The 114,883-nt window shown below is 43.4% G+C and overlaps 2 protein-coding genes and 1 pseudogene across 12 annotated transcripts; all 3 read left to right on the top strand.

The window, feature by feature from the left end:
- The first annotated feature begins 35,073 nt into the window (after window positions 1-35,073).
- Window positions 35,074-71,633, top strand: MTARC2 (mitochondrial amidoxime reducing component 2). Of its 3 annotated transcripts, none has more exons than XM_009441516.4 (8): window positions 35,074-35,650; window positions 41,791-41,964; window positions 48,489-48,651; window positions 49,741-49,881; window positions 66,835-66,896; window positions 66,985-67,056; window positions 68,594-68,748; window positions 70,737-71,633. In XM_009441516.4, the coding sequence occupies exons 1-7, from the start codon at window positions 35,379-35,381 to the stop codon at window positions 68,715-68,717; spliced, it is 1,008 nt and encodes a 335-aa protein (XP_009439791.2). In that variant the 5' UTR covers window positions 35,074-35,378; the 3' UTR covers window positions 68,718-68,748; window positions 70,737-71,633. The 3 variants fall into 3 exon arrangements, with proteins under 3 accessions (XP_009439791.2, XP_009439792.2, XP_009439793.2); XM_009441517.4 differs by having other exon boundaries at window positions 68,594-68,755; XM_009441518.5 differs by having other exon boundaries at window positions 35,095-35,256.
- Window positions 71,634-73,036: 1,403 nt separating this feature from the next.
- On the top strand, window positions 73,037-101,225 carry MTARC1 (mitochondrial amidoxime reducing component 1). Of its 9 annotated transcripts, none has more exons than XR_008537345.1 (9): window positions 73,038-74,039; window positions 78,326-78,499; window positions 83,470-83,632; window positions 84,700-84,891; window positions 84,978-85,101; window positions 86,676-86,784; window positions 86,869-90,017; window positions 91,882-91,943; window positions 92,033-92,058. XR_008537345.1 is itself a non-coding variant. In XM_009441519.5 (7 exons), the coding sequence occupies exons 1-7, from the start codon at window positions 73,765-73,767 to the stop codon at window positions 100,253-100,255; spliced, it is 1,065 nt and encodes a 354-aa protein (XP_009439794.2). In that variant the 5' UTR covers window positions 73,052-73,764; the 3' UTR covers window positions 100,256-101,225. The 9 variants fall into 9 exon arrangements, 3 of the variants coding, with proteins under 3 accessions (XP_009439796.2, XP_009439794.2, XP_001172926.2); XR_001712691.3 differs by lacking the exons at window positions 84,978-85,101; window positions 86,676-86,784; window positions 86,869-90,017 and adding exons at window positions 98,779-98,834; window positions 98,944-99,062; window positions 100,129-100,213 and having other exon boundaries at window positions 73,039-74,039; window positions 92,033-92,104; XR_008537344.1 differs by lacking the exon at window positions 84,978-85,101 and having other exon boundaries at window positions 73,037-74,039; window positions 86,450-86,784.
- Window positions 101,226-112,615: 11,390 nt separating this feature from the next.
- Window positions 112,616-112,733, top strand: LOC112207407 (U6atac minor spliceosomal RNA; annotated as a pseudogene).
- The last annotated feature ends 2,150 nt before the right edge of the window (window positions 112,734-114,883 follow it).

Raw genomic sequence — 114,883 nt, 5'->3', positions numbered from 1 at the left:
AACCCTTGGCTACAGCCAAACTTTCTGAACATGTCCTTCACAGTTTTTTTTTTTTTTATTTTGAGACAGGGTCTTTCTCTGTCGCCCAGGCTGGAGTGCGGTGGAGCCATCTCGGCTCACTGCAACCTCCGCCTCCCAGGTTCAAGAGATTCTCCTGCCTCAGCCTCCTGAGTAGCTGGGATTACAGGCGCCTGCCACCACACCTGGCTACTTTTTTTGTACTTTCAGCAGGGACGGGATTTTGCCATGTTGGCCAGGCTGGTCTCAAACTCCTGGCCTCAAGTGATCTGCCCACGTTGGCCTCCCAAAGTGCTGGGATAACAGGCATGACCTACCACACCCGGCCATGTCCTTCACATTTCCATCTTTTCTGCCTTTGTCCATGATGTGACCAGCCTGCAGGACCACACGTCTAGGTCTTCTGTACTTTCCTACTTAGGAATTTTCACATTTTCAGGCCCAGCTGAAAGCTTTTTCTGAACCTCTCCCTATCTCCCTCTTCCTCTGGCTAGAGGACCCCTCCCACCTCTGAAATCCCTTAGCTCTGAAAGTGTTACTGATTTTACATTAGCTTATTGAACTGCAGTTTGCTTTATCTTTGCATGCAAGGAATCCATTTTCCTGACTATAATGTAAGCCCTGTTTCTAAGTTGCTGCTGTATCCTCTAACAAACCTTTTTACATAAGGACAGTCTTTTTTTTAAAAAAAAAACAGATTTAGTGGGATATCATTCACATATCCTACAGTTTACCCATTTAAAGAGTATAATTCGATGGTTTTTACTATGTTTTCAAGGGTGTGCAAACATCACCAAAATCAAATTTAGAATGTTTTCATCACTTCAAAAAGAGACTATGTACCCATTAGTGGTCAATCCAAATTTTCTCCCAACCCCAGATACCTACCAACCAACTTTATTTTTCTATGGATTTGCCTATTCTGGACATTTCATATAAATGCAATAATACAAAATGTGGCCTTTGGTGACTAGCTTCTTTCACTCAGCGTGACGTTTTCAAGGTTCATCCATGTTGTAGCATGTATTAGTGCCTCATTTGTTTTCAGGGCTGAATAATATTCCATTGGTTGGATATATTACATTTTGTTCAGCCATTCATCCATTGATATTTGGGTTGTGTCTGTGTTTTTGTTTATTATGAATAATTTTGCTATGAACATTTGTGTACATATTTTGTGTGGACATGTATTCTCATTTCTCTTGGGTATACAACTATGTTTAACATGTTTTTCAAACCATTTTTTTTTCCTCTGTTCTCACATCAACACAGTAATAATGAACACAGAAGACTTCTATGACCTCAAAATATGTGGGGATTTCTCTCCACCAGCAAGTAAGCAATGAATTCTGTAGATGACACCCAAATGGTCATCCTCTAATTCAGTGCTGGTACTATCTACTTGGAGATAGTGTCAGATCTCACAGTTTGAGGGATCAGTCCCCTGAGACTGTGTCCCCCGCTTTAGACCCAGTCACAAGTCTGGGATTCCAAAACTTCTGATCAACCATCTTTAAGTTGGGGTTCCCATGCCCCCCTGGATTAATTTGCTGGATTAATTTGTGTTTGATTAGTTTGCTGGAGCAGCTCTCAGAACTGAGAAAAACAATTGTGTTTACAGGTTTATTATAAGGGCTATTACAAAAGATACAGATGAAGAGAGGCATAGGGTGAGGCATGGGGGAGGGAAAGCAGAACTTCCATGCCCTCTCCTGGCATGCCACCCTCCAGGATCTCCACGTTCCAACTATCTGGAAGCTCTCTGAACCATGTCCCTTTGGGTTGTTATTGAGGCTTTATTACATAGATACGGTTGACAACCATGTAGAAATGTGATTGGACAAAAAGTGCCTGATCTAAACCCAGTAAGCCTGTCTATTCAGACTTTTTGTGGCCTCTCTGCATAGCATTCCTTTCCCCAGGGTTTGAGGCAGGACTGCTTCTGGAATGAGAGTCTTTTGACCCACAGTTAGATTAAAGGCTTGCCTTGGGAAGGTGTAAAGAGGACAGGAGAAGGTCAGAGAGAGAGATTCTATTTCCTGAGGCCTGCTTCTGAGGCTAAAACACCTCAACATTATAGTAAAAGACTGTAACAAGGGCTAGTGGAGTTATTAGCCAGAAACCATGGAGGAAAACCTAAACATATAATCATAATATCACAAGTTATGAATGGAATTGCTGGGTTATTGGCAACTCCATGTAGAACATTTTGGAAAAACTGCCAAATTTTTTTCCATAGTGGCTACATCATTTTACATTACCATCAGGAATGTATGAGGATTCCAGTTTATCTACATCTTCACCAGCATTTATTGTTATCTTTTTTATTATAGCCATCTTAGTGGGTGTGAGGTGATATTTCACCATGGTTCAATTTTTGTTTCCCTAATGATTAATGATGTGGATTGTCTTTTCTTATGCATGTTGGTCATTTATGTATCTTCTTGGAGTAGTACCTATTCAAATGCTTTGTTTTAAAATTGAGTTACTTTTTCTGATTGTTGAGTTGTAGCAGTTCTTTATATATTCTGCATACAAGTCCCTTATATAATAAGATCTATAATGTGCCAATATTGTCTTCCACTCTGTGGGGTGTCCTTTCAATTTCTTGGTGGTGTCCTTTGAAGTACAAAAGTTTTTAATTCTGATTTGTGAACTCCAAATATCTGAGAGGGTCTCAGTTAATTTAGAAAGTTTATTTACAAAGTTTGTTTTGCCAGTGTTGAGGATGCATGCCCATGATATAACCACACAAAGTCCTGATGACATGTGTGCAAGGTGGGCTCATGGAGAGCTAGAATGTCCATGAATATCAAGCAAAACAGGAATTAACTGCATGGACTGTACTCATCTTTTTGACTTATTGCTTAAAACATTGCTGATCCTTTGTTTTGTTTTTCGGAGTCTTGAAACTTTTCTTTTGAGCTATTGACAGCTTTTAACAATTGAGTACACTCCTATGAACAAAATTTGGAGCATATTTGTTTCTCTCTACCTGATTTCTGCAGAATTTGGAAACTATTTGTGAGTATTCTTAACTTACGACAATACAGTTATTTGCATAAGTGCAATAAGAATCTGTTCTCATTTGTAAGAGGACACAATTGGAGAAACTGGTTATTTTACCAAGGCTTTGACTGGAATGGCATGCTTTCCTTAAGGAATAAAACCTGACTTATGCAGCCAATAAAAGCCCTTGGGAAAACTGGCCTCATACTTTGTCTACAGAGTCCCTGTACAGGGTTTCTGACCTGTCATTAGTAAAGAATGTCACCTTCTGACAGGCCCAGGAGCCCTAGGTTTATCTTGGAACCTCAAGAGGAGAGGTAATTCACCCAACTCATAGGTATTTGGTGGTGGCACAAATCCATCGTGGGGTTTGGCTTTAAAAATGTCTTGATATTTCTTCTATGGAACAAAGTTTCATCAAAGCCAATTTTAAAAAGCCTATGTGAAAAATAATTATTCTTGCTGTACTTTATACAAATAATCTGGACAGGTAAAATAAAGCAGGTTGGTCCTACCATGATTTGTCTTTAGTGAAAATGGGAAACTGGAGAGAGAGAAAAAATATGTTTCAAAAACTATAGTACACATGTTGTTAGATTCTAGTCTTGCCCAATGTTTTTCAGTTTTTATTATTTTCTACAGTTTGGGCTGAACTCTAATTTTTCCTGGCTACAAGTCTACAAAATAACATTTTCAATATTTTTTTTCTTTCTTTTCTTTTTTTTCCCCAATTTTTCCTAATTTGAAATCACTGAAAACTAAGCTGTGTTTCTTAAAGCCCTGCAAACTGAAGCTAGACAACTTAAACTTCAGAAGAAAATAACAGCAACCCATTTACATACATAAGCCACTTTCCAGGATCATTCTTTTGTTTGCTCTTGTTTTTCTCCCTTCCTCCCCTTATTTTCTCTTTATAGGACATGAGACTTCATAACCTGCTAAAAATGAACTTTTGGGAACTACCTGTCTAGGAGTAAACCATCCTCGCCATGAGAGATCAGATGAAACCTGAAATCAGAGACTCATTTTCTTCTAAAATACTTTCTCCAAAAGATTTTAAAAAAGAAAAGGGGGGAAGTGTGAAAGGAAAATCTTGGGGCCCCCAAATTACTGAACTAAAGGTAAAAGTCAAGCTGGGAACTGGTCAGGGCAAACTTGCTTCCCATTCTATTCAAAGTCATCCCTCTGCTCACTGAGATAGATGCGTATCTGATTGCCTCCTTTGGAAACGCTTATCAGAAATTCAGAAGGATGTAACCCTTTGTCTCCCACCTCCCTGTGACCTGGAAGCCCCTTCCTTGCTTCAAGTTGTCCCCGTCTTTCCGGATGGAACCAATAAACTTTTTACATATATTGATTGATGCCTCGTATCTCCCTAAAATGTATAAAACCAAGCTGTGCCCCTTTTTCCACTGTTCTGATGTCACAATCTCCAAAGTTATTAGAAACCTGCATTCAAGGGCACCAGTTATAGCTGATTATAAAACAACTGTCTAAACAGTACCAAAACAAGAGAACAATTGTCTGTGGATGACAAGATGTTTTAGGGCCGCCATAGTCAAAGACACAATTGGCAAGAAAGTTTGTTACCTTTGTGGCACATAATAATTTTAACGTGACAATTATGATTATTACTGATAATGTACACTTAAGTCATATCAGAATTACAGGAGTTGCCCATAATTTTGGAACACATACAAATAACATATTTACACAAATACGGCCCAAAGAAAACCAAACACCATTTCATACTGAGGGAAGAGAGAGACCCTCTCCTATTGTTTGATATTGTTTTACACTCAGAAAAGGAAAGAGAAGCGAAACTAAAGGCAGGTAGCCCGGCGCCTAGGAACCAGACCCAAAACCAAGGAACCAGACCTGAAACCAGGCCTGGGCCTGCCTGACCTAAGCCGGGTAGTTAAAGATCAACACCTGACCTAGCAACTGTTGTTATCTATAGATTCCAGACACAGTATGGAAGGACGTTGTGAAACCTCCCGTTCTGTTCTGTTTCACTCTGACCACTGGTGCTTGCAGCCCCTGTCACGCAGCCCCTGGCTTGCTCAATCGATCACGACCGTCTCACGTGGACCTCCTTAGAGTTGTGAGCCCTTAAAAGGGACAGAAGTTGAGCACCTGACGAGCTCGGATTTTAAGACGCTAGTCTGCCGATACTCCCAGCTGATTAAAGCCACTCCCTTCAGTGTCTTGGTGTCTGAGGGGTTTTTTCCATGGCTGGTCCTGCTACATTTCTTGGTTCCCTGACCGGGAAGCGAGGTGATTAACGGACGGTCAAGGCAGCTCCTTAGACAGCTTTAGCCTGCCCTGTGGAACATCCCTGAGGGGGACTCCAACCAGCCGGAGCGACACGGATCCTGAGAGTGCTCCCGGGTAGGCATTTGCCCCGGTGGGACGCCTCACCAGAGCAGTGTGTGGCACGCCCCCGTGGAGGATCAACGCAGTGGCTGAACACCGGGAAGGAACTGGCGCTTGGAGTCTGGATATCTGAAACTTGGTAAGACTAGTCTTTGGAACTTGCCCACTCCATTTGAGTGGAAGCATGGCCTGATCACCCATGGTGTGCCTTTATCAGCACTTTGGTATTGGTTTTGACTTGGTTTGAATTGCTTGATAGGACTGGTCTTGGGAACTTGCCCACTCCATTTGAGTGGAAGTGTGGCCTGATCACCCACAGTGTGCCTGTACCGGCACTTTGGTTTTTGGTTTTGACTTGACTTAGGTTGCTTGATACTTTGGTTTTGGTTTTGACCTGGCCTGGATTTCTGGATACTCTGATTTTGGTTTTGATTTTGGTTTGGTGTAAACCGCAAAAGTGTGTGTGTGTGCCCTTTTTACCTGTTCTTTGTTTTGTGGTGTATGTGTGGTGTGAGTGTGGTGTTTTGTCTTGAAGAAGCATGGGTCAGGCACAAATAAGCCCATCCCACTAGGAACTATGTTGAGAAATTTCAAGAAAAGATTTAAGGGAGATTACGGTGTTACTATGACACCAGGAAAACTTAGAACTTTGTGTGAAATAGACTGGCCAGCATTAGAGGTGTGTTGGCCATCAGAAGGAAGCCTGGACAGGTCCCTTGTTTCAAAGGTATGGCACAAGGTAACCTGTAAGGCAGGGCAACCAGACCAGTTTCCGTACAGAGACACTTAGTTACAGCTGGTTTTAGACCCCCTTCCCCAAAACAGTAGTTAAGAGAACAGCAGCATAAGCGGCTGGCAGAGGCAAGGAAAGACCAGCAGAGAGAAAGAGAGGAGAGAGACAGAGAGAAAAAGAGGCAAAGAGAGAGAGGAAAGAGACAGAGAGAAAAAGAGGCAAAGAGAGAGGAAGAGACAGAGAGACAAAGAAGGAGTCAAGAAAAGAGAGAGGCAGAGAGAGAGGCAGAAAGATAGGAAGAGACAGAGGCAAAAGGAAAGTCAAAGAGAGAGAGACAGAAAGTCAAAGAAAGAAAGAAAAAGAGAAAGAGAAATATACAAGTAGTTAAGAAAAAAACAGTATACCCTATTCCTTTAAAAGCCAAGGTAAATTTAAAACCTATAATTGATAATTAAAGGTATTCTCCATAACCCTGTAACACTCTAATACCTCTTTGTTGTCAGTGTAAACAAGGGCATATCCCGAAAGCGCTGAGGTCTTCCTATCAAAAATCCTTAATCCGGTAACCCGCGGATGGCCCAGATGCCTTCAATCTGTAGCGGTAGCTGCTTTGCTAACGGAAAAAAAAAGGGCCATCTATACTAATTCTAAGTTAATTTAGACTAAACGAGGTCTTATTAATAGCAAAGGATAATTGAAATTCCAAACTTACAAGGTTTTCAACAAAAGTAAAGTTTGCTAAAGTTAACAGTGTAACATGTATTACAGTAACTTCTAATCTTGTGGCCGTAGACAATCTAGTCCACAGACATAAAGTTCTCTTTAAAAAAAAAAAAAAAAAAAGAATGGTTATCTTCAAAAAAAGAAAAAAGGAAAAAAAGGGGGAGGCAGAATTTACGTAAAAGAGTGTTATATGGTAAATTCTTGTCCTGAAATAAATTAACTGGTTGTTTAAAGAAAGAAATGTTTATAATAAGTCAGAAAGTTGAGACATGTCGAAGAATTGTCTGTGAAAGTCGTGAAAGAAAAAAGGTTATAAAAAAATTTTATGCAAAAAATGTTGTATAATTTAAAAAGCAATAAGGCCTCCTGAGTAGTATTGAAGAAACAGTTTTATGTGCAAGGTGTATAAGAAAAGTAAAATATAACTTTGGTAAAAGGAATATAAGGAGGCATAAGAATGTGGATTTTTACCTACAGTAAAAGGTTAAAAAAAATTATTGTTTTGAAAGTTTAAGCAAGTTTTAAAACATCAGTTGTAAAGAAAATTCTGTGTGTAAACATATTAGCTAAAGTTAAAAAGGTATCATCCAGTTTTTCTGTGAACTGGACATTAAAGTAAAAACACAACAGGTTTTTCTTAAAGCACCAACCTGCTCTCTAACAAAAATTATAAAAGGTTAAAAAGAGTCTATAAAATCTTACCTTATGGTCAAACATGAAAATTTGGATAAATATGTCTACAAGGTTTTATTAAAATTAAGTTTAACATTAATAACACACTAATATAAAGGTAGAGTTTAGCTTATCTGGTATAAAAATCATATAAGAAGCATTATTAAATATAAAATTGTGTTTAGCTTTCTTTGGTCTAAAAACTAATAAAAATAGGTGCTAAAGGAAACATGCATTTTACTAGAGGATCATAGAAGTTAAAGACTTAAAACAAACTTTGGCAATTAAGACAGCACAACAAGATGCAAATGCCTGGTTGGAATGGATCAAATATTCCATCCGCACGTTAAACAAAAGCATTTATTATGCTTGTGCACATGACAGGCCAGAGTCCCAGATGGTCCCCTTTCCACTAAGGTGGTCCTCCAGTTGACCAAGCATGGGCTCCATGGTAGCTCTTTTCCAGGATTCTACAGCCTAGAGTAATAAGTCGTGCCAAGCTCACTCTGCTATATCCCAATGTCCGGCACCCTGTAGGTCAGCCCCCGAAGGCCATCCAGCTTCTGTCTCCCAACGCTAAGTTCACTTCGTGTCTCTCATGACAGGGAGGAAACTTAGCATTCCTTGGAGACCTGAAGGGATGCAGTGAGCTTAAGAATTTTCAAGAACTTATCAATCAGTCAGCCCTTGTTCATCCCCGAGCGGATGTATGGTGGTGTTGTGGTGGACCTTTACTGGGCACTCTGCCAAATAACTAGAGTGGCACTTGTGCTTTAGTCCATTTGGCTGTCCTTTTCACCCTGGCATTTCATCAACCAGAGGAAGAAAAAAAATAAGACATCATAAAGCGAGAGAAGCCCCTTATGGGTCTTTCAACTCTCACATCTATTTAGATGCAATTGGAGCCCCGCAAGGAATACCAGATCAATTTAAATCTTGAAATCAAATAGCTACAGGACTCAAGTCAATATTTTGGTAGATGACAATCAATAAAAATATAAATTAGATAAACTACATCTATTACAACCAACAGCAACAAGCTTTTCATGAGTTAAAAGAAAAACTCAGGTCGGCCCCAGCCCTGGGGCTACCTGACCTGACAAAACCTTTTACACTCTGTGTGTCAAAAAGAAAAAAAAAGGCAGTTGGAGTTTTAACCCAGACCGTGGGGCCCTGGCCAAGGCCAGTGGCCTATCTCTCAAAACAACTAGACGGGGTTTCCAAAGGCTGGCCCCCATGTCTAAGGGCCCTGGCAGCAATGGCCCTGTTAGCACAAGAAGCAGATAAGCTAACTCTTAGGCAAAACCTACACATAAAGTCCTCCCATGCTGTGGTGACTTTAATCAATACCAAAGGACATCATTAGCTAATGAATGCTAGACTAACTAGATACCAAAGCTTGCTCTGTGAAAGTCCCCGCATAACCATTGAGTTTACAACACCCTAAACCCCGCCACCTTGCTCCTGGTATCAGAGAGCCCAGTTAAACATAACTGTGTGGAAGTATTAGACTCAGTTTATTCTAGTGGCCCCAACCTCTGAGACCACCCTTAAACATCAGTAGACTGGGAGCTGTACGTGGATGGGAGCAGCTTCGCCAACCCCTGCAAAGTGACTCTGAAGAAGACGACAAGCCCTGCTCCAGTCAGACCCGGAAGCTGACTGGTCCACGCATGGCCGAAACATGAGGAAACTCATCGCAGGACTCATTTTCCTTAAAATTTGGACTTCTACAGTAAGGACTTCAACTGACCTTCCTCAGACTTAGGACTGTTCCCAGTATATACATCAAGTCACCGAGGTAGGACAAAAGATTGCTAAGGTCCTACTATTTTATGGTTATTATAAGTGTACCGGGACTCTAAAAGAAACTTGTTTGTATAATGCTATTGTATCCAAGGTATGCAGCCCAGGAAATAACAAACCTGATGCGTGTTATGACCCATTTTAAGCCTCCCATGAACACAGTTTTAAAAATAAAATTAAGGACTGGTCCTTTTCTAGGTGACACAAGTAAAGTAATAGCTAGGACAAAATAAAGAGGGGTTCCCAAGCATATAACCCTAAAATTTAATGCTTGTGCCACTATCAATAGCAATCAGCGTAGAATAAGATGCGGTTCTTTAAATTGAAAAAAGTAGGAAGTGTTGCCTTACTTGTTGGAAGCAAGTAAAACTCCAAAAAAAAGGGAGTTGTACAGCAAAATAAACTTTAGATCTCGACCAAATTTTGTGAGATCAGGGATTGTCTGGAGGGGGTGTTCCCAGACCTCAGCAAATTGTCTTATTGGTTTGAGCCATAAACATAGCTCATGCTGGTACCAAGCACCGATAGGAGATTTGTCAAAGGTCAAGAGCACCTCCACTCAGAATCCCTCGCGGTTACCAAAATGCGAACCCCCAAAATCTGAGACAGGTCTCAGTTAATTTAGAAAGTTTACTTTGCCGGCAGGGGGCGGTGACTCACGCCTGTAATCCCGGCACTTCGGGAGGCGGAGGCAGGCAGATTAGGAGGTCAGGAGATAGAGACCATCCTGGCTAACACAGTGAAACCCCGTCTCTATTAAAAACACAAAACAATTAGCCAGATGTGCTGGCGGGCGCCTGTAGTCCCAGCTGCTGGGGAGGCTGAGGCAGGAGAATGGCGTGAACATAGGAGGCGGAGCTTGCAGTGAGCCGAGATTGCACCACTGCACTCCAGCCTGGGAGACAGAGCGAGTCTCAAAAAAAAAAAAAAAAAAAAAAAAGAAAGTTTACTTTGCCAAGGTTGAGGACACGTGCCCGTGACACAGTCTCAGTAAGTCCTGAAGACATGTGCCCAAGGTGGTCAGGGCACAGCTTGGTTTTTATGCATTTTAGGGAGACCTGAAACATCAATCAATATATGTAAGAAGTACATTGGTTCCATCCAGAAAGGTGGAGACAACTCAAAGCAGGGAAGGGGCTTCCAGGTTACTGGGAGGTGGGAGACAAAGCGTTGCATTCTTCTGAGTTTCTGATAAGCCTTTCCAAAGGAGGCAATCAGATACACATCTATCTCAGTGAGCAGAGGGATGACTTTGAATAGAGTGGGAGACAGGTTTGCCCTGAGCAGTTTCCAGCTTGACTTTTGCCTTTAGCTTAGTAATTTGGGGGTCCCAAAATGTTCCTTTCTCAGATGAATTCCACTGTGACTATTTTTTTTCTTTTGTCTCTTGTGCTTTTGGTGCTGGCTAGGAAGTCTTAGCTTAATCCAAGATCATGAAGATGTACACTTTTATTTTTTCCTAAGAGTTTTAGTTCCTATAAAACTATATAAAAATATAGTTTTAACTCATATTTAGGTCTATGTTCTGTTTGGAGTTAAATTTCTGTATGGTGCACTTTGAATGTGCATATTCAGTTGTTACAGCACCATTATTGAAAAGACAATTCTGGCCGGGCCTGGTGGCTCACTCCTGTAATCCCAGCGCTTTGAGAGGCTGAGGCAGGTGAATCATCTGAGGTCAAGAGTTTGAGACCAGCCTGGCCAACGTGGTGAAACCCCATCTCTATGAAAAATAAAAAAATTAGCTGGGTGTGGTAGTGCACACCTATAATTACAGCTACTCGGGAGGCTGAGGCCTGAGAATTGCTTGAACCTGGGAGGCAGAGGTCACAGTGAGCTGAGATCCTGCCACTGCACTCCAGCCTGAGTGACAGAGGGAGACTCTCTCAAAAAGAAAGAAACAGAAAAAGAAAAGACAATTCTTCCCCCACATTAAATTGTTTTGGGATTTATGTGAAAAATAAGCTGAAGGCTGGGCGCTCGGACTAATGCCTGTAATCCCAGCACGTTGGGAGGCCAAGACTGGAGGATCGCTTTAGCCCAGGAGTTCAAGTCCAACCTGGGCAACATAGCAAGACTCCGCTATGTATATTAAACATACATATAAGGGTTTGTTTCTGGGCTTTTAATTCTATTCCAATGAACTATATGCCGGACCATGTGACAGTATAAAAAATGTCCTAATATTTGTAGTTTTGTAGTAAGTTTTGAAAGTGTGAGTTCTCCATCTTTGTGTTTTTTTTTAAAATTGTTTTACTCTTCTTGGTTCCTTGCATTTCTATATAAATTTTATTATTAACTCATCAATTTTCACGAAAAGAAAAGCCAGATGAGATTTTTGACAGGATTGCATTGAACCTATAGATTTGGGGAATGCTGTCATCTTAATATTGTCATTCAATCCGTGAAGATTAGATGTTTTTCCATTTATTTAAATTTTCTTTAATTTCTTTTAACAATGTTGTGTAGTGTTCAGAATATGAGTTTTGCATTTCTTTTGTTAAATTTATTTTTAAGTATTTTATTATTTTTGATGCTACTGTAAGTAGAATTATTTTTTAAATTTCCTTTTCAGATTATTCATTTGCTGGTGTATAGAAGTACAATTGATTTTTGGATATTGATCTTGTATTCTGCTATCTCACTAAATTTATTTACTGGACTTAATAGTTTTTTTAGTGATTACTTAGGATTTTCTATATACAAGACTATGATATAGTAGAGATGGTTTTACTTCTTTTTCAATATAGATCCTGTTTTTTCTTTTTCTTGTCTAGTTGCTCTGGCAAGAGACTCCAATACAATATTGAACTGAAGTAGTGAAAGCAGACATCCTTGTCTTGCTCCTGATTTTAGGAGGAAAGCATTCCATTCTGTTTTTCACCATTAGGAATGACATGAGTTTTTCTTAGATGGTCTTTTTCAGATGATTAAGGAAGTTCCCTTCTGTTGCTAATTTGTTCAGTATATTTACCATGGAAAGATGCTGGGTGGCACAAACATGGCTCACTGCATCCTCAACCTCTTGGCTTCCAAGTAGCTAGGACCACAGCTGTATGCCACCACGCTCAGCTAATTTTTCAATTTTTAGTAGAGACAAGGTCTTGTCATGTTGCCCAGGTCTGAGTTAGTTTTGATAATTGGTATCTTTCTAGGAATCAGTCAATTTAAACTAGTTTATCTAACTTGTTGGGACACAGCTTTCATAATACTCTCTAATAACCTTTTAAGTTTTGTAAGATTGGTAGTGGTTTCCCATCTTTCATTCCTGATTTTATGAATTTGGGTCTTCTCTCTTTTTCTCTTGTTAGTCTAGCTAAAGGTTTGTCAATTGTGCTGATCTTTTCAAAGAACAAGCATTTTTGGGTTTCATCACTTTTCTCTATTGCCTTTCTATTCTCTGTATTATTTATTTCTGCTCTAATCTTTATCAACCCCTTTCTTCTCCTTCTTTTAGGTTTAGTTTGCTCTTCTTGGTTTTCTTTGAGGTAGAACATTAGGCTACTGAGTTGGGATTTTTGGGCATTTACATCTCTAAGCTTCCTGCTAAGCACTGTTTTAGCTTTATCTCCTAAAGTTTTGGTATGTTGTGGTTCCATTTTCATTCATCTGAAGGTATTTTCTAATTTCCCTTGTGATTTCTTGTTTGCCCATTGATGATTTAAGAGTGTGTTTGATTTTTACATATTTGCGAATGTTGTAAATTTCTTTCTGGTATTGTCTTTCCAGCTCCCAGAGGCTGCCACATTCTTGGGCTCATGCCCTCTCCCATCTACAAAACCAGCAATCACATCACTCCAAATTCTACTATCATTACATCTTCTTCTCTGACTCTCTTGCCCCTTTCTTTCCCTCATAAGGAGACATGATTACATTGGGCCAACCGGGATAATCCAGAACAATCTTCCCATCTCAAAATCTTTAACTTAATCACATCTGTGAAGTCTCTTTTGCCATGTAAGGTAACATATTCACAGGTTCTGAGAATTATGATGTGGACATCTTTGATCAGTTATACTTCTGCCTACCCTATCTTCTTTTCCTTCTTTACTGTGAAATATAACACACGAGAGCTGAGGCTGATCCCTATAGACAGCTCTCCCAGAGAAAGCACTGGTCTTCTGCAGACCTCCAAGAACACCGGCTGTAGGGTAGGCTGAATGAAGCCAATCAATCCTGGTAGAACTCACTACCAGATAGACGTACATTTGCAACTGCAAGGATTTGCCTGTAGTTCCTGGTTATGCAGGTAGGGGGCTGGTTCTCCCCCAGCCATAAACACTGAGGTGCTAGAATTGGGCTGGAAACCCAGGGTCTCTCTTTTCAGCTTATAATTGACTGCCAGCTACTGATCATGACAGAGAGGAGCTGGTTCTTCTCCCATTCATGCAGCCTAAGAGCCCCAGAGCCCAAGGACCAACGCCCCACTCTAGGTGTCTGTTTTCCACTCTGTTAGATCACTGTGCACTGCCCCAGAACATGATGGATGGTGGGACCCCTTTCTGCTGTCCTGATGTCGGTATTGGCTTGTCATTCTCCTTATTTTGTCATTCTCCCAACAGTACACATGTTGAGAGTGCAGGAAACGTAATAGTGGACAGATCATTATAAAGTGAACACCTCTGTAACCCCTGAACAAGCCACAAAAAGAATGCTCCAGGCTCCAGAAGTTTCCCCCTGCTTCTTCCCAGTCACATCACCTACTCTCCCTTCTACATGAAACCACAGCCTGGTTTTATGGTTATTACCTGATTGCATCTTTTTGTGGCTTCACCACCATCTTGTGTATCCCTTGACATGGTGCTTTAGTTTTTCCTGGTTTTGAACTTTATAGGAATGGAATCACACAGTATGTATTATTTTTTTGTCTGGATTCTTTGGCTCATTTTTTAAAAAAGTTTAACTCGTGTGTGTGTGTGTGTAGCTATAGTTTGTTCATTTTTATTTGCTGTACATTCATTTGCTGAATAAATATACCACAACTTATCTATCTATTTGTGCTGTTGAGGGACATTTGGGTTGGTTTTGTCTATCACCAATAACGCTGCCCAAAACATTCTTGTATGTGTCTTAGTTTTCTAGTCTACTATTTAATATTATTGGAAACCAGGCCTCTGTTTTTATAATGATTGCTGTTATCATTGCCAAAGACTCCTCCTTTTAGTTATTGCTTTCTCAGCACTTTAGGATATTGCAAAAGAAAGCAGTGAGCTTGGCCCAAAGAAACCTGGAAAACATTGTGGCCGCTTTGAAGGCAGGATTGTTTTTCTCTTGTTTACCGTTAGATCCTCAGTACCTACCAGACATAGTTTGTTGCATGAATGAATTATGGAAGTGGGCTTTGTACCATGTCAAGCCAAGCTAAAGCAGTAAACCTTTCCTGAAGTTTCTATAGGTGAGACCTATATTTCCTTACTATAATATTCTCTCCTAATTAACCCACTGTCTTTATTATACCACATGCTCAGCAGAGTCACGATAAAGTGAGCCAGAGTGGGGAGTTTTTGATGCTTCTAATCTGAGTCCGTATTGGCTTTTGGAATTTTTTCATTAATCATCCTAATAATGACTAGGAACATTCCAAGCTGTGGACTTGGGCTTTCTGTATGACACTTGAAATCCACATGGCCAGCTGGGCGCGGTGGCTCACGCCTGTAATCCCAGCACTTTGGGAGGCCGAGGCGGGCAGATCATGAAGTCAGGAGATCAAGACCATCCTGGCTAACATGGTGAAACCCCATCTCTACTAAAATACAAAAAAATTAGCCAGGCATGGTGGCGGGCACCTGTATTCCCAGCTACTCCAGAGGCTGAGGCAGGAGAATGGTGTGAACCCGGGAGGTGGAGCTTGCAGTGAGCTGAGATCGCACCACTACACTCCAGCCTAGGCGGCAGAGGGAGACTCCATCTCAAAAAAAAAAAAGAAAAGAAAAGAAATCCACATGGCCTTCCTCAAGGAGCATCAAAATCCTAAGGTACACACTTTCCTATACGTATGATTAGGGAAAGCTGGTCATTTTTCATTATTCTCAAATTGTAAAAACTTCGAACTGGAAGAGAACCTCTAGAAGCTGTGCATTTAGATTTGGAAAAATGAAGGATATGAGAGAAAACGTTTGTCATCATGATGGCTTTTAATTAGAGGAACTAATTGGGTGGAAGATGGACTTTTAGGTCTCAAAAACTAATTATTCATGCAGCGAAAGGAAGGGAACAAGGCCTAAATGAGGCACATGTACAAACTCTCTCTTTTTTTAACTGAGTATCTAGCATAGTCACCTCAAGTCTAATTGGGCATTTCCTTTTAAAATTTCTCTTAATAGCTGCCCTGGTACCAGAGTGAGCTCCCCATTCAAAATATGCTTTTCAGCCTTTCTCAACAAGAATAGAATCTTTCTCTTGACTCCACACCAAAAGTTATTTTTCCTCCCTTTGATTCTCTATATCACTAGGTTCCAACCTCCTACATGACCTTCATCACTTTCCACCTTGTATTATATTTATTTATTTATACATTTATGTATATGTATATTTTATACACTTGATTCTAAGATTGTAGGGAGAAGAATGCTCCCAAATTTGTTTTGCAAATGTAAGAGTCTTGCATATAATAGATGCTCAGTCATAATTCATATGTATCAATATTACAGCTTGTGGTGAGCAAACAACACTAAAAGAGATAATCGTGGGGAAGATGCTGATGAGGCCAGGTGGGGTGAGCATTACTAAATATATTGATTCCCCATTTTGATTACTGAGAGACAAAGAAAGACATTTTCTCTCCTCCTTCTTCTTCTTCTTTTTTTGAGACAGAGTCTTGCTCTGTCACCCAAGCTGGAGTGCAGTGATGCCATCTTGGCTTCCTGCAACCTCCACCTCCCGGGTTCAAACGATTCTCTGGTCTCAGCTTCCCTAGTAGCTGGGATTGCAGGTGCACGCCACTACGCCCAGCTAAGTTTTGTATTTTTAGTAGAGATGGGTTTCACCATGTTGGCCAGGCTGGTCTCAAATTCCTGGCCTTAAGTGATCCACCCGCCTTGGTCTCCCAAAGTGCTGAGATTACAGGCATGAGCCACCACGCCCGGCCAAGAAAAACATTCTCACACTGTCAAAGGCTCAAGTGACTTATCCAAAGCAAAATAATTTATTTGAAGTTTTATATTTGTCTTTTACATATACACATGCATATATGTAGGTACATATATATTTTTATTCTTTTATAAAGAAAAATTATTTATATGGTAACAATTGTGGAGTTTGGTTATAAAGACATGTTCTCCACCCAAGAGCATTTATTTTCCTTTGTTAGAAGTTTTAATGTAAAATCAGCCAAGATTCCTTTTGTTAAAGCCAACAAGTGTTTTTAGCACATCTTTCAGATGAATTAGTTTCCTGTTGTGTTTCACAGGCCAATCAAAGATGGGCAGGGATGGTCTCAAATTGACCCTTCTACCTACAGTGTTTCTGCTGTGTGCTTATAAAGATTGAACTTCTGTATTCTCATTCCACATCCATGAACACACACAACTCCAGCTGCTATTCAATAGATGAACTCTGATAAATGTAAGTTTTCTAGTACATTGATGGAATTTCTATAGCAGGATGTATTGAGCACATTTTTTATAAATTAGTTGACAATACAGTATTCTGTTTCACTGTACCCTTTGAAGGGAACATGAAAAGAGGGCAGTTCTACAGAAAAGCCCCCCACCCCAACCATTTCCTCAACCCTCTACACACTTATAAAGGGCATTGTCTTTGCCACTGCTGTTCATTCTCTGAGGCTTGGGTTCAAAGGCACCTCAGAAGTCTTACAGGAGAGAGGCAAAATGCAGGCCTACACTCTTTTGCTCCTTCAGCAGTGGACATGTATTAAATGTTCTCAGACCTCTTCTCCATCTGTTAAAGACCAACACAATCCCTAAATTGATGAGGGTAAGAGATTGGCAAATCTGCTCCATGTTACTGACTGCCTTATTCCTTCCCATTTTCCTCACCATGGCTTGGGATAAATTATCCAGCGTCCTAAGGGTTACTGTCAGGTGTCTCTGCACAGGCACTGTGCAAATATCAATTCATGCCCTCCCCCACCTTGATGACAGATTCATCTAAGACCATTTAAGCAATCCCTTAAATTGCTTGTGTTACGAAAGAAAGGGAACTTCAACATTGTTGGAAGGAATCTAAAATGGTACAGTCACTGTAGAAAATAATTTGGTAGTTCTTCAAAAAGTTAAACACAGAATTAGCAAAGGACCCAATGAATCCACTCCAATATAGACCCATGAGTATTGAAAATATGTTATCTTACAAGAATTAGCCAGGTGTGGTGGTGTGTGCCTGTAGACCCAGCTACTCAGGAGGCTGAGCTGGAAGGACTGCTTGAGCCCAGGAGGTCAAGGCTGCAGTGAATTGTGATTGTGTCACTGCACTCCAGCCTGGGCAACAGAACAAGGCCTGACTCAAAAAAAAAAAAAAAGAAAAGAAAAGAAAATATGTACATGAGTGTTCATAGTAGTATTATTAATAATAGCCAGAACAAAGTTCATCAACTGATGACTAGATAAACAAAATGTGGCCTATCCATATGATGAAATATTATTCAGCTATAAAAAGGAATGTTCTGTTGTTATATGCTGTATGCTCAGGGATGAAACATGGAAACATTATGCTAAATAAAAGAAGTTAAACACAAAAAGCCACATATTGTGTCATTCCATTTATATTAAATGTCCAGAATAGGCAAATCCTCAGAGACAGAAAGCAAATTAGTGGTTGCCAGGGGATAAGGGGAGCAGAGCTGGGACTGACTGCTAATAGGTATGAGGTTTCCTTCTGTGGTGATAGAAATATTCTGGAATGAGAAGTGATCGTTGCATAATAGGGTGAATATACTACAAACCAATGGAATGTTGATATGGTTTTGTTGTGTCCCCATGCAAATCTCATCTTGAATTATAGCTCCCATAATTCCCACGTGTTGTGGGAGGGACTCGGTGGGAGATGATCGAATCATGGGGGCAGTTTTCCCCATACTGTTCTTGTGGTAGTGAATAAGTCTCACAAGATCTGATGGTTTTATAGGGGGTTTCCCCTTTTGCTTGGCTCTCATTCTGTCTTGCCTGCCGTCATGTAAGATGTGCCTTTCACCTTCCGCCATGTTTGTGAGGCCTCTCCAGCCACGTGGAACTGTGAGTCTCTCAATCCTCTTCTTCTTTATAAATTACCCAGTCTAGGGTATGTCTTTATCAGCAGCATGAAAATGGACAAATACAATTGTAGACTTTAAAATGGTACATTTTATGTTTTGTGAGTTGTATCTTAATTTTAAAAAAGACCATAACGATGCTTACAACCTACATGCTGTAGAGTAGATCATACTTACGTCATTATTTTCTGGTCATACTTAGGAAAGAGTAAAGACTGTCACAGAATAAATGAATGAATGAATGAATCAATTGATGAACTGATGAATAAGTAGAATGAAAGGGAGCCTGGGAAACAGAGGTCTTTTGTGACTAAACATGGGTGAGGAGACACTTTGTATAATTTTTTTCTTGGGCAAGTAGTAGAACACAGAGAGGTTGGAGGGAAACACTAGCAGGACTTGACTTTACAGGGAATTTGTTTTGGAAAGGATGTCCCCAATCAAGGAGATTCTCTTCCCTTCCCAAAACACTGTATCCTGCCATAGCCTTCTTCCACTCTGAGTGGGGCACGTGCTGCCAAGATGAAAAGCAAATCTCCCTGTAGCAGCCAAAGAAAACAAACACAGAAAAAAAGCAAATGAAAACTGGGAGAGGAAGCAGGATTCTGCATCCTGGTTGATAACATCGTCAAAATCAAAGCCACAAAGACACACAGTCAGGGCCACTGATAGAGCTTAGGGGCCATCCAGGGCAGGGTTGACCAGAGGTGAGAAGGTCCCCAGACCCTCAGTGTCATCAGCCCAAGCCCCCATAATTTTGTAACTAATATTGATGGAATAACAGGGCCCTTCCCATATACAGGTTAAGGCCCAACAGATGCCTCGGGTAATTTATTTACTTAACAAATACAAACTGAGATTGACCGTGCCTGAGATACACAGGGAGAGGCACAAGTCCCAGCCAAGGAAAGGCATCTTCTAGGTAGGAAGTTTCCTGGGACTGATCTCTCAACTTATTTCTTCTGGCCTCTCCCTTACTCTCGCCACATATTCTTGGCACCCTGTCCTTCTCCAGGGCCTTTCCCCCTCCTCCTCCTCCCCTAAAAAGGAAAGTGTGAGGAAGCAGCCATGGGACCTCCCCTTTCTGGCTGGGTAGGCGCTCCTAGGTGAGACGAGGAACTCTGAGTGGCTCGGCTATTGCAGGAGCAAGTGCCTTCTCCTACTTCGGACATGGGATTGCTGTGAGGACCGAATAGCCTTCTGCTTCCAACAGAGTTTTATAGACTGCAAAGTATTATTCAAATGGCAGGGAAAATAGAAAAGTGTGGCATTGTTTCTCCCACACTTTTCTATGACTTCTGACATTTCAAATATAGTATTCCTCCTATTTCAAAATACTCTTAGTCCCGACTCTTCACTGAGTTGGGTAACAGGAGGTTGTTCCTTAGGACTTACTCACCAGAAAGGAAAGGAGGGTTTCCTTTCACTTCCCGTTAGAACCAGGTTCAAGCATTTCCTCCCCACCCTTCCGTCCAAAACCCTGATCACAGCGCCCCCTCGTGTAAATCCGGAGCAACTGCCCGGGAAATCCCCCGTCTAACCCGGGCCAAAGTCAAAACCTGAAGGAGGGGGTCCGGTTGAACTCTGGGTGGGCGGGAACTGGGGCTCCTACAGGGCGGTGATGCCTACAGGGGACAGGCTCCAGTCAGGTCCGTTTGCTTCTCGTTATGCTGAATATAGACCTCATATTGCCAGATATTTTGATTTTAAAAGACAAGCTAGACACTTCCCGATTAAAACAACTGTGTAAGCCAAATAAAACAAGCTATGGGCCAGGCTGTGGGGGGGCTGCAAACCGTCAGGAAGCTTTGATTTCTTGTGGAAAAGATGAAACATTGATGATAGTTAATCCCAACACATTGACAAGGAGCGATCCTGGTAACAGAAGATATCTTATATGATATATAAAAATCACAACTGTGAACATATTTGACAAGGAGAAAAAAAGAACAAACATACTTAACATACTTGCTTCTGAGTTTTCCCATCTATATTTTCTGGCTATATACTGATTTTCTTAACTTCCTATATTAACCAGAATAAAACCAGAAAGTTTCAGTAAAAATTATGGGGAAAAAACTCAAAATAGAAAAAGAAATTCCCATTAATTTTTTTCCCCACTATTTGGAGATAAAATCCATTTTCCTAAAGGTACATATTCACCAACTTCCAGAATGCCAATGCCCATGAAGGGTTTTTTGAGCTTTCTGGGGTAGAAATTCATAGTTCTTAAGACAACAGGCAAAGCCTGCACAATTTGGTCTCATCCCGACTGTTAGCCTCACCTCCTGTCATTCCCTTTGCTGGTCTGATCATCATACGAAACTATTTTCCTCCAAAAACATTTCTTTTTTTTTTTCGGAAAATTGTATTTCTCGTTAATTGCTTCTACTCTCTTTTCCATTTTTGAAGCTCCTATGCATGTGTTCTTTGTATCCCAGTTTACATGTTACCTCCCACTAACCTTCAAGCAGAATAAGCTGCCCAGCCCACAACATGCACTTTCAAAGCTCTAAGCCCATATCTTTAGGAAAACAATTACTATTTTTCTTATAATTATTTGTTTACACATGTTTTGACATTGGGAATCTACCTAAAGCTGTGTTGTGTCACCGATGAGCCATAAAACTTTAAAAATATCTAGTAGATTGTAGGCTGATAGGGAATATTTGCTGTTTCGCTCTCCCAGAGCCTAGTACACAACCAGACTCATTGCATTGGATTTTTAAATAATTTTATTTTTGAATTTTTTGAACAAGTAATACTTTTCACAGTTCAAAATTCAAAAAGCATAAGTATACAAATGAAACCTTTCCATTATATTCATGTTTCCAGCCACCCAGTTTCTCTTCTTATTGGTACATGATGTTACTCACTTATGTGGAATGAAGTCCACATTCCTCTGTGTGCAGTATAATTTTTTCTACCATCTGTGCTTGTTTACCTTCCTAGTACACTCCTCTCTCCTGGCCTTTGCTCTCTACTTTCCAGCCAGGATTGAAGTGGCTATTTCCTGATATGCTACCTTAGCGATTTACTGGCTTCTCAAGATCAGACTCTCTATCTTCCTCTATCATTATTAAAGACTACATACTAGCATCTAGCATATAGCAGGGCGTGAATGAAAGTTGCTCATGCTTGAACAACAACTGACCCTTGTGCTTGTTCTCCTGGAGCCCTTCTGAGCTCTTAGCCGCCTCAGATGTTGTTCTGGGACACATGTTTGGCTGTTGAGGCATTACTTCCCTGGGTATCCTGATGACAACCCCCAACCTTAACCTAATCTGAATGTGTGTCTTCTCCCTGCAATCTAAAGAGTTGCCCGACTAATACACAAGTAACTCTCCTTGAGCTGAGCTGGTTTGTTCTGCCAGTTCAAATCCTCACAGGGAGGAAGAGAAACTCGTGGGCATGCAGAGATGTTAGTCACTATGAATGGATAAAACGGCACAGGGATACATATTATACATGTGTATAATATGTATAAGATATATGTTTATATTTATATAATATGTAAGATATAATTTATAGTATGTATTACATGTAAATATGTGTATATGTAAATATATACTATAAATTATTTATATTCTAAATATAAATTATTTATATTCTAAATATATATTTATAATTAATAATTATACTATATAACTATGTACTTATATATTTATATTAAATAAATGTAAATATATAATATATAATATATTTCTATTAAATAAATATAAATATATTATATTTATATAAATATAATATATTTTATATAAATATAAATATATTTCTATTAAATAAATATAAATATATTATATATAAATATATATGTATATATGTATGTGTATATATATTTTGTGTTACAAGGCCCTAAAGGCCCTAAACAAGGCTACATTGATTTTTAAAAATTAACATTGTACTTACTAATGTTTCAAGTTAAAAAATATTCTTTAACTTTGAAGATCACTATACATAGCTTATCATTTCATTCTCCCCCTTCCTTCCTTTCTTGTTTTCAATCACTTTTTTAAGGGGACTTTTGTTTTTGACACAGTCTTGCTTTGTCACCCAGGCTGGAGTGCAGTGGCATGATTATAGCTCACTAAAGCCTCAAACTCCTGTTTTTATTTTAATTTTTAATTTTTGTGGGTACATAGTAGGTGTATGTTTTTATGGGATACAAGAGATATTTTGATACGGGCATGCAATGCATAATAATCACATCAGGGGCCGGGCATAGTGGCTCATGCCTGTAATCCCAGCACTTTGGGAGGCTGAGGCAGGTGGATCACAAGGTCAATAGATTGAGACCATCCTGGCCAACATGGTGAAACCCCATCTCTACTTAATATACAAAAATTAGCTGGGCATGGTGGCGCGTGCCTGTGGTACCGCTACTCAGGAGGCTGAGGCGGGAGAATCGCTTGAACCTGGGAGGCGGAGGTTGCAGTGAGCCGAGATCGCGCCACTACACTCCAGCCTGGTGACAGAGCGAGGCTCCGTCTCAAGAAAACAGAAAAAAAAAAAAAAAAAAAAAAGCCGGGCGCGGTGGCTCATGCCTCTAATCCCAGCACTTTGGGAGGCCGAGACGGGCGGATCACTTGGGGTCAGGAGTTCGGAGCAGTCTGGCCAACCTGGTGAAACCCCGCCTCTTCTAAAAATACAAAAATTAGCCAGGCGTGGTGGCGGGCGCCTGTAGTCCCAGCTACTTGGGAGGCTGAGGTGGGAGAATTGCTTCAATCCGGGAGGTGGAGGTTGCAGTGAGCCGAGATCGCTCCATTGCACTCCAGCCTGGGCAACAGAGGGAGACTCCCTCTCAAAATAAATAAATAAATAAATAAATAGATAGATAAATAAATAAATAATAAAAAATTTACATCAGGGTAAATGGGGTATCCATCACATCAAGCATTTATCCTTTGTGTTACAAAAAATCCAATTACACTCTTTTAAAGTGTGCAATTAAATTAGTATTGATTATAGTCACCCAGTTGTGCTATCAAATAGTTGACCTTATTCATTCTTTCTATTTTTTGTACCCATTAACCATCCCCACTACCCCAACTCCCAACTCTTCCCAGCCTCCGATAACCATATTTCTACTCTCTATCTCTATGAGTTCAATTGTTTTGATTTTTAGATCTCAGAAATAAGTGAGAACCTGTGAAGTTTGTATTATTGTGCCTGACTTATTTCACTTAATGCAATGACCTCCGGTACTGACTATGTTGTTGCAAATGACAGGATCTCATTCTTTTCTGTGGCTGAATACTCTATTGTGTATATGTGCCTCATTTTCTTTATCCATTAATCTGTTGATGGACATGTAGTAGGTTTCTTTCAAATCTTGGTTATTGTGAATAGTGCTGCAATAAACATGAGAGTGTAGATATCTCTTTCATATACTGATTTCCTTTCTTTTGAGTATATACCCAGCAGTGAGATTGCTGGATCTTATGGTTGCTCTATTTTTAGTTTTTTGAAGAACCTCCAAACTGTTCTCCATCGTGGCTGTACTAATTTATATTCCCACCAACAGTGTGCCAGGGTTCCCTTTTCTCTACATCCTTACCAGAATTTGTTACCGCCTATCTTTTGGATAAAAGCCATCCTAACTGAGCTGAGGTGATATCTTATTATAGTATTGATTTGCATGTCTCTGATGATCAGTGATGTCGAGTACCTTTTCATATGCCTGTTTGCCATTTGCATGTCTTCTTTTGAGAAATGTCTATTCAGATTTTTTACCCATTTTAAAATCAGATTAGATTTTTTCCTATGAGTTGTTTGAGCTCCTTATGCATTCTTGTTATTAATCCCTTGTCAGACAAGTAGTTTGCAAATGCGTTCTCCCATTTTGTGGGTTATCTCTTCACTTTGTTGATTGTTTCCTTTGCTGTCCAGAAGCTTTTTAACTGGATGTGATCCCATTTGTCCATTTTTGCTTCGGTTGCCTATGCTTGTGGGGTGTTACTCAAGAAATCTTTGCCCAGTCCAATGTCCTGGATAGTTTCCCCAAAGTTTTCTTTTAGTCGTTTCATAGTTTGAGGTCTTAGATTGAAGTCTTTAATCCATTTTGATTTGATTTTTGTATATGGTGAGAGGTAGGGGTCTAGTTTTTTTCTTCTGCATATGGATATCCAGTTTTCCCAGTGCCACTTATTGAAAAGACTGTTCTTTCCCCAGTGTATATTCTTGGTGCCTTTGTGAAAATAAGCTCACTGTAGATATATAAATTTATTGGTGGGTTCTCTATTCTGTTCTATTAGTCTATGTGTCCGTTTCTATGCCAGTACCGTGCTATATTGGTTACCATAGCTCTGTAGTATAATTTGAGATGAGGTAAAGTGATTCCTTCAGTTTTATTTTTTTGCTTAGGATAGCTTTGGGTATTCTGGGTCTTTTGTGGGTCCATATAAATTTTAGGATTGTTTCTTCTATTTCTGGGAAGAATGTCATTGATATTTTGATAGAGATTGCATTGAATCTGTAGATTGCATTGAATCTGTAGATTGCTTTGGGTAGTATGGACATTTTAACATTGATTCTTCCATCCATGAACATTGAATATCATTCCACTTTTTTGTGTCTTCTTCAGTTTCTTTCATCAATGTTCTATAGTTTTCATTGTAGAGATCTTTCACTTCTTTGGTTAATTCCTAGGTATTTAATTTTATTTGTAGCTATTGTAAATGGAATTACTTTTTTTGATTTCTTTTAAGATTGTTTGCTGTTGGCATATAGATATGCTACTGATTTTTGCTTTTTGCTTTTACATCCTGCAACTTTACTGAAGTTTTCCAATTTATTGGCATGTACCTACTCATAGTAGCTTTACTTATCCTTTGAATTTCTGTGGTATCAGTTGTAATGTCTCCTTTTCATCTCTGATTTTATTTATTTGGATCTTTTATAATTCTTATTTTTAATTTTCGTGGGTACATAGTAGGTGTATATATTTATGGGATCCATGAAATGTTGTGATACAGGCATGCAATATGTAATAATCACATCATGGCAAGTCTTCTGTCTTTTTTTTCTTAATTAGTGTGACTAAATGTTTGCCAATTGTGTTTATCTTTTCAAAAAACCAACTTTTCATTTCATTGATCTTTTGTATTGTTTTCTTCATTTCAAACTCATTTATTTCTGCTCTGATCTTTATTGTTTCTTTTCTTCTAATTTTAGGTTTGGTTTGCTCTCACGTTTCTAGTTCTTTAAGATGTAGTGTTATACAGTGTATTTGAAGTTTTATACTTTTTTACTTTTATACTTTTTTTTTTTTTTTTTTTTTTGTGAGATGGCTTCTCGCCCTGTCACCCAGGCTGGAGTGCAGTGGCGCGATCTTGGCTCACTGCAAGCTCTGCCTCCCGGGTTCACGCCATTCTCCTGCCTCAGCCTCCCGAGTAGCTGGGACTGCAGGCGCCTGCCACCACGCCCGGCTAATTTTTTGTATTTTTAGTAGACATGGGGTTTCACCATGTTAGCCAGGATGGTCTCGATCTCCTGACCTCATGATCCGCCCGCATCGGCCTCCCAAAGTGCTGGGATCACAGGCGTGAGCCACTGTGCCTGGCCTACTTTTATACTTTTTTATACATATAGCTATAAAATTCCCTCTTAGTACTACTTTTGTTGTATCTCATAGGTTTTGGTATACAGTGTTTCCCTTATCATTTGTTTTAAGAAATTATTCAAATTCCTTAATTTCCTTATTGATCCTTTGGCCATTCAGGAGCATATTGCTCAATTTCTATGTATTTGTATAGTTTCCAAAATTCCTCGTTATTGATTTCTAGTTTTATTCTACTGTGGTCAGAGAAGATATTTTACATTATTTCAATTATTTGAATGTTTTAAGACATGTTTTATGGTCCAGCATAAGGTCTATCCTTGAGAAAATTCCATGTGCTGCGGATAAGAATGTGTATTCTGCAGTGATTGGCTGAATGTTCTGTAAATATCTATTAGATCCATTTGGTCTGTAGTACATATGAAGTTTGATGTTTCTTTGTTGATTTTTCTGTCTGGGAGATCTGTCCAATGCTGAAAGTGGGGTGTTGAAGTCCAGCTATTACTGTATTGGGGTATATCCCTTCCTTTAGTTCAAATAATATTTGTTTTATATACCTTGACACTCCAGTGTTGGGTGGATACACATTTATATTTTTATATCCTCTTGCTGAATTGACCCCTTCTTTATCATTATGATCTTCTTTGTCTCTTTTTATAGTTTTTATCTTGAAATCTATTTTGTCTGATATAAGTATAGTTAATCCTGCTCTTTTTTGGTTTCCATTTGCATGGAATATCTTTTTCCATCCCTTTATTTTCAGTCCGTTTGTGTCTTTATAGGTAAAGTGTGTTTCTTGTAGGTGAGAGATTGTTGGGTCTTTTTTTTTTTTTTTAATCCATTCAGTCACTTTGTGTATTTTGATTGGAGAGTTTAGTCCATTTACTTTCAATGTTATTACTGATAAGCAAGAAATTACTCCTGTCATTTTGTTATTTGTTTTCCGACTGTTTTGTGGTCTTCTCTTCCTGTTTTCCTTTTAGTGAAGATTTTCTCTGGTTGGATGTTTTAATTTCTTGTTTTTTTTTTTATTTTTTGTGTATCCATTATGTTTTTTGATTTGAGGATACCATGAGGGTTGCAAATATTATATCATAACCCATTATTTTAAACCGATGACAACACTGATTAAACAAAGTAACAAGCAAAAGAAAACAAAAAGCTCTACACTTTAAGTTAGTGCCCCTGTTTTTTAACTTTTTGTTGTTTCTATTTACATCTAAAAGTTGTTGTAGTTATTATTTTTGATCAGTTCATGTTTCGGTCTTGTCATGTTTAAGTAGAAACTTAAAATATAAGCAGTTTATACACCACAATAATAGTGGTATAATGGTGGTAGGATAGTCTATGTTTTTCTGTGTACTTACTATTAACTCTGAGTTTGCACTTTGAGATAATTTCTTATTGCTCATTAATGTCTTTTTCTTTCATATTGAAGAACTCACTTCAGCATTTTCTGTAGGACAGGTCTGGTGTTGATGAAATCCCTCAGCTTTTCTTTGAAAGTCTTTATTTCTCTTTCTTGTTTAAAGGATATTTTTCACTGGATATACTCTTCTAGGGTCCTTCAGCACTTTAAATATGTTATGCCACTCTCTCCTGTGAGGTTTCCACTGAAAGGCTGCTGCTGGATGTACTGGAGTGCCACTGTGCATTATTTGTTTCTTTTTTCTTGCTGCTTTTAGGATCCTTTCTTCATGGGAGTTGGATTATTAAATGCCTCAAGGTAATCTTCTTTCAGTTAAATCTCTTTGGTGTTCTATATAACCTTCTTGTACATGAATATTGATATCTTTCTCTAGGATTGGGAAATTCTCTGTTATTATTCCTCTGAACAAACTTTCTACTCCTATCTTTCTCTCTACCTCCTCTTTGAGGCCAATAACTGTTACATTTGCCTTTTCGAGGCTGTTTTCTAAATCTTGTAGGTGTGCTTCATTCCTTTTTAATCTCTTTTCTTTTGTTTCCTCTGTGTATTTTCAAATAGCCTGTCTTCAAGTCACTAATTCTCCCTTCTGCTTGCTCAATTCTGCTATTAAGAGACTCTGATGCATTCTTCGGTATGTCAGTTGCATTTTTCAACTCTGGAATTTCTGCTTGAATTTTTAATTATTTCAATCTCTTTGTTAAATTTATCTGATTGGATATTGAATTCGTTCTCTTTGTAATCTTGAATTTCATTGAGTTTCCTCAAAACAGCTATTTTGAATCCTCTGTCTGAAAGGTCACATATCTCTGTCTCTCCAGGATTGATCCCTGGTGCCCTATTTAGTTCGTTTGGTGAGGTCACGTTTTCCTGGATAGTCTTGATTGCTCAGGGATGTTTGTCAGTATCTGGGAATTGAAGACTTAGGTTTTTATTGTAGTCTTCACAGTCTGAGCTTGTTTGTACCCATCCTTCTTGGGAAAGCTTTCCAGGTATTCAAAGGGACTTGCGTGTTGTAATCTAGGTTTTGGTCCCTGCAGCTGTATCTGCATTAGGGGGCACACTAATCCTGGTAATTCTGTGCCTCTTGCAGACTTGTGGAGGTACTTTCTTGGTGGTCTTGGATAAGATTTTAAAAAAACCCTCTGGTTACCAGGCAGAGATTCTTGTTCTCTTCTCTTATGTTCTCCCAAACAAATGGAGTTTCTCTCTCTGTGCTGAGCTGCTTGGAGTTGGGGGAGGGGTGACACCATCCCTCCTATGGCCACCACCATAGGACTTTGCTGGGCCACACCTGAAGCCAGCGCAGCACTGGGTCTTGCCCAAGGCCTGCTGTGACCACTACCTGGCTACTGCCTATGTTTGCTTAAGGCCCTAGGCCTTTACAATCAGCAGGTGGCAAAGCCAGCCAGTCTTACATCTTTCCCTTCAGGGTGGCAAGTTCCCCCGGCCCCATGTGGGTTCAGAGATGCTGTCAGGGAGCCAGGGCCTGGAGTCAGAAACATTAGAAATCTACCTGGTATTCTATTCTGCTGCAGCTGAGCTGGCACCCAAATCACAAGACAAAGTTCTTCTCACTCTTACCTCCCCTTTCCACAGGCAGAGGAGCTTCTTTCCAAGCCAGAGGAGCTTCTTTCCATGCCACCATCGCCATAGGCCCACCGGACTACTGCCAAGCTACTGCTGATGTTCGCTTAAGGCTCAAGGGCTGTTCAGTCAGCTTGTGGTGAATACTGCTATGCCTGGGACTCACCCTTCAGGGCATTGGGCTCCCTTCTGGCCCAGGACAGGTCCAGAAATGCCATCCAACAGCCCTGTCTTGGAACCAAGGACCCCAAGAGCCCACCTGGTGCTCTACTCCACGGTGGTCACACTGGTACCTAAGCTGCAAGGCAAAATCCTGTTTACTCTTCCCTTTGCTTGAAGGAGTCTCTCCTTGTAGCCACCACTGCTGGGAATGTGCTGGGTCACACCTGAAGCCAGCATGTTTCAGAGTCTCACCCAAGTTGAGACTTGGTCCCTAGTGCCTTCTTTTGGTGATGTCATATTTTCCTGGATGGTCTGGATGCTTGTGGATGTTTGTCAGCATCTGGGCATTGAAGAGTTAGGTATTTATTGTAGTCTTCACAGTCTGGGCTTGTTTGTACCCTTCCTTCTTGGGAAAGCTTCCGAGGTATTCACAGGGACTTGGGTGTTGTAATCTAGGTTTACAAACTAGTATATGCTGTGTAGTATATCCACAGCATATACTACCTGGGTACCGCTGCTGATTATTCATGGCTCTAGGGCTCTTTAGTCAGTAGGTGATGAATTCTGCCAGGACTGAATCCTTCCCTTCAAGGCAGCAGGTTCCCTTCTGCCCTAGAGTATGTTTGGAAATGTCATCTAGGACCTAGGGCCTGGAATGGGGGCTTCACACCTCTGCCTGGTGTCCTATTTTCCTGTGACTGAGCTGGTGTCCAACTTGCAAGACAAAGTACTCTCCTTTTCTACTCAAGTAAGAAGCCTCTTTCAGAGCTGTGAGCTGTGCTGTCTGGGGTTAGGAGAAGGGTGGGTCAAGAAATCCCTTAGATGCGCTGGCTACTGTCTCACTAGGTTGCATGGCCCCCGAGTCCACTGGCTCCGAGCCCAGCACAGCACCAGGACTTGCTTAGAAGTTGCAGTCCTTGTGGCTTATACTGCCTTTCAAGTTTATTTAGTACCCCAGAGCCCGTTAGCCTGTGGAAGCAAGGCTTGCTGAAACTTAAGTTGTGACTGCTGGGATGGGTGATTCCCCTCTGGCTGGGGCTGGTCTAAGTGCTCCTTCCATGGGTGTCAGCTGAGTTCTGCCCATATTGCTTACTGCTGTGATAGGAAAGCACTGAGTTCCAATGCAAAGTTCCACAATTGCTGTGCTCTCCCTCCCCCAAGAGCACAGATTCTCTCTTGGCCACTGCCAGGAGACTGGGGAGGGTGGTACTGGCAATTCAAGACTATCTTTCCTACCCTCTTCAGTGCCCCTTTCAGTGATATGAAGTTAAAACCAGGTACTTTGATTGCTCACCTGATTTTTGGTTCTTATAAAGGTACTTTGTAGTATAGATAGTTGTTAAATTGGTGTCTCTGCATAGAGGATGATCTATAGAGGCTGCTAATCAGACATCTTGCTCTGTCCCTGCCACTTGGTTTTATGCGTTCAAGGGAAAGTAGGTGAGAGATCCAATGCCATCTTCCTTTCAAAGCTGAAGGTGCTGACTATCAAGCTTGAGTTTGTAATCTGGTGCTTTCAGCCCTGGTCATGTGGCTGGATTTTCATAGTCACTAGGGCATTTTGACTTCCTAGCCATGGTTCTTCTTCCACTACATATATGCTTAATATCCATTCATACTCCTGAGTTTAAGTGGCTCTTCTGCCTCAGTGTCCAAAGTAGCTAGTATTACAAGCATGCACCACCATGCCTGCCTCATTCTCTCTTTTTCTGTTGTTTTAAATTTTTTGTAGAAACAGGGTCTCATTATGTTGCCCAGGCTGGTCTTGAACTCTTGGGCTCAAGTGATCCTCCTGCCTCAGTCGCCCAAAGCACTAGGATTACAGGTGTGCGCCACTGGGCCTGGCCTAAGGGGACCTTTGATTAATGTTTGGCCTGCATCAAACTGGGATGTAAGTGAGAAATAAACTTTTATTTTGTTAGAGCATTGAGATGTTGAGGTTATTACAATATTTTAGCCTAGCCTGCGTCATGAGATTTGTTATATGGGTTGAAGGTTGACTATCCTCACTGCCTGATAATCTGATGTGCTCATCTCCCCAGTAAAGACAAACTGCTACATGGCCCTGATGAATACTTCCATTGGCTGCTGGGTACTCACCTTCCTGAAGAGGACCTGGCTAAGCAAGGTAATATTTGGGTTTTAGGCTTCTTTTTTTCTCTGGTTTCTTGGTTGATATTTTAATTGACAGAGTTTTCTTTATCTATGTCAATGCCTCTAGGCAGACAATGATGTCTTATTCACTAGAAAGATTTTTCCTAAGCAGAAGTTGCCAAAATATGACAAACTAGGGGAAAAAGTTATGACTCGGGAAGGCATGATAAAAGGGTAATTTTCTTAATTTATAAAAGGATCTTATAAATTAACAAAAAATAGATAAGTTGATTCAAATCAGAAGGGAAAAAAGATATGCAAACAGCCAATTAGACTCATGAATCCTCAACCTTTGATATGGTTTGGATCTGTGTCCCCAACCAAATCTCATGTTCAATTGCAACCCTCAATGTTGGAGTTAAGGCCTGCTGGGAGGTGATTGGATCATGGGGCTGGTTTCTCATGGTTTAATACCATTCCCCTTGGTGCTGTCATCCTGAGAGTGAGTTCTCATGAGATCTGGCTGTTTAAAAGCATGTGGAACCTCCCCTGTCTCTCTGGGTCCTGCTCCTACCATGTAAGACATCCACTGCTGCTTTGTCTTCCACCATGAGTAAAAGCTCCCTGAGGTCTCCCAGAAGCAGAAGCCACCATTCTTCCTGTACAGACTGCAGAACTATGAGCCAATTAAACATTTTTTCTTTATAAATGACCCAGCTTCAGGTATTTCATTATAGCAGTGTGAGAATGGACTAATACAGCCTCTCATCACCCCTCACTAATTCTACAAATGAAGATGCTGGGCTGCAAATGTACACATTACTGATAAGGAATTTCCCTGCTCCCCTGAAGGCACCCCCAACCCCAGCATTGGTGAAGCTGTAAACAGGGCAGGCTATGATAGATAATGGCTGGTGAAGACAGCAAAGACTTGGCAGCACTCACCATGGCAAAGTTCCTCACTTGATGTCTATCCCCATCATTTTGCACATGAGAAGGTGGAAGCATGGAAGGGTCATTACCCATCTATCTAGGTAACTATTTCTTCTTTGATGTCTCACAGATACCTCCCACTCACTGTCCACAACAGGCTCATCATCTTTTTTCCCAGACTATCTTCTTCTCTTGAATTTTTTTTTTTTTTTTGAGACGGAGTCTCGCTCTGTCGCCCAGGCTGGAGTGCAGTGGCGCGATCTCGGCTCACTGAAAGCTCCGCCTCCTGGGTTCACACCATTCTCCTGCCTCAACCTCCCAACTAGCTGGGACTACAGATGCCCACCACCATGCCTGGCTAATTTTTTGTATTTTTAGTAGAGACGGGGTTTCACTATGTGAGCCAGGATGGTCTCGATATCCTGACCTCGTGTTCTGCCCACCTCGGCCTCCCAAAGTGCTGGGATTACAGGTGTGAGCCACTGCGCCCAGCTTCTCTTGAATTCTTAATCTCTGAAAATGGTACCCCCATCCCACCCCAGACTTTTATGCCACAGAGCTGGGAGGCCCCGTGGGCTCTTCCTCTCCCACTGGCTCTGTGTTCTGTCATCACTATCTCTTGTTAATTCTGTCCCCTGACCATCTCTCCTAACCACATGTCTATCTCCAGCCCCACTGTTATTTTTCCTTGATTTGGAATTACATCAGCCTGAACTAGGGCATTTGCAACTCATCTAACCATCTTTGGTGTTATTCTTTCTCCGAGCAGCCAGAATGGCCTTCCTAGCACCCAAGTCTAATCATGCCTGACTGCTGTTCAGAATTCTGAGGTGTCTCCACATTAAGCAGAGATAAGATGCCTGTTGATCTGACCTCTGCCCACCTGTCCTGCCTCAACTCCCGCCACCTGCTGCATGCACAGGTACATCCTAATACAGCTGGATTGCTGGTGGTTGCCCAAACATGCCACACTCTCTTGTTCCTTCCATTTTTTTCAGGCTATTGCACGTGCTGCTCCTTTTGCCCAGAATCCTCTCCTTTACCCATCTCCAAGCCCCTCCTCATGTTCAAGTCTCAGCTCCAAAGCTCCGCCCTCTGAAAACAGCACTGTCCTGAGATTCAGCTGCTCTTTTGCCTCTGCATCCTCTGCATCTTGACCTTGCTTCTCCTCTGACATTATCCTCTAGACATGCAGGGGAGGTGTCAGTCTTCTGGGGAGTCAGTGAACTGGATGGAAGGGCAGCTTCTTCTAAACTTTAAATCCCCAGTGCCAATCTAGGACAAAGCCTGGTGAATGACCAATATCTATGTGGTGAAAGAAAGAGATGATTAATCAATAAGACATTTGCCCTGTCTGGGAGCTCACGTATAGCGAGGCGATGGCTTTGTAAGCCCCTCACTCTGACAGCAGGCTTGTGGGCAGGGAGGGCTCTGACCCTCCTCAGGAGTTGGGAGAGGCAAAGGGGGTCAGCTACAAGTGTACACACATCGCATTCACCACACCATGCTTAAAAAACAAATCCATAAGTCGCAGCTGCCAAGCATGATGTAAATGTATGGGGATTGAGGGACTAATTCTGCTGGCCTGAGGTTTTTTCCTGGGTGGGGAGAGATTCAGGCCTTGTTTTGTCGTTCACTTTTCACAAGAAACAGCCAAAGGGAACCTGGCTCCTCTGGTTCTCCATCCTTCCCGGAGTTTCTTCCCATACTCCAGAACGGGCCCCTTTCTCTGGAGGTGGCCAGCCCAGATTTGGGGGGTGGCCCACTGGTTGGCCTCCTTAAACTTTCCTAGAACTGTGCCACAGTTTAAGGGACAAACTTTTGAAAAACAGAACAACAACAAAAAACTTGAAAGACTTCAAACCTTAATTTGTCTGAGAAAATCCACTGGTAACCCAATAGCTTGCTTGAATGGAGCTGTTAAAGATCAACAAACCCAGACATTAGTTAAAGCATGAAAACAGATTTTACTCAGTAACTACTTACAGCAGGAGAAAAAGCTGATCATTCTCATTTGTGCATAGCAGACTGGGCGTTTTAAAGGGTGAAGGAGAGAGTAGGGCCGGGAAGCTAGCAGGGGATCAAGTGAAAAATCATGAAGGGGTGGTCAGTATTAATGACGGGCAGCTGTGCCTGGAGCTGGCCGTTATGAAGCTGGGATTCTATCCTCCCACAGAGACTGGGGGACAGAGGCCTATCCTCCCCATGACTGCATTTCAGAGCAATGGCTTTCAGGTCCTTGAGAAAGAGACTTCTGAGGTGTAGGCGATACATATACATCTCAAAGCAACAGAGAAAGGATTCACAGTTGTAAGCCCTTTTAAGAAAATATCCTAAAAAAGGGAGGTCAGGGGCCTTACCATCGGGTGTTGGCTAGAATAAACGGGGAATTCTCCTGGCTGCCTTGAGCTTTCTCGGGAAGACATTTTACTGGGGTCGAGGTTAGGCGGCAGCGGAGGGTGGGGGACCTTGAGTCATGCTCCTATAAGCCACGCTAGAGTTCCTCGTCTTTGAGTGCAGAGGTTTAGACTGAGTCTTTGTGTGCAGAAAGTCCTGCAGTTCTCACAGCGACCTGCCAGAAAAAGTCGTTCCCAAATGTTTGTAAATCCTCCGTTGGGCAACCCGCCTTCACGTTCTGCGGTGATCTTGTCGAGCGACTAAGCGTGCAGTATTAGCAGAGAAGGGGGTGGCAGAGTGCTGGCGCTGAAGGTCATGTTGCATGGGTAACTGTCGTGTTGTAGGGGCGGGGAAGAGGGAGGAGACACTGACCACCCCAGAGGCCGCCCCATTAGCTCGCTTGCTTTGGGCGGCGTCGCTCCCACGGCGCCCAGGGTACCCCGGCCGCTGTCTGCCTGTCCTCCTCCATTACTGCGCAGGCTTGGTCACCGCATTAAGGCATTCCCGCTCTCCGCGGAACTGCTCTGCCGTCTCGGTGGTGAAAGTGTGAGAGGGTCAGTAGTTGGGTCAACTTTGACTCTTCTCGCCCGCCCGGATCCTTAACGGCCTCCTCGTCCTCCCGGTCTCCGGTCGCTGCCGGGTCTGTGCGCCGGTCCGCGCCCGCCCTCGCTCTGCCATGGGCGCCTCCAGCTCCTCCGCGCTGGCCCGCCTCGGCCTCCCAGCCCGGCCCTGGCCCAGGTGGCTCGGGGTCGCCGCGCTAGGACTGGCCGCCGTGGCCCTGGGGACTGTCGCCTGGCGCCGCGCATGGCCCAGGCGGCGCCGGCGGCTGCAGCAGGTGGGCACCGTGGCGAAGCTCTGGATCTACCCGGTGAAATCCTGCAAAGGGGTGCCGGTGAGCGAGGCTGAGTGCACGGCCATGGGGCTGCGCAGCGGCAACCTGCGGGACAGGTACAGCAGAGCGCGGGCGCGGGGCAGCGCGGAGCCTGCCTGGGATGAGGAGCGGGGGTGCAGGTGGGGCCCGATCTATCTGGGAAGGACTATAGAGGTTTGCCACCTGAGTTTCTGGGCTGACTGTTGGGCCGTTGGTCGTTTATCTGGGAAGGCCAAGTTCATGCCGGGTTTATTTTTGGTAAAGTAGGTAGGGGCAATCCCTTGCCCTTCCCTAGACGAGAGATTCCTCCTCTGTAACAGGAGGGGGTCTGACCTGTATCTCCAAGTCTCCTTAGCTCTAAAGTTTGTGATTCTATCCTAGTATTCCAAAGTAGAAAAATAAAGCTATTGGCACTAGAAAGCAGCAAGAAAGAAACCAAGTGTTGTTCAAGGACATTGGCTTAGGCCTTGCTGGGCCTTGTTCCTCACATTTCTCCAATCCTGGGGGTGCCCTGGAGGCCTGATACACTTTGATGAAGGATGAGCAAGTGGCATGGGGACTCTGGGGCAGAGGTGATACTTGCCATTAAGGGAATAGTGTCCCCCCTTCTCCCATAGGCAGAGTTGTTCACAGCCTGGAACTTTGGGACTTTTGGGCCTGACACATAGACATTTCATACTTAGGATTAAGATGCCTTCTTCTTTTTTTTTTTTTTTTTTTTTTTGAGACAGAATCTCACTTCGTAGCTCAGGCTGGAGTGCAGTGGCACTATCTCAGCTCACTGCAACCTCCATCTCCCAAGTTCAAGCAATTCTCCTCCCTCAGCCTCCCAAGTAGCTGAGATTACAGGTGTGCGCCACCACGCCTGGCTAATTTTTGTATTTTTAGTAGAAACGGGGTTTCATCGTGTTGACCAGGCTGGTCTCAAACTCCTGACCTCAGGGAATCCACCAACCTCGGCCTCCTAAAGTGCTGGGATTACAGGTGTGAGCCACTGTGCCCAGCCAAGATGTCTTCTTATCTGGCCGAGATGGTTTAGCTGTGGCCCTGTGTCCGAGGGGAGGGAGGTTTGCAAGTTGATCATTCAAGGATTCCTCTAGCAGAGAGCCACCTGCATCCCTGTGTTCACTCCAGGACACACAGATGCACTGTTTTCTGAAGACTGCTGCCCTCTTAAAGAAATGTGGACTTCCATGGTATTGGAAAACTTCAGAGAGTCTTAGAGAAGTGTTGTGTACACAGACCATATGAATCATGGGAGGATTTTCATTCTCCCACCCTTACCCCAGATTTCTTATCCTGGAGAGCTTTTTCAACTATAACTTCCTGAGATTCCCATCCCAGGACTACGGAAGCAGAATCACCAAGAGTGGGGCCAACTCGTGTAGAATGTTTAAATCTCCCCCTGGTGATTTTGATGCTATAATTAAAGGATTTTATCCGAGACCATGAAGAAGAAGAGGATGTTTAGAGCTTATTCAAATATGAAGGATAAGAAAAGCCTTCCTATTACTGGAAAGACTTCAGGCTGTGTGGGACTGGACACCTTCCAAAAAACTGGGAGAACCAAATTCTCACGATGCATGTCCAGAGAAAATTAGTGTTGCAGGCTAGGTTGCACTACTTCCTTCCTCGCTTGAAGGGTTGGTTTCACAGACAGTTTCCAGTTCTAATCTGCATTTCCTCTGATCACCTGAAGAACGGTTTCTTTCCCACTTCTCTTTGTCACTGCTTTGCCATGACTACTGCAACCATGGAAAGAAAATACGTGTCCTTTGCCTGTGCTTTTTGCTCCCATTGGCATCCTAAAATAAATACAACTGTATTACCTTTCCCTTGTTTTAAACAATAAACGCTTAGGATGGGGTGGGGTGATGTGAAGCCTGGGGTAGAGGGAAAGGCAATGAAATTAATGTTATTCAGTGTTAAAATGCAGCAGACACTGAGCTAAATCCTGTCGCATAGATTAGCATATTTAAACCTCATAACAATCTTGTGGGCTAGATAGTATTATCACCATTTTGCAAATAAGGAAACAGTATCAGAATGAATGAGTATCCCATCCAAGGCCAGAAAACCAGTGTGTGCTGTGGGGATGCGAACTCAGATCTGTGTGAGTACAGAACTTATGCTGTTTGTATGAAACCAGTGCATGATATAAAAGTATAAGGATTGCACTGAGGATCAGGAGACTTTGGGCGAACTTCTACAAAGTTGTCTCATTTGCAAAAGAATGAGGTTGAACTTCATGGTCTCTAAAGCCCCATTTTAACTACATTTTATTTATCAAAGCATAATTCACAATTTGAAAGCAGGCTTGCTGGAGAGAACTCTGTTTGATAGCCGCTGTCTTCTCCACCTGACAATTTAATAACACTACTACAAATGTTCCTAGAGTTCAGGGAAAGGCCTCATTTAATGAATTCCATTCTGAACCTGTGTCTTTGGAACTAACTGTTCCAAGGAGCTGGGATTTTCCTCTGGAAGTGCTCTGGGTCTCAAATTTCTAAAGGTATTTTGTTCAAAGCTCTTAGTATACTTGTGAACACTTGGCTTGAGCACCCTAAGCATTGAGTGTTTAAAGTCCACCTGGCAGAATGCTGGCATTCGGTGCCTGGTGCAGTTGCTGGGAGGGCGTGCTTGTCCTCCCTGACCTTGGAAATCTCTGCTCTCCTTAGCAGCCATATGTGAGTTGATCAGTTTTATCTCTCTAAACCCTTACTGAAGCCAGTCCTTTATTTCTTCTGCACAAATGATGAACTGTTGGAGAAAGGAATCCCTTAAGTTTATTATTATCCAGGGTGTTATTCCCTGCCCAATTCCTGCTGTTTTTCTCCTCCCACACTCAGTAGTAGAGTTCCTGCTTTCCCTCACTTTTCAGTCCTTCCTGCTCCCCAGGCCAGTTTGTAATTGAGAAATGATATTTTTTTCTGTTGTTGTGGGCTCCACTTACCCATTGCTGTTGGTTGTTCAGGGCTCTGTAGCTCTTTTGGGGAATCGGGGCTCCAGGCTTCTACACTGATCCCTCTACCACATACTCATGTTTTACCCGTAAATTCAAGGTGCTGGCTTTTAGTGTTGCAGACTAGGTTGGGGTAATTTGGTTATGATGAAATCTATGCTCCAGACTTATCTCTTCTTTCAGATCTGGCAGAATAGAACTAGTTATTCATTCACTGGGCATCATTTTGTGCACAAGAGGTGAAAAATAATATTGCCCAGGTTGACAGGGAAATGAGATGGTTGGGGTGTGTTACAAATGGTAACCTTTTAACCTGTGATTGCTGTCTTTGTCCTGTTCCAAAATTGGACTCCCTGTAAGTTGCCAGTTTTTCAGTGACAGTGATGAGTGGGAAACCTCTAGTGACAACTTCCCACTGTTAACCTCAGCAGTTAACGCCTGTATTATTATACAACAGTCTGGAGCCACAGGCCAGGCTGTGAGCCACGGTGAAGGGTGACATTAGTAAGGGATGAATAGGAGATGAGAAGATTCAGCCCATGGAGAAATAATGTCAGAAATAATTTGCAAACAGGTTTGCCACTCCTGTTTGGACATGGCTCTGGTTGTGTGCAGCTCTCAAAGGGAGTCTTGTCTGGGGAAGGGGCACGTTGGAAGTTAAGGGTGAAGGCTTTAGTGAGGTTAACCAAAGAACTGTGCACCAAGGGACAAGGCTGGAAATAGGGAATCGGGCCCAGCCCTGTGAGGCATCTAAGTCAGTGGATGCCTGCCTATTTCACTGTAGCCCCATTCTCTGGGCAGACATCCTCTGATTTACAGAACCCAGCCCCAGGATGAGTGAGCCAGAGAACTGTGGGATCTAAAGGCATCTTTGACCAGGCAGGATGGCTCACATCTGTAATCGCAGCACTTTGGGAGGCCAAGGAGGGAGGATTAATTGAGCCAGGAGTTCCAGACCAGCCAGGAGGTCCAGACCACAGTGGGACCCCATCTCTACAAAAAATAAAAAGATCAGTTGGGCGTGGTGGTGTGTGCCTGTAGTCCCAGCTACTCAGGGGACTAAGGCAGGAGGATCACTTGAGCCCAGCAGTTCAAGGCTGCCATGAGCTAAGATCATGCCACTGCACTCCAGAGCCTGGGTGATAGAGTGAGACCCTGTCTCCCTCTCTCTTGAAATTAATTAAGTATAAATATATGTAAATGAATAAATAATACACATATGCATATATACACTTAGGAAATGGTGGGCTGGGCACAGTGGCTCACGCCTGTAATCCCAGCACTTTGGGAGGCCGAGGTGGGCAGATCACGAGATCAGGAGATCGAGACCATCCTGGCTAACACGGTGAAACCCTGTCTCTACTAAAAAAAAAAAAAAAAAAATACAAAAAATTAGCCGGGCATGGTGGCGGGCGCCTGTAGTCCCAGCTACATGGGAGGCTGAGGCAGGAAAATGGTGTGAACCCGGGAGGCGGAGCTTGCAGTGAGCCGAGATCGCGCCACTGCACTCCAGCCTGGGTGACAGAGCGAGACTCTGTCTCAGAAAAAAAAAAAAAAAGAAAAGAAAAAGGTGGTCTCCTCAGAGGGCTGGGGACTTGCTGCTACCCAGTGTCACCAGCTTTTTGGAAGGGGGTAGCCAAGACAGTTACTGGAATGCCTTTACACTGCCACACCATCATAATGCCAGTTAGCAGAGCACAGGCTGCCAGCCATTGTCTTCTGGTGTGGTTGCGGGGAAGGGACAGTTTAGCCAGCACCTGGAAAGGACTTTACGGATAAGGAGGTTGCAGATGTAAGACTATCTGTCAGGGTCAGGACAGGGCAGAGATGGAGCTCCCTGTGCTGGGATATTGGATGTCCTCCTGAGGTCTCCTCAGGCTTTCCCTGATGGCTCTGGTCATATTTTGGAATGTCTCCCTGGGAGGAGCCGCCCCTGCTTCTGGAAGGGGCTGTGCTTTTTATCCTCCTCACATTTGGAGAGCCTCTGGCTTTCAGACAATTTTTACTTATCAGTGCCTGCATTTTCCTCACCCGCTTGTCTGCAGATTCTATCTTCTTTCTAAAATAGTGATATTGGGCTGGGCACAGTGGCTCATGCCTATAATCCCAGTACTTTGGGAGGCTGAGGCGGCAGGTCACTTAAGGCCATGCGTTCAAGGCCAGCCCAGCCAACATAGTGAAACCCCATCTCTACTAAAAGTACAAAAATTAGCTGGGCGTGGTGGTGCACACCTGTAATCCCAACTACCCGGGTGGCTAAGGCAAGAGAATCACTTGAACCAAGGAGGTGGAGGTTGCAGTGAGCTAGACTGTACCACTGCACTCCAGCCTGGCTGACAGAGTGAGACTCTGTCTCAAACGAAATGAAACAAAACAACTAAACGAAACAAAACAAAATGAAACTAAACTGTGATATTGAAATTTATTTTCCCTAGGAGTGGAAGATTTTTTTCTTTTTGGCAACACAGTCTTTTGTGTGGTACAGCCCCAACCTATATGCTAGGCTGTAGGTAAAAGCCTAACCAACTGGGCCTGGCCAGCTTCCCCTCACTCTTCAGCTCATCCCGTAGAAATACAAAGTAAGAAAACCAAGTCCAGTACAGTGGGCTCTCTAGGAAAATAAGTGGGATTCTTATCTAACATGTGACTTCTGTGTGTCTTTGTTCTCTATGTCAGAATGTGTGCATGAAGAGGAAAGGCTGTTTGGGAGGTTTCCTGATGTAGGACCTCCGCATGCCGCGGCAAGTTAAACAGAGCAGAGGCTGGCCTGGTTCCTCTTGGAGGCAGCAACATTGCAAGACCTTTGTCTCAGACTCAAATTCACTTGGCCAACCTCATCTTGTTCTACAACAAAAGGACCTGAAAGCTATTTTACTTCTCCCAGGGCCACAGAGACATATTTAACAGACCTACAGAAGCTTCTAACCAAAGCAGAACCCCCAGACAAGCAGCAGGGTTGCCTAAGCAGTGAGGGAGAGTCTCTGAGCCAGGCTCATGTTCTTGTTTTTGAAACTGGAGATTGCCATACATCAGCCAGACACTCTCCCAGAACTGTTTCCGCCAAATAAGCTCTTTCTGGGGTCACCAACTTTTAGACCCAAATCATTTGGCCAGACCTGGATAATTGTCTGGAAAATGATTGTTAGGTCCCAAGACGGGGTGGGTGGAGAGTTCTGAGGAAGTAGAAAGCTGGAGGGAAGCTGTTGGGAGGTGGAAGAGGATTTTCTGAGTGTGCCCTGGTTTGTTTCTCTGCAGGTTTTGGCTGGTGATTAAGGAAGATGGACACATGGTCACTGCCCGGCAGGAGCCTCGCCTCGTGCTTGTCTCCATCATTTATGAGAACAACTGCCTGATCTTCACGGCTCCAGACATGGACCAGCTGGTTTTGCCTAGCAAGCAGCCTTCCTCAAACAAACTCCACAACTGCAGGTGTTCCGCTTGGGGGCATCCACAGAACTGCAACAGGCTTGGTTTCTCTTCAGGCTCCTCCTTGCATTCTGTCTTGCTATAGTTTCTACAGTAGAGGATGACATTGGTAAAGGAAACATTTAAGAGAAGTGCAGTTTGAGTTGGGATTGGACATGAGTGGATGATGCAGGGTATTGTTTTAAGGGTACCTAGGATTTGTTTTAATCAGGTATGGTTAGGCACACAGACACAGAAATGACTGTCCTGAAAAAAGAAGATGTTATACCAACAGATTCTCTAGAAACTGGAGGCATGCCACACCACACAAGGCCAAGTGGGGGAGTACCAGGGTGGGTCAGGAGGCAGAGGGAGCAGGGGGAACATGGGGGCAAGGGCTTTTATTGTGGTTTCCATAGGAAAGGAGAAGCAAGGCAGGGGTGGCAGGCTTAGGGCTGGCTAGTTTGAACAATTTCAGCAGGCTCTGGGACACAGGTTGTCTGGTACTTGGCTCTGGGGTTGACTAGGGCATGGGACTAGTGGCCCGGCATGTAAGCACCAAATAAAGGAGGTGACTGGGAGTGCAGACTCTGGATTGGTTGGTGTTCCTATTACAGGCACACTTGCAGGTCATCAGTCTATTATTTCTAGGAATTGGTCAGCCCTGGGAGAAGTAGTTTCTTCAGTGTCAACAAGGCTCCAAGATGTCAAAGCGTAAAACATGCAGAAAATTAAAAGCAGGATTACTACGAGTATAAAGGTGGTACAATGTGCTCATCTTTAGGGCTTTTCTCCTTTCATTCAAATCTTCATTCAGAATTGTCAACTCTCCAACCAGGCAGACAAGGGAGTTAGTGGAGACTTTAGCAGCTGTATCTCAGGGCTGGGTGAGAAGGATGCTGGAGCTTCCAGAGCTTTTCAAGTTGACTCTGCAGCCTCTGAAGTGTGTGGTTGAGATGAAGGCATATTCCTTGGGTGTAAGGGATTTCCACTTCTGGCCAAAGACACACCTCAGGCCTTGGCTTCCTTTTGGCCTATGGGACTTCTGTTGGGTTGTCAAGTTCCGTGGTTTGCTGGGGTCTTGTCCTTCCACATTAAGAAGACTTAGATGCTTGTCATGGGATGAACTGGATCCCTTGTCACCAACTGAGCTTGTTAAGTGTGTGGAAGTTGGTGTTGTCCCAGGGCTCAGAGGGGAGCCTCAGATTACTCCGTGAACTCTCATCTTACGCTTTTTCAAGCAAAGCGTCTAAGCTGAAATCCACAACTCATGGTTCCCAATTTTCAAAAGTCTGAAGCAATAATTCACTGAATTCAGTATTTCAGGTAATTATCTTAGCAAGCCCATGAGGGGGGTCATTAATTCCACTTTACAAACGAGGAAACCACGTCTTAGATCACTGCCACGAAAACACAGAGCTGGGATTTGAACCCACTTCCCTCCTAAGGCTTTTGCCTTTAACGTGTTTGTGTAGGGAGAAGAAAAGCTTTTCCATAAATGACAGGTTTTGAGCCCATCAGTTCATTGAAGAGGAAGTGTGTAGCCATCTCGGCTTAATTGGAAGACATGTGAAGGTGATGGGTAAATACGTAGCTGACATGTGTCACATGAGTAATATAGGTGTTGCCCTGTAGACTCACTGTGTTGCCAACAGTGAGCAAGTTTTTCCCACAAGGCTCTTTACCAGCTAAATAGGCAGAAATCTAGGGGGACACACACCTTCCTGGATGGAAAGAGGGAAAGAGGAAGACCTTGCAGGTGAGTTGCCTGGGTCTGAAAAAGACAGCAATTGCAGCCTATTCTTTTTTATTTATTTATTTTTTGAGACGGAGTTTTGCTCTTGTTGCCCAGGCTGGAGTGCAATGGCACGATCTTGGCTCACTGCAACCTCCACCTCCCAGGTTCAAGCGATTCTCCTGCCCCAGCCTCCTGAGTAGCTGGGATTAGAGGCATGTGCCATCACGCCCAGCTAATTTTGTATTTTTAGTAGAGATGGGGTTTCACCATGTTGGCCAGGCTGGTTTCGAACTCCTGACCTCAGGTGATCCACCTGCCTTGGCCTCCCAAACTTCTGGGATTGCAGGCATGAGCCACCGTGCTCAGCCTGCAGCCTCTTCTTATGTAATTCTGTTCCATGCATGAATTGTAGATCTGGATGAGGTGGGAATAGAGAGCCTGGAACCCTGGCAATTTGGTGAAAATGATTGAGAGCTGTGCCTTTGGATTGATGCAGAGGTGTAGTCAGCGCACTGCCCTCTCTAGCTGGTTAGACATGCTGTAACTAGTTCAGCCTGTATTTATAAGCTATTTTTAATGGATTGGTTGCCAAGGGAACTGCTAAAAACTGAAGAAATAATATAGATAGTGTGTTTAGTTAGTGCCAGCTGCTGTGACAAAATACCATATTCTGGGTGGCTTAAACAACTGACATTTATTTCTCATAGTTTGGGAGGATGGGAAGTCTAAGATCGAGGTGCTGGTAGATTGGTGAGGTCCCTTTTCAGGGCTGTAGATGGCCACTTCTCGTTATGTCCTCACATGACCTTCCCTGGTGCCTGCATGAAGAGAGAAAGCATTCTTGTGTTTCTTTCTCTTTTAAGGGTGCCAATCCCAGCATGAGGGCTCCACCTCATCTAACCCTAATTACCTCCCATAGGCCCCACATTGGGGGTGAGGGTGTCAACAAAGGAATTCTGGGGAGACACAAACATTTAGCCCCTAACAGATGGTAAGCGACAGAGTGATTACCACAGCCAGCCCACCAGAGCCCAGAATCAAATAACATAAACCAACAACCTCAAGTTAGTAAAAAGAAAAGTCCCTTCACAGACATTTGGACAAGGCTGAAGTGTTATGAATTTTATATTATTCTACGCTTATTTTATTTTATTATTATTATTATTTTTGAGATGGAGTCTCGCTCTGTTACCCGGGCTGGATGGAGTGCAGTGGCGCGATTTCAACTCGCTGCAACCTCTGCCTCCTGGGTTCAAGTGATTCTCCTGCCTCAGCCTCCTGAGTAGCTGGGACTACAGGCGCACGCCACCACGCCCAGCTAATTTTTGTATTTTTAGCAGAGACAGGATTTCACCATGTTGGCTACCATGGTCTCGATCTCCTGACCTTGTGATCCACCCGCCTCGGCTTCCCAAAGTGCAGGGACTACAGGCATAAGCCACCACACCTGGCCACTTATTTTTTTTTAAACTTTCACTGTTAGTGTTTTGAATCAGCTTTCCCTGTTCACCTTGTGTGGTGGTAAGTTTTTTTATACTAATTATAGACCAGTATGGCTTCTTGATTATCACAAGTATTTATGAATAATTATTGCCTTTTTTTTTTTGAGATGGAGTTTCGCTCTTGTTGCCCAGGCTAGAGTGCGATGGCACGATCTCAGCTCACTGCACCCTCCATCTCCCAGGCTCAAGTGATTCTCCTGCCTCAGCCTCCTGAGTAGCTGGGACTACAGGCATGCACCACCACACCCGGCTAATTTTTGTATTTTAGTAGAGGTGGGGTTTCACCATGTTGGCCAGGTTGTTCTCGAACTCCTGACCTCAAGGGATCCACCTGCCTCGGCCTCCCAAAGTGCTGGGATTACAGGCATCAGCCACCGTGCACGGCCTGATTATTGTCTTAAAAGGTGAAGCTAATGTTTTAAAGTAGGGGGAAGTAAGACATGACTTCAACCCTATATTGAATTTGTGGTTCAATTTACAGAAAATTGATGTGAAAATATGTGTGTGTGTATGTGTGTGTCTGGGTGTGTGTGTGTGTGTATTAAATAAAGCACTTGCAAGAGGACCTGGTATACAGTAAGCACTTAACTGGATATTAGGTCTTAAATAGCTATTATCTTTATTGTATTAATCCACCTTATCTATGAATATTATTTTTCTTCACTTGTTTGTGTCTTATTTTATCTCTTTAATAAAGTTTTATAATTTTATCTGTAATGTGATTTTACATGTTTTGTTAGATTTAGTCCTAAACATTTACTCTTTTCTTCCACTTTTACATAGCAAGTCTTAAAAACACTTTTTTTGTTTGCCATGTAAGATTGGTATTATTTATTCTTTAATTATTGATAGAACTTGCCAGTAAAAGTATCTGGATTTTCTTTGTAAGAGTCTATTCAAGTTTTTATGTCCTCTTACATAATTTTTAGTGAGTTATTTTGATTAGTGAGTTAAGAGATTGATTACTAATGAAGTTTTATTGAACCCAGAGTGAGGGTCAGTTTTTTCTATGGAATGTTGCTGATGAGACATTTTGTGTCAAAATGTAGAAGAGAGTGGATTCTGCGGAAAATTCTGCAAGAATTGGAGAAGATGGCATGGCAGAGGGAGCGATACCATCCAGTGCAGGGATGGGAGATAGGGCTGGTGGAGGGATGCCTTCCATCGGGGGGAAGGGGCTCCGGTTAATCAGTATTCCATTGCCCTGTTGGGGGCTTTTCTGCTTTTCAAAGTGCCACCCATAAGCTTTCCCGGGTGGGTGGACGCTGTGAGTAATATGTGTGCACTTATGTACAAGTGCTGTTCTGAGGGGATGAGGGAAGAGCTCCATCCAGGAGCATATACTTAGGGAACTGCTGAACGGTGGGATGGAATCAGTTTTAGGGGAAAGGCAGAAGGCCAGGAGAGGATCATGAGATGTCTGTAGAGCCAAGAATTAATCAGAGGTGAAACAGTGGCTTCGAGAAGGGGGTTTAGAGGGAAGGAAAAGGCCCAAGAAATGTGAAAGGAACAGCATTGAGATTTGACAGTAGATAGGAGAGGAGGTGAGAGGTTGGGAGTCTCTACACTCAGACCAGGATTATGAGTTGCAGGGTACACAGGGGTTCATCTAACTGGGAGCACCTCAGGTGTCCACCTTGAAATCCTTCACATGCATCGCCTCAGGAGTCCTCACACTGGTATGAGCCTTCCCACGGTAGATGAGGGTAGGGGAATCAATTTCCAGATCCTGTGAATTATATCTACAATCAGCAAGTTCTCCTGTCTCACCATAAACCTTTCTTCTTTGTACAAAGGAAAGGCTTTTGTCTGTCCACCCCACATCTTACTAGGGGCATTGCCCTTGGAGGGAAAAACATACAGGGACCCAAACAATGAAAAATGCTGGTGTTGATAAAGAGGGTGACGTTAATGACAGGGTAAAATTGTTGTACAAGTCAGTGGTTCCAACTCTTTGTCTTACATTAAAGTGAAAGGGCCTCCAATGAAATTGTTGCTGATAAATCATTAAAAATACTTTTTGATGACAAATCACTATGTGAAATATATTGCCTGGAGATTCAAGGAATAAGTGAAATTACTATAACTCCCATTTCTATCTATTTGTTTGTGTGAAAAGTTCCTCAGGGCTTATTTAAAAGAAAGAAAATTGATACTGAACCTTGTCTTATTCTAGCAATATGTGAGATTCATTCAGAGTTTTATGGATATTTTATGGGGTTCATTAAGCATTTAATTTCAAATAAAATCTCACTTTTTAAGTTCATGAATTATAAAAATATATAGCATATCTATTTTGTTATGATCAATTGTATATAAATCATAATTGTAATGATAACGCAATCCTGAAAACATTTCTTCACACTTGAAAGCTTAAGAAACAAACCAAATTTAATTGATTCAAAAGAAATACAGTAAGTGAGCGATAGCCATAAAAATACATTAGGATAAAATTACATAAGTAAAATAATATACATATGTGTTCATGAATAAAAAGAGGAATAATACAAAAATGTTTAAATGGATAATGGTGGATATCAAACCAACATGGCATTTAGATCCCATTACACACTTTTAAAAGCATAATGTAATCATTTTATTTTAAATGTCAGTGTTTAGAATTCAATGGAAATGATGTCTTTCAGAACAAATTAAACTTATGATGAAAAAGTTTACCTGTCAACTTATAGTTCTGTGAAGGGTCCATAGCTTTTTAAAACTCCATTAGGGGAATTTAAGCAAGAAAACCTTAAGGGCCGCTGTGTTATCTAAAGTTATCTGTTCCCACCAAGTGACATAGGTAGGTACCATATAATTATCTTCAATTTACAACTGAAGACAGGTCAGAGGAGTTAAATGATTTGCTTATGGTCACAGAACTAGAGAATGGCTGAGTTCCAATTTGACCCAGGTCTGTTGGATTCTAAGCTCAGGGTGCATCTGCCACAGGGCAGCCCCTCTCCTCTTGTGAAAGTGTCCTAAATCCTTACGTTCATGGACCAGCAGCTTAGGCATACAGAAGCTTGTTGGGAATGCAGAATCTCAGACTCTAACCCAGACCTACTGAACCAGAATCTGCATTCAAACAAGATCCTGGAGGATTTGCACGTACATTAGGGTTTGGGCAGCTCTTCCCCAGAGCACACTCTACTCCTTTCTCTTGCGCTTCTGCCCAGCTTTGACCCAGGGACCACTTAACAGCCCTCTGGGATGGTCCGGTCCCAACAGTCCAGCTGTTCATTTTTGACACCATCCCTCAGTGTATTGATATAAGTAAGTAACCTGGTGTTCTTTTGTGACCTTTCCAGGATATTTGGCCTTGACATTAAAGGCAGAGACTGTGGCAATGAGGCAGCTAAATGGTTCACCAACTTCTTGAAAACTGAAGCGTATAGATTGGTTCAATTTGAGACAAACATGAAGGGAAGAACATCAAGAAAACTTCTCCCCACTCTTGATCAGAATTTCCAGGTGAGCTTACAGAGAGTTTACCTTCACTGCTACTAGTCACCCTTCTCTTTCTGGCTTCCTTCCCAGTTGATAAAGAGCCTCTCTTGGGACCTCAGTTAAGAAAATATGATAATGGCCCTGGTGAGTGATAATGAGGGCACAGCCTAGGCAGAGGTACCAGGGGATGGAAAAGAAGGTGGATATGAGAGGTGTCTCAAAAGTGGGATCTCTAGGGTGTATGGAGGATTGAATATGGGAGATATTGTGGAGGGGGGAGCCAGGGGTGACTCCCAGGTAGATGGAGATGCAAGAGAAAACTGGCTGGAGAAACAAAAGTGAGAAGTTTGTTTGGGACTAAATCCAAGTTTCCTGGAATTATAGAAGCGGACTTTGTTCTGACCCGCCCCTCACAATCTGTGACATGTGCTTATTTCAGGTGCTGGCGAGGCGCCTCCCCCTAAGGAAAACTGTCCCCTGAGCACCTACAGCACCTGGCAGCTATTTTTCAAATTATCAGATAATACAGAGTGCCGACATGTACGATGGTTTATACTAGGCTCAGTGCAAAAGACCAAAGCCTCTGATTCTGCCATGAGCTAAGGTTTAAAATACAAGGACCTCAGGGAATTTCTCTCCATAGCCCCTAAACTACAAGCTCCTTGAGGGCAGGGGTTTTTATCTGCTTTCTTTACTGCTGTTTCCCCACTAGAACAGTGCCTGGTAGGTGCTCAGTAAATGCCTAGTGAGTGAATGGTGTTGTTGAGGAAATTATTACTGGAGTATAGCTGATTGGCAGCAGGTCCTCGCTGTTTGAGGATGATGGGGGAAGGGGGTCGCTGCTGGAGTGGGAGTGGGAAACCAGGAAGAGGAAGCCTGGTGAGTGACATTGGCCCAGAGCCGGCCCTGGCTGCAGCCCTGTCCCTGTGTATGGGCAGGAACTGCTCCAGCTCCTGGCCACTGCAAGCCCAAAGTCACATCTCTGTCCTTCCTGAACACTGCTCCCCTCTTCTGCACTGAAGAGGTTTTGCTTCTGGACATTACTTAGCTTTGTAGTTGGTCTAGGCCATTTTGTGGAGTGGTGGGGCTTGACTATCCTGTGTTCTTGGCAAGGTGGCCTACCCAGACTACTGCCCGCTCCTGATCATGACAGATGCCTCCCTGGTAGATTTGAATACCAGGATGGAGAAGAAAATGAAAATGGAGAATTTCAGGCCAAATATTGTGGTGACCGGCTGTGATGCTTTTGAGGAGGTAAGCGACCCACTGCTTTTGTGCATCGTGCTCAGATGTGCTGCTCGCGGTGCTAAGGGAACTCTGCTCTAGCCAGAGCCAACTCAGATCCGCCAGGGTCCAGTCATTCACTCATTGCTGCTGCCATCACTCATTGCTTGCGGAGTTGTTCACTCATTGTTGCTGCCATCAACACACTGGCCTCAGGGGGGCGTTGCTCTCACCCGTTAATGCTTGGGCCCCAAAGCAAACAGTCAAAATTCGAAATTGTAGCAAATCTGAGGTTGGAATATGTAATCATAGCTCAGAGATAACTGAGGGAAGCGAAGATAAAGAGAAAGATAAAGCCATTTTCCACTCTCTATCACTCAGCAGAGCTCTCAAAGATTTGAGACTTTTAGAAGCCCCATGCCCCAAAGTGCAGACCAAGAGGACACAGGCAATCTGCCCCTGGAGACATACCATGCTGTGGCCTGAGTTCTCTCCCAGGGCACCCACATGCTCTTCTATGGGATTGACACCAGACATTTCCACCCTTTTCAAGGACACACCTTTGTGGTCTTAAGGGAAAACTACATCAGAACCCAGTAGAAACCCTGAACTCTGTATGTGATATATATATATAGCTGGGTATTGCTTGGTGATAAGAAGGATTAGCCATCATATTAAGCCTCAGGGGTGAGCTAAACTTTCCGAGCAGTGGAAGTAACAATGACAAATACCATTTATTGGGTGTTTACTGGGTGCTAGGCATTGAACTAAATAATCATTTCAGATAAATTACTTTATTTGATCTTTACAATAACCCTGTGAAATTTGTGTTACTGTCTCCTTTTTATAAGGAAAATGAAACTCAGAGGTGTTATACACTTTGCCTAGCAGAGAAATGGTGGCTGGCATTAGAACACAAGACTTGTAACTCCAGCATCTGTAGAGCTGGGGTGACAATTCCAATTTAGAGATCCCAAATAGTTAACTCTGAGAGAAGAGGCTCTTAAACACCCTCTCAATTCTTTGCTCCCCTGAATGAATGACCGTACTTCCTTTTGTGTGAGTAAAATGTGCCCTAATTTTTTTTTTTTTTTTGAGAGAGAGTCTCACTCTGTCACCCAGGCTGGAGTGCAGTGGCACGATCTCGGCTCACTGCAACCTCCACCTCCTGGGTTTGTGTGATTCTCCTGCCTTAGCCTCCAGAGGAGCTGGGACTACAGGCACATGTCACCACCTTGGCTAATTTTTGTAGTTTTAGTAGAGATGGGATTTCTCCATGTTGGCCAGGCCAGTCTTGAACTCCTGACCTCAGGTGATCCACCTGCTTCAGCCTCCCAAAGTGCTTGGATTACAGGCATGAGCCACTGTGCCCGGCCCCTAATTTGTTGATAAACATGGTTCTTTAGGATAAACCTTTGCACTGAGCCTAGTATAAACCATTGTACATGTAGGCACTCCGTATTATCTGATAATTTGAAAAATAGCTGCCAGGTGCTGTAGGTGCTCATGTCTATAGTCCCAGCACTTTGGGAGGCCGAAGCAGGAGGATTGCTTGAGCTTAGGAGTTTGAGACCAGCCTGGATAACATGGCAAAACCCCATCTCTACTAAAAGAATATAATAATTAGCCAGGTATGGTGGTGCGTGCCTATAGTCCCAGCTACTTGGGAGCCTGAGGTGGGAGGATGGCTTGAGCCCGGGGCCGGAGATTGTGCCACTGCACTCCAGTCTGGGTGACAGAGCAAGAACCTGTCTATTAAAAAAAAAAAAAGGAAAAGAAAAGAGCAATAGCAATGTATACAGAAGTTGTCTACTTGATGGTGTTATCTTGTCATTTGTTATCTAGATGAATTCCTCTGTGCCTTTGTTAATTTTTAAAATTCAATCATCCATTATAGGTCAGGCATGGTTTGTAGGAGCCCAGATACAGATGAAAAGATATGGATCCTGCTCTTCAGAATGTTCCAATATGAGGGGCATGGCCAGGAGACAATGACAGCCCAGTGTCAGACGTGCTTTAGTGTACACACTTAGAAGGTACCAGAGATGTGTAGAAGTAGAACTACCTAAATCTGCCTGGAGAAGGGAGGCCTGGGCATGGGGAGGGGTCAGGTCCAGGTCCCCGGAAGCAATGCTGTTTACCCTATACTTGTGTGGATTGTGTGCAGGCCAGGGTCAGAGGAGGGTCTTTATGGGTAAAGGTGACAGGCGCTTGGGAGGCCTAGAAGCACGAGAGGCCATGAATAAAGGGGTGCTTGGGAGCATTTTAGAATCACAGGAGCATGGGGGTAAAGGAGAAATGTTAGGGAGGCTGGACTGGAGCTGGCTGGAGGCCACCACACCAAGGAGTTTGGATTTTATACTGTGGATATTGAGGAGCTGGTAATAACTCTGAGCAAGGAAGTAATTATGATTTGCATTCTTCCAATAAATATCTGCTGAATGCCTGTACAGTGTGCCAGGCACATATTATTCTGGCAACTCTCTTGAACACTCATTGAAAGGCAGGGAAGCCTGAGACAGAAATACCAAGGCCAGGCCCAGTCACTAGAGAGTCTTTGTTTTTTTCTTTTTTGAGACAAGGTCTCACTGTGTCACCCAGACTTGAGTACAGTGGTGCAATCACGGCTCACTGCAGCCTCGAACTCCCCAGCTCAGGTGATCCTCCCACCTTAGCCTCCCAACTTCCCAGCTAGCTGGGACTACAGGCATATGCCATCATGCCTGGCTAATTTTTGTATTTTTTTGTAGAGACAGGGTCTCCCTATGTTGCCCAGGCTGGTCTTGAACTCCTGGACTCAAGCAATCTGCCTGTCTTGGCTTCCCAAACTGCTGGGATTCTAGTCATGAGCTACCTCACCTAGCTAAGAGTCTTTTTTCTAAAGTGCAGATCAGCAGGCCCTACCTGAAACCTACATGAGCATTGTGACAAGGCCTGCATCTCTGCACTGGCAGCAGCATTCCAGGTGAATCTCATGCCCACAGTGTCTGGAGAAGCACTGAGCTAGGAGAGTGCAGGGACCACGGGGGTCAGAGATGGTACAGGGTCAGGGCTGGGAGGGCAATGGAGAGTGCCAGAGAGGAAGAGGCCCCCGACGTACTCAGGAGACTAGTTTCTTGAGGGAAGGAAATAGATTTTTCTAAGAATGAATCTAGACTTGGTGGGACCTGAAATTTATACAATTTGGGGGCCCCTTTAAGAAAAAAATAAAATTATTGACAAAAATATATAAAATTAACAAAAATAAAATTAGGTTCAAGGCCTTGAAAGGTTCTGTGCAAATAAGGCGCCTGAGGCTCAAGCCTCAATGGCTTGCCAGTAAACCCACCTGCCCCTCCCAGTTCTAGTTTCCCACATTGTCTAGTAGGATGTACATAATATCGGATTCATTAAATGCCTGGCAAACAGCAAATGAAATTCTCTGTTTCAAGAAGTATGTTACTAAAGATTGGAATGGAAATTAGTTCATGGCATAGAAATTAATCCATGAAGCAACAGTTTTTCCACAGGAATCCTGTAATTCTTCCATTATTTTCTGAGAAACTTTCTTTTAGGGAATAAAATGTTTCCTGATTTGTTTCCACTAAAGAACAGATTATTTTGATATTAATTTTAGTTTAAAATCCTGAGCCAAGGAAATAAGAAAAAAGACACTCTTGTCCCTGGCTGAAGCATTTTTGCTTTCCTGTACCTTGCCAACCTATAATTTTTGCTCTCCTATAACTTGTCAAACTGAACCTAAGGCTAATGTAAACCTAATCCTGCTTTCTTGGGCAGTGAGAGTGGAGTTGTCTCTTCTTCTTCTTTTTTTTTTTTTTAAATAATAAACTGAAAATAAAAGTACGAAAAAAAAAAAGGCCAGGCATGTCCTAGAACTTTGGGAGGCCAAGGCGGGCAGGTTGTGTGAGTCCAGGAGTTCGAGACCAGCCTTGGGCAACATGGTGAAACCCCACCTCTACAAAAAAAAAAATTAATTAATTAAAAGTGAAAAAAAATAAACTGTTAAATGAATTTGTGCTCCCAAGTCCATTTGTCATTTTATTCCTGCACTATGATGGGCTTACAGAAGTAGCAAATCAGGTAGAACACTGATTTTTCTCGAACAGTCCTCTGGCCACACACATTAAAAAAAAATCCTTCTTATTAAATGACGCTAATGTTGCTGATTTATTCTTCCTTAAATTAGGAAGCCCAGTAGTTAAAGGCCTAATGCATTAATCTGTTTACCTGGTACCATCACAAAACTGTAACTCTTTCAATGAGTAGGACCCTCTTAAATATTAATGTAAAATGAATATTCAATAGGCCAATTAATCATTAAAAATTAGCAAACCTCACCATGAAATTCAGGCCATCATTTATTGCAAAAACACAGAGTAATAGGAGAATGTATTGTGTAACATTTACTGTTTGTGGCCTAAAGTACTTTGTACTTTGTCCGTGTAGCTCAGAATATTAAACGATTTTTAAAAGGCTGCTTCCTTGGGTCAGTGTGGTGTGCTTGAGTTCTGGGAATGCAGCAAAACGAAGTTTAGAAATAATGAAATTGACCAGTGCTTCCTATCTCTGTAGTTGGCCATTGTGGGGTCAGTGTTTACTGATCTTTGCTCACTGTCCTGATGAGCTAAACTTGATATTTTTAATGTAATAACTTGTTTGTATCAGTCCTCAGTCCACATTATGAAAGAATTGTGGAGAAGCTTGCAGAAAACTTTTGGTATGTTATCTTTCACTCAGGAAGTGTTTCTCCAGGAAACTTCCAGAGAGGGAGATTTTGAAGCTGAACAGCTGTGGTTGGACTCTGAGCCTCACTGCTTACTGGCTGTGTGGATTGGGTCCTCCCAGTCCTATCCTTTCCAGCTGTTGAGAAACACAGTTTTTGTAAATCATGATCACTAGACTTTTCAGTCCCCAGAACCTGAGTTTGGGTGGGTTAGGATTTGAGATAACAAGTCCGTTTTCTGGTGTAAGAACAGCAGTCTCTACCAGGCTTCAGGGATTTCTTGAAGTAGCGGTAATGATAACAATATACAAAAATAGCAGCAAGAATCACGATTCACTGCTATTGAACACTTACTACGTTATAGGCACCATGCCAAACCCTTTACATGCATTATCTAATTCTAGTTCCCTTTCCAGACTGTGGGTCACAACCCATTATTGGGTTCTAATATCAGTGTAGTGAGTCCTGACTAACACTTTTAAAAGAAGTACAGGAAAGTATAGGGTGGAATAAAAGATATCAGAGGTATATGTAGAAGGGTTAAGAATTGTCTTGCAAAACTCTCTCATGTGTACACATGGGAGAGTATTAGGAAACAGTGTAAAATGTGGTTTTCACTGTGGGTCATGGCGGAAAATGTCTGATAGCCATTGAGGCGGGTAGTGTTTTGATCCTTGTTTTTCAGATAAGGAAACTGAGACTCAGAGAAGTTGAGTAACTTGCTCTCGAGGTCGCATAGCCAGCGTGTGGCCAAGTGAGGACTTGCACTGTGGCTGGCTGTCAAAAGTCCCTGAATATCAGCCAACTACACAACTCTGCCACCTTGTTAAAGCCATTTTCAGGTCATTTGGCAAACCTGTATAGGGCCCCAGTCACTGTGGATGGGCTGGGGGGTCATGGGTGTCAGGGGCTGCCCTCTGAAAGAAGCAGGACAATTGTGCTCAGTAAAAAATGGAGAAGAAGAACAGGTATCAGCTTTGGCATAATGAAGATTAGCCTGAATTTCATGTTCATTATCTCTGTTAGAAGCAAGCTGAAAGCATCTGAAAGTCATTTTTCTTTCGTAATGAAAAGAACCAAGCAGGGGCCTGGGGAATGCAGGTGTCCCCTCCCTGCAGGCGTTTGTGGCATGCCTTTCAAGGTAAAAGTTCCATGTCCTCATCTGGGGAGCTTCTGACATGCGTATATTTTTAGGGGACTCCAGCAAGAGTCTTGGATGGATTTGCCTTGATTAGGAAAAGCTCCAGTGATTAAAACAGGAGGTTAGGCATCAGGAGTGGATGGAGTAGGAATACATTCACATTTCTGAAGAATTTGCCAACAGAACTCCTTTACTTAAGGAGATTTCCTTCTACATTTGCTTTTTTGATTACACCTGAGTCATTTGTAATATTTTTTCCAGAGGGGCTTTTAGGGGTTGGGCAAGAGGGAGTGAAAGATGGCGCAGCCAAGGACTACAGGACTTTTGCCTCTTTCTCATCAAGGAGAAGGAGGAGATGCTTCTGCGAGGTTCCTTCCGCACAGCCTCACACAGCTTTCTTATCACTACACCCAGTGAGTAAGCGAGACACCCCTGGAAAGCCCGCAGCTATGGCGGCCAGCGGAAGGCGGATGAACAGGAGACCTGCAGTGAGATCTGCCTGGGCCGGTGGGTCCCCCTCTGGCTGCACATCGGGCCAGCGGACAGCCTTAAACAACACTGGTGCCTCCATCTCAGGTGCAGCTTGGGCAGAGGGAGCTTTTGAAGCTCCCCTGGGGTTTCTAGTGTGCAGCCAGTGGTGGGAACACTGGGCTAGGGTTTTCCAGGGGAGCAAAGTCGTAACTGGCAGGAGTTGCGGACGTGCCTGGAGACCAGAGTGGCCTTTAAATCATCGTGAGCTTGGCCTTAACCTCCCTGAGCATGATTTTCTGATCTTAAAGTTAACAGGTTCTACCAAGGGACTTTAAAGGCTCTTTGCAGCCCTCAAGTTGTTTAACTCCCTGGGCACTTTCTTCTCTCTCTCTCTCTTTCTCTCTGTGTATGTGTGTTCGGTAAAGGCGCTTTTTCACAAATGTCTCTCAGAACGCCCTCTCTGATAGAACCGCTGCATTGGCTTTTTCTTTTTTTTTTTTGGCGGTCAGATCACAAGGTTAGGAGATCGAGACCATCCTGGCTAACACAGTGAAACTCCATTTCTACTAAAAATACAAAAAAAAAAAAAAAAAAAAAAAAATTAAGCGGGCGTGATGGCGGTCGACTGTAGTCCCAGCTACTCGGGAGGCTGAGGCAGGAGAATGGCATGAACCCGGGAGGCGGAGCTTGCAGTGAGCCGAGATCGCACCACTACACTCCAGCCTGGGCGACAGAGCAAGACTCTGTCTCAAAAAAACAAAAACAAAACCAAAAACAAAACAAACAAAAACTCATATTGCACATGCTGTGTTCTAGCTTTTTTGTAAGTGAACTCGTTTAATCTTAACAGTTACTTAAAGTCCATTTCTCGAGATGTCCTTCACCATGCTTTTTCTAGTTTATCCCTGCCCCTGAGTGAACAAGGCTTTGTGTGAGACCTTGTTGAACTGAATTCGAGGCAAGGACTTGGCCATTGAATTGTGTTTATCAGGTCTCATCCACTTCTAAATATGTTACATTTCAGACCAAGGAGGAAGTGTGTCGTCAGAGACGGTGGTGCGCGGTATTCCCCTCGAGTGAGTGTGATACGTGAACGCACGCTTATCGATCCCTTGTAAGGAGAGGTCATTCACTTTACAATGCTACCCAAGAGACAAGCCCTTCAAATACAGATGTTGGAGTAGAGACGGCAGAGTGGAGGTAGGCAGGAGTGATCTCGGAGACCATGACCCCCCATACCTTTCTCTCGCTGTTCTCTGGAGGGCTGTGAGTCACTGCATGGACGAAGTGTGCTGAAAAGCAGTCCAGCACAGCCCAGGCTACTGCCTTTGGGAATTCAACTGGTAGCAGCCCCTCCCAGCCTCTGCTGTTGGTCATGTGGAACCACCCAGCCAAGCCCAGAGTGGGAGACTAGGATGTCTTATGTCCATCAGGCACTAAAATTCTCGTGGCCGTAACCTCCCCTGAGAGGAAACTGGTATGTGGGTGGAACACACAGACCCGCGTCAGCCTGCAGGATGTCCCAGTCAGTGAATACACTTCAGAGCAACATGGCCACATCTCAAGAGCTCTGCTTCCCTTTTTGTAGCCTGTTGCTGGTGTTTCTAAGAGTAGGTGGTCTCCAGAGAACAGAAGCCAGCTTCTAAAAAAGCCTTAGGCAGTCCAGGCTCCGTGGCTCACGCCTGTAATCCCAGCACTTTGGGAGGCCGAGCCAGTCGGATCACCTGAGGTCAGGAGTTTCAGACCAGCCTGACCACTGTGGTGAAACCCCATCTCTATTAAAAATACGAAAATTAGCTAGGCATGGTGGTGGATGCCTGTAATCCCAGCTACTTGGGAGGCTGAGGCAGGAGAATTGCTTGAACCTTGGAGGCAGAGGTTGCAGTGAGCCAAGATCGTGCCACTGCACTTCAGCCTTGGTGACAGAGTGAGACTGTCTCAAAAAAAAAAAAAAAAAAAAAAAAGCCTTAGGCTTCTGTCTTTCTCTTCTGCTAGGATTTTCCAGGTCCAAGTGTCCCAAACAACAGATGCCTCCAGGCACATTTAATATGCATTAAGGTTTACAGAAATGTGTCTCATGCAATTCCGTAGGAGCATACACCAGATATTGTGTAATGTGAGGATACTTATCCTTGAAGGATAAAGCACACTGGGTCTCCACACAGTGCCGTTCAAACATGGGGTCATGAGAAAGCCCAGGGAGTCTGGAACCAGGGCTGTGGAAAACATTTTAGTGATTAATTTCAAGAAGCTTTTCAGATAGTTAATTTTTTTCTGATTATAAAAGATATTTTAAAAAGTAACTCATACTCTTTGCACAGCTTGAAAAACAGTATAGATTAAAGAAACACATAAAAATTCCTCATTGGGTAACAGCGCCCACCAGGGCCTCTCGGGGGGTGGGGGACAAGGGGTGGGAGAGTATTAGGACAAATACCTAATGCACGTGGGGCTTAAAACCTAGATGATGGGTTAACAGGTGCAGAAAACTACCATGGCACAGGTACATCTATGTAACAAACCTGCACATTCTGCACATGTATCCCAGAACTTAAAGTAAAATTTAAAAAAATTCTTCATCATCATACTATTAAAAGGTAGCCTGTGATAACATTTTGTTGTGTTTCCAGTATGGTTTATACAATATTGTAGAAATAGTATTAAATTCCACCATTTTCATTTAATGGCATATGGCAACCAGCTCTGTCTTTGCAAATCCTTCATTTGCGTGGTTCCAGTGGTTCCGTGTTAGTCCATCCTGTGACTCTGCAATAACTTGTTTAGCCATTCCCTTATGATTGAGCATTTAGGTTGTTTTCCATTTTCTCTCACATAAATAATGAGCAGCTTTGTAAAATGGTGGGTATCTACATTTCCAAAAGTATTCTTAGGAAATGCTAATGCAGCATTTTAAAGGCTCTCTGTATATATTGCCAAATTGCTTTCCAGAAACCTTATACCAATTTATATTCCCTCAAGGTGAGCATAAGCGTGCCCTTTTCATTGTGCTCTTGCTGGCATTGCTAATTTTTACTAATTTAGTAAGTGAAAAGTAATGTCCTATGTAAGTTGGTAATTCTTAGTGTATGGCATCCTGTCTTAGTCCCCAAATTCTAAAATATTCATATTTGCAGCAAATGTTTGAGGGTTTCCTAGTGCTAGTCTCTGAGATAGATGCTAAGATTACAGAGATGACCTCACTGTGTCTGCCTGCAAGGGTCTCAGGGCCAAGTGGGATCAAGGCTACAGTAGGTAGAGGGCTGCAGCTGAAGTCAGGACATCAGACTTGAAGGATCCCAGTGAGAAAGAGGCACTCTGGGCAGGGTGTGTGTGTGTGTGTGTGTGTGTGTGTGTGTGTTTGGGGGCAGTGGATGCTGAAGACTTGCTTGATATGAACTGGATCCAATTGCGGGAACCATGGCATGGTCTTTCTTTATAAGAAGAGTGATTAAATTTCGAAATATGACATTAAGGAATATTCATTAGCTTGTATGTCTTAAGAATAGAAAAAATAACTTTCGGTTTGAGATCATTTAACTCTGGTATAATGGGAAATATATATTTGGGCTTCGTCTCTGGTTCCTGGCACGAGCTCCTAAGCCCTTGGAATTTCCCGAGTGATGGGGTAAGAGGAGTTTCTTTTGTCATTCATAGCAAGCCCCTTTCAATCATACCTGACTTTATGCTAGTGAGATGACTCTTGGGGAAAGAGGGGTGTCCCTAGACAGCTTTGGTATGGGAGCTGGTTCTCAGAAAGCCTAAGCCATGATTAGAGGGTTGGGACTTTCAGCCCCACCCAGCCCTGATCTCAGGGGAAGGGAGAGGGGCTGGAGGTTGAGTTCAGTCACCAATGGCCAATGATTTTATCAATCATTTACATGAAATGAAACCCCCAAAAAACCCCTGAAAGATGGGGTTTGGAGAGCTTCTGAGTTGGAGAACACATTGAAGTTCTGGGAGGGTGGTGCACCCGGAGAGGGCATGATAACTCGGAGAGCCTCCATCCCCATCCCTTGTCCTAGACAGCATTTCCATTGGGCTGTTCCTGAGTTGCGTCCTTTATAATAAGTCAGGAACAACAGTAAAGCCTTTTTTGAGTTCTGGGAGTCATTCTAGAAACTTGTCAAACCTTAGGAGGGGATTGTGGGAACCCTCAATTTATAGCCAGTTGGTGAGAAGCATGGGTGGCCTGGACTTGGCTGGCATCTGGGATGGGGGGCAGTCTTGTAGGACTGAGCCCTTACCTAAGGGATCTCTACTTGCTTCTAGTAGTGAGTGTCAGAATTGAGTTGAATTGTTGGACACCCAATTGGTGTCAGAGAATTGCAGAAATGGTGTTGGAAAAGACATCATGTATTTGATGTCACAGAGAATCTAATGAACTATCTAGACAAAAATTATTTTTAAGATGTGCTGTTGGGATTATACCTCTTATAAAAAATAAAGCAAAAAAGGCAAAAGAAAAAAATTAAGATTATGAAAAACAAATAATGTTTAAATCTTGATGAGGAGCCTTCCAGATTTATTGCTATAAATGTATACACATAGCTATGTATAGATTTTTTATGTAAATGGAATCATCCTCTATTATATATAAACACACACACACACACACACACATATAAAATGTGCCTCGTGTTTTTTTCACTAAGCAACACCTTGAAAACTGTTCAGTGTTAATAGATATAGACTCACATCCTCTTTTTTTTTCTTCAGACAGGGTCTCACCCTGTCGCCCATGCTAGAGTGCAGTGACATGATCTTGGCTCACTGCAACCTCTGCCTCCCGGGCTGAAGCCATCCTCCTGCCTCAAGTCTCCTGCGTAGCTAGGACCACAGGCACACACTGCCACACCTGGCTAATTTTTGTAATTTTGGTAGATACGAGGTTATATCATGTTGTCTAGACTGGGCACACCCTTTTTTAATACCCGAATAATGATTATTGCACATATGTCCCATGTATATTTAGCCAGTCTCCAGTAGGTGACTTTGAGCTTTCTATAATCATGTAGAGTCATTGATACCAAGTCAGAAAAATTGCTATGGATTTAGAAACAGAATAGTCTTATTTACTTATTCCCTCGACTTATCACAAAATAGTTTAAAGTTGTTTCTAACAATTGTGCGTACAACACAATATTATAAACACATGCATAGAAAACCAGGAGCAGCGAAAGGGAGGCGCCAGTCCTGCGACGGAGATTAAGCAGATGAAGGGGCCAGGATGGCGGTGGCAGGAGGCTCAAGGAACAGAATCCCAAAGGCTTGGTGGCCTGGATCTAATTTGAACTGCTGCTCTGATCTGTGCTCTTACAAGTGATGTCTTTCATAGCCCATTGCCATGGCAGGCCATGCAGGCTCTTTCCACCTCACTCTCAGCGGTCTTATACTTCTGTGGTCAGCTGGTATTTAAGAACTCACCTTGGCCTCCATTCTCACCTGACTGTGCACTCTCTCTGGCTATACATAGAGAGATGGACTATATAGGTAGAGATATATATTCTCCACATCTGTATCTACTTCCTCTGTCTGTGTGGATATAGCCATGCACCTGTGTGTCTATATAGACCCGTGTGTGTGCGTGTGTGTGTGTGTGTGTGTACACACATTCGTATGCATCTACGGAGAGAGAGACAGGAAAAAAGGGAGGGAGACTCTCCATTAGTAGTCAACTTTTAAGTTTCATACATCCAATTTTTTTGCTTGGCAAATGCCTACATGGATCTATGAAGGTTTCAAACAGGCAAACACCCTCAGTTGTGTGTTCCACAACACCCACCCGCCCCACCCTTATTTCACTTCTCTCTCTGGGTGCTGCTTGTGATGGAAAACCCTCTAGTCCTAATTTAGTATTTACAAGATGTGCACACGTTCATTCATAGCAAATCCTCAAGATTATTTCCTCAGAGCTGAACCCTTATGTATAGTACTCCCCTTTCTCCTTGCCTTTTCCTCTTCCTTACCTTGCTTCTTTCATCTTGAAAACTCCATAGTTTTATCCCATCACTCTAAGTAAATGTCATTGGGGCCTGGATTTCGGCAGACTGCGGAAAGGTTGATTACCAGCAGGGGGCGCACTAAGCGTCTCGAGCTGATTTTGTGTTTAGGGAAGACCCCGGAATCTTTTTCTCTACCTATTTACTTATTTATTTTTATCTTTCCAACTTTTATTTTATGTGCAGGGGTACAGGTGCAGGTTTTTTATTAGGTAAATTGTGTGTTGCTGAGGGTTTGGTGTACAGATTATTTTGTCAGGCAGGTAATAAGCATAGTACCCTGTAGTGTTTCAATTCTCACCCTCTTCCTACTCTCCACCCTCAAGTAGGCCCCCGTGTCTGTTGTTCCTTTCTTTGTATCCATGTGTATTCAACATTTAGCCTCTACTTATACATTAGAACATGTTGTATTTGGTTTTCTGTTCCTGCAGTAATTCTTTCAGAATAATGGCCTCCAGCTCTATCTATGTTGCTGCAAAGGACATAATCTGTGTTTTTTTATGGCTGCATAGTATTCCATGGTGTATGTATACCACATTTTCTTTATCCAGTCCACTGTTGATAGGTATCTAGGTTGATTCCATGTCTTTGCTGTTGTGAACAGTGCTGTGATGAATATACACGTGCATGTGTCTTTGTGGTAGAATGATTTATATTCCTTTGGGTATATACCCAGGAGTGGGATTGCTAGGTTGAATGATGGTTCTATTTTAAGTTCTTTGAGAAATCTCCAGATCGCTTTCCATGGTGGTTGAACCAATTTACATTCCTAGCAACAGTATATAAATATTCCCTTTTCTCCACAGCCTCGCCACCTGTTATTTTTTGACTTTTTAGTGATAGCCATTCTGATTGGTGTGAGATGGTAGTTCATTGTGGTTTTGATTTGCATTTCCCTAGTGATCAGTGATATTGAGCATTTTTTCATGTGCTTGTTGGTCGCATGTATGTCTTCCTTTGAGAAGACACTGGAACTTGCTGAATAGCGTATTTCACTCTTTGTATGTCTAGTAGAATGTAATGGAAATTTTAATTTCATGCATTATTAAATTTATTTTAATAGTATATAATTTATTATTTTAAATAACTGAATTAATAATTGCATTTAAACTTAATTAGCATAGTATTTTTTTTTTTACTGCAAATAATGCTTTACACCAAAATGCTGACAATGATCAGATTAGGTTGAGAATATATATGATTATAGGTGGTGATTAATATTTTAGGAAGTAACTAGAGCTGGCATTTGGGGGTGTTGCGGACGATTCTTAGGAATCCAGACAATTTGCTCTTTTGAACGCGGCCTTGCGGTTGTCTAACAGTGAGAATAGATGACTAACTGAATTTGTCAGACTCCCTGCCTTCTGTCATAATAACGGCGCAGAATTGCCACCGTTATGTGTCTTGGAAATCTTAAATTCTTTAGCTCTCACACACAAAAAATTGAACGGAAGATACTTGGAGAGCCAGGGTCCGTTCAGCACAGGGCGGCTGGGTCGGCTTCCATTCCTGGGTCCGCAGCGCCCTCGTGTGGTATGTGCCCAGCCTTCCTGGCTGCCTCTCAGGCCAGGGTACCCATTGATCCTTACTTCCCAGTACAGTAGCTGCCTTCCTGGGTCACACCCCATCGGAGGTCACGATCTGCCAGGAGGTTAGCCACCCGCTGTGGTTGTCTTGTAGTTCTTCGCAATAAGTTACTGGCTAGGAGTGCTTGTAATAAGTCCTGAGTAGGACATGGTGATTCCATTCCTTACACATGTTGTGTACACGCAGTTATCCTCAACTGGTTGGTTGGACCGTGGCGTTTATTTCCACAAAGCAGCAGTTTCCTAAAGGATGGTTTAGAACCCAGTGCATCCATGGAGACCTCCTTACTTTAGTCTCTAGCTGTGGTCATGCCCTGTAGGAGATTTCTGAGTTTTGAAGACCCGGTTAGGTACTGGAGAACCATTTGCATTTGCTGAAGCACCACTATAGGCCCGGGAGGGGGTTGGAGGGGCTGGCTTGCCACTGAAGGAGGACCAGACATGGCCTGGTCATCAGCGGCAGAGGGAGAAAAGTTATGGGGCTAATCCCTACCCCCTGCCCTGCTCTGCCTCCTGCAGAGACTTCAGACCTCTTATGCCTCCTGCCCAAGCGAAGCAGCCAGGGGAGTAGGAATAGGTTTCTTTAGTTCCTAAGTCAAGACGATTGTTTCTCCGAATTCCTTAGACTCACAGTCTATGTTGTTGATTTATGGAGGCAGTAGTGAGGCCCCGTACCCCAATGCCTCCTACCTTGAGACCTGGACAGAGGATTGCCCTGTGAAATTCAAACCTTAAATCAGTAGGTAGCAGCAGAGACAGGCATGGTGCCTTAAAGATAAAGAATACAGATGGCCTCCCTATTCACGGAGGGGCCTGCAACCTTTATATAGCTCTACATACACCCCCTCCCGTGTGCAGATGCTTCTTGACTTACCATGGGGTTACCTCCCAATAAATGCATCATAAAGTCAAAAAGTTGTAATCTGTCTGGATATATGTATTGGTCTGTTCTCACATTGCAATAAAGAAATACCTGAGACTGGATAATTTATAAAGAAAAGAGGTTTAGGCTGGGTGCGGTGGCTTACACCCTGAAATCCCAGCAGTTTGGGAGGCTGAGTTGAGCGGATCACCTGAGGTTAGGAGTTCAAGACCAGCCTGGCCAACATGGCGAAACCCCATCTGTACTAAAAATACAAAAATTAACCGGGCATGGTGGCACTGCCTGTCATCTCAGCTACTCAGGAGGCTGAGGCATGAGAATTGCTTGAATCTGGGAGGCGGAGATTGCGGCTGCAGTGAGCCGAGATTGCGCCACTGCATTCTAGCCTGGGCAACAGAGTGAGACTCTGTCTCAAAAAAAAAAAAAAAAAAAAAAAGAAAGAAAGAAAAGCGGTTCATGGTTCTGCAGTCTGTACAGGATGCATAGCGGCTTCTGCTTCTGGGGAGGCCTCCGGAAGCTTCCAATCATGGTGGAAGGCAAAGGGGGTCCAGCTTCCTACATGGGAGAAGCGGAAGCAAGAGAGCGAAGGGGAAGTGCCAGACACTTTTAAGCAACCGGATCTCGCAAGAACTCACCCATTATCATGAGAACAGCACCAAGGTGGTGGTGCTAAACCATTCATGAAAGATCCACCCCCATGATTGAATTCTGTCCCGCCAGGTCCCACCTCCAACAGTAGGGATTACAATCCGATATGAGATTTGGTGGGGACACAGATCCAAACCATATCATGTTATACGTGTATATGTAATATTGAAGGAGTTAAGATCACATGAACCCAAAATATGCCGCTCCAGCATATTGACTTTTTTGAGTTAAGGACACTTGAAAAACAGAGGTGCAAGAAGATCACTCTGCCCTTCCGTTTCTTAAAAGCAGGAGATGAAATTCCTGTGTAAAAGATGTCTCCCAATACCAGAAGGAAAGTGTCATGCTTATCATCAAGGACAGAAAGTTGAGGCTGAGGGAAATCTGTACAAACCCTGTCAAGCCAATCCTCATCTTCCCTGTCCCTCTCTACCTAGTTAAGTACCCTAGTCCTGCCACATCTTTGCCCAATTCTGCATATAATGTAAGTGTTCAACTCTAATTGCATCTTCATTTTGTCATGAAGGTTCCAGTGCCACATAAAAGTTATATTAAATAAATATGTATGCATTTCTCCTGTTGATCTATCTTATGTCAATTTAATTACTAGGCCCAGCCAAAAAACCCTAAGAGGGTAGAGGTGATATTTTGCCTCCCTACAATATAATCCATATAACCACCTTATATGTGTATATGTATGTGTGTGTGTATAAAAACAAATCATATTATATATATAATACAATCTCTATATTCCTCATATATGTTTCTGTATATGTGTGTGTGCACATATAAACATATATGGTTAAAAGCTGGGTAGTTCAAAGTCCTACCTTCAGAATCAGTAAGATTTCAAACCCAGCTGCTTTACATCCTCCAGTGTGACCTTGAGACAATTTTGTATCTCTCTAGTCCTCCATTTCTTTGGGTAAAATGGGGCTCATGATAGCGCCTCCCTCAAAGTTGTGAGGATTGAGTTCATCCCTGAGGCAAGTGTTGGTGGTTCCCACGTTCAAGGGTGGGAAGGCAAGGCACAGTCAGTGGCAGTGGGATCAGGACCCCATTAGCAGGCTGCCTGTCTGTGAAGGTGGCAGCAATGAATGTGTGAATCATGACTGCCTTCTCTTGGGTGATGTCCCCACTCTTCAAAGAACCTTCAGATTGTAACTTGGGTTCCACTGCAGCTTAGCTACAAGGGAAGTGTGGGTTTGTCTTGCAAGTTACACATTTCTCATTGTATATCTACACATTGACTTTCCTGTTAATTTATGATTCTCATGGCAAACTGCACTCTATAGAAGATCTGTCATCCCTGCGATGATGGAATCAGGGTTTTGAGACTGGGAGTCAAGAGGTGGACCTGAACTTGCCAGCATGCTGCCTCCCTTTGAGTCCTCTGGGAGATATTTCTTGGTGTCACCTTGTGCTGCTTTCTTCTGCTATAATAGTTTCATACTTAATATGAGCCAAAGAATAAACAGACTCAAAGGCTAATGAAGCCACCATTTAAAAGATAACTTTCTCTTTTCTCTTAGGATACCTGGGATGAACTCCTAATTGGTAGTGTAGAAGTGAAAAAGGTAATGGCATGCCCCAGGTAAGGAGCCTAGCTAGACCCCAGGACTGTGGTGTGGCCCATTCATTGGTTCCTAAGCATCACCTAACCCTTGGTTACTGCATAACAGGTGTATTTTGACAACGGTGGACCCAGACACTGGAGTCATAGACAGGAAACAGCCACTGGACACCCTGAAGAGGTAGAATACCACCACAGCCAGTGTATTTTAAATATCATCTCCACCCCAGAACTACCTATGGGTTTAGGTGCTATGTCTGCTTTAGGGAAGATATGACCTTTCTCTCCGGAGAAACTTCCAGTCTACCTTCTGACTGATTCGTGTCTATTGGTTAATGAGAGCACTGTTGCTTCCTCTCTTTTTCTGGATGGATCCTCTAGTGCTTTGGATAAACTTTTTTCTTTTTTTGAGAGGAGCCTCACTCTGTCCCCCAGGCTGGAGTGCAGTGGCATGATCTTAGCTCACTGCAACCTCCACTTTCTGGGTTCAAGTGATTCTCCTGCCTCAGCCTCCTGAGTAGCTGGGACTACAGGTGTGTGCCACCATGCCTGGGTGATTATTGTATTTTTAGCAGAGACAGGGTTTCACCATGTTGGCCAGGCTGGTCTCAAACTCCTTGCCTCAGTGATTCGCCTGCCTCCCAACATGCTGGGATTACAGGCATGAGCCACCATGCCTAGCTTTGATAAACTTTTAATTCTATAATACTACATTTTGAAATTTTAATATCTCTCATATCAATTTTTAATAATATTTATATATGTCTTTCCAAATGTAGGCCTCAAACACTTTATTTAATCATGTTTATTGCAACTCAAATTCCTTTATTAGAATCAATATCAAGGAATATGAGAATAATTGAAACTGCATAATGAAATATTGGAAAAAAAATGAATGTAATGAGTTGTCAGAGCTTTTTTACCAAGGAGCTTCTTTTATGCTGAGGATTTCTCTTTTGTTTTGTTATTTAAAGAAGTTTGGCTGACTTTAGTTCCCAACGAAGATAGTGATTTAGGCTTAACATTCTTTGGAGCTGTATTCTATTTTGTTTCTCTTTCCTCTGTTTTGTGGATTGTTTCCAATGGGTTTAGCTTAGAAAAGACGTTATTTCATGATGCCTTCAGATTTACAATTCTATTTTGTTTTTGATTTTTAAGATGTAGTGATAATTATTTAAGATGCTGTGAAAGTTATTTTTTTCTTTAGACAGGACACTGGAAAAAGACTAACTTCTGCAGTAGTCCAGACCCATCTGCCAACTTCATGTCTGTCTGAATTTTTGTTCACCAGTGAACCCCAGCTTTGGGCTCATAAACCTGGAGGGGGTTGAAAGCATGGTGCTTAAATGCACTAAACAGAAGATTTGTAGAGTTCAGGGCCATTCCATTTTGAGTTTTAGGGGCATTTGTTTCAATGAGTTGTGAAGTTGAAGGTACCCATATAGACAAAGTATTTATTTTATACTTACACATAAGTTTTTTTCTTTTTGGACTTAAACTGAAGCCATGGAGAAATTGTGTAGACTTTCAGGATACTTCTAGAAAAACTAGAATTATTTGCAGTTTGACTAATTGTCCACAGACTTCTCTCGCAACATTTTATAAAATTCTTGCTGTGTATTTATAAATAACTTGGAAGGCAAACTTGAGTTCTATTGAGAATACTTCGATTATTATTTCCTTTTTGTGTCTGATGATTGAATTTTTGCTTGTTTCAGCTACCGCCTGTGTGATCCTTCTGAGAGGGAATTATACAAGCTGTCTCCGCTTTTTGGGATCTATTATTCAGTGGAAAAAATTGGAAGCCTGAGAGTTGGCGACCCTGTGTATCGGATGGTGTAGTGATGAGTGATGGATCCACTAGGGTGATATGGTAAAGGGTCAGCTTTGCTTCTGAATACGCTGTCTTGAAGCCATTGCTGCATTTTCTTGTGTTAATTTTTTTTTTATGTTATGCTGCTTTAATTCTTGAGAGAATGAACAGTTTTGTATTCTGATCTTTGGAGTTGGAAAATGCCCTTAATTTCTGTTCCCTGCAGTAATTTGTGTACTCCTACCTCAGCCTTCTCCACCCCTATTTCCCATTTAATGGTAAAATGCTGATGGAAGAGGCTCAGCAGAAAGACAGGTATATGTTCACAGCTCATTACAGAATATCATTAAGGAATAGGGAAATGAAGGTGATTGATTCTCAGAGTTATGTACATTCTCAGAGTTAAGTATTTATTTTTTCTGTCTCAGATAGAAGGGGAAATGTTTAAATTATTCAACATCAGCTTGGGAAATGTTTAAATTGAATGTCTTTTATCAAATGTATTTTTAAAGTATAATTGAAGTTTGAAAAAAAATCAGTGCATCATGGTGACTGGGTCCTGAATCATGAGTTAGAAAATAATGTTCTCACATTGATTTCATTGTGACCAATACAGCCCTCATTCCTGGAGGCAAAAGCCTAACTCCCAAATTAAAGGAATGAGAAAGTTGGACAGAGGACCTCAAATTGGAGATTTTAAGCAAGTTTTCTCATAAAATCCATGACCCAGTTCTTTAAGTTACCTCATCTCCAAAACTCTTGACCATCCTTCTCTCTGATTCTGGCCTGAGCTTCTCACGTGTGTTACTTGCCTTTGTAGTCTTGACACCCACAACCTGACCCTCCTTAAGGACAGTGTAACATAGTGGCTTAGAAGGTGTAGATCTAGCATTAGATAGACTTGGGTTTGTAATCCAAGCATCTTCCTAACTTGGTTGAGGTGTTTAACTTCTCCTTGAGTCTCAGTACCCTTATCTGCAAAGTGGGAATAATAGTACTTACCAAAACAAGCAACAAAAGTTATCTTGAGTATTAATTCATATAAAGTTGCATTGCAACACAAATAAAGTGCTCAGTAAATATTAGTTATGTTTTTTATTGCCATCATTCCATCATGATCCAGTCTTAGGTTCCATAGTGGGTATAAAGATGACACAGGCTTTGCCTTTGAGGTGGGCAAAAAGGAGCTATACTTCTATTGATGACTGTTATGACTAGGTATTTGCATAACCATAACCATATTTCATAACATATTTCATCCGTTCTGAGATCCTATTCTAACATCTCTGATATCAGTCAGCTTCTTATAACATTCAGGATGCCTTTTGAAAAATATCAGTGATGCATAAAATTATCTGTGATGCATAAAATAATGGTGCATCTTACAATTGGTATATCTTGGATTTGATGAAATACAATAAGTATTAATACTAGAGGGGAAACTGTGAAGCTCCTAAGTGCCTGGCATTTCTAAAAGCCCCATTTGGGGAGAGTGGACCCAAGCCTGAGCCATCTAGCTTGAGTGAAACTGATCCTGTGTCCTGCTGTTCCAGTCATGATTGACTGGACCTGGATCATTGTGTGAGCCAAGGGCTTTCATGTGTTCTCTGCATCTGAGGGAGCCCAATGGCTGTGAGATACCATAACGATTGAGGGTTTTCCATATCACTCTGTCACAAACTCATCCAATCAGATCCTGTTTTGCAGTGGATGGAGGCAACAAACATCTGTGGTTCACTCAGCCTCAATTTCCAATTGTCTCTGCTGCCCAGAAGGCCTTGTGTAATCTTTATCTGTGAGAGGATCTCTGTGAGATAGATATGATAACAGGCACTTTATGGATGAGAAACAAAGGCTTAGATAGGTCAGCTGATGTAGGGCCTGGGAGCTGATGTGAGTTAGAGCTAATGGGCCATGCTTTCTGCACAGCACTGCACCATACATTTATATGTGTAACCTCAATAAGTGACTGTTTTGTGGGAGTTTGAATTATTTATGAACAGTAGGATAAACAACCAAATAACCAGAGATTCTTATTATTTATTCAGGCTTCAGCAACCAGGAGGGATTGACTGAGATCTTAACAACAGCAGCAACGATACATCAGCAAATCCTTATTATCCACCCTTCAACTATCTTTACCCTGGAAAACAATCTCGATTTTTGACTTTTCAAAGTTGTGTATGCTCCAGGTTAATGCAAGGAAAGTATTAGAGGTGGGAATATGAAAGTATATATATAAATTTTAGGTACTGAAGGCTTTAAAAATAATTAAGATAATCAAAAATGCTATTTTGAATGTTATCATGGCTATTACACTTTTACTTCCTGACTTTAATATTGATGAATAAAGCAAGTTTAATGAATCAACTAAAAAGCTGCAAAAATGTTTTTAAAATGTGTGCCTTTTATTACCTATCAGTCTATGTTTTGGGAGAAATGGGAAGCAACAGATCACTGTGTCCTGATGTGCAGGATGCATGTTACCACACTCACAAATGCCTAATATTGGTCTTTACGTGGCCATTGAGTCCTGTTGACTTTCCACTCATGTGCTTTTTACTCTAGCATTATGGAATCTGGGCTGTACTTGAGTATGGAAATTCTCTTATAGACTTAGTTTTAGTACTCTATTACACCTTTACTAAGCCACATAAAAGTAATCTGTTTGTGTGTAACTGCCAGATATACCACCTGGAATTCCAAGTAAGATAAAGAAGAGGATGACATTTAAAAGAGAATGGAATTTTGAGAGTAGGAATGCAAGGAAGACAGCGTGAACATATTTTTTTCAGTGCAAATAATTTTTTTGTAACAAAGAAACGAACAACTTTGGTATGATCTTAAGCAAAAATACTCACTGAAATAGTATGTGGATGAATTCACCTACTTACAATTTTATGGTTTCTTTGTAAATAATAAATGTGAATCTCAATCCTGCTTTATCTTTGGTATTTATGAGTCTTCTTCCTGGGTTTTTCTCTGTATATTAGAATTTGAGTCACTGCAATTTATTTTTCCTTACCCTTTCTGATTGCCTCCAGAGATACAATCTGACTCCACAAACACTGGCTTCTGTCATTGGCAGGGGGCGAGGGCGTTGTGAGCTGCAGGCACACAGGTGGCCTGTCTGTGGCAGGATGGCCAGTGTCCGCAAGGGGCCTTCCTAGTGGTCAGTGAGGAGTGGCTGTTCCCTCCTCCTCCATTTTCCTTTGCTGGGTTCTGGGACTGAAATTCACCACCATTCCCCACACCCTGTGAGGTAAAAGTGGTAAGTGAGCTGTAGGCCTGGGTAAATTCTGGAAGTGATGAAATTGAAAAATCAGAACTTCAAAGTCAGCCATTAAAATAGGGAAGCCATTTTTTCCTCTTAAATTTTCAAAGAGGAATTCAGGAGGGAGATAAACAGAAACGCACATTTGGTGCCCCGGAGCTGCCTTTCCGAGGAGGATCAAGTCGTGCCTCCTGCTGATCTGTGTCCTTTACAGACAAGGTGTGACCTGGGGTTGGAAGAGAAGAGAATAGAGCAGAAAAACAGGACAGATAAGTGTTCAGGCCAATAAAGACAGAGCCTCCCTGAGCACTGAACTGCTCTGCAGTGAGTTGCCAGCTGGAGGAAGAGTGTTGTTCTTTTCTCTTGGCGAACTCCCGCTTCTCTCATCCATGCACCCTTGCCCTGCATGGGCAATTCTGGCTGAGTCTTGAAATGTACACTCCTGGCTCAGGGGACCATGGCTGAGCTGGGGATGACACAGACTCTCCTTGACCAAACTTCGGTCTCTTCTGAGCCCTTTTCTTCATGAGGCCTTGACCTTGCCACCCTACTCCCTGCAGAGCCCAGTTTAGCAAGAATCCTGCTTAGTCAGTTTCCAGAGTATTCTCCCATCCTTAATATCTGATCACCCTTGATGTCTGCTCAGATTCCTCAGATGTCACCCTCAGTGTGTAAGTCCTTGCCTTGTTCAGTAGAATCCTGTTAAGTGGGTTTATCAAGAATCCTCTACACTTGATGTCTCCACTTAGTGATTTTCCATTCACTGACCCCGAGGAACTTCGCTTCTTGGCTATGAATCCTGAGCTGTCTTTGCTGTAATACAGAGTTGAGCCTAATCTCTTTCCCCTATTGTGATGCCCCTGTTAAGTAGCCTTGAATAGTCTTCCTTACCTTTTTAACAAGCGTCTGAGGGAATTTTTTTCCTTTAATAGCTTGGTACATCAAGCAGGAGCCTGACTCCTAAACCACGCTGTTCGGGGGTATGCTGACATTGTTGTCTGGAATATAACCTGATTTGGAAGTGACAAGTGACTGAGGTGAGTGCCTGCAGGACCAAGTGACTTTCCCTCCCGCCGGAAGCAGCCTGGGGACCTTGTGCAGTGTTAAACTGAGCCAAGGCCCTTGCCAATGCAGCTCCAGCTCGAGGCTCCCCGCCGGTAGGAGTCTAGCGTCCCCGAGCCGTGTAGAAGGCACTCTCAGACGCCCATTGCCGCTCCCAGGGGCCGCCAGGAGAACTCTGGCCTTGGCTCGCCGGTGCGGAGGGCCTGGTAGCATCCTCCTTCATCAGACCCCCACTCTCTGGAAGCTCCTAGCCCCTGGGCAGACTGAGGGGAGGGCGGCGGCAGCAGAGAGCTGGACACTGCACAGGCCAGGCAGGGCCTACCAGCTCTCCACTATTCCCAGGAGAGGCTGCTGCCAGCTGTCTGATTTTTAATTTCAAAATCACGCTTTGTCCTGCAAATGTTGTATATTGTTTATTTTAGGTCAAATAACCCCATAAATACGTAAGTAAATAAATTGGTCACTTGCAGCGATCGTGGGGTGGGGGAGGGCACAGCGCCCTGCAGCGCAGGCGACGGAAGGTTGCAGAGGCAGTGGGGCGCCGACCACGTGGAAGCTGAGCCACCACCTCCCACTCCCCGCGCCGCCCCCCAGAAGGACGCACTGCTCTGATTGGCCCGGAAGGGTTCAGGAGCTGCCCACCCTTTGGGCTCGGGGCCAAAGGCCGCACCTTCCCCTAGCGGCCCCGGGCGACCAGCGCGCTCCGGCCTTGCCGCCGCCACCTCGCGGAGAAGCCAGCCATGGGCGCCGCCGGCTCCTCCTCGCTGGCGCGCTTTGTCCTCCTCGCGCAATCCCGGCCCGGGTGGCTCGGGGTCGCCGCGCTGGGCCTGACCGCGGCGGCGCTGGGGGCTGTCGCCTGGCGCCGCGCATGGCCCACGCGGCGCCGGCGGCTGCTGCAGCAGGTGGGCACCGTGGCGCAGCTCTGGATCTACCCTGTGAAATCCTGCAAGGGGGTGCCGGTGAGCGAGGCGGAGTGCACGGCCATGGGGCTGCGCAGCGGCAACCTGCGGGACAGGTACGGCCAAGCGCGGGCGCGGGGCAGCGCTGATCCGGCTCGGGGCAAGGTGGTGAGAAGGGAGGAGCGCAGGGGAGGTCTGCAGAGTCGGCTAATAGGTCCTTCCTCCTATTACAAAGAAACTGGGAGTTGGGTGAGACAAGGCCAAAGAGAAAAAGGAACCCTCACCCCCCAGCATCAGACCCCAGGGCTCTGGGACTCTGAGCGCGTGGACCCGTTTTCCCGGGGTGGGCGGATCTCCACCTCCCACTGGCTCTTTGGCGTCATGTGCTCCTGCTGAGGTGTGGTATCGCTCCCAGGTGTCTGCCAGTGAGCAAACTTCTTAATCTCCATTTAGTGGAGGCGGCTAGCTTAAAGAGGTTCGTTCCCAGTCGCTTTATTTTGAGTGACTTTCTTGAGATCTTGGAGAAAGCTGGAACTGTGGAGTCCAGCCCTCCAAGAGCGCACCAAGGCTGAGCTCATAATAGTAATGACAGCAGTTCAACGAATACCTTCGGGCGCGGTGGCTCACGCTTGTAATCCCAGCACTTTGGGAGGCCGAGGCGGGTCCATCACCTGAGGTCAGGAGTTCGAGACCAGCCTGACCAACATGGTGAAACCACGTCTCTACTAAAAATAAACAAACAAACAAAAAAACAAAAATTAGCCGGGCGTAGTGGCGCGCACCTGTAATCCCAGCTACTCAGGAGGCTGAGGCAGGAGAATAGCTTGAACCCGAGAGGTGGAAGTTGCAGTGAGCCGAGATTGTGCCACTGCACTCCAGCCTGGGCAACAGAGCGAGACTCCAAATCAAAAAAAAAAAAAAAAAAAAAAGGGTTGTGGGGGCATTGCAGATGCTATTTTCCCCAATTCTCTCCAATGCTCTCAAGCACTCTTGTGGATAAAGAAGCTGAATTCAGAGCCACACAGCAGCAGAACCAGGACTCTTATTTTCTTTAGCACACTGGGGCTTTGTAAAGAGCGATTTTGTTAATGTCCTGTCTGGGTTCTGAGAGCTGCGTGGATTCCTGGGGTTCAGCGAAGGCTGCAAAACTCGGGAGCCGGCAGCTTTGTCCTCTTTAGGGTCTGGCTTCAGGCCAGCCTCGGGTCTTATTGTGAGGCTGCACTTGAAACTCCTTTCCAGAGCAGCCCTCGCAGTTCAGCAAGTAACACAGGACTAATGGGAGCTGTAACCTTTCTCCTACCAGCTCTCCAGACAGAGGGCAATTCATGACATAGTTGAAAGGTGAGTGATGCATGCATCTTTGCTTCAGGAAGGAAGCCAAGAATCCTAAATATTCCATGTTTTGGGCCAGGCGCGGTGGCTCACTTCTGTAATCCCAGCACTCTGGGAGGCCGAGGCGGGTGGATCACAAGGTCAGGAGATTGAGACCATCCTGGCTAACAGGGTGAAACCCCTTCTCTACTAAAAAATACAAAAAATTAGCCGGGCTTGGTGGTGGGCGCCTGTAGTCCCAGCTACTCGGGAGACTGAGGCAGGAGAATGGCGTGAACCCGGGAGGTGGAGCTTGCAGAGCTCCACTGTGGCAGAGATCTCACCACTGCACTCCAGTCTGAGCGACAGAGTGAGACTGAGTCTCAAAAAAAAAAAAAAAAAAAAAAAAATCCATGTTTCGTATAGTAGGCTCTGAAAAGTGGTAGAGTTTTTGTAGGCCCCAGAGGCAAAGGGCACGGGAATTTTACTACTTAGATTCAAAAAGCAGTTTTTGAGCTCATATTACAATAGATGACAAGAAGAGCTGGCCTTTGTACCAGACACTATGATAAATTCTTTATTTTCGTTCATCACACACTCCCAGAAAGTGTGATCAAAAGAAGCCAACACTGGCTTACAGTCCTAGGTGACAACCGACTAAACAGAGGTTGTGACACGTGCCAGGGTGCCAGCATAGAGGATGTGACACGTGCCAGGGTGCCAGCATAGAGGATGCATTGCTGGAAGCTGGCTGGGGCCGTCAGGGACAACTTCAGAGAGAAAGTAACAGCTTGAGCTGAAAACTGGAAAATGGTTCAGAACTTGCTGGGCAAGTAAATTGGGAGAAGAACTTTCTAGAGAGGGAATAAGCTGGGCAAAGACACTCGGCTTGTGAGGATGGGGTATGCTGGGGGAAAGGCTGGCATAGTCAATGCCAGGGGGGTCCAATCTTTTGGCTTCCCTGGGCCACATCGGAAGAAGAATTGTCTTGGGCCACACATAAAATACACTAACACTAACAATAGCTGATGAGCAAAAACAAAAACAAAAACAAAAAAAATCTCATAATGTTTTAAGAAAGTTTATGAATTTGTGTTGGGCCTCATTCAAAGCTGTCCTGGGCCACGGGTTGGACAAGCTTACTCTAAGGTATTTACCAAAAGGAACTGGGACATAAATAGGATGAATGTTCTTTGCAGCATTGAGTGTTGAATGTTCATTATGATGTTATTCACAGTAGCCAAAAGGTGGAAACAACTAAGTGTCCATTGATGGATGAGTGGATAAGCAAAATGTGGTATATACACACAATGGAATATTATTCAGCCATGAAAAGGAATGAAGTTCTGATATGTGCTACAACATGGATGGCCCTGGAAAACATAATACTAATTGAAATAAGCTAGACACAAAAGGACAAATATTGCATAATTCCAATTATATGAAATGTCTAGTGGATAAATTTATAGAGACAAAGTGGATTAGATGTTACTGGGGGCTGGGGGAAGGGGAAAACGAGGAGTTATTGCTTAATTGGTACAGAGTTTCTGTTTGGGGTGATGAAAAGGTTTTGCAAATAGTGGTGATGGTTGCACAACACTGTGAATGTACTTTACTGCCACTGAATTGCACACTTCAAAATGGTTAAAATCACATTTAAAAAATTCCATTCTCTGTTGATGGACACTCGGGCTGTTACTACTTTTTCAGCATTTTGATTAAAGCTGCAATAAACATTGATACACAAATGTCTGTTTGAGTTCCTGTTTTCAGTTCTTTGGGGTCTATACGTAGGAGTGTGCTAGGTATTTTATGTTTTATATATATTTTACTGCAATTAAAAAATAAATATATAAAAGACTGGCCTGTGTGAAGACCTCGGGAGGTAAGAATGGCTGGAGCAACAGCTGGATCATGAAGGGCTGGGCACGCCCTTGTTTAGGAGTTGGTTTTATCCTGAAAGCAGGAACCATGGAGGGATTTTGAATGAGGGGGTCATAAAGTTAGATTTGCATTTTAGAACGATGTAAACTGCCATTACCAGGAAGAATATTAGAGAGAATATTCACCTGCTAGTCCCAAGGATTTGGGGCAGGGCAGGCCTCTGTCTGTGCAGAAACAAAGTCTGGTAAAAGGGCAGTTACGGAAAGGGCTTATACTAAGCATATTTTTCTAGTGTAGCTGAACAACTCAACCATGATAACCTGCTGGAAGTGATGCAAGAAATATCTTGAATGACCTAAAGTACTGGCCATATTTTTTTCTTATGTCTGGAAATCTCAAAAGCACATGCTCACTTCTATAATTGTAATCATTTGATCAGTGTGTACTGTAAGGATTGAAATGCCAATATGTTTTGCTTCCTTGGTAGCTGAGAGATAACCTGCAAAAACGTGTTGTTCTTGTTCTGGAAATGGCTCTTTCTATTACCTTTATTTCTCCAGTTATCTTTTTTTCTAGGAAGTACCTGTAGGCCAGGAATACTGGGCCAGAAAAAAAAAAAATACTGTCTAGTTTAGCAAATTGCAGAATGGACAGCACTGAATATTGGAACATAAAAATTTTTAAAATGTGGGAGGCTGGAACTGGCAGAGTATATGTGGCACTGTGTGTTGCTCAGCTGAACTCCATGCCCTGTGAACAATATAAGCAGCAGTCCTGCTATTTCCACTGACAAGAGCCCGTTGCCTACCAGATGCCAGGCCCTGTGCTTTCTCCTGCCCTTAAAGTCTTCCTGTAAAATAGATTATTGTCATCTGCTTGGGGCATGTTTAATGAAAGTGATCAGGCTTTCTAGAGATTGAAATGAAAATATAATTAACATCTTTGATTTCTGTGCCATCAAAGAGCTCAAACTGTTCTCCAGATATATGTTGGATGCTTGAGTGGTTATGAAACCCTTTGAAATTAAGTGACAGACTCAGTCCTGTGTGCTGATGTTTAGGACAGACAGACACACACACTCAAACTCACACACACCAGGCTTATGGGGAAGAAATGAGAGATGACAACAGTGTCTAATTGAAGCTCCTCCAGGGTCTGGCTTCCTGCCATAATGGTTCACACATATCCTGTGTTTTGAAAACGGCAGGTTTTGGCTTGTGATCAACCAGGAGGGAAACATGGTTACTGCTCGCCAGGAACCTCGCCTGGTCCTGATTTCCCTGACCTGCGATGGTGACACCCTGACTCTCAGTGCAGCCTACACAAAGGACCTACTACTGCCTATCAAAACACCCACCACAAATGCAGTGCACAAGTGCAGGTAAGGAAACGGCAGGTCGTAGCCCTTGTGTGAATGAATAGTCATGCAATTTTGAGAAAGCATAAACTCGAGAGGGAATCCTGAGAAACATATCAATAATGAACCGTTGATTGCATGTGTACCATATACAGAACCAAGTCCTCAACATTATGAAGATCTAAAAGAAGGAGAAAGAAGGAAGCAGCTTCAGAAACTTGTGTTGTGGAGATGACAGACATGAAAGTGCTATGTAGAAACCCATGAGAACAAAAGCATATTGACATGTCAGCAAGAGAAAAATAACAGCACCCAAAGATCAAGCACAAAAATGGGGTGGGAGTGGTGGGGGCGAGTGTCCTAGCAGAGGTGAAACTCGATCTACGTATTCTCATAGAACTTTTTCTACTTGGCTTAGAAAAACTGGGCACCTTCCAAGTCTGAGTTAGGAAAGGAGTTGCAAATGGCTATGTGACCCGTAAGATTTAGTTCTAATGAAAGGAAGTTCCAAAATAGAAAAGAACAACTCTAGCTAGAAGAGTGATCCAGCCAGCGGCTGCCCAGGGGTCAGTGTCAGAATGAGGCTGGGGATGTAACCCAGGAGGATGTTCTGTACACAAGCCCTTCCCTCAACATCAGAAAGGCTGCAATGAAGCAATTCTTCTAGGAAAACTAGTTTTGCCTCCAAGAAGTCATGTCTAGAGTTGATTTCTTATCTCATTATGGGAAAATTAAAGTTGGTCCAGTTATATTCTTGTTATAGTTTCTGCATTTGGAATAAAGATGCAGTGTGAATGTAGTTTATAGCCTATCATAAAAAAATAGCATCACCTCAAAAAATGTAGTTATCTGAACAACGTCTAAAGACCCAGAAAAGTTCACAAAATGCAATTCTGATGTAATTTCTACATTTTAGAGTTTTAAACATGATAATATACTTTTTTGAATTTGGTGGTTTTTCAGATTAGAAAAGTGGTACATATTCATTGTTGAAAATTTGGGAAATACCAAAAAAAAAAAAACAAAACAAAAACTACCTGTGATAACTGTAATTAATATTGCGGCATATTTTCTTTCGGTCTCTATGCCTACTACTTAAAAACCAAACTGAAATAATACAAAAAATCCTTTAATATTGTTTATATACTTAAATTGACATGTTGAGTATTTTTTCATATTGTTAAAAAATCTTTAAGGATACCATTTTTCATGTTGGCATAATATTTCATTTTGTGGGTGTCCTCTAATGCATTTTAATATGCCCCATGATTAAACATTTTGATTGTCTTAATTTTTTTCCAGGTATTAAGAAGAATGTGATGAATATCTTGGCATAAATCTTTGTTTATATCATTTGTTGTTTTCTTAGGGAAAAAATTCTAGCAGTGGTTTTGCTTGAAATAAGAATATGGATCCTGTAGGCTTTTGATACATCTTGCTAAATTGTTTGCAGAATGGTTTTACCGATTCCATTTTAACCATTATGTTAAAAAACATTTTGCCATTTTTATGGGCAAAAATGATAATTTCTTGTTAATTTAATTTGTATTTTTCCCTGAATGAGGTAAGCTTTTAAATATTTATATTGCAATCTGTATTTCATGTTTCTCCACGTCCTGATTTGTGTTTATTTGCCATGGTTAGATATTTACCCATATTTTCTTATAGTTAATTTTTTTGTTTAATTTTTAATTCATTTGAAATTATGTTGAAACTTTTTTCACAGTCTCATATGGCATTTGGTCCATGCCCAAAAGACTAAACAAGGGCATGCTTGGAAATTGCAAAATGTAAAGGCTTAGACATGCTATGGTAGTATACAGACTCTTCGAGCAAAGATTCCAAGAACCTTCTGGATTCAGGTTTCTTTTGACAGCCCAACCTATTCTCTTATGAGGGAGTTGTAACCTCAGCCCACAGTTTCCTAAAGATTTCTGATGAGTTCTTGGGGCGCTGGGGTCGTGATCACAGGCAGTACACCTGTTTTCATGGTCGAAGATGTTACTTGATTTTCTCACATGCCTTGCCTGCTATTAATAAGATACACAGAATTAGGGACTTTTGCTATGGATTATTCAGACAAACAGCCTCAAACCTCAAACCATCTCAAGCCATGCCTACATTATCTTTGTCAAAGGGTCAAAGGTTATAGGAGCATTTGGAATTTTATTTTAATTCTTCACTTGCACTTTTTGGGACAGTGTGCAGGTGGGTTGCTGGGGCCAAGATACAGCAGAGGCCAATCAGAACTCAGAAGAAATGTGGCAGGAGCAGGAAGAAGGCAGAACAAATTCTACTCGTTGAAAGGCCTCAAGTTCTGGGTGATTATGAACCTGAACCCCAGGATCTAGAAATAGATGTTGCAATGGAAATCAGTGTCAGATTAGCAGGGCAGATGTTTAAATGGCCCAAGATAGATGCAAATGCTTTGACTTCGTAAAAATAATTATTGCCAATTGAAGCCCCAAGGAGTCAAAGCAGCCTTTCTGTCTATATCCTCCGCTGTGTGTGCCCTCCCACCCTCCTGTAAAAGCAACTAAGGGAAGCCCACGGCTGCTGAATGGCAAGTTGAGACTGAGAGGGTCCCTTGGTGGGCTGTAAGCGTTTGACTGGAGAAAGGAGGGTGATTTTTTTTTTTCTCATAGGCACCAGCAAAGAGGCATCTAACAAGGAGATGACCTTCAAGCCTGTCTCCATACCTAGATATTTGGTAATGCTGGCATTTCATAAGATGCTTCTGAAATTAGCATTTCAGACATTAAACTGCACACACACACACACAGATGCTAAGCCCCCCACATATATTCAGTTCTAGAACTGGTGGATTTGATTTTTGGGAAAAGTAAAAAATTATTTGGAGCTAAACCCTGTGAATAAGAAAACGATAGGACCTTTTTTTTTTTTTTGGTTAAAAAATGAGGTTAGGCTTAAAAGTAGTAATAAGTAGATATGACTAATACTAGGTTAGAATGATTACTTCCCAAGGTGACTGCTCTGAAAGGTAATATCCATTTGGGTGTATAAATTTGGGTATGTTTATTTTATTCATTTTATTTATTTTTCATCTTGATCCAGAAAAGAGTAAGGCAGACACTCCTGGTCTTTGTAAATGGTCTCATTACTTCATAGGCCTTGGGTGCATATTTCAGCCCTCTGATTCTCAGGAGTTAATTTAGAATGGGTGGGGTGACAGTGTGCGAAAAGGTATCAAGTCATATACTATAGCAGTGTACTTTTCTACATGAGTGTTACGCTTCAATAAAAAGTTTTTAAAAATTTATGAAAACTTTGAATACACCAATCTCACTGCTTAATGTAACCCAGACACTGTTAGTAATGAGTTCTCATTTTAGATATAAAGCAATAAAATTATATAAAATTATATAGGATACTATACTCAATATATTTTATGATATAAAAATCCATTTATACATTATTATTAGAGAATGGATGCTTTTGTTTGATTAAATGTTTGATTTATGGAGTAACTATACAAAGATAGGTTGAAATAACTTGGTTGGGGGACCCTGGGTCATTACTACCTACTGAGCACATCCCAGTCCTAAGAATTTTTTGGGGACTTCTTACGGATTGTTCCTAATCCTCACAACAGAGTTCTGCTTCTACCCATATTTTATTGATGAAGAAACTGAGTCTCAGAATAAGAAACTATCACCAAGGCCATGGAGCTAGTCATTTGTGGAAATGGAATGCTCACCCAAGTAGATTTACTTGATCCACTAAGCTTTCTCAAACTTCCAGCATTTGCATAACACCACGATGATAGTAGGCCAAACCATAAACCACCTGTACTCTTGTTTACTTAATATTTCTCTTTAAATTGATTCAGCTTAAAAACTAATCTTAAACACATTTATTTAAAAAAGAAACTTTATGTGGTTACCTATATGATTTGCCAGGTATACGGCTTTGTATGGCTACCTATATAATTTATATATATGGGTTTATATATAAATTTATGTGGCTACCTATAAACCTTATATGGCTACCTGTATACAAACTTTATATGGCTACCTATATAATTTGCCAGAAAGTAACAAACACTCAATATGCTAAAACATTACTAAATTCGAGCTAGAAGCTGTTGCCTACAGAGGTCTCTGGACCTAAGCTGTGTTCTTTCTTTGTTAAAAGAGATGATTATCAAGTGTTGCTAAAAGGTAAAGATTTATTACCACTAAACTGAAATTTCTCTCTGTGCAATTCACTGTTATTTAATGCTATACCCAGGTGCCATCTACAGTTATCTTGAATGCCAGCAGTGGTAATGGTCTTGCATTTTGTGAAACACTGGCCTACACCATAGCATTTATTTTCCTCTCCATAGCTGTGAAATTCATGTAACGCCAAACAGCCCTGCACAGGACTATGTGCTGGGGAGTGGGAACTTCAAATCCTACAAAGTTATAACTTGCAATCAAATCCAGTAGATTATTATTGTTATTATTAAATAAATATAATATTATTGTTAATGTTTGTTTTATATATAGTTATTATCTGTAATGTTTTAGGCTTTGTAGAACATTTTCATATTGTTGCTGTACTATACTGGCAAAGCATAGCCAGGCCTGCGAATAAAGATTTCTGGTCGCTATTCAGCTGGGTGAACTAGATTTTGCAGTAATTCTAAGTTTACTTTATACTGATACATTAGTTTTCTTCTGGAGAACTCAGTACATTTTCAAATATATTATTTCATTTCATCCTCCCTGCATTCCTTCCAGGTAGGGAGACACAGTTGTACAAAACTTGATTTTTAAAATGAGGAAAGCAATGCTTAAAGGGGTGCTTTCATTTTCATTTGGCCTTACACAGGTTTGGAGTCAGGGCCAGGACTAAAATTACATCTTCTGATAATTAAGAAATGACAGTAATGTTACAGCTGGGAGCAGCTTTTCTGATATAGCTGGCACATATTAGGGTGCATGGATTTTCAAAGCCATGTCTGCCCTTTGCTCCTGCCACCCCTGCAGAGTGCACAGCCTGGAGATAGAGGGCAGGGACTGTGGCGAGGCCGCCGCCCAGTGGATAACCAGCTTCCTGAAGTCACAGCCCTACCGCCTGGTGCACTTCGAGCCTCACATGCGACCGAGACGTCCTCATCAAATAGCAGACTTGTTCCGACCCAAGGACCAGGTGAGAGGTTCTGCTGCCTCCATGGGTAGAAAGCAGTCACCCCCAGATCAGGGGGCTCAGGTGGCATCTCTGATGACTCGGCTCTGTTGTTTTCTGGGGCAGCCCTCTGGTAGCTCAGATCACAAGCAGTAGGCAGAAATAAAGCCCTTCCCTTGGAAGCATTGTTTGTTTCTTTGTTTGGGGGACTCTTGAATTTTTGCCCTTGAGCATCTACCTTCCTATTTGTGTAAGCATTCTGATGCCAGTAGGGTTTCAAAACTGTTCTGCACCAGTGTCTTTTTTTCATTCCATTCTGTAATTGCACATGGAGTCCAGAATTTTTACAGTTTGCAGTTGTATGTCAGATTCCAGTTGTGCAAGTTGGCATGGGTATGGAGATACACAGACTCAAATGATCAGCCTTAATGGCATAAAGCTCTAAGGATTCATCATAAAAGCAGGGTTGGTAGTACCATATACTGCTTTTACCATGGCCATAAAAAAAATAAATTATGCTGTAGTCCTTACTGCTAAGGAGGCTGAGGTGGGAGGATTGCTTGAGTCCAGAGAGTTGAGGCTGCAGTGATCTGTGATGGCACCATTGCACTACAGCCCGGGTGACAAGGAGTCTCTGTCTCAAAATATATAAATAAAGAAACAAGCAAATGCATAAATTATGGTCAACATAAATATTAATTTGTAAGTTGCATAAAATAAGTATTCATGGAATTAGTGAACATTTAAATCAAACATAATGAGGTCATCAAACTCAACCACCTTATTAAACATTTGAGAAATGGGAGGCTTAGAAAGGTTCAGTGATGTCCCCAAGGGCACATGCCTTGTGGCAGCTTAGGATTGATTCTGAGTCCTTGTTCCCTTCATTCCACCATGCAGTTTCTGCTATCTGCAAGGCTATTTAAAACTTCTGAGTCACTGTGACTTCTATTAAAAGAACAAGAGAACTACTTTGAAAGATTGTGTCTGGGGTGGGGTGGAGCATGGAGGCTATGTCTAGGAACTAGGCACACCTAACCACTGAAAAGTTGGTGTGCCATGTGTTATAACAATGTCTATTTCCTTATCAGATTGCTTACTCAGACACCAGCCCATTCTTGATCCTTTCTGAGGCGTCGCTGGCGGATCTCAACTCCAGGCTAGAGAAGAAAGTTAAAGCAACCAACTTCAGGCCCAATATTGTAATTTCAGGATGCGATGTCTATGCAGAGGTAACGCTATGCCCCTTTGGATCTTTCCTTGGATTTGACTTCTTTTTTAAGGTATGAGAGTCTTTGACATTGGATTAGATTATTCTGAAGGGTGCATTATTTATCAACTCTGTAATACATAACAATTTGATTTTTAGATTTATTCAACACTTAATAAGTGCAGACTTCTGTGTGGAGGATACAAATGTTGATGGGTCAGAGACTGTCATCAAGGAGGCAGTTCAGTATCTAAGGCTTCTAAGGAGAATTCTGAGTTGACAGGTTCGTTGTTGAGTCACATTTTCTTGCATAGACTACATGATCTGTGTGGGCCATGGAACAAAGAAAGTGTGTGCTCCTGTCTTGTTAAAGGATGGTCTTACTGTTTAGTAGACGGCTCTCTTGGAGAAGACAGGCATTTACTGCAAGGCTGCTGGGTGAGGGTTGGGAGAGGTTGTTGCCCCTAAGCTTCATGGCACTACCCTGAAATGCTTGCAGTGCCACCTTCCATCTGCCCTCAGATGTTTGCGTGGTGACTTAGCTTGAACAGCCCTGAGGCTTGGTTTCTGGGATTCCACAGGATTCTGGCAGCAAATTTACCTTTGTAATAAATGGCCTTTGGCTATTTAACTTGATTCTCTCCCTGGGCTTCCATGAAGGCAGAGGTTGGTGGCCTAGAGGCATGGTGAGTGGCCACCAGCTGTGGATACTCAACAGAAACCCTGACCCACAGCTAGGAATTCAGGAGCTCTGGTTGTGCCTCATATTTATGTTGAGAAGGGAGAGGTAAAGGGGACCATATAGTGGTCCTTACGTCTGCCCATTTCCTCCATAACAGGGAAAAATGGAATCAAAGTAATTGAGTTTTAACCTTTTATACTCAGAGGAACCAATTATATTCTTCACTTTTGCTGTACGGAGGCAAAACTATGCTGAAAGAGAAATAATCTAAGAATTTGATTCCCACATTCAAACCAGAAGATGTGATGGCTGGTTTCAGCTTCTGCGCTGGCTTCTGCATGACTTTGAGCAGCCCCGCTAAGTCCCATTTACCTTGCCTGAACAATGAGATGATCATATTTCTGCCTAGGGTTACCTTAAGGGTCTGTTGAAGGGTCAGTTTGGATAATGTAATTTATGAGATGTATAAAAGCAATATCAATCGATGGAGGATAATAAAAGTACGCCCGAATCCACTGCTAATGCTTCATATAAAATACTCATTGCTCCAAACTTCCAAGGGTAGCGTTTCTTCTAAAGATGGCGGAGAACTTCCTAGTGTGAGGCGGGTGGACTGTGTGCATGTCCCCCACGGTCCTGGGTTGGGCATCTCTCAGTGCTTCTTTGTGACAAGGAAGTTCTGCCTGTCCTGCTCCTGTGCACCATGGGCCAGCCTGACTTAGACAACAGGAAAATAATCAGTGTTTGGTTGCCTTTGACCATCTCCTTGATATTCATCTTCCACCAGCTATGGCTAGGAGAGCCATTTCTCCTGAGAACGTTCCTTCTCAGGAAAAGAGAAATGAGTGGGGAGGGTTTTGAATGAATACTTGTGTTGCGCTTAAGTATGTTGTCTCTTCTATGCCTCACGGCAGCCCAGCGGGATAAAGCTATCATTCCTATCTTACAGGAGAGAAGAGAGAGGCTTGGGGAGGTGAGGTGGCCTGCCCTAGGCTATACCACAGCAAGGAGGGGCTGGGTTTTGAACCCCAATTGTACAAGGCCAGAGGAACCCTGAGAATTCTAGGGCATATGTGTGGGGCTGGGACAGCTGGATTCTAATCCACCTGCTTCAGCAAGTGACCGTACAAGCCTGGACAGGTCACCAAACTCGCCGAGGCATCTGCTTCTTGCAGTTGTAAAACACGGGCAGTTTCAATGACTCCCTCGCCTGATGGGATCTGTGAGAATCAAGGTCGATGACAATTTGTGGAAAAGTTCTAGGACATTAAGTACCACAGAGAGGTAAGGAAGAGTTTAATTCCTGGGAGTTTGGCTCAGGTACCAGCTTTTCCCCTATGATCGACTTTAAGCTTTCTTTCCCCCCAGTGTGATTTGTGCACCGAGGGTCATGCTGAAGCCATTTCCACTCCAAAATTCTGTGACAGTAAGATTCGGATGAGAGGAGAAGAGGAGATGGCCCAGAGTAGAACTTCAGATCTCGGAGATTTCTTTCAATTGAGTCTTACTCTAAAAACCCGTATCTCTCTCTCTATCTCTGAGTGTTTCCTAGTTGAGAACATTCTGTATGTGAAGCTGGGCGGTAACACAATGGTGGCTGAGCCGGCCTTGTTTTTAGTAACTCACCCATCATCGAGTGGGTTGCTGCCCCTGTGTGGCATGCGCTGTGAATAGACACATGAGAACAAGGGTTGAAGAAATGCACTTGCTTCTCCTAAGGAGCTCAGTGTGGTCAGATAGTGAACAAGCAGTCACAGCACAGTGAGATATGGCCAGGAGGGTGGCAAGCAGCCAGACGTGGGGACGTGACTAACACCTGCATTGTGGGGTGAGCTGAAGCATGGGGCACCCAGGGCTCTGGTCTCAGACCCTTTCTCATTTGTCTGCACTCACTTTTCTGATCTGTTCTTTCTCTCCTTTTTTTTTTTTTTTAATTTAATCATCTGTTTTTAAGACCTTCTCTGCCCTGAGGACCCCTAACTATATCCTTCTGCCAGAGCTTTCCCCTGCTTCTCCATATCTCCATGTGGATGTCTAATCCAACGTCAGGATGTCTGAAATTGAGGTTCAGGTTTCCACCCCAAAGCCTGCTGTGCTGTCTCGCCTATCTCAGCACACAACAGCTCTGACTTCCGCTGGCTCAGGCCCCAAACTGCTAACCACCCTTTGTTCTTCTCTTTCTCTCACATCCTAAGTTCCTACAGTTGACAGATCTTGGTGGCTGGGCCTTCCCCCCCACTCCCCTCTCTGCCCGGATGCAGTCACCACTGGTGCTGCAGCAGCCTGGCTTCACTGGCCTCCTTGCCCCACCCTTGACCCAGCCCTGCACCATCCATGGGCTGTTCTCAGCACATCCATCAAGGTAACCCTGTTGATGTAAGTAACATCATGTGATTTGTCTGCTCAAAGCCCTCTCATGGTTCTCCACCTTTCTTCAAGTAAAAGATGGGATCCTTATGGATTGCCTGGAAGGCCCAACATGACCTGCACCCCGCCAGCTCCCAGCCCCTTCTCCTCTCACTCCCCTCTGCTCTCTCACTCTGCCCCAGCCATACTGGCCTTTTTTCTGGGCCCCGGCTGGGTCCTCTGCCTGGCATATCTTCCCTCACAGGCCTCATGGCTCACTCCAGTGCCTCTTTCAGTCCCCTGCTGCGGGCTTCACTGACCCCGCTCATCCAGCCCCCCCACAGCACACACCCCACCTAACAAGCCGTGTGTACTCAGGTATCAGTGTATTGTCTGTTTCCCCTATGCAAGCTCCTTGAGGACAGGGGCTGCTGTATCTCCAGCCCCTAGGAGAGCCCCTGGTACATAGAAGGTGTGCACTAATTATCTGTTAAATGAATGACCTGGACAAAGTATTGTCCAGGAGAAAGGGGGGCACTGAGGGAGGGGTGCATACACAGGGCTATGAAGGTATGAGAGAATGGCCATCTTGCAGTGCTGGGGCTCAGGAGAGGAGGGGAGCTGAGAGCACAGGTACTTGGTGTCAGGTTTTGGGGAGTCTGGGAAGAATTTTTGGCCAGGGAGTGACTGAATCCGATTTGCATGATACACATTTGCCTCTGCCAGGAGCCTGGAGAAGGATTAGAGCAGGTGGGGCCAGGGTGCAGCTGGGAGAGCAGGCTAGCATGGAGGAAGGCCGAGGACCTGCATGGAAGTTTCTGGAAAGCAGACCCACTCCTCATCTCGGAAGCTACCTTCTCAGCAACTGTGGCTTTTCTCTGCCTCCCTTCATCATCGGCACTCCCCACACTCATTTCTTACACCTCACTTCTCCCCGAAGCCACAGTAGAGACAACCACCCTACCTACCACAGTCAGTGACCGTTTCTCAGTCACCACCACCCCGCTCTGAGGACACATGGAGACTACTTACTGAAACGTTTCTCCTTTAGCTGTACTGCCCTTGCTTCTCTGCTGTTTGTCCTCATCCCTTACTTCCAAAAGTTCTGGCCTTGACCCTTTTCTCTCCCCTCCTTGGTGATCACACTGTCTCCTGCAGCATCGCCCTCTGTCACCTGACATAGGTCCCTCAAATGTCCACCCAGGACTCCCTCTGGAGTGCTGCACCACAGTTCCAACTCTTTGTTGGTTGACAGAGAAACTCAGACTTATGTGCTCCCACCCCAGCCCCTACACCCTCACCCCACCTCCCTAAACTCATTCTTTCTTTCTTTTTTGAAACAGAGTCTTGCTCTGTCACCTAGGCCAGAGTGCGCTGGCATGATCTCAGCTCACTGCAACCTCTGCCTCCCGGATTCAAGCGATTCTCCTGCCTCAGCCTCTTGAGTAGCTGGGATTACAGGCAGATGCCACCATGCCCGGCTAGTTTTTGTATTTTTAGTATAGACGGGGTTTTGCCGTGTTGGCCAGGCTGGTCTTGAACTCCTAACCTCAGGTGATCCACCCGCCTTGGCCTCCCAAAGTGCTGGGATAACAGGCATGAGCCACTGCGCCTGGCCCCCAAACTCCTTCTGTTGACTTCACAGTTTCTATCCAGGGCAGCATGTTTTTTACTTTCACCCAGGCTCAGAGCGTGACAGTCGGCCCTGGCTCCTCCCTCTGCTGTGTTCCTCCCAGCCCCAGCCATGTTGGCTCCCCTTTCTATTCTTAGCCACCAGCCAGATCCGACGTTTGTTACTTTAAGTTTGGACCACTGAGTGCTCCCTCCTGAATGTTGCCACAGCCAAGCCTCCTAGAGCTGATCAGCGTGATCTCTCCCGCTCTAAAAGTTTGTAACAAATCATCAGTGTTGCTGACTTGCTCAGAAGCCTTTAGTGGCTTTCCATGTCACAAAGGTCCAAACTTCCCACTCAATCATTACATTCCTCTGTAACCTTGCCACAGTCTGCTTTTCCAGCCTTTATTACCAACTGTATTAGTTTATTTTCATAGTGCTATGAAGAAATACCCGAGACTGGGTAATTTATAAAGAAAAAGAGGCTTAATGGACTCACAGTTCCACATGGCTGTGGAGGCCTCACAATCATGGCAGAAGGTGAAGGAGAAGCAAAGGTACGTCTTACATGGTGGCAGGCAAGAGAGTGCGTGCAGGGGAACTGCCCTTTATAAAACCATCAGATCTCATGAGATTTATTCACTATCACAAAAAAAGCATGGGAAAGACCCGCCCCCATGATTCAATTACCTCCAACTGGGTCCCTCCCATGACACATGGGGATTATGGGAGCTACAATTCAAGATGAGATTTGGGTGGAGACACAGCCAAACCATATCACGAACGAAAGCTCCAAACTGCAAACTGGTGTCTCCTGGTCACTGAGAATCTTACTCCCTTCCCTACTTAAAACTGTTGACATTCTCTAAAAGCCTGGATTAAAAGCCCCCTCCCCTGGGAAGCCTGCTCTGATTGCCGGACCTCAAAGCGCTCCCTCCCTTCTCTGAAGCTACCGTGTGCTCTGAGCCTCTCCCATTACCAGGCTTGTCCTGTTTGAACTGGTCACCTCCGGGTGCTGTAGGAAGACTTTCCTGGGCTCATCAGTGCTTATGACTCAATCTCCAGTAGTTTTTTTTGGAATAGAAGGGGCTCTGGAAGTATTTCTTTAATTAATAATAACTTAATTTCCTAAGTGGAACCCTTATTTCTCTCCTTTTATATACCCTTTTTATGTGTTTTCTTGTGACCATAGTGCCCCCTTGTGGAGAAATGTTCACAGGACAGGCTGTGGCTGTGCTAATCCGCTGTGCCCAGTTTTCTGGACTGTTGAAAATATGTGCTTGAGATCCATTTTATGATTTACGACAGAACAAAACCCCTGTGTCATATATATCAAGAATAACACACACTATTGGAGTTAAAATTCTGAGCTCATGATCAACCAAGGACAAGGCAGTTTGCTTAACTCCAGGTCTTTGCCTTCCGCCCTCGTGTGGTGGGCAATTCTCTCCGAGGGTAAGAAGGTCAGGACTATAATCAAATGTCCTTTGCCTCCTCGGCGCCCTTCCTTCTTATTGCTGTCCCCTCTGCCTGGAGTCCCCTTACCCTTCTTTTGTGCCTCTCAAACTCTCTGCCCTTTTAGACTCAGCACCCATCTTACCTATTCCTTATAAAACTTCCTCTAACCAGACCAGCCTGGAGAGCCATGCCTCTGAATCCCCAGAGTAAGTATTGCCAGCACAGTTAAACCAACACATGACGTGCTGCCTTGGAGTGCTTTTTGTGAATATTTCTGGCATTTAAAAATAAAATATTTATCTTTAGAATTCCATGTATGGATGGCCTATCTTGGCTGCTGGATTGGAGGGACTTGGTCCACTAATGCGGTTTGTCATGGAAACTAGGCTCCACTGACCCAGCCCACAGCTCCCCTGGCCACAGTGCTTCATAAATACTCCAGCAAAAATCAAAGAGGAATGAGGCTGCTGGTCCTGCTCCTGATGTGTCCGTATCTGGCTAGGGGAGACATGCACATACTCAGTGACTTAAGGCTCTTGATCCATATAACTTCAGGCAGGCACTAAGGGATGTGATATAATCTGAAGTAATGAGCAATGCCCCCATCTGTCCCCCTCCCCACTTTCACCCACCCCATTCACTTTGTGCACCCCACCCCCCACCACCAGTCAAGTGGGATTATCAGGGAGCCTCCCTGAGCAAGGCGAGTTTCCATGACATTTTTACAAGTGAGAGGAGAGGGAAATCTCATCTCAGGGGAATCAACTGGCATATCAAAGCCAGAGAGAGGGAACGCCAAGGTGTGTGGGTATCACTTGGCAGAGCAGGGCTGGGGGAGAACAGAAGGCTGCCATCACTGATGTGGGTGACATCGTTAGGTGCGAGGGCTCCTGGGAAGTCTCTACACACGTGTCAGGGGCAGGGCCCAGAGGTGCTCATGGGAATTTGTGCTTTGTCCCCTAGGATTCTTGGGATGAGCTTCTTATTGGTGACGTGGAACTGAAAAGGGTGATGGCTTGTTCCAGGTAAGGTGCTTTCCTGTCCCTGTGGGGTGGAGGTGGGGATAAGGTCGCTCTGCTCTGTCCCCCTTATGATGCTCTGTGTGCGTGTCCAGATGCATTTTAACCACAGTGGACCCAGACACCGGTGTCATGAGCAGGAAGGAACCGCTGGAAACACTGAAGAGGTAGGACTGGGCAGACGGGGCTGATCTTCGGGTTTAGGTGCCGGGAACAGAAGCAATATTTGTTGCTTAATGTTTATAAGAGGAAACAGTGAAAACACCACACACATAGTCTTGAAACTCAAGAGGGTCCCATTAACGAGATAATTTGGGAAACATTCCCTGGTGTTTTGGACACCAACATGTCTGCTTAAAGAAGTACTTTTATTTTTCATTTAGAAATCATAATTCAAATAAATCAATGTTTGAAAATTGCTTATGCATTTTGACAAATTTTATTACGGGCTAAGTATTAGATGATACCAAAAAATGTATTAGGTGTCCTAATGGCATTGTGGTTGTATAAGAAATGTCAATATATTTTAGAGAAGCTGATTGAAATATGTGTGTAGGAGTGAAGTGATGTGACATCTGGAACTTGCCATATATTATTTTAGCAAAAAGAAAAAAAGGATAGATGAGTACATTTAAAAAATGTGTCACAATCTTCATAAATAGAATCTGGGTGATAATTACGTGGGGTTTATTGCACTATTCTACTTTTATGTTTACTTTAAAATTTCTTAAGGAAAAATTTTAGGTGAAAGACACAGTACCGAGAATCATTTTAAATTGTATATAAAGATGGTCAAGATGCCGTGTTGATTTTACAAAGTTGATTATAAAATAGCACTATTTACTTTTTCATTTTTATTTGATTTTGCTTTTTAAAAAACATATAAATGCACATGAGTAGATAAAAGGCTGAAAGGATATAAAACAAAATGGAGATACTCTTTTGGTACAGTCATAGAATTATGGAAAAGGGTTATTCTTATATGCAGTCTCTAAACTTTCTATAATTACTCTGCATTACTTTTGTGAAAACAACAATAACAGTTTAGTATCCAAGCACTTCAGAGCTGATATCTACCAAATTTGGGACCCAGGAAATTGCTGAAACTCTGAAAATGAACTAAGGGTGCTTCTCTTCATTGGTCCCTTTGACATTGAATGCTGAGTCACAGGCCAGGTGTCAGGTCTCTTCTCTACAGCCCCTGAGACCCTTCCTTGGCTTTGTGTAAGACCGTTCCTTGGCTTTGGTCCTGACTTGGCACCCCCAGCTGTATCTTGTAGAAGGGAGGGCCCTGGGAACCTTGAGGAAGGAATGCAGTTGAGATGTGACTATCTTGTGTCCAAACCATCATGAACGAACGCATGACAGAGAGGTTGCTCTAGACTTTGTGGAGCAGGACTCATTCCCTGTAACGTGAGGTTGTCTGCCTCCCCTTCCTTCCACCTCTCACCAACCTCATGGCCTTTTTGGGGGCCAACGATTCAGTCTTCTTTGATCAGCACCAATCCCTCCCTGACAATTCTACTGTCCCAGATCTGGCCCCCTCTCTGGGCAAGCTGAAGCCCTGAGCTGGAGGGCTGTCATCCCCGCTGTCACCTCACCCCTGAGCATGAGGCTGTGGCCTGACCTCTCTGGCCAGCACCTGTCATCCTATAGGAGATAAGTCCCAGGGTGTGGGCCAGGCTGCAGCAAGGTTAGCAGGTGGTCATGAGGGCCTAGGCCACCTGGCAGAGAGACAGTGGTCAGCAGGGAAGTCAAACGGGGTGGGTGGAGGGAATTACGGAGAAGGGGGTTTGTGGTACTCAAGGAATCCTTAGGTGGATAGCAAGCAGCTGGTCTCTACCTGGCTCCAACAGCGTTGGGTGTGATTTGCAGCAACATTCAAAGAGGGGGCTACAGACCAGCCTAAGGGAATCCCAACATTTTGAGAGATGTTTCTCAATACTCAAAACATTAACAACTTTTCTGTAAAAAGCTAATATTGTGGAGCATTTAAGATTGGTATATTTCATTCCATGTAACTTTCACCTCAAAAAAAAAAAGCAAATAATGGTTTTTACTCTAGGTAATAATATTCAAGCTGAACTGCTCAGAGTTGAAATGTACTGGTGTCTGCAACTTACTTGGAAATGCAAAAAGACAATACAGTGGATTGATGGATAGATACATGTGTGATAAAGAAAACATAGTCAAGGGCAGGCACGATGGCTCATGCCTGTAATCCCAGCACTTTGGGAGGCTGAGGCTGGTGGATAACTTGAGGTCAGGAGTTTGAGAACAGCCTGGCCAACATAGTGAAACTCTGTTTCTACTAAAAATACAAAACTTAGCTGGGCATGGTGGTGGTCACTTGTATTTGCAGCTACTTGGGTGGCTGAGGTAGGAGAATCCTTTGAATCCGAGAGGTGGAGGTTGTAGTGAGCTGAGATTGTGCCACTGCACTCCAATTTGGATGACAGAGTGAGACTCTGTCTCACAAAAACAAAACAAAACAAAACAAAAAACAAAAAAACCAAATATATATATATATATAGTCAAGTGTTAAGCTCAGAATTCAAGCAGCGGGTAAATGGGTGTTTGCTGTAAAATTATTTCACCATTTGCCTGTTTGAGAATTTTCATAGTAAAATTTTGGGGGAAATGTCACTATATGTGACAGAATATTGATGAGAGGATCAGGGTTATAGCTATTCTCTGAAATGTGCTCACTCACCATCAGAACAAACCAGAATTCAGTCTTCCTGTTTTCCATGGCCACAGAGGAGCTACCAGGGGCAGAAAGCAGGGTGGGCCAGCGGGAAGATCCCGGGCTGGGAGTCAGGAGACCTGGATCTGCAGCACACCGACTGCTGTGCTCCTACCCCTGCCCGCACTCAGACCCTGAGTGTTCTTCCCTATAAAATAAAGGAGGCAGGACAGAAATAGATGATTCTGTGTAAATCAGCCAAGTGGTTTGGGGAATTGGCTGTCATCCTTTTTTGTCCATCTTGTTCTTTCTCTTCCCCCAGTGTGTTGCTCGGTGTGGGGCATCCTTCCCTCTGGATTTAGGTTTATGCTCTTGCAGAAACAGCCTCCGCAAAGCACTTCACATGTTTGGGCTCGTTCTCTGCATCTTCAGTGCCCCCCTTCCTCCATTGGGAGCCTGTGTTTATAGAAGGAGGATAATTGACCCTAAACACAGAGTGAGGGTGGGAAGGCGGGGGGCGCAAGGAGCCAGCACACCCCCCTGATCTTCCGCAGGCTTTGTGAAGCCCAACAATCTGGCCCTAATTGCTTCTAATACCCCAGGAGACAGTGCGGCCAGCCTAGGTGTCTTCTCCTATCTCTTACTGAGATTTAAATTGCCATGGATGTGTAATTTATGTTCTTCCCAAGACAGGTGGTCATAAATCGGGAAGAGAAAGGCCTGGCCACATCCCATAAATCATGGGAAGGGAAGCAAACAGTGGTGTCCACAGCCTCTCTGCTATTGGGCAGGTTGCTCAGAGCTACACCACATTCTGCCTCTGGGCACTCATGGTGCCCATGGCTGGGGTTGCTTCTGGAATGCCAGCGCTCAGCTGGGAGACCTCTGTGCCTGACCAGCCCTGCCTCCTGATGTTAGTCACCCACAGGCAGAGCCCACGGTGGCACAGCAGTGGGAGGAGAAGAAATACAGAGGCATAGGGAAGGCTTTGTCTGTAAAATGCTCACAGCGGGAGGCACAGTGGAGGCATGTCTGCTAACAGGAAGATATGAAAATGGAATTTTTCTTTTCTTTCTTAAGGGAAAGTGACGTACACACTGATCCCCATGGTTGAAGGAATGGCTGGAGTCTGCCGTTGTTGCTTCCATGACATTTTGCCCCTAATGGAAAGAATATAGCAGTTACTGCATGGGTACTCAAAAAAAAAAACGTTTTGCTGGATGCACGAATACTGTGACAGTAATGACGTTTGCCAGCAGCCACTTGTGTCAGGCTGTGCTCTGCCGAGCTAAACACAGAATATATAGCAGTGGTAACTCCATGGGAGGAGGCAGACTCTCCACCCTAGTCTGGCTCTGTCACCTCCTAATTGTGTGACATTGGCAAGTCGCTTAGGCTCTTCAAGTCACAGTTTGTTTATTGGTATAAACTGGACTTGTAATACCTCTTCTGGTAGACTGGAATAAGGCAAGATATAGGATTTTTATAGATGATAAAATACTGTACACAGTGACCATGTAAGCTGCGGTCATTGAGAGTCACTGTTTATAAACTTGACACCTTCTGAGAGGAGGAGAAGCCTGACCACACTTCTTCCCATACTCAGAGGCTGCTTTAAATGAAACCTAACACGAACTTGCCCAGCGGCCAGCCTCTGGAGGTTCAGTGTGGCACCTCTCCCAGGAACGTTCACAATGCCATCTAATTCTTTAATTTAATTTAATTAATTTATTTATTGAGACAGAGTCTTACTCTGTCACCCAGGCTGGAGCACAGTGGAGCAATCTCAGCTCTCTGCAACCTCCGCCTCCTGGGTTCAAGCAATCCTCATGCCTCAGTCTCCCAAGTAGCTGGGATTACAGGCATGCGCCACTACGCCTGGCTAATTTTTGTATTTTTAGTAGAGACAGGGTTTCACCATGTTGACCAGTCTGGTCTCAAAGTCCTGACCTCAGGTGACGTGTCTGCCTTGGCTTCCCAAAGTATTGGGATTAACAATGCTGTTTAATTCTTAACCTGGCCATAGAGATAGGCAGTCATGAGGCCTCAGGAATGGCTTCTGCCGCTGGTGACTTATGGTCCCATGAACGCCAGTGGTGGGATCGGGCAGTGACCAGATACTCTGCCTGGAGTCATGGCCTGGACGTTGACCAGTGAATGCGTAAACCAGGCAGGGTAAACAAGGATCAGCCCTCTGTGGTGCACAGCACTTTAACGGTAACAAACTGTTTCCATTTACATTGCACCTTGTAAATAATAGAGACCTCGGTTTTAAGCTAAATAAAGTGTCTTGGGCTTCCTGCTCATTAGAATAGTTATGTTTCATGTTCATTTAAGGAGAAAGTGCACTAAGGAAGATTTTAAATGAGTTTTAATTTATTAATACCAACAGGAATACCTATATGAAAAGTCACATATTTAAAAAATCGTAGAAGACCCATGTATGAAAGAATACTGTTTCAGCGTGTTGAACTTGGTGTGCACACGAATTCATAGACTGCTTGCAATACCTCTTAATGCCACAAGGCGCCGCTAGTGACCTCGTTGAGTCTTCCCACAGCCTGGAGGCGGGCTTCGGCAGCAGTAGCAAGAGGAGGTGGTGCAGGAGGCGGTGAGAGCCCGCAGCAAAACCAGGCAGCTGTAGGAAAGCCCTGGCAGGCCGGCCCACCGAGAACCCCTTTTCCACTCCCATAGCTCTTCCCGCTTCTACTCCTAGACAGCGGAGTGGACCGCCACCTGTGAGTCGGTGACCACACCTGCACTTTCACAAAGCAGCTCCCTCACCCTGACCTGTGCAGTTTAGGGAGGCTGTGCCGGGAGGGGCAGCCGCTCTTTACGGTCCTCTGCTCCTCATTACCTGGTCGGGGAGTGAGTGTGTCTGTGCTTGGTTGGCAGGAAGGGATAGGTGAAAAATGTAAGTGGCTAGAAATTGGTGTAGATGACTAAATTGTGAGACCCCTCGGTTCTTCTCAGGCCTGTGGGTGTACTCAGGAGGATGTCGATGACCAGGGTTACATCCTGGGTGGGAAGAGTCCACTAGACTCTGAAGTCAGCCAGGCCTGGGCTCTGGCCCCAGCTGGATCCTTTAGATCTGTGATCTCAGGCAAGTCTGTTACTCCCCTGAGACTTAACTGTAAAATGAAGAAAAGGCAAATTCCCACATAAGCAGGTTGTAAGGATTAAAAAAGAGAACATGTGTAAAGTTCCTTATAAACTATCCATGTGTGATGCGCAGAACTCCAACTCTCAATTTCTCCCCAAGATAATGAGAGTCTGGACTCTTAGACTGCAGAGCTTGGCAGCAACGGAAACACCCATACAAGCAGCTGATGTGTCCCCTGTTCCTGAAGAGGTCACCCTCTGACAGATAGATCTCAGAATGTCATGAATGTTGCATGCTGAAAGAGGAGAGCCAGGCTAGGAGAGATGCCTGGTTTGTCAGGTCCAAGGGCATTGCAGAAACCTGATTACAGACAGAGGAAATACTCTTGGCAAGGCAGGGAAGCCTGCATCAGCAGCTCGTTATTTTCATTCATCCATTCATTTGTTCATTCATTGTTCAACCAACATTATTTTTGAGTGGTTACAGTGTATGTGTGAGGCACTGTTCCAGGCCATGAGAATGCAACAGAGAACAAAGTGGACACAGTGCTGCCTACAGGATGTTTACAGTCTGGGGAAGGAGCTGCGGGTCTCCAGAAGGTGGTTCTAGATTTGACTCTCTGTTTTCTCCTTAACAATTTCTGATTTGAAGAACAACATTAGAACCAAGTTGTTGCAGTCACTTTTTCACTTTTTTTTTTAAAGCAAGGCAGAATAAAATGAATGATTTATCTAAAAATGTTTTAAATATAAAAATGATGTAAAATTAGGGTTAGATTAAATAAAAAACTGAAGGTTAACTTCTTCCCAGTGGGGAAGGTGGGGGAATCTTGCCATGTGAGTCCCACACATCTGCTCATGTACCCTCTCCCTGCGTCTTCTTTAATTTTCTGCTGGACAAAAATATTCATATTTATACTGCCTCTGACAGACGGTTTTACTCATGAGCATACTAATCCAGCCAGCAAACAATGGTGGGTCACAGGTGACGTAGGAGGCCCGGCATTGGGAGTGAGCAGTACAAGGGCATTAATCACAGTTCCTGTTCTCCAGGGACTCTGCCTTGTAGAACAGACAAACTTGTGCCCTGACATTACAGGACAAGACGTGTGAGTATTGGAGGGGCAAAGAGAATTGAGGAGGGGGAATTACTCGTAGCTGGGGGAACCTGGGCTTCCTTCCTGGGAGATGTGGTGTTTGATTTGGGCCTTGAGGCAGGTACAATTCTAAAGCATGGGGACCTGGAGGAGGAGCATCCCACAGGAATCACAGAGGACTTACCGAGTCAGTACAATGCAAAGCAAGGTGAAATCCAGCAGAGAGCTGCAGAGGCACAGGTAAGGAGCAGATGGCAACAGGTCTGAAAAAGCAGGCTGGGGCCAGGTAGAGCCCTACACACCAGGCTGAATAGTTGGAATGTTATTCTTTAGGCACTGGAGAGCCATGGAAGGTTTGTGAGCCTAGGAATGATAAGACCAGAACACAATTAAAACAGTGATATAGTGCAGTGTCAACAATGAATTGAAAACAGGTAGAGAATGAGGAAGAGAGGTTGGTTAAGCAGTTATTATGATAGTCTGAGCATGCTGGAAGCAAGATCGTGACAGTCGGAATGAGGAAAAGCAAGCCAAGTCAAATGATGTTGTACAGGAAGAACCTTGGAACTCGGCAGCTGCGGACAGGCTGTGGGAAGAGAGGACAGTGGTGTAAAGGATGGGCTCCCAGCCCAAGTGACGGCTAGGACGGTGGTTCAGGTGACAGACATGGAGGAGACAGGAGGAAAGATGCCTAGGGCAAAGGAAGATGATAAAGTATGTCTAGACACATTGAGTATCTAATTTTTTTTTTTTTTTTGAGACGGAGTCTTGCTCCATTGCCCAGGCTGGAGTGCAGTGGCACAATCTCCGCTCACTGCAAGCTCCGCCTCCCAAGTTGATGCCATTCTCCCACCTCAGCCTCCCGAGTAGCTGGGACTACAGGCACCTGCCACCACTCCTGGCTAATTTTTTGTAGTTTTAGTAGAGATGAGGTTTCACCGTGTTAGTCAGGATGGTCTTGATCTCCATCCTGGTTGTGATCTGCCAGCCTCGGCCTCCCAAAGTGCTGGGATTACAGGCATGAGCCACCACACCTGGCCAAGTATCTAACGTCTTAATGCCGAAAGGGGGAACATAAAGGTAGAGAAAAGATGTGGAGATGTGGCCATTGCTTATGCTTCTGTCGTTGTTTGCTGGGCAGGCTGTTCACTGCCCCACTCCAGGAGGCGCTGTTCTGTTGAGCTTTGACGGGATGGTGCCCTCTCGAGCTGTGCATGCGGAGGCCCTGTGTGGGATGGAAGCCACATGCTGGTTGAGCTCTTGCATCCGCTTGGCTGTGACTCATCATGATCTTTTCCTATTGCAGTTATCGCCAGTGTGACCCTTCAGAACGAAAGTTATATGGAAAATCACCACTCTTTGGGCAGTATTTTGTGCTGGAAAACCCAGGGACCATCAAAGTGGGAGACCCTGTGTACCTGCTGGGCCAGTAATGGGAACCGTATGTCCTGGAATATTAGACGCCTTTTAAAAATGTTCTCAAAAATGACAACACTTGAAGCATGGTGTTTCAGAACTGAGACCTCTACATTTTCTTTAAATTTGTGATTTTCACATTTTTTGTCTTTTGGACTTCTGGTGTCTCAATGCTTCAATGTCCCAGTGCAAAAAGTAAAGAAATATAGTCTCAATAACTTAGTAGGACTTCAGTAAGTCACTTAAATGACAAGACAGGATTCTGAAAACTCCCCGTTTAACTGATTATGGAATAGTTCTTTCTCCTGCTTCTCCGTTTATCTACCAAGAGCGCAGACTTGCATCCTGTCACTACCACTCGTTAGAGAAAGAGAAGAAGAGAAAGAGGAAGAGTGGGTGGGCTGGAAGAATGTCCTAGAATGTGTTATTGCCCCTGTTCATGAGGTACGCAATGAAAATTAAATTGCTCCCCAAATATGGCTGGAATGCCACTTCCCTTTTCTTCTCAAGCCCCGGGCTAGCTTTTGAAATGGCGTAAAGACTGAGGTGACCTTCAGGAAGCACTGCAGATATTAATTTTCCATAGATCTGGATCTGGCCCTGCTGCTTCTCAGACAGCATTGGATTTCCTAAAGGTGCTCAGGATGATGGTTGTGTAGTCATGGAGGACCCCTGGATCCTTGCCATTCCCCTCAGCTAATGACGGAGTGCTCCTTCTCCAGTTCCGGGTGAAAAAGTTCTGAATTCTGTGGAGGAGAAGAAAAGTGATTCAGTGATTTCAGATAGACTACTGAAAACGTTTAAAGGGGGAAAAGGAAAGCATATGTCAGTTGTTTAAAACCCAATATCTATTTTTTAACTGATTGTATAACTCTAAGATCTGATGAAGTATATTTTTTATTGCCATTTTGTCCTTTGATTATATTGGGAAGTTGACTAAACTTGAAAAATGTTTTTAAAACTGTGAATAAATGGAAGCTACTTTGACTAGTTTCAGATCTTACTAACTTCTTGGCACAAAGTTAGACTGTGAAAGCTGACTGAGGCTGGGCACAGGGGCTCATGCCTGTAATTCCAGCACTTTGGGAGGCCAAGGTGGGAGAATGGCTTGAGCCCAGGAGTTTGAGACCAGCCCAGAAAATATAATGGGATCCTGTCTCTACAAAATGTTTTTAAAATGCACTCGTTGTGGTGGTGTGTGCCTGCAGTCCTGGCTATGGCTACTCGGGAGGATGAGGTAGAAGGATTGGTTGAGCCCAGGAGCGGGAGATTGAGGCTGCAGTGAGCTATGATTGCACCACTACACTCCAGCCTGAGTGATAGAGTGAGACCCTATCTCTAAAAAAGAAAAAGGAAAAAAAAGAAAGCTGACTGAGGTGAATGGGCAAAGCCAGTAATTCTGACACCTGACCACAGCTGGGTCTTCTGCATAATGGACCTGCTCACCCACAGCCTCCCAGGCAAGCACCCACGTTTGAAGGACTATCAAGTCAACATGCTTTTTACCAAAAGCTGCACATTTTTCACTTTGATTTTATAAAAGAGGTCAGTAATCGCTGAAATCTAGCTGAGCCCTGAAGTAAAGTTCTGAGCAAAGAGGTGCATGTGCTTGTTTTATGGTTGGTGAATTATTACAGTTTGTTTTCTGCATGCTTGGCATGAGGTGAATAATTACATCAATTATCCAGAGAACCTGGGCCATCACCTTCCCCAACAAGTCCAGTTGATGTTGAAACTACAGATAGATTGAGACAAAGTGAAGTGTTCAGCAAGTAGCATTACTAATGGGACCGGGGGACCCGTGGGAGAGTGAGTGTACACAGGATTTAGGAAACTATGTGAATATGGGCTCTCTTGGAATAGCCAATAGGTAGGGAGCAATCAGAAACCCAAGGTTTGGTGGCTCTTCCTAGGTATTTATAATTAGTGGCAAGTGAAAGCCTTAGTCCTGAATTTCTAACCACTTGTAAGAACTAACAGCCACTTCTCTGTGCCCTATCGGGGCAGTAACCATCATTCTCCATGGACAGGCTCTCGGGGTAGCTAGCTCTGCAGGGCAGCACCCACGTGGAAGGGAGCACCCAGAAACCCTCCTCACTGGGCAGACCTGTCCTTCTGTGCCTCACAGTGTGAGGAAGAGTCCTGTTTGAAGAGAGAAGTTCCAGTGACCTCTAGAATCTCAGAGTAGTTGCCAAGCTTTCTGTCAGTGAGATTTAAAGGCCATTTACTTGTGTTTATTTTATATTTAATGAGTTGGTTAATGCCAGAGACAAAGCTGATATCCCATTTATTTTGGATACTGAGCATTTGCACACTATTCCACTTGAAATATAGGATCAGGAATGTAGGCCATCCCAGACTTTCAGATCTTACAACAGCAAATGACAGATGTTTGAGGTCAGGCCAAAATATCCACCCTCGGTGGGCATCTCCTCTGTGTGGCAACTTATGCTGCAGCCACAGTGGGGAGTCACAAACTCAGAGCTGGAGGTCTTGAAAAGGACAATGTGGGCCAGGCTCCGGAGGGGCTGCCTAAAGGCTTGCTTTTGTGACTCTTCTGCAGAAAATGTTAGAAACTTCCAACCGAAAGACCAGGGCAGCAACTTATACACATGAAGGCAGAAAGAAATTGGGGAAGGGGAGGCTGTTGGAATTCAGGCCGTTGTCCTATAGGGAGAAATACTCCTCCTCTCCTTCTCCCTTTACTGATAACGGGGCAGGGTGAGGAGATGAGCTTGTGAGGGTCTGCCAGTTTGGTAAGAGTGCATGGGGAGGTTGGGTAAATTAGACTAGCCAAATGGGACTTCGGGAAACCATTTGTGAGGCTGTCACCAACAGTGATGGCAGGCTGAAATTCCAGGCAAGTGCTCCCAGCATTCCAAGAGTGTATCAAATTAAAGCAACCCATGATGGTGGAGAACAGATACATTAAAGTTCCTTGAAAATGACAGAGTGGCTCTCAGACCAGACCTTGATTGTGGGTATAATCGGAGTGTTGCTACCACACCCTAACACTGCATTTCCCGTGTTTTATTGGTCCGTGGAATTCTGAAAGTTTGCCTTTCGGGATGCTTCTAAAAACAATTCCATGGACCAGTAAGTTTGGAAAGTCCTGCGTGCCTCACTTCTCTTCAAAGGCAAAAGGCTCTGGAGAGGCCTTCATGAAGACATCTGTGTTTAATGCTGCCCTTCCCAAAGGTCTGTTTTTGACTGTCTTTTGAGAAATGATCCTCTGATCTCTAGGCAGAATGCCAGTGAGCCAAGGAATCCCAGTTAGCAGGAGGGGTGCACTCATGGGAAGACTGAAGAAGTTAAGAGTTCCCACCATGTGAAGGAGACCTCTCTTGGGACACTTCCCCTTGTCCTCTCCCTTGCCCCTCTTGCTGGAGTAAAAGGATGGAACTGGGACTTGATAGGTTAAAGGAGGTGTGGAGAAGTGTCTTAGACCAGCTCTCCTGTTGTGGGCCTTAGGGAGAAGCACTCTCTTTCTTCGGGCTCATTTTCCAAACATGCATTTTTGGATGGATAGGGTGGATCAGGGTGAGGGAAGGGAAACCAAACTCTCTCTAACCTTGCCCTTACAGCAATACCTGTGATGTAAGTTACAAAAACACCTGTGATGAAAGTGCTCCAGGATGCTTCATGCACCAGGGAGGGGTGCCCTGTTTCTCTTCTGCTAGCTTCTCCTTTCTTTTTTTTTTTTTTTCTTCTTTTTTTGAGACAGTGTCTCGCTCTGTTGCCAGGCTGGAGTGCAGTGGTGAGATCTCAGCTCACTGCAGCCTCTGCCTCCCAGGTTCAAGCAATTCTTCTGCCTCAGCCTCCCGAGTAGCTGGTGTGTCTGGAGTTGGTTCCTTCTGGTGGGTTCTTGGTCTCGCTGACTTCAAGAATGAAGCCGCAGACCTTCGCAGTGAGTGTTACAGCTCTTAAAGGTGGCACGGACCCAAAGTGAGCAGCAGCAAGATTTATTGTGGAGAGCGAAAGAACAAAGCTTCGGAAGGGGACCCAAATGGGCTGCTGCTGCTGGCTGGGGTGGCCACCTTTTATTCCCTTGTTTGTCCCTGCCCATGTCCTGCTGATTGCTCCATTTTACAGAGTGCTGATTGGTCCATTTTACAGAGTGCTGATTGGTGCATTTACAATCCTTTAGCTAGACACAGAGTGCCGATTGGTGAGTTTTTACAGAGTGCTGATTGGTGCATTTACAATCCTTTAGCTAGACACAGAACACTGACTGGTGCATTTACAATCCTCTAGCTAGAAAGAAAAGTTCTCCAAGTCCCCACTAGACCCAGGAAGTCCAGCTGGCTTCACCTCTCACTGGGACTACAGGTGCACACCACCACACCCAGCTAATTTTTGTATTTTTAGTAGAGACAGGGTTTCACCATGTTGTTCAGGATGGTCTCGAACTCTTGATCTCGTGATCTGCCCGCCTCGGCCTCCCAAAGTGCTGGGATTACAGTTGTGAGCCACCACGCCCGGCCCTAGCTTTTCCTTTCTGTTGCAAGTCCTCTCAACTAGTGTTGCCTTCCACCCTACAAAGCAGAATTACCTCAGAAGTCCTATGGCCCTGACTCTATCTATGTCTGCACAAAGCACTACTGTGCTTTGCTGTCTGCAAGAACAGAGATTGTTTGCTTCAACCACTTTCTCTGAATGGATGAATGAGTTATGATGATATCTAAAGTTACCCAATTTCAAGCAAGAGGAAGAATCTGGCTCGGTACCACAGATGTTCTTGGAATTGGGAGAGTAAAAAAGTCCCTGAGGCATCCCTTGGTCTGCTCTGACCACACCCTCTACACAGGAAGAGGCTTGGGCCGCAGCTCTGACTATAACTCTGCTCTTCCTCCAAACACAGCTGAGGAATTGGGTGGTGGGGCACCTGCTCCCATGCTCTGTGGCCTGGCTCAGAGAGAAGAGTTGCCTTAATTACATTATTATTCTTCCTGGACAGGCTGTAGGTTGTGTAAAGTAACAAAAAGGACTGAGAAGTGACTTCCCATTCAGCCTCTTCCAAGGCCATTTTTGATAGGCAGGTCAAATTCACTCACATTTGGTTATTTGTTGGCCAGTCTAGTGCATTCACCCTTGCTGGTCTTCAGTCATGCTCCTTTACCTTTACAGAGCATTCTAGACTGCTCTTCCTCTTACCTTCCTTGTGAAACCCACAACCCCTAGTCCCTCCCCTTCCCTGGCATTTGTTATGCCCTCTACCAATCCCTGACCTGGTATTGGTCAGTCTCCAATCCTGGTGGATCCCTGTGGGAACTAAGTTAAGTCTAACTTTTGTCTCCCTCTTTAGAATTTACTGGGAGTACTGTAAATAAAGTATTGTTGTTATAATTATTTCTGATTAACATTTTTACACCTAACAAAGTCTCAGAGAGATTGAATTTACTGGGTTGAAGGGAGGAGCACCTTCCACATGACCTGCCCAGCAATTAAAGCCGCTTGTTAGTCCGAGGCCCAGGACGGCCGAGGACAGCTGGAGAGCTCTTCGTTGCAGGCAGCTCTGGTTAACATCAACCGGGAAAGCTCTTTGTAAACACATGAATAATTGATCGTCCAGCGCTCACATAGCTACCGCGGATCTGAGCCCGTATGACTCATTTGCGAGCCATTCCTGTCGTCTGGATGCCATAACATTGGAGGAATGATGATCGTTTCTTGGAGGTTCTTCTGTGGCCAGAGTTGCCAAGACCAAGGCTGTAATGGTTTGTTATGATGACCTTTGTTATTCCATTAGGCTCAATTGCTTTAAAAAATGATGTGTGCATACTTTAGGAACGTTTTTACCCTTTATGTTGACCTGACATCATAGTTTATATTATAAAATGTATTAATGACAGAAGAGTGTTTTCATGTCCCAAGGACAAATTTTAACAACCATAATCTGCCCTCAGTCATCATAAATATAAATGTATTGGTCAAACAGATCTCGTTAATGTGGCCAAGATAAATGCAAGTCTATATTTTAAGGCAGTCGAAGTCCTAGAGAATATATCTGGAGCTTTTGTGGGGCTAAGAGATCTTGTATATATGCTATCAAAAGGCTGAGAAAATTAACATGTTCCCCCCTCTGATTTTGCATTGGACAGATATAAACGTCTTGGGGATGTCAAGTAAGATTGTTCACATAGTTTCTGGACACCATTAATGCCTGATGGGGTGAATCTTAGTTCTTAAAGCCATATTCTGCTCATTATGCTCACAGGGCTTTTGAAAAGAGAACAAAATAAAGATTTCAAGTCTTAGCAATGTGCTGCCCAGCCAACATTTTTCTGAGTTATACTGTGTCTTAAATTTCTAATTATATCATTCTCCCCATTCCCCAATAGCTTGTTTCCTGTGGGACGAGCCCCTTTTCCACAGATGTGGGTCTGACATTTGCATCATTCCAGTTGGCAAGCCACATGTTGGCAGACAGTGTTCTGGGCATGATCTGGAGGACAGGATGAGTGCTTTGTTTTCTCTTTGTTATGCCATACTCAGCAGCTTTGGTCATTATTTGTAGTGTCCACATTAAGCTTCTTAGGGAGAAAACAAATCCTTGTGGAAGAAACATTTTTTAATAGTGCTATTATTTTGAACCATGAAAATGCATTTAAAGCAGTAATGTCTCAAATGCTACTGTCAGAGCAGACTCTTTACAGGAATGAGTTCATTTCCCCCAGATATGGTAAAAAAACAAAAAACAAACAAACAAACAAAAATGGTGCCATAATTAGCCTCTCCAAGGATTATGGTCACCAGGCAATGAATGAAGAGCACTTCATTTAAAACCATTTACCCTTTTTCCCTTTGAAGAATCTTCTAAAGCGATTTTCCCTTCTGAATCTGCTGTCGTTTTTGGCAACACCAAGTATTGGGCTTTAGGAATGAGCTTTGCCTGGATAAATTTTCTGGGACTGGGGACTGGATTATTTTCTAAATTTGTGCTGTGATCATCTCCGGTGTTGTTTGAACTTCTTGAGCAATTTAAAAAGTGAGGTACATGCACCCATGTTCATAGCAGCGTTATTTACAATAGTAAAAGAAAAAAAAATGGAAATAGCCCATGTCCACTGACAGATGAATGGATAAACAAAATGTAGCCTATACATACAATGGAATATTATTCAGCCTTGAAAAGGAAAGAAATTCTGACACATGCTATAACATGGATGAACCCTGAGGACATTATGCTAAGTGAAGTAAGCCAGTCATGTAAGGACAAATACTATATGATTCCATTAATATAAGGTACTTAGAGCAGTCACACTGTTCTAGACATAAAATAGAAACAGAAAGTAAAATGCTAGTTGCCAGTGGATGGGGGAATGGAGAATGAGGAGTAGTTGTTTCATGGGTATAGTGTTTCAGTTTTGCAAGATGAAAAGAATTCCAGAGATTGGTTGCAAAACAAAGTGAACGTGCTTAATACTCCTGAACTGTACACTTAAAAAAAATGGTTATGGTGGCCAAGGCAAGAGGATCACTTGAGGCCAGGAGTTCAAGACCAGCCTGGGCAACATAGTGAGACCCTATGTCTACAAAAAATGAAAGTATTAGCCAGGCATGGTGGTGCATGCCTTTAGCCCTAGCTACTTGGAAGGTTGAGGTGGGTGGATAGCTTGAGCCAAGGAGTTCACAGTTACAGTGAGCTATGATCACACCACTGCACTCCAGCCTGGGTGGTAGAGTGAGGCCCTGTCTTTAAAAGAATAAAAAAAGAGGTTATGGTGGTACATTTTATGTTACATATATTTTACCACAATTAAAAAATAACTTAAAATGGTACAGCACTTCAGAGACTTGGAGTTGTGTTAATCCCAACTCTAAAGTCCCTTCCTGGAAAGGCATCCTAGGCTACTGCTGCTGAAAGAACACCGATCCCACGCAGCCCATTCAGAACTCTTCTTGCTGACACCAAAAAGAATAAGAAATTGCAATGTAATGTTTTTGAACTTGAGAGTGAGATGATTTAACTTCAGATTTTAATTTCTCATTTTGCCTTTTTTGGCCGTTAACTTGGAATTTAATTTTGGACTTCAGACTCCTTGGTAATTTGGTGTTAGAGGGGTTTATGTTCAAATCTAGAGCATCTTATTGTCATTTTATTGTTGAGGTACCTTTGTGATATCACTTGATTTTGCTGCACAGTCTCTGATAGGTTCTGTTGGGCAGTGTGATGTCTGGACATAATTTGAGATGGAAAATAGAAAAGGATCGACAATTTTTATCTTGACTACAGAAAGGCCTTGAAGAACACAATGTACTGTACTGGCCCATCTCAGAACCTTATGGGGCAAAAACACACAGTACCTTTCTAGAAAGATCTACATGGAAGTGACACTGGAGATGGGGGTAGGAGTTTATTCCCTCTCTGAAGATGCTATCCCTATAATATATATACCTATATATGACTGGGTATAATCTGTAAGCACAATGGGCTCAAAGAACAAAAAATTGAGGAATTTGGGGATACAGATAACTTAGCTACAATAAATGTGTTATAATCACACTCATCCCTAGTATGTCCAAATGAAGAGACATTCCTTAGTCTTGACCCCTCTCTGCCTCCTCACACTCTCTTGTTTGGGGGAGATCTGATTGGTAAATTTGGAAGCAGTGAGTTTGAGCTCTGCTCTTTCTCCTTCTCTTTTCTACTTGGGCTCTTGCTGCCTTCAAGGTGCTAGGACCCTGGTCCCTTTGGTCCAAGTGGTGATTTTGGCAGAAAAGACCCTTCCCTAGTTGGGAGATACCTGTAGTTCTCCAGTTTTGTGCAAGGCTGGGGAGATAAATTCAATATTGGGATTCAGTATTATTGATAAAACCTAGGCTGGAGGATGTAGTTTAGGAATACAAAAGCAATGGAATTTCTATCAGAAAAAAAGCAGATATTTTGATCTCAAAACAAAACAAAACTAAACTAAAACCCGCAAACAAAACCCAGTGTACCTTGCATTTGTAAAGTGCCATGAAACCTGCAGTGCACCTTCATCCACTCTATATGATTAGATCTTGCTGATGACCCATTGAGGTAGGATAGATGTGAAAGTAAGCTGCTTACGTATCATCATTCTTCTTCTGAATGCATAACGCATGTCACTGAGCTTTGGGGAGGTTAACTAACTTGTCCACATTATAGGTGATGGGCTAGAGTTAGAACTCAAGGCTTGTGCCTTCTGGCAATGCTACAAAATAAGTTGGCAAGAATGAATTCAAAGTATGGTAGTACCTTCATCCGGAAACTGGTTTGATCCTACAATCTTGTTTTAAAACAATTGCTTATGACTTACTGAAAGGACCTTTAAGACTGGTGTGTGTATTTGTATCACCTGTGAACCGTGGGTAGATTCCTGTGTCAGATTCTCAGATATCCTGATTTAGTAGTTCTGCAATGGAACCTAGAAATTCTCATTTTTATAAAGACTCCAAGCTGTTCAAAACTTTTACTTGATTTTCTGTAGACCAAGTTTCCATCACTCCTACTCACCCCACATTAATGTTGACATTCTTCTTAGTGGTATGTAAAGAAATACTGGAGTAACAAATTCTGGCTTTCTGAGAAAAATGGAACCCATTAGACTACTTCATGGCTAAGCATGGATGTGCTCATTTTGAGTGATGGGGTCACACTGATCCAAACACACCTCCCCCAGCCCTCAGGGGACCACAGCCCCACTTTTGGATGCAGCAGAGGATCGTGTATGCCCTGAAAGGGAGTGAAGCTCTGAAGGCACCAAACCCACAACCTGAGCCTCCACGCAACAGAGTCAATGACCACACCATTAACGAATCCTGAATTTGTCAGCCAAGCAGAGGCAATGCTTGGGGCTTAACGATTGTCCACATATCATGTAACAAATGACCGTGTGTGCATGCATGTGTGGGGGAGTAAATGAGAAAGCATGTTTTGTAAGAAAATTTAATTTCCTTATAACAATCAACCAGTTTCTTTTAGTGAATCAACAGATAAGGGGGTCCCAAATACAGCATTAACGATTTTAAAAGCATGAGTGCCAATGGTATTTTCTTTCTTTTTCTTTCTCTTTCTTTCTTTTTCTCTTTCTCTCTCCCTGTCTCTCTCTCTCTCTCTCTTTCTTCTTTCTTTCTCTCTTCCTCTCTTCCTTTCCTTTCTTTCTTTTTAAAGAAAGGCAAGGTAAAGATTGGGAATGTTGATGAACGATGGCCCCATTCTCTCAGAGCTCAGTGAGAGTCTGTGTCAACTTGTTTTCCTCTCTTCCTCCCTCCCAGCCAAGCTTCAGAGGAAACTCTTTTCATGTGAAATGTAAGGGATGAATTTCAAGCTCCACTGAGAGCTTTAAAACCTTAAATTCTTGAAATAATCTGCCTCTCAGGAATCATAGGTCCCAAAGAATTGTAAAGCTTTCCCTTAAGCTGTGGAATGGCTCCATTGCTAACTATGATTACTTAAGTCTCAGAATAGAAGGATGTAATAAATCTGACAGTATTTGTTCTGGTTTGTGACTAAGCAAAACTGTATAATATTAAATCAGATGTTGTTATAAACATATGAAATGGCACATTTTTTTCCAACTTGGGGCATTGTGGCATGAAGCATCCCCCCAAAAATGTTTTTGCATTCTTGGATACCAGCTCTGGTTTCTGCTAGATTTCCTTCTTTCTGAGCATGGATGCTAAATAACAGTGCTTCTTTTTAGCCATCTGTATTTCCTGTGAGTTAGCAGGGCTGAGGAGACCTATTCTCATTTCTTTGTGTGCTTCTCTATGGGGTGGAACTGGAGACTCAGGCAGAGCGTGTGGATTTCTGTGTGTGTGTGTGTGTCTGTATGTGTGTCAGGTGGAGGAATGAATGGCATCCTAACACCCTGGAATGTTTGGGTTGGAAAGGCTCTTGGATACAAACTAGTTAACTCACCTCCTCATTACCCAGGTCATATTTTTAAGCTTAGGTCCAAATGTGTGGGAGAGAGAATGCTGGAAAGATCTGGAGGTTGGAAGGTTGGAAGGAGTTTTGAAATGGGAGGGAATTCAGCCATTGCTTTCACTCCTCTTCCCACCTGAGTCCTCAACAAAAGGGACATTTCCCCTTCTTTTAAAGACTTCCTGATAAAAGGAGTCTTCATGGACACCCCCATAAGCATAAGGCAGCACAAGGGAGGGAGCTCCGGTGGTGGCGGAGTTGGGACACTCAGGCACATGGTTGCAGAGGCGCAAAGGTGTGACCATTCTAGGTGTATCTTCCACAGGGCCCTCGTGGAAGGGACCAACTGCATCCCCTAAAACTGCCAGGGCAGCTTCCCATGATGCTGGGCTGAGTCCAGATTTCTAGATTTGGCTGGTGCAAGCTCCTGGTTTGCTAGAAAATTGCTGATGAAATAGGAGGGTTGTCAGGCCATGGGACAAATCTGCCGCTGTCCTCAGGGGTCACCCTGCCTGGCCTTGTGTGCTGACAGTCATGACCCTTTGGACGTCTGCATGTTTGTCTCTGGGTGAGTGGCTGTGTTGGCATTTAGTTTTCATTTGCTATATGATAAGCAAAGAACCACAAAGAAGTCCTAAACACACCTGGTGCTAAAAAGTGATTACCCTTGCCCTTGTTTTAGGACTTACAGCTACTTTTTCTTTCTGTAGCTTCCAAATATTTTATTTTTTATAATTAAGAAAGTAAATTTATATTAAATTTCTTTTCTGAGACAGAGTCTCGCTCTGTCACCCAGGCTGGAGTGCTATGGTGCAATCTCAGCTCACTGCAACCTCCGCCTCCAGAACTCAAGCCATCCTCCCACCTCAGCCTCATGAGTAGCTGGGACCCAGCTCTGCCTGGCTAAATTTTGTATTTTTTGTGGAGATGAGGTTTTTTATGTTGCGCAGGCTGTTCTTGAACTCCTGGGCTCAAGTGATCCACGTGCCTTGGCCTCCCAAAATGCTGTGGGATTACAGTTTTGAACCACTGTGCCCAGCCTATGTTAAAATTAATATTAATTTTTCCATTTAAAATGTCATTAATTAAAATTCATAAAATTTATATCGAAATCATAGCCTAGAATCTCTGCATATGTAAGAATCACTTTTTAAAAAGATGATTTAGGATGTTGATAGCATCTTATGAATTGTTTAGAGCTGCACTGTCTGACATGGTAGCCATTAACCACGTGTGGTCATCGAGTGCTTGACACGTGGCCAATAGAAATTAAGATGCACTGTGTATGTAAAATACGCACCCAATTTCAAAAACTCAGTACAAGTGAAAATGTAAGCTATTTTCGTAATTTTTGTATAATGATTACATGTGAAATGATAATAGCTTATATAATATTAGGTTAAAGAAAGCATTAGAATTAATTTCATCTGTCTCTTTTCACCTCTTAATGTGGTTACTAAAAAATTTTAAATTACATATGTGAGTGTTGTATAAAGAAGAGAAGGTTAGCATTCCCCTTGACAAGGATGGAAGAGGCCTGTACAACACTCATATAACTTCGGCATTGCCACCTTCTTTGTAGCATCTAACCATGGTTTTGAGGATGGAAAATGATTGTGTAATTGGTATGAGGTTTCCTTTGTGATGATTAAAATGTTCTGGAACTAGATAGTGGTGTCAGTTACACAATATTGTGAATGCACTACATGCCACTAATAGTAAATGTTATGTATCTTTTACTGCAATAAAAATTATGTGTGTCTCACATTATATTTCTATTGTGCAATGGGTGTTTAAAGAGGTAGAGGGTGTGGCTTTGCTTACAACAGTGTCTCTAGAATGGGGAAGAAATTGAAAGATACAATGATGGGATGAAGACTGCAGGAAGGGGTTGGAATTCTTTTCTCTCCTTTTGGTAAAAGTATGAGCATATATTTAAGTTTCCTGCCTTCTTTGCAGTCTGTCCCTGGGGGCCCCGACCTCTTGCAGCTCCTGACTCTTGACAATGCCTTCTTCTTGTTGATCTCATCTCACTTTCCTCCACACTTGGCCGGCTGCCCACCGCTGTGTTTCTCTCTGAGATAATCCTGTCCCTATGATTCCTCTGGTTTACGTGGTGTTAAGGTGTTAGGGATCTTGACAGTTAAAAGTAACACAGAACACCCAGATCAAGCTCCACAAGCCTCCCCAGCCTCAGGCATTGCTGATGAAGAAAAAGTAAAGTCTTTTCTGTGCATCTCTGGAATCAGCTTCTAAAGAGTGACCCCTGGGAGGCAAGCCTGATGTGTGGTGCTCAAAGTCGGGACAGTGGTTACACTGGGTGGGAAGGAGGTGGGCGGTGATGGGGCCAGGTGCAGACAAGAGATTCTGGCCATGGGAAATACTCTGTTATTGATCTGGCGCTGATGACCCAAGTCTGTCCACTTTGTGAAAATGTATTGAGCTTGCGACTTGTGTACTTGTCTGAATGTGCATTACACATTAGTAGGAAGTTAAAAAACAGAACACATCACCCTGTAAGGCACATATGTTTCTGAGTGAAAAGCTAGCAGCCTGTGGTGAGCGAATGTGGTAGGGTGGGGACATGTTCTATGAGAATGGCCATCAAGGGTCCCCTTCTTGTGGGGACCTGGATTGACGATGCCTGTCAGAGTCCTGGAGGGGTGGGTTCTGCAGGTCCGTCCCACAATCCAGTCCCCAGATTAGAGATTTGTAAGTGGGTGACCCGCTTTGGAAAATTCCCCTCAGCACCTCTTATGTCTCTTGGCTCTCCATGTGGGGCACCCATACACATACAGAGCAGAACAGACCTGATTTTACATTTATCTTTTACTTTTTTTAGAGACAGGGTCCTGCTCTGTCACCCACGCTGCTGCAGTGCAGTGGTGTGATCACAGCTCACTGTAGCCTCGACCTCCTGGGCTCAAGCAATCCTCCCGCCTCAGCCTCCCAAGTAGCACATGCCTGGCTAATTTGTAAAAATTTTTTTGTAGAGATGGAGTCTCCCTGTGTTGGCCAGGCTGGTCTCAAACTTGTGGCCTCAAACGAATCTCCCATGTCAGCCTCCCAAAGTGCTGGGATTACAGGCATGAGCCACTGTGCCCTGCCTTTTTAAAAAAATGTAAATTCTCAGTCCACAGTGTTGAGGATGTGAGAGTGAAGGGCTGCTCATCAAGAGGCTTGCTTAGTTGTTGAATGTAGGTAAGACACTTAAAGAGAGTCACATTCTTGGGAGAAATTAAGATTCTTCCCTTGCTGTAAGAGGACACCATAAGAAGCCAAGGGTTGGCTCTGAACAGAGGGTCAAGCCAACCAGGCCCTGCTGTTATCACCTACGGAAATCCTGTGTGGCAGTAAATACAGTCCTCAGCAAAGCCTGGAGAAGAGATTACAGGGGGCACAGAGGGGCTGGGGATGCTAATGTGGAGGTTATTGGCCAGATAGTGGCCAGGAAACCAGAGACTAGGGGGGGTTCAGTTGGAGGAGCATAGGCGGAAATGGGAGAGAAAAATAAATAAATGAGATAAGCAACTTCATTTGCTTCCTCCCTTATTACTCTTTTGTTTTGTGTTTAGGACTCTGGTCTCCCCTGAGGTTGATCTCTTCTTCTGGGGACAACAGCCTGCAGGGTGATTTTGAAAAGCAGGCTCTGACTTCTACTTCCTTGTCCTGTACTCACCCCACCTGGTGTAATTCACCTTAATGCAGTGAACTTCCACATGGCTGCTGGGCATGCTTCCCAAAGCCAGCC

Source organism: Pan troglodytes, chromosome 1 (assembly GCF_028858775.2).
Source record: "Pan troglodytes isolate AG18354 chromosome 1, NHGRI_mPanTro3-v2.0_pri, whole genome shotgun sequence".
Classification (NCBI taxonomy): domain Eukaryota; kingdom Metazoa; phylum Chordata; class Mammalia; order Primates; family Hominidae; genus Pan; species Pan troglodytes.
The sequence above is the reverse complement of the archived record's forward strand: the minus strand, read 5'-3'. Positions and strand labels throughout refer to the sequence as shown.

Excerpts from the sequence above, each read along its gene's own strand:
- MTARC2 (XM_009441516.4), top strand. The coding sequence starts at position 35,379 with ATGGGCGCCTCCAGCTCCTCCGCGCTGGCCCGCCTCGGCCTCCCAGCC. Across the intron at positions 35,651-41,790 it reads AGCGGCAACCTGCGGGACAG|GTTTTGGCTGGTGATTAAGG; the intron begins GTACAGCAGAGC and ends GTTTCTCTGCAG. Across the intron at positions 48,652-49,740 it reads CTCTTGATCAGAATTTCCAG|GTGGCCTACCCAGACTACTG; the intron begins GTGAGCTTACAG and ends GTTCTTGGCAAG.
- MTARC1 (XM_009441519.5), top strand. The coding sequence starts at position 73,765 with ATGGGCGCCGCCGGCTCCTCCTCGCTGGCGCGCTTTGTCCTCCTCGCG. Across the intron at positions 84,892-91,881 it reads GATTTGACTTCTTTTTTAAG|GATTCTTGGGATGAGCTTCT; the intron begins GTATGAGAGTCT and ends TTTGTCCCCTAG. Across the intron at positions 92,105-100,128 it reads CCGCTGGAAACACTGAAGAG|TTATCGCCAGTGTGACCCTT; the intron begins GTAGGACTGGGC and ends TTCCTATTGCAG.